The 114,757-nt window shown below is 40.0% G+C and overlaps 2 protein-coding genes and 1 non-coding gene across 3 annotated transcripts; 2 read left to right on the top strand and 1 right to left on the bottom strand.

The window, feature by feature from the left end:
* Positions 1 to 12,484: 12,484 nt before the first annotated feature.
* Positions 12,485 to 54,141, top strand: CRLF3 (cytokine receptor like factor 3). Its single transcript, XM_075561367.1, has 8 exons — positions 12,485 to 12,666; positions 27,192 to 27,399; positions 30,520 to 30,607; positions 31,405 to 31,582; positions 34,520 to 34,742; positions 35,326 to 35,458; positions 47,346 to 47,458; positions 48,391 to 54,141. Exons 1-8 carry the CDS (start codon positions 12,550 to 12,552, stop codon positions 48,645 to 48,647), a joined length of 1,317 nt encoding a protein of 438 aa, XP_075417482.1. The 5' UTR covers positions 12,485 to 12,549; the 3' UTR covers positions 48,648 to 54,141.
* SUZ12 (SUZ12 polycomb repressive complex 2 subunit) lies at positions 53,436 to 105,399 on the bottom strand. Its single transcript, XM_075561366.1, has 16 exons — positions 104,890 to 105,399; positions 102,607 to 102,653; positions 102,459 to 102,523; positions 97,683 to 97,751; positions 82,699 to 82,748; positions 76,969 to 77,054; positions 74,925 to 75,156; positions 73,826 to 73,919; positions 69,350 to 69,455; positions 65,771 to 65,948; positions 63,265 to 63,356; positions 62,881 to 63,024; positions 61,372 to 61,529; positions 59,614 to 59,812; positions 57,639 to 57,718; positions 53,436 to 55,786 (listed from the first exon to the last, which is right to left on the bottom strand). Exons 1-16 carry the CDS (start codon positions 105,182 to 105,184, stop codon positions 55,441 to 55,443), a joined length of 2,241 nt encoding a protein of 746 aa, XP_075417481.1. The 5' UTR covers positions 105,185 to 105,399; the 3' UTR covers positions 53,436 to 55,440.
* Positions 64,879 to 65,022, top strand: LOC142460625 (small nucleolar RNA SNORA48). Its single transcript, XR_012786798.1, has one exon. It is a non-coding gene; the product is annotated as a small nucleolar RNA SNORA48 (small nucleolar RNA).
* Positions 105,400 to 114,757: the final 9,358 nt, after the last annotated feature.

Raw genomic sequence — 114,757 nt, 5'->3', positions numbered from 1 at the left:
TAGGGTCGCTGTGACTGGACTCGATGGAGTGAGTGAGCTTGAGAGGACGTTTGCAGGAGTGGAAAACAAATCGGGTAAAGGGGCTTGATCTACTAGTCACGGAAAGCTACCTTGTTAGACAGGCTTAAGAAAACTGAAGTAACTGTACCCATCTTTAGGTATTTAGGACGCTTTGCGTTAGATGCTGGGCTTCTAACCCTGAGGTTGATGGTTCAAACCAACAAGTTCACAACCTGCTCTGCCGCCTTAAAAACTCAGTCAGGGAGCAGTTTTCCTCTGTCCATTGGGATTGCTGAGTCATTGGCAGTGGGTTTGGTTGATTTTGTGGTATTCAGTGCTGTCCTACAGTTGGGTTAATTTATGTGATTGACACATATTTTCCTGCAATAAAATTAATAGCAATTAAGTTTTCTTTGAAAATCAATCCTGCATAAGATTTCTGGGATGGGAAGACTGCCCTGCTTCCTGTCTTCTCAGAATGTACTGTTTTATTGTTGATCGCTTTTTTAAAAACCATTTTATTAGGGGCTCCTACAACTTTCATCACAATCCATCCATACATACATTGTGTCAAGCTCATTTGTACATTTGTTGCCATCATCATTCCCAAAACATTTGCGTTGGTGACTTTTTAAATAACTCACATGGTCTATGAACATTGTCCTACAAATGGAAGAGAAGAAAATAGGAAACTACAAATCTCCTTTGACTTCTAACTCAGTCTCTCTTCCTTTGTTTCCTTCATAGAACATATTTAGGTTGTCTCCAATTTTTTGTTATTCAAGTTCTCTTGCCCATGTCTCCTTGGATACATGTAATGATTCTCTAGGACAGAACATCTAGAAGTGGAATTGCTAATTTATAAGATATGTATCTATTTGTTATTTAATGTAATTTATTCTATTTCGTACTGTTGAGAAGCTTTACAACAAAACACACCCAATTTAATTGTTTCTACATGCACAATTTAATAACGTTAATTATATTTTTTGGGTCAGGCAACCAATCTCATCCATTTCTGAGTTGTTCCTCTACCGTGAACGTTCATTGCCAGCCAGGTACCCTTTTGGAGAGTCCTGGTGATATAATGAGTTACACATTGGGCTCTGAACCACAAGGTCTGCTGTTTGAAGTCACTAAGTGCTCTGTGGGAGAAATATGAGGCTTTTTGCTCCCACAAAGATTTACAGCCTCAAACACAAAGGAGCAGTTAGTAGTTTACCCTATCCTATAAGATTGCTCTAAGTCAGAATCGACTCAGTGGCAGTGGGTTTGGTTTGAGTTTATGCAGCCTTCTGACCTTTTAAGTTGCTGTTGTCAATTTAATCCATGTCGTTTGATTTTAAAACACAGAATGCTTAATAGTTAAACTAAACTATTGTTTGGTTTTAGGAAAATTGAAGAGTCTTCTTTGGCACTACCTACAGAGGAGGCAACCTTCTCCCACCGGCATCATGGCTGCCCTCAGACCCTTGGTTAAGCCTAAAATTGTCAAAAAGAGGACCAAGAAGTTCATCTGGCACCAATCTGACCGCTAGGTCAAGATGAAGCGCAACTGGCGCGAGCCCAGAGGCATTGACAACAGGGTGCGGAGATTCAAGGGCCAGATCTTGATGCCCAACATCCATTACGGAGCAACAAGAACACCAAGCACATGCTGCCCAGTGGCTTCCGCAAGTTGCCGGTCCACAACGTCAAGGAGCCGGAAGTGCTGCTGATGTGCAACAAGTCTTACTGTACAGAGATCACTCACAACGTTTCCTCCAAGAATCGCAAAGCCATCGTAGAAAGAGCAGCCCAGCTGACCATCAGAGTCACCAATCCCAATGCCAGGCTGTGCAGCGAAGAAAATGAATAGATGGCCCATTTGCCAGTTTCATTTGTACTAAATAAAACCATAAATGAAAGAAAGAAAATTGAATACAATCTCCCCAGAATAAGTTCATCCAGCCTTCATGGCTCCAGAAAGTCTGGAGTCCGTGAAAATTTGAAATTGTTTGACATTTCCCCCACTTTGATCAAGATTCTTCCATAAAATCCTGGATCAAAGTGTTTAGTAATGGTCACAAGGTCTCCTGGCAGAGGAGGCAGTTATTCCCGACTCCCTTTTCTCTGTCGCCTCGAGCAACTAGAGACCAATCATCATCGCCTGGAGCTCTTTTTAGGCTTCTGGATTATTAAGTATCTGGACCAGGTTTATTTTCATATATGTAATTGGTATTTTATGTAACTCTTAATTTGTAGCTTATGGCATTAATTTAAATTCAATGAGCTTTCCTATTTCTATAGAAATTTAGAGTATAGTTTCTAGAATATTTTTCCCATTTGCCTAACCCTATTTTTCATTACTTTTTTAACAATTTTATTGGCACTTCATCCACATATTATACAAGTTAATAGTTAAACCATATCAAGAAGTGTACAATCATTACCACAATCAATTTTAGAACATTTTTTGTTCCTTGTACTCACTGTTATTTGTATAATTATTTTTTACACAACAAAAATTGTCTAATTCACCAGCTTCTACATGTGTAATTCAGTGCCATTGATTATACTCTTCATGTTGAACAACCATCATTGATATCTTCTTCCTATTATTCCACCACCCTTCACATGAACTCAATGTTCCCAAAGCAAAATCTCTTCCTCCTTCATCATTTGGCTTCTTTTCTTGTTTTAGTAGTTTTCTTGAGATAATGTTCATATATCTTACACTTCCGTAGTAAAGTCACTTTTTAAGAGAGTTGTATATACATCATCACAATCATTTCTAATGTACTCTCCCCCCTCCCTTATTGTTTGCGCACCAATTCCCCTCGCCATCCCCACCCTGTCACCTTCCCCAAGAAAAACTGCATCAATTATTGTCTATGCATCTGCTCCATCTATGATTCATAAACTGGGAAACCTAACAGAAACAATACAAAAAACTAAAATGAAACAGAAAGAAGAAAATAATACTATAAAACTAAAGTGTAAAAAAAAACTAAAGTGTAAGAAAGACAAGACCATCAACAATATTTAAGAAGCTCGAGAAGGCATTTCTGTTGTGAAACAAGTGAGAAATTCTTGAGCCTAGAGCAAATTCAGGTTGAGTCAAGAGAGAGGTCAACTGACCAAATATCATATTGGACCATGGTTGACCCACCGTCATCAAGTTTACAATAATCGTCGTCTAATAGGAAAGCTTTCTGAGCCCCTCGCTCTGGCAAGAGGGGATCTGCCAGATGCTTAATCTGACTAGATACCCTGCAGATGCATTTGGGGTACCACCATTCTCCATAGCCTACAAAGTGGGTGTTCACAACTTAAGCTCTGATAACTTTTCCCTTCATCATATTTGGATTTTTTATCATCATCTTTGGATCACACAGGCTGGTGTGTTTCTTCCGTGTGGACTTAGTTGACTCCTTGCTTAGATGGCTGCTTGTTGGAATACAAGCTTTGAAGACCCCAGACTCTATTCCAATTGCTTTCTTTTGCTCTCTTCACCACACTTTGTTGTAGCACCCTTATATTCAGTGATCTCTTCATGAAAGCAAGTATAGTATGGAGTATTGAACAGTGCCATATATAAGAACTTGGATTGGGGCTAGAGTTACGTGGGAGCCCAGAATCCACCTGCTTGTCCACAGGTTATGAACTATTATGATTTACTTTGGCATACATATTATGACAAAAACAAAAGCACACAAACCCCCCAAAAAACAAAAAAGAAAACATTATCAATCACCCCCATGGTACTTTTATTTTTATTAAAGTAATGCTTGCACTTGATTAAAAACATCAAAAAGAATTTAAAATATTAACAAAAACACATGTTTCATACCCTAGGGCTATTTCCTAGAAGCAATTACTTTCAATTCATTTAACAGTATCTCTTTATGTATAATTACTGTAACATGCTTGTATAGCTATTATTTATTAAATGACTTTAAATAGTATTAATGTCTTGTTTTAATGGTTGAAGATTTGCCTTTCATAATACCATCCCCCACAGTGCCTCTCCTTCCACTGTCCAAACAAATAATTTCTATTACATCAGTAATGTTGGTTTACCTTTTTTATGGCTGTGTAAATATTGTTGCCTACTGAACCAAGTGATTTACTTTCTCTTCTAATTTTGTTGCTTTTCCTGGAGTAAATGCTGGATTTCGTTTTTTGGTGTTTGTTTGTCTTTTTGCTTTATTCCTGTGTGCCCATTACCTCTTGTCAATGATCAAAACAATCAACCAAAGAATCAAAACAAATTCAGGCACTTAGGGCTGGAGGAAGGTCTCCAGGCTCCTGCAAGGCCGGATATCAACCGAGTAGTTTCTGAAGGCTGATTAGGTGTGGGTGTGGAAAAATGCATCACAGATTCAAATCAAAGCTACTGGCCAACTGGTATGCCTCCTCTCTGAGTATCAACCCAACCAATCGTTAATATTTTCCACAACCGTGAAATCTGTCAAATGTCTGGCAAAGTTTTCAGTTCCTTTCCAACCTCCCTCCCCCCAACCACTGCCTCCTCCTCTTCAAGCCTAGGCTATTTGATGTCTGCATTTGTAACAATAACTTATTCTGAATATTTTCCTTTAGATTTTTTAAGTTCCCTTATTCTGAAGCTTTTCCTGTAGTAACTTTATAAGGAAGAATAAACCTGTTGTTCTAGAGTTGATACCAGTACACAGTAACCCTAAACCACAGAGTACACGGGCCGCTAGGCTTCCAATGCAGTACATATCTCGCATGGAGTAACTGATGGGTCAGAACCGCAACCCTTCCACTAAGCAAGCTGACTAACCATTGCGCCAACACGGTGCCTTAGGAACGGCAAAAACAAACCTCCAAATTCACTGCCACCGAGTTGATGCCAGCTCATGGCAACCCTATAGGCAAGGTTGGAACTGCCCCTCTGATTTCCAAGTCTGTCCCTGTTTACGGGAGTAGAAGTCCCGTCTTCTCCCTCAGAGTGGCTGGTGGTTTGGCCCTGCGAACATTGCAGCTAGCAGAAGAGCCCGTAAGCACTCCCCAGTGGGTTCCTTATGAAACAAAAGATAGAGGCAAAACGTCAGTCTCTGCATGACTGCGGATGTCTCTTCATTCTAACGAGTTCGTTTAGGTGAATCCCTGCTCCACTCTTGTAGCCAGCCTTGCTCTTGACAAGTCCCATGCCATTTTGACTCCGCCCTTTTATGAAAGCTGTTGGGGTCTTCTCTCCATTCTTGGAGTTCTGAACGTTCATTGTCCTGCGCCTTATTTTGCCACCTTTTTAGCCAGAATGATCAAAGCATCCTGAACTTATCCCATGGACACCGAGCAACTTTCTTGATTGTCCAGCTGCTGTGATTTATTTAGCAATGATATTATTTTTATAAATAAAGAAATCGGTAACTCGCTAATACCTTGGTTTCTTCGTGAGTGCTTTTGGTTGGTTTTGTTTGACTACGCAAAAATGAAGTTATAGAATATTTGTCTTCTGTGATTGATCTTTTTCATTTAACGTGTTTTCAAGCTCCATGCATACTGCAACATATATCAGGACCTCATGTCTCCTCCTGACTGAGTAGTATTCGATATTTGACTCTTGTGGACGTATGCGTTTGTGTTCTTCAGCTTCAACCTGAACTTGCATGTGAGCAGTTGACAGTCTGTTCCACAGCAGGCCCTAGCAATGGGCTCAAAGGGAACAATTGTGAGGCTGGTGTAGGACTGGGCGCTGCTATGTTCTGTTGTCCAGAGTTGCTATGAGGGGAAGGCGACTCCACAGCCTCTAGCAACTGCAGCAGCAACACGGTAGTTCTATTTTTAGCTCTTTGAGTAACCACCACACTATTTTCCACAATGTTGTGGTTGTTTGGTGCCATTCAGTCGGTTCCCACCCATAGCGCCCAGCCCCTAAGCACAGCAGTAAAACACCGCACGGCCCTCCACCCCCCCTCCCCCCGTCACATTGTTCCAATGCCTGTGTCCACTAATGCAGCCACTGTGTCAGCCCATCTCATCAAGGCCGTCCTGTTTCACTGCCCCACTACGGTACCACGATGTCCTTCTCCAGGGACTGGGGTCCCTTGGCTATAAGTCCAAAGCAGGCAAGATGAAGTCTTGCCGTCAGGGCCTCTAAGGAGCACTGGCTTTACTTCTTCCTCTGCAGATTGGTTTACCGTTTGGTATTCCTACCAGCAGTGCATATGCAAGTTCTAATTTCCCCACAGCCTCCCTAACATTTGTTAATCTTTCTTTCTGTCTTTTATTTTATTGTAGCTATACTAGTGGGAACATAATAGTATCTCATTGTGACTGATTTTCAGCAGTCTGATGGTTAATGACGTTGAACATCTTTTCGTGGGTTGGCAGCCACTTGAATGTTGTATTTGTTTAAATGTCTATTCATATCCCTTGCCCATTATATGAACGGGATGTGTATTTTTGCTATCAAGCTGTCAAAACTTCACATACTTTTTTATTATTAGATTTATGTCAGATATGCAGGGCGACAGGTGAAGCAGTGGACTTCTAGCCACAAGATTTGTGGTTCAAATCCACCAGCCACTCCACAGGAGAAAGATGAGGTTGTCTGAAACCTTAGGGAGGGTTGAGTCAGAATTAACCCAATGGCAGTGTGTGTGGTTTGATTTTTAGGCTGGGTTCTCTAGAGAAGCAAAAACAGTGAACCTTGTATTTGTATACATAGATATAAAAACTCAAACACTGCCAATGAATGGATTCTGATCAGTCACCTGACTTAAGGCTTTTGAGGTCATAAATCTTTATGGGAGTAGACGGGCTCATTGTTCTCCTGTGGAGGGGCTGGTAGACTTGAATGGCCCACCTTGTGGTTAGTCGTCCAACACTTAGCCAATGCCACGACCAGAGCTCAAGTGGATTTATCTCCAGATGGCTCACGTGGCTATAGAGATTGGCAAGTTCTAAGTCTGTGCGAGTCAGATGTGAGGCTACAGGCTTCTCCTGACTCATGTAGTTGCAGAGGCTGGCAGATCCAAGATTGGCAGACCAGATAGCAGGTTTCTGACTCACAGGCTTACAGAGGTCATTGATTCTCAGAACCAACAGGCAATACGGCAGTCTGCTGGCTCAAGTCCAAAGAACCCGATGTCAGATGATGATGAGTCAGATGCAGGATCAAGGTCCAGCAAGAAGCCAATAAGCAGCCCATATATATTGGAAGCAAGCCACACCCTTGAGGAAACGCCATTTCAACTAACTGGCTGTTGATAGCAGATCTCATCATGGGGGTGACCAAATCACAACTAAGTTGTGTGCCAAACAACTAAGAATTATGGCCCAGCCAAGTTGTCACACAACCGTAACCATCATGTCAGATTTCTGGACATAAGCCTCCAAGTCGGTAGCTTGTCTTTTCTTCTTTTTCCTTTGTAAAATCTTTTGATGAACAATAGTTTTTCGTTTTTGTGTCGTCCATATTACTTTGTCTTTTGCTGTTTGTGCTGTTGTTGTTATAATCGCTGGAAGCGAGGCTGGACAGCACTGCCTCTGCTTATCCTCCTAAGAATTGTATAGTTTTGTTTGCACACTTGGATCCTTATCCATGTTGAATTTGCTTTTGTATATGGTGTTAACCAAGGATCCTGTTTCATTTTTCTGCATGTGGAAATCCAGTACCATCTATTCAAGAGACGCTTCTTTCTCTCATCAAATGGACTTAATACTCTTATCAAAATTTGGTTGACCATAGATGTGTGGATTATTTCTGGACTTTCATTTCTACTCCATTGGTCTATGTGTCTATTTTTATACCCATAGCACGCTGTCTCAATAACTGTCACTGTATACTATGTTTTAAAGCCAGGAAGTAGGGATCTTTCCACTTTGTTCGTCTTTTAGCATTGTTTTAGCTTTTTAGGGCTTCTTGCCTTTCCATATAAAGTTCTGACTTGCTTTTTCTGTTTCTGTAAGAAAGCTGTTGGAATTTTGAATATGAATCTCTTCAATCTGTAGATTGTTTTGGGTTGTATTGATATGCCCTTCCCCTTCAATTTAAAAAGAAATGGAAATGACTTTGAAATGGGTCAAAAGGGAGTTCAAATTATCTTACATTTTAACCCAAGTCCAGCTGCCGTAATTGACTTTTCGATGCTTTCTGTCTGATACGAAGACTCTCCCTCCTCTCAACCGTGGTCAGGGGGCTTCACCGGAGGCTCAACCCATGTGTGAATCCTGCAAGTGGATTTTGGGTTTCCATAGCTTTCTGCAAACCAGGCATTGACAGTTTAAGCTTACACTATACCTTCCTGCGGATTTGGGTTTTATTATTTACTATGCTTGGATCGCACAGGCTGGGGTGCTCCTTCTATGTGGGCTTAGTTGATGCCTCACTTAGACGACTGCTTGTTTGAAGACAAGCTTTTAAGACCCCAGGTGCTATTCCTTTGGATAGGAATAGCATCTACATGGGCACCATCTAGTTTCTTCACCATACTTTGCCATCACACTCATATCTTCAGTGATCTCTTCATGAGGGCGAGCAGGAGGGCTGCCAGATAACAAGCACAGGAAGATCTACTCAGTAACGACCAGAGAAGCTCCACTGGAGGGAGTATTGATATCTTAATGATACTCTTCCACAAGGCGCCCTAGTTACACGTTGGACCACTAACTGCAAGGTCAGCAGTTTGAAACCACTCATCTGTAGGAGAAAGATGAGGCTCTCTACCCCGCACAAATAGTTGCAGTCTCAGAAACCCACAGGGGCAGTTCTAACTTGTACTATAGTGTCGCTATGAGTGAGCATCAACTCAATGGCAGTGAATGAGTTATGAACTTGGAACGTCTTTCCATTTATTTAAGTCTTCTTTTATCTCTGTCAGCAGTGTTTTGTAGTTTTGTTTGTATAAGTCCTTCATGTCCCTGGTTAGATTCGTACATCATTTTATTTTCTTAGAACAATTTTCCTTTCAGATTTCTCATTGCTGGTATATAGAAACCCGGGTGAATTTTTGTGTTATTGTTGACTCATACCTTGCAACTTTACTAAATTCCTCTATTTGCTGTAGAAAGTTTCTTATGGACTCTGGGATTGTCTCTATATAAGATCCTATCATCTGCCAAACTTACTGCCATCCAGTTAATTCTGCCGCATAGCAACCCGTAGAAAGGAGTTGAATTGTGCTTTTCTGAGACTGTAAGTCTTTCAGCCCCCTGTCCTGAGTGACTGGCCTATGGTTAGCAGCCCAACCAACTACACCACAGGGCTCCCTGCATGCCGGGAATGATCATTTTACTTCTTTTCTAATCTGGAATTTTTTTTCTTGTCTTATTGCTCTGACTAGGACTTTTTTTTAAAAAACGTTTTATTAGGGGCTCATACAACTCTTATCACAATCCATACATACATCAATTGTGTAAAGCACATCTGTACATTCTTTGCCCTCATCATTTTCTTTTTTTGTTCGTTTGTTTTTTGCCCTCATCATTTTCAAAACATTTGCTCTCCACTTAAGTCCTTGGCATCAGGTCCTCTTTTACCCCTCCCTCCCTGCTCCCCCTTCACTCATGAGCCCTTGATAATTTATAAATGATTATTCTGTCATATCTTGCCCTGTCCGATGCTTCCCTTCACCCACTTTTCTGTTGTCCATCCCCCAGGGAGGAGGTCACATGTAGATCCTTGTAATTGCTTCCCTCTTTCCAACACACTCTCCTCTACCCCCCCTGTATCGCCACTCACACCCCTGGTCCTGGAAGTATCATCCTCCCTGGATTCCCTGTGTCTCCAGCTCCTATCTGCACCAGTGTACATCCTCTGCTCTATCCAGACTTGCAAGGTAGAATTCAGATCATGATAGTGTTGGGGGGGCGGGGAGGAAGGATTTAGGAACTAAATACAGCTGCATTCTTCATCGGTGCTACATCGCACCCTGACTGACTCATCTCCTCCCCTAGACCTCTCTGCAAGGGGATCTCCAGGGGCCGACAAATGGGCTTTGGGTCTCCACTCTGCACTTCCCCCTTCATTCACTTTGGTAAGATATTTTTGTTCTGATGGTGCCTTATACCTGATCCCTTCGACACCTCGTGATCACACAGGCTGGTGTGCTTCTTCCATGTGGGCTTTGTTGCTTCTGAGTTAGATGGCCGCTTGTTTACCTTCAAGCCTTTAAGACCCCAGACGCTATACCTTCTGATAGATGGGCACCATCAGCTTTCTTCGCCACATTTGCTTATTCACCCGCTTTGTCTTCAGTGGTTGTCAGGAGTGTGAGCATCCTAGAATGCCAATTTAATAGAAGAAAGTATTCTTGCGTTGAGGGAGTGCTTGAGTGGAGGCCCAATGCAGGACTTCTAATAGAACGTTGATCAGAAGTGATAAGAGCAAACACCCTTGCCTTATGCCAAAATTCAAGGGGAAAGTTTTATTCTCCTATTAAGTAGAAATTTCACTGTTGGCTTTTTGTATATATCCTCTATCATATTGATGAACTTCCCTCACGTTCCCATCTTATTTAGTGTTTTTCAAAAAGGGGCGTTGGATTTTATCAAATGCTTTTTCTCCATCCACAGAAATGATCCTTTGGTTCTTTTCCTTTATTCTTCTGATGTGATATATTACATTTTTATTGTTCAATGTTGAGCCATCTGGCATTCCTAGAATAAACCCCAGTCGATGTTGATGTGTGACAGTTAATACATTGTTGGATTCTGTCGGTTAGTATTTTGTTGGGGAACTTGACATCTAAATTCATAGGAGATACTTATTGGCTTATAGTTTCCTTTTGGTCAGATTTGAATATCAGAGTTTTGTTTGCTTCAGAATGAATTGAGGAGTACACCTTCTCTATTTTTTGGAAGAGTTTTTTAAAGTATTGATATATTAAAAAAGTATTGATATCAATTTTCTCTAAATGTTTGGTAGAATTCCTCAGTGAAGCCACCATCTGGTCCAGGACTTGTTGCTGTTGTTATTATTGGGAGGTTTTTTGTTTTGATTTTTAATCCTTTTATTGGGAGCTCTTACAGATAGCATAACATTCCATAGTTCCATCATCTCAAGCAGTATTGTACAATTGCTACCACAATCAGTTTCAAAACATTTTTTTTTTCCGTGAACTCCTTGAAATCAGCTAGCTCCCGTTTATGCCTTCACTTCCCACCCCCTTGGGTCCCCCACCTCCCCGTATCTTACACACGCAATATATCCATTCCCATACCATTCTGTTGTGGTCATACAGTCATTAGTGCTATCAGCCCCCTCTTTCCCCCTGGGGAGGTTTTTGACAGGTGATTCTATCTCTTCACTTGCTGTAGGTCTGTTGAGACTATTTTCCTCCTGAGTCAGTTTCGAGAAGGTGTGTGCTTCTGAGAATTTAATCTATTTCCTCTAGGTGATCCAGTTTGTTGCCATCCAGCCCTGCCATACAGTTTTCTGCTCAGAATATTACATCATAGTTCTTCCCTTTATTTCTATCAGGTCAGTTGTAATGTTACGTCCTTATTTCTTTCCTTGTTATTTGCCTTTTTTCCTCTTTGTCAATGCAGATAACGCATTTTAAAAGTTATTAATCTTTACAAAGAACCAACTTCTAAAACAATAAAAACTAAAATTGGAACCACCTTCTGGTTTTATTGATTCTTTCTATTTTATTTCTGTTCCGATCCTTCATATTTCTTTCAATCCTTCCAATATGTTAAAGTTTGTTGGTTTTTCCGATGTAACCTGAACTCTTCATTTCCTAATTCAGTTCTACCTGTCCAGCCAAACTGGTGTTTTCTTCTCTCTCAAGGGAATTTCTTGATACCCAATTATATTTCCATTTTCAGGTCCTTATATTCTTGCTTCAGGAGCCCTGGTTATGAGTTGGACTGCTAATTTCAGGGTCGTGAGTTTGAAACCACCAGCTACTCTGTGGGGGGAAGTGAGGCTTTCTAGTCTGTCCATTAGGGCCACTATGAGTCAGCATGGGCTTGCTGGCACGAGTTTGAGTTCGTTTGCTACTCTTAAATCATCTTGTCCTGCCTTTCCCCATTCTTTTTGTTCGGCCATGAACACCTTCATTCATTCTACAGCTATTTGTTGAGGGCAGGTTAAGTACCAGGGTAACGAGTGGAAAGTCCCGCCTTTCTCCGGCCGAGCAGCCCGTGGTGAGCAGCAGAATGCAGAACCACTATCCCGCCAGGGCTGCCTTGCAAGGGACAGAGGCGATTTCAAAGCCAGGGCCCTGCAGTTGCATCTGGCTTGACATCCTGCGGGCTAGGAAAGTGTACCTCTTTGTCCCCGTTTCCGGGTCCGTGAAGTGGAGCGACGAGGCGCGTTGTGGCGGGGCCGCCCTGGGCGGCGTGTCAGCGGCTAGCCACCCTTCCACGCGGCCCGGCGCTTCCCCGGCAGCCCGGCGCGCCCAGCGGCCCGCGAGCCGGCGTGCGCGGCCGTCAATCACCCGCCGGGGGCGGGGCGGGGCGAGGGGGCGGGGCGAGGGGCGGGGCGGGCGGCGCTTCCGCCGGCCGGAGGCGGCGCCGCTGCTCGGCGGGGCCGGGACTACCAGGAGCGCGCGCCCGAGCGGCCGGCCGCGCGGCGCGACCCGGCGGGCGATGGAGGCCGAGCCGGAGCTGCTGCTGCAGGAGGCCCGCGAGAACGTGGAGGCGGCGCAGAGCTACGGGCGGGAGCTGAGCCACCGGCTGCAGGGGCTGCGGGAGGCGCGGAGGCAGGTCGGCGGGCCGCGCCCAGAGGGGCGCTGCGGGCCGGGGCGGGGGCGGGGCGGGGTGCGGGGCGGCGGCGGGGGCTACAGTGCCGGGGCGTCTGAGGGGCCCTAACCGGGAACGGGACCTGGTGGGGGCTGGGCCGGGCCGGGCCGGGCCGGGGGAGGTGGGGCCGAGGAGGTCTTCGGAGAAGGGACACGTCTGGGGGTCGGAGGGACCCTTGAGGGGCGTTCCCTGTACCGTGTGGAGCGTGATGGACCTGGGGGGAGGGGGCCCCAGGTTGAGGAGAGTAGGGGGACCGGAAGCAGGGCAAACTCTGAGGGGCTCGCCGACGCCAGCGATGTACGCGGAGAGTTGGAGGACGTGGACACGATTTGGGGGTGGTGGGTGGGGGTTGGCTCTGGCGAACCTGAGGGAAACGGGGTCCCCGCGACGTGGGGACAGCTAAACGTGGGTGCCCGATGGCTGTTGGAAAGGGGAAGGCTGATGAGGGAGAGGTAGGAGTTGAGAAACAGTTAGCCCTCAATGAATGGCGAGCCTGTCTGGAAGGACTGAGTATCTCCTGTGGGCTTGCATGCGTCTTTTGAAAATACACCCAGTGCAGATGGTTTCGTGCAGGTGAAGAGCAAGAGGAGGACAACGAAATGTTGGACGGGGCGAGTACAGAGCGTCGGAATGTGCAAAACAGATTTAAAGAGACTGGTACTGTAAGGAGGTGCTAAATATACTTTTCAAGTGGCACCCTTATCAGTTCCCCTGGGGACAGGGCTATCAGAGATAGAGAAAAGCCACATGGTTCTCAACACCCTTAAACATTTGCAAAAGAAAATTATAAGCCACTGCCAATGGGTGATAAGACCGCCTACTGTTAACATAAGATGCTCGCTACATTCTCTGTGAGTGAGTGGGATTCCATCTGAATTTCTCCAGGTCATACTTGATATTATTAATTCGTACGGTTCCCCTAGTACCGTAACATCCCCATTACCTGGAACTTGAAAAGGTGGAATAGTGTAACAGTTGGCTTTGGATACTCTCAGGAATAAGGCTACTCAACGTGCTTCTGGTTTTATTTATCTATTAGAACTATCATCTGGCATCGCGGCAGAGCTGATGTAGGCCAGACATAATTCATATTTTAGTAGCAAAACTGGGACCAGAATCTAGATCTGTTACTCCGGTGTGGTGACTGCTTCTCAGGGCCTTAGGAGGCACTCATCTCAACTGCCATTTGAAAACCTCGCGCGTTAGTCCTTCGGCTACTTGGAAAGCTTCCAAATCTAGGATGTTGTGTAAAAGAGGGAGATTAAAATACTTCGTCCGATGTGACTAAACGTTTAAGCCAGTTTAGAGATCTTCTGTGTGAGCTTCACTATTGCTTACCTCTGCGATTGAGCAGCAGTAGTGGACTCTGAATGGATGAAGGATGGGAGGAGGGCTTGATCAATTCTTACGTGATGCTGAGTGCATTGAAAACAACGATGTGCTGAGCAATATGCAGCAGATGATAACCGTGTAGTCCAAGGAACCCAATGCCTGAAAAATAAAATGCCCAAATGGGCCCATTCTGCCACAATGCCTGGCAGCATGTCCTCTCCCCTCAAGGGACAGTGCTAATGTGAGCTGATTCATTCTTCAGAGCATTCTAATAAAAGAGTATGCTCATATTCCAGTGTAAAAAAAAGTTAAAAACAACCACAAAAACAGACTGCCCTCTTCATAGATGTTGTAGTATTCTGTTTCTAAGACCATAATTAAAATTTTCAGATCATATTTTACATTATTTTAAACCCATTAATTTAAATGCAGGGTGTTTTTGTCGTATTCGTGTAGTTCCGTATCGGGTGTGCTTTGTTACCGCTTTTTTGTATGGCTGTTTCTTTTTGAGGGCTACTGGCTCTTGGGGTTTGAGACAGAAAACACTCAGAAGAGACCATCCATCAGTTAGACTCAGGACTGTTTTTTAACTAGACTGAGGAATGGATTGTGAACTGGACTGTGTTTTGTGGCAGTGCCAGTTCCAACAGCGTCTCTCCTCAAAGCTAATTCTAGTGGATGGTACGTGCTTGAGTTTGCAGAACAAGTTCTCTGTCCTCTTGCATTTTAAAGAGGGTCTGTGCTACCCAAAATGCTATCACAATAAGCAGCTGCTTTTGTCTGGTGGTTTGGATATTTTTAGAGTTTCAGCCATTTTCAGAACAGCTATGGCTTTTTGGTCAATGGTTCTCCCTTGGACAAGAATGAGAAAAACAGAGGAAGGGATGCACCTCCTTTGCTTGTGTGTGTTTCTTATTGGCTGATTTTATTTCCTTTGGTCATGTTTTTTTGTTTTGTGATAGAAGTCGATATCTCAAACCAGCAGCAAAAGAAAGCATATGTTCAATTCACTGGTTTCATTGTGTTTTCATTACTTTGTACCACTACCATCATCTGATGCCAGAACATTTTCATCATCCCCCAAAAGAAACCCATACCCATCAGCAAGCACCAATCTAGTTTCTGTTTCTATAAATTTGCCTATAATTGGACATGTCATATAAGTGGAATCATATAATATGTGGGGTTTTGTGTATGACTCATTTAGCATTCTTCAAAATTCATCCATGTATCAGGACTTCCATTTCTTTTTATGCTTGAGTAAGGGGCCCTGCGGGTGTAGTGGGTTACCCACCAGCCGCTCCGCAGGAGAAAGGTCAGGCTTTCTCCTACCCCTTTCCCACAGGCCTCACAGGGTGCTGGCCCTGATGGCATTATCATAGCCCAGGACCCGGCCATAGTCCTACTTTATCAAAGGGGCATTAACCGGAGGTACGGGGATAAGCCACCAGGAGAAATGCTAGTGTTCCTGCCTGTGTGAAATTGTATTCCATTCTCTAAAGTGAAAAGTCAGAGGTACTCTGGGGAGCTTCTGCTTGATTTGAACCTCTGACCTTTTGGTTAGCAGTCCAACAGTTAACCAATAGTGCCACCAGGACTCTATTAAGAGGCTGTCTCCTGACTTAAGATGTATTCAAGTTATGACACATTGTACTTAGGACCATCTCGATTTTGTGTTAGTCATATGTTCTACTTATAATATTGTAGCATGTAATTTGCTGTTATCCTTAAATATTTACTTTGTGGTTATTCAAAGAAAAAGATAGGCTTCATAAAGATACAGATGTAAGAAAATCAATAATAATGAAAACTAAAAAAGACAAAAAATGTATGCTTTACTGTAAGAAACTTATGCCAGAACTGATGTACATTGGAATGCAACCCCATTATAAGTTGGACATTGCTGTACAAGGAGTAAAATTGTTGGGTCATTTGGTAACTCGGCTCTTTGGGAAACTCTTGGCCTACTTTTTATCTCTGCTTTTGTTCCTTACTCTTTAAAATGCTCTCATGGAATTTATCTTGTGTTAAGAAACTGTCTAGTGGTGATAGTTTGCAGAACAAGGCGAGCATAATGCCACGGAATTGTATACATAAAATGTTTAAAGTGACCAAGTTTGCGATACGTATTTTTACTACAGTTTTAAGAAGAATAGAAGGTCGATCTACAGAGACAGTAAGAGGATTAAAAATTACCTAGGGGCATGGCAAGGACGTTGGAGGGAAATGGTGAGCTAACACAACAAAAGAGTGTGAGAAGGAATGGGGGTGATGATAGCAAAACTCTGCATAATGAGATGGAAGGATTAAATTGTTTGGTTTGTGAATTAGATGCCAATGAAAGTAATCAAAAAAAGAAAGCACATCTGTGAAAATGTAAAACAAAGAAGAATGTAAATCTTTCAAGTGATTCTGTCAAAAACAACTGCCAACTTACAGCAGTTTCTCCTCTTGTGGTTAAGGCCCTACCCTGTGTTTTTACCGAAAAGGAAGTCCAGTGTAAGAATGCAAGGGTTGTCTGTAACTCGTGCTGTTCAAATAAGTTAAGAGCAAGAGAGAGATGTTCCTTGTCTTCAGGAAATCAGATAATGTTTATAGCCCAGCTGATGTTGAAATGATTAGGAAGAGTTCTCCGTACTATTGGAATCCTTGGTACAAAGATGTAAATACCAAAGAAATTAACTCCCACTCTCTGTAAATACTCATTTGTCCATTCACTTGGTAAAGATTTATTGGGCGCCTACTCTGGGTCAGAGGTACTCCTAGGTGAGGGAAGCAGTGATCAGGAAAACAGACCACTGTCCTCAGGCCCTTGCATTCTCTTGGTGGCTGGTCATGAGGTTATTATCCCCTAAGAACAAAACAAACACCTGAGTTCTTGTATTTTTGTGTTTAGATTTCACTTCCCTTGTGTTTTGCAGTACTTGTTCTTTTTCGTAGGGTTGACTTTGCTGCTTGTTCTAAGTTGAGAGCTGATCAAGATGTCACATGCATAGTGGTGTCAGCTGGTCACAGCGCTCAGAGTGACCTGGCCTTTGTGGCGCTACCGCAATCCAGGGCTTCTCCATCACTGTACTTTTTCAAACAGGGCTAGGATTGAGTACTGGGGGTGCCCGCAAGGAGAAATGCTGGCATTCTTGACCGAGTGTGGTTGTATTTCATTCTGTAAAATGAGTGTTAGTGTGACTCAGTGATTCTCAGGGCATTGACAAAAGCAAGTCTCTTTCACTGTTAAGGGCCACCTCTTGGTGCTTGCCCAGCACTGACTAGTGGGGTCCCAGCCCACCCCTGCTACTACAACTTTGCCTCAAGACTTGTGACCCCAAAGGTGGTATTACCTGAGCACTTGTTACAAATGGGGAGTCTTAAGTCTCTTCCTGGAGCTACTGACTCGATCTCCATTTTAACAAGACCCCCTTGTTACGTGTACACACATTAAAGCGTGAGAAACCCAGCCCCAGGGGACACAATTCATATTCTCTCTCTCTCTCTCTCTCTCTCTCTCTCTCTCTCTCTCTCTCTCTCTCTCTCTCTCTCTCTCTCTCTCTCTCTCACACACACACACAATTCATATTTTCTCTCTCTCTTTCATTATCTCTTTACTGACTTCTGTAGTTAAAGCTGAACTAAAGGTCTCTTCATCAAATACTGTAGCTTGCCCTGAAGATTTAAAAATTGTTTAAAGTTCCACACGTTTGTTAGAGAATTACACAAAGAGAAAAGAAAGAGGAATAATCAATCATTTTCATTTTAAGCTCATAAGTAGATGTTTGATTATAGTTTGCACTAGTGTGTCATAATGTCTGTAATGTTTGATGAATAAGTCTTTTATAGTGTCTTGTTTTCATTTTTTTTGATAGCTGATTTCAGGTAATTTTTTGAAGATTTAATTGGTAACATTGATACTCCTCCTGGGTAGTATCAGGTTTTCTCTCGATCATTATTCCTCCAGGATTTGAAGACCCACAGGCTATTAGTTAAAGATTGGGACAGATAGATAGCTCAGTGGGGGGAAGGAACGCAGATTATTTTCAGAAACCAGGACAGGAAGTCTTAGTAACTCAGAAAAGCAAAGAACACTATTATTGCTACTTTTATCTCCCACTTCCCCTTCTGTTACCCGTTTTTCAAAACAGTTCAAGGATCTGTTTGAATATAATTTGTTACTGCAGTCATACTTGAATTGTCCTTATTGTAGTAATCCTAAGAAAAGTTTAAGTGTGAAGCTAGGGAATATCAGGAACATAGGAAGTAGTTTTAAAATAACCGGTAATCCCCCCTACCTAAATCACAATAAAAATACCTTAAAAATAAACAAAAATAAAATAGCCTGTAGCTCTGTTACCGTTTTGGTGTATCTTTCTATACATACATGGGGCCTCAAAGAGGTCAAGGAGATTCTTCACAGTCATCTTTTAATTAATTTCATTTTCTACAAACTTAAAAAAAGTTTTATTGGGAGATACAATTTAATCATTCAGTCATATTAATATTGGTGAAATCAGTTTCATATCCACAAACTTTTTGAAGCCCCCTTGATTTGCTTTAGAAAGTTGAAAGTATAGGTAACTTCATGTGAGTTTTTTTTTTCCTTTTGGCTTGCATTTTATCATGAACATATATCATGAACATTTTCCCAGGAGCAGTCTAATTTTTAATGAAGAGGCAAATAGAGACTATAGGTACTTGTGTTGTTTTTATCAGTGCACTGTATTTTACCCTGGTGGTAGACTGGTTATGTGTTGGGCTGCTAACAAAAGGTCAGCAGTTCAAAACCACCAGCCACTCTGCAGGAGAAAGACAGCTTTCTATTCCCGTAAACAGCTAAAGTCTTGGAAACTCAATGGGGCAGTTCTACCTTTTCCTATAGGATTGTTGTGAGTCGATACTTCCTCCATGGTAGTGAGTTTTGTTGTTGTTTATTTTCCCTCTCTAGGATCTAGTATTCATTGCAATGTCTACACAGAACACACAGACACAATTCATGATTAAAGGGTTATTAAAGTTAACCAGTGAGAAATGCTCAGGATAGTTGCCTATCAGGACATGTTATAAAGTTCCCTCAGGTCTGCTAGTAAATGACCAAAGGACTTAACTTCTCTGCTGTAAGCCTCAACTGGAAGGCATCCAGCTCAATCTAGGTAGTTTAGCAAACTCACCTTCCTGAATTAAATGCTCAGAGGCACCCCACTCCGCAAGCCAACCTCCTGCACCAAAGCGCTCCGCTTGGCTTATTCTGTGGGTTGGGGAGCCCACACACTGCCTCATGCTCTCGCTCCTGGTTTTGCTGCTGGTGTTCTGATGGTATAGCTGTTGTCTGGATCCAGAGGTTCACTGCAGAGTGATCTCAGGTCCAGAGGATGCACCTCCCTCCTGGCCCTTGCTGGTAATGAGATCCCTCCTCCAGAGGGATCCTTTCATACCCAGCAGGATGGCATCCTAGGGAATGCTGTTGGCAGTTGCTCAGGTGAATCCTCTCAGCATCTGTGAGCTACAGACTTTGGGCAGAAGAGCCAGATTTAATAGTTCACTGTCCCTGCAATACTTATGAGGCATCTGTTGTCTAGCTGAAATGCATTGACCTGTGTACTTCAAAACACTGGAAGCAAAGCTCTGGGAACAAAACTAAATATCTGACTGCTATGGGTTGAATTATGTCCCTCTAAAATATGTATTGTCAATCCCAGCCTCGATGTGGGTGGTTTTGGACATGTTATCAGGAGAGCTTAGTCCCTGAAAAAGGACATCCTGCTTGGTAGAGGGTCCATGACAAAGAGGAAGACTCTTAAAGAGATAGCTTGACTGTGAGCTCAAACAACATTATGAAGATGACCCAGGACTGGGCAGTGTTTCTATGTTTGTTGTTGTTGTTCTGTTGTACAGCATACTTGTGGTTATAATCCCATTTGGAATGGGTTGTGTTTTATGTCAGTTAGGCGGAATTATATCTTGAGTCAATCTTTTGAGATATAAAAAAGTAAACAAGTAAGCAGAGAGGAGATGGGTAAGACAGCAGGAATCGGAAGAGACAAAAGACTTTCTTCCAGAGCCAACAAAGAAGTAAGCCATCCCCTAGGGCTGGCATCCTGAATTTGGACTTCTAGCCTCCTCATCTGTCAGAAAATAAATTTGTTTGTGAACGCCACCCTTTTGTGGTACTTCTGTTATAACAGCACTAGATAACTAAGACATTGACAAGACTGAAAAACAAAATCAAATAAGTGGCATATATACTTCTGTGTGCAAAAGATCCATGTGGTCATTGGTTCTGCAAGCCATATTTTCACAAATAGTTTATTTTGCTGTCTTTAAACATGATACTGAAAGCTGCTGGTTGAGTCTAGAACTCACTTGAAATAAAAGGAAGAGATGGAGGAAATTAAGCATTCTGAATCAATGATGTTAATTTAAAAGTGTGTGATTGAATGTGACAGTTACCCAGTTTTCTCCATGCCATCCCCATACTTGGGGCTTTCGAAAGGTTCATGGAAAAATTCCCTTATCTTTTAGTTCCATTTTCTTCATAAACTTTTTTTGGTGTATGTGTGTATGTGTACAATTTTGATACTAGTGTAAGCCTAGTAGGTTACAGGGCTTAAATTAATATTTTATTTTTTAGAACTGTTAGATTTACAGAGGAATTAAGCAGATAGTAAGGTTTTCATATGCCACCCTGCATCTGCACTCAGTTGACCCTTGTCATTAGCATCTTACAGGTGTAGTACAGTTTCTTTAATACAGCTAGTGAGCCAGTATTCGGGTAGGAGGAGCCTTAGTGGTATAGTGGGCTATGTGTTGTAACTGCTAATTGCAAGGTCAGTGCTTCAGACCCACCTGTTACACTCCATGGGAGAAAGATGAGGCTTATAGAACTTAACTATCTTTTACTACACGTAATTGTGCCTGCAAGGAGCCCTGGTAGCAGAGTGGGTTACAAGTTGGGATGTTAACCACAAGGTTAACAGTTCAAACTCACCGCTTTCATCCTGTAGGAGAATGATGAAGCGTGCCGCTTCCATGAAGATTTACAGGCTGGGAAACCCACGGAGATGGTTCTACTCTAACCCACAGGGTCACTGTGGGTCAGAATTGACTTGATGGCACTGAGTTTGGAGTCTGGTTGTGCCTGCAACTGTCATGTCCTATATATACAGAATGTTTTTCTTGTTGTTTGTTTTGAGGTTATATATTTCTTTTGAGGTGAGGGGTATGTCTTAGTCACATTTTCCATTCCAATTCCTAGTAGACACTCAAAAACATTCACTGCCATTAGTAGGTATAATTTTGCAGATATTCTTTTTAGATGGCTTGTGATCTTGATTAGGGCGTTCTGGTAGCCTAATGGGTTATGCGTTACCACCATCTGCTAATCACCAGCCACTCAGAGAGAGAAAGATGAAGTTTTCTACTCTCATCAAGAGTTAGTCTTGGAAACCCACAGGGGCAGTTCTACCCTGCCCTGTAGTCTGAGTAGGTTGCTCTGAGTCGGAATTGACTCGATGGCAATGAGTCTCGTTTTCGGATTCATTAATACAATACAGATAATCAAGCCATGAAAGTTTGTTTTTCCTGTATAGTTTGGGTATTGATTGCTACATAGTAAACTCAGTACCGAGGTTGTTTCCCACTTCCCTCTCTTCCATTGACTTCTCATCCCCCCTTCTTTCCTCTCACCTTTACTTGGTTTCTATCATGTGGTGACGCGGGACCCTAAGAGCTCAAACTGAAGCCACGGCTGCAGGCCTTCTTAAGGTTAAGACCTGGAACTTCCCCGACAGTAGTCCCAATGCGTTGCTATGAGTTACAGTTAGTCACAGGGCCAGTCTGTTTTCAAGGGGGATAAATACCACAAGGTGTGGTTCATCTGGGCTGCTTCTGTGACAGGCCGCATAATTATATCATTTTCTTTTTGAAGGTTTCCAAATAAATTATATATATATATATTATAAAACAGTATGAGTCAAGAGGACAATAGCAGTGCTCACAAGTACTAACTTGAATCCTGCAGAGTGTGAACTCCAGTCCAGCTACTGTACTAGCCTTTGAAAGACGACAGGTTAATCGCTCTGAGCCCCATGCATTGCTCATTGAAAGATGCTTCCTTCCCAGGATCATGGTAGAAATCGAGACCATGCGTGTGAATACCTTTTTAGATGATAACTGCTGAAATATAGTTGTTGTTAGTGCCATTATTTTATTAATTTACTACTGTTCTGGTATTATGGAAGGAGCCCTGGTGACAGTGGTTTTATTCTCGAAGGCTAACTGAAAGGTCTTAGTTTAAACCCCCAAAGGAGAAAGGTGGCAGTCTGCTTTCGTAGAGATAAAACCTTATGGAGCAGTTTTACTCTTTCTTGGAGGGTCGTTTTTAGGAGCTCTGGTGGCGTAGTGGTTACTCACTGGCCTTCGTCAGCAGTGGTTACTCACTGGGCAAGGTCAGCAGTTCGAAACCACCAGTCCCTTGGAAGGAGGAAGGATGGGGCTTTTTACTTCTGTATTGAATTACAATCTTGGAAACTCACAGGGGCAGTTTTACCCTGTCCTATTGGGTCTCTGTGAGTCGGCATTGACTCAATGGCAGTGAGCTCTTGGTAGGACTGCTTAGAGTCAGAACTGATGAATCAGCAAGTTGGTTTGGTACATTCCATATAGACCGAGAAGAAATATTGTGGTAGCGTCTTCGGTTTCAGTTGTATATATCTATTTATCTCTCATTTTTATCAGTATATTCTCTTTAGCTAATAATTTAAGAAGTTAAAAAATAATTTTAAAAGTTAATCTCTAAATTAGTTTTAATTTCCTATTAGCAAAGCATTTGGGAAAATTCATTCGTTGTTTGAACTTGAAGGATGAAATTTATTTTCTTTCCTAGAGTTATAAAAATGTGTGTTTTTAAGAACCTTAATTCTAGCTATTTAATTTTCTAATGTACCCAGAGTACTATATTATATTAGCAAATAACCCATTCCTGTCAAGTCTATTTCAATTTGTAGTAACCCTGGAGGGCAGAGTAGAACTGTCACATAGGGTTTCCAAAGCTTTAATCTGTTTTTTAAGTTGGGATTTAATACATATTCCATATTTCAATCATATCGAGTAGAATTGTATGATTGCTACCAGTTTCCAATCATTCTTTTTCTACCTGGACTCCTTGACATCGTCTCCTTTTACCCCCACCCCTCCATTGTATCCCCATGTCTCGAACCCTTATCCTATTTTCTGTCCCTGTAGTTTCGTCAATCCTGCGTTTCATCCAAAGCTTAATCTTTACGGAAGCAAACTGCCGCATCTTTCTCCCACAGAGAGGCTGATGGGTTTGAACTGCAGCTGAGCACCTAGCCACTGTGCCACTAGGGCTCCTTCTATAGTATATAAGTTATATAATAACTGTATATTACCATTTGAGACAGTAGATATCAGAAATCAGGTTCCACATTAGTTTTATGACTTTAGTAACCCAGCTCAGGAGGACAATGTTTTCACTGTTGTCTTGGATGGTGAGAAAGTGTATATGGTTCCCCAGGCTTTTGTGTGGTTTAGCACCGAAGCAGAAACCTGATGACTTTGGCATTTTGTGAGCTCATTTCATTTAAACGCTGTTTTTGTGTGTGTGTTTTTTTAATCCCAGTTGTACTAAGATTAGATTCAGCTGCAGTGGAAACTTTGTGCAGTTACTTTACCTGTCACAAGGTTGGATCTGTAGCCTTCCCGCCTGCTCCGCTCCCCCCCCCAGGTTGGGAGGATGAATTACAGAAGTGTGGGTGAAGGGAGACGGTGGACATTGTAAGAAATGAAATAACATTTATAATATATAATTGATCAAGGGTTCACCAGGGTCAGGGAGGGAGGGGTGGAAAAAGGAGCTGATACCAAGGGCTCAAGTAGAAAGAAATTGTTTTGGAAATGTTGATGGCAACATAATGTACAAGTGTGCTTAATACGATTGAATGATGGATTGTTACAAGATTTGTAAGAGCCCTCCCAATAAAATGATTACGTTTTAAAAAGTAAAGTTACTGGTCTATTCCAGTGGAGTTTTCAGTGGGGAAATTGGTTCAGAATGTTTCCAATCAACATAAACAATGTACATTGCAGTTTCTTTTTTTTTGAAACCTTGAGTTGAATAACCCCCGAGAGCTTTATTCTGTCAGTAGACATCTGCATTGTTTTTGCCCATAGGTCAGTGGTTCTCAACCTTCCTCATGCCGTGACCCTTTCATACAGTTCCTCATGTGGTGGTGACCTCCCAACCATAACATTGTTTTCATTGCTCCTTCATCACTGTCATTGTGTTCCTGGTGTGAATCTCGTGGCCCCTGTGAAAGAGTTGTTCAATCTCCAAAGGGGTCACCACCCACAGGTTGAGAACTGCTGCCCTAGGTGGCTAGATACCATTTGGAACTGACTGGTTGCCTTCCACATTGGCGTTCTTAGTGCAGAGGCCCAAGATAGATATTAGCACTTCGCTGACCAGCTGTTTCAAACCCAAACTACCCCTTGCAGCTGGCTCCTACAAAGACCCACGTTGCTCTCAAGCTTACAAACTGTATAAACAGAGAATGCACATGCTGCTGAAAGGGAGAGACCAGGCCCGGTAACCAGCTTCTGTGATGATGACATTAGAGGAAACCCGCTGGGCAGCTTTACTCTGTCTCAGATGGCCCCTACGAGTTGTAAGGGACTTGATGACAGAATGATAATAGCAACAAGAGATATGTGACAGGGCCACCAAAAGTCTGCGGGGAAAATGGGAGTTAAGAATTGATGGAATTTTCCCACCAACTTTGGCAAGTCCCTCCTATGTTACAGAGGGAGGTGTGTCCAGCTTGTTTCACTCAGCATGCAGCTCGTTTTTAAGTGTGCTTTCTTAAGGCCAAAGCCAGTGAACTTGTTTAAAAGGATTAAAAGTGACAGGCATTTGTTTATGCCCGATTTCAAGGAGGGGAAAGCAAGTCCAAGGTAGCAGATTCTAAAGAGCAAATTGGTCAGGAGAGTAAGAGAGGTAGTTATGGGAATGGATTCTCTTTCCTTCCCTCTCATTGCTTGGTGTTCATCCACCGTATATACTTGTGCATAAGCCAGGTTTATTCACCACATTTTTAATGCAGTTTTTGCGGTAAAATTCGGTCCCGCGGCTGATATTTTGGTTGGCTTATATTCAAGTATATACGGTACTTCCTTTCTCTTTGTTACTCTTAGAACTTCTGAAACAAAACAAAACCTAGCTTCTGAAGCAGCAAGGGAGTTTTGAATTCTTTCTAAAGAGGAAACCAACTTTACCTAACCAGTGTGCTTCCTGCGTGTGTGTGCTGTATCCGTTAGAGAAGGCGGGGGGTGGGGGCGAGGTGCTCGGTTGCAGAATTTCCCCTGGAGTGAAGCGCACGCTGTCTGACAGTCTCTTTATCGCCTCCCACTCCTCAAGGCCCAGTCCCCAAGGGTGCCTATGTGGCACCATGAATCCGATTACGTGCTGTTGAGCTGGTGGCTGTCTTGATTTGTTTGCGTTTTGGACTTGGGTTTATTTCATAGATGCTTCCTAGTGTCATTGCAGAGATGAATTAATAGCATTTAAATGAGAGTTTCTTTGGGATTTCAGGAATTCTCTCTCTCTCTTTTTTTTTTTTTTGAATTCTCTTATTTGTTGCATAAACACCATTGTAACTCCATCAGGACCAAAAGAAGACAGAACTGATTTCACTCTGGCAACTCAACCTTGGATTTTTGTTTGTTTTGTTTTTTCCTTTTTCTTCCCTCTTTTTTCCTTCATTTTTTAGTCTTCTTTTTAAATGTTAAATTTAAATTAGAGAGTAAATAGAAGGCTTTCTCTGATGCCATATTGCTGAAAAATACTGAAATGTTGCCCTTTGTTCATGTTTTTGTATGTTCTTTCATAGCAGGGCTTTCTGGTATTTCAAGACGTTTGCTAAGATAGTGTGAGCGAAAGGGTTAGGTGGGCAAGCATAATCTCTCAGGTGAAATGACTGCACAGTCTGTGCTTACTGTAACCAGTCCCATAGTTAGCTCCCAGTCCCGGTTAAGTAAGAGGGAGTTGTTGTATGTTACACGAGTTCTTTGAAACAAAAATTTAGCAATCTGCACAGATAATCCCATAGATTTGAAAGCTGTGTGTAAAATGAGAATATTTACCTGTCCCATCCCCTGGAACAAGACTTCTTAATCTGGGGGTCTGTGAACATGGGCAGTGTTTCTCAAAGTCTGGACTGCTGCATCACAGGTGTGCTTGTTAATAATGAGAACTCCATCCGAGCACTCTGCTAGCCCCACTTCCCAGATTGCTGCTCAGTGGATCTGGGATGGAGGCCTGGGATCTTTGGCTTGAATGAGCAGCCTGGGTGATTCCCCTCGAGACACGTTTCAGCAGCTCGCCTCTAGGCCATCCAGGGCTGCCATGTGAGGGATTTGTAAAGCCTCTGACACAGGGTAACTCATTCGGGGCTGGATTATTCGGTGTTCCCCAGAGGAATGTCTGTAAAATCCCTCATCAAGATTCTCAAAGAGAACCAGGACTCCAGAAAGGATCAAGTCATTGTTCTAGACCTTTCTCTTTCATGAACATTTTCTGCCTCTTGAATTTTAAACAGTCTTAGTTTTATTCTAGCACAATGAGAGCGTTTTGTCCACGAGGGAGTTTTGTTGTTGTTTTTTTTTTGCATTGTGGTTTTCCTAATCTACCGTTTTTGCTCCTTTTTCCACAAAATGACTTTCAATCTCTTCTTAATTTAAAATGTTTTGTCCTGAAACACAGTAATTTCTAGCATTAATTTATTAAGAACAATGCATCAGATGTTGTACCAAGTGCAGTACTTGGGTCATATTGCTTCATCTTCATAACAGTTCCATAAGTTAAGAATTTTTAAAAAATTATTGTGCCCATTTTATAAATAAGGAAACTGAGGTGGTGTGTGAAGTACCTTAAGACTATTGAGATGAGTTTGTGAATGGTGGAATCAGGATTTGAGCTTATTCTGCCCTAACTGAAGACTGATTTTATAAAATTCTGGCAGCTTCTACAAATGCAGAAACAACTACTTTATCAGGGAATGAAAGCGGGTGGTTTTGCAGTGCCCTGGAATTATTATGGGAAATGCCCATGGTTTAGCCTTTTGAGTTCCCGTTTTTGTGATTTTTCTTTTCAGATCAGAGAAAGCGCCTCCCAGACGAGGGATGTCCTCAAACAGCATTTTAATGATTTGAAGGGGACCCTTGAGAAGCTCCTGGATGAGAGATTGGTGACCCTTCTGCAAGAGGTGGACATAATTGAACAGGAGACGGTAAAGCCCCTGGATGACTGTCAGAAGCTTATTGAGCACGGAGTTAACACTGCAGAGGACTTGGTCCGAGAAGGTGGGCATCCAGGGAGCCAATTAAATGTGGTTCTTGCAAATCAGCACTGCTGATTTCTCAGGTTACCAGGCTTCCTGCCATCTGCGGGGTGCTTGGGATCGTCCTAACTTTGGGACAGTTTGTATTATGGGATGACAGATATACAGTGAGGTATCCCAGGGTAAGTGCATTGGATTCTAAGTGTGCCTTATCATCATTTACCGAGCAGGAGTAAAGGATTTTATCTCATTCATTGTTTGCACAACTATTTTTAAGGTCAGTGAGTGAAAATATTTTTCAGCTTATTCTTGGTTAATGGAATTTAGTCCCATTTTTCTTTTTAAGTTTTAAAACATGTGATTGATGTTTGCTCCTATGCTTATAGTTGTAAGATTTTCTATCCTTTCTATTTTGGTCAAGTCCTGCCTCTGTCTTGCCTTGTGTGGCCTTTCTGCCTTCATAAATACTTTACTGTGACATAGGTCTTTGTCAGGAACGTTGATTAAAACAGTAAGGTAGAGCACAGTTTCTACTTTAGGGAGTCCATAGCCCAATGGGCCAGGGATAACACTATTCAAGTGGTTTGGAAAAGTAATGGTTAACATCTGTTGGAAGGGTTCCAAGGAGGCTCCGAGGAGTTCTTCAGGCAGGCAAAGGGAGAAGAGGAGGTCCCATCATGAAGAATGGCATCTTCAGCGATTATTGATGTCTTTAAGTACCAAAGTTCCATAATCAGATTTTTTCCTCGTTTTAAGACAGTGCCTATTGTTTGGGGCCTGAGTCAAGCTTATAAGACGAGAGGTAAAAGAAACATTAGAAAAATGTGGCAGTAGGCTAGGTGACGATGACGGTGAGGCAGGCAGGACTGGTGTTAAGGCATTTTTAGGAGTAGAATTATTGACAGTTTTATGATTCCCGGGATATAGAAGGAAAGCATTGAAGATGACTGATGGGAGCACTGGCAAAACACTTGACTGCCAACCCAAAGCTCGGCGGTTTGAAACCCCTCGCTGCTGCACAGGAGAGAGCTGTGGTAGCCTGCTTCTGTAAAGACTCACAGCCTTCCTGTGAGCATGAGGTGTCCACGGATCAGCCCAAAGCAAACAACCATTTTGATGACACCCAAAGCCCATCTATAGACAGTTGGACATCCCCTCACAGAAGGGTCAAAAGGAAGGGATGAGCCAGCCAGGGTGCAGTATAGTACTGATGAAGCATACAACATTCCTCTAGTTCTTTAATGCTTCCTCCCTCCCACCGTCTTACACATCGTGCTATCTCTTACACATCTGGCTAGACCAGAGCATGTGCACTGGTACAGATAGGAGCTCACGACAGAGAATCCAGGACAAATAAACAAATTCCTTAGGACCAATAATGAGAGTAGCGAGGAGGAGAAATGAGGAACCAACCGCAGTGATCGACATACAGCACACCTCCTACAATACCCCCCCACGCCCCGACAGACAACAGAAACGTGGGTGAAGGGAGACAGCAGACGGTGTAAAAATGAAAATAAAAATATTAATTATCCAGGGTTCACGAGGGTGGGGTGGAGGAGGGAATAAAAAGGAGCTGATACCAAGGGCTCAAGTAGAAAGAAAATGTTATAGAAATGATGACGGCAATATATGTACAAATGTGCTTGATACAATTGATGTATGGACTGTTATAAGAGCTGTAAGAGCCCCAAGAAAATGATTTATTGGGGGGGGGGGGAAGACAGCAGTGGGTTGATACAGTTTTGGTTGGATGGTAATGAGATAGGAAACAAAGGAGAGGTGAGCTCTAGTGCATTCAGTCTTAGGTATGTTGTTTTGAGGATGCTGGAGGGAGTTGGGAAGGTAGGTGTGGTACCAAGGAGAAAGACCATAACTGAAGATGTCAATGTGGCAGTAAATAGTGCAGGCTTAAAGACTAGAACTCAGAGACACCAGCTACAAAAGGCCGTTGTGGAACAAGATCCAGGGAAGGGACCTGAATCCACCCCTTCTGCAGATTGAGTGCTGTGCGTGGCTTCAGATAAAAAGTGCTGGTTGGTCCCAGATCCATTGTTCCAGCCAAAGAATTCCATTACTCGATCTTAGCCAGAAGGCCAAGAAGCGATGCAGCCAAAGAGCTAATCCCTTTTTTCATCCCTCTTAAAACAGTGTTATCTTTACATACTAATTATATTTTTGGCCTGTCTTCATTGAAAAGTGTATTTACCATTGACCGAAACATTGCCTTTGAGAATTTTTTTTTTCCCCAAGCAAGAAGCAAATGTCTTCCCTTAGAGATGTGGAATTCAGAAGCAAGCCCAGAAGCAGTTGGTCGTGGGTCAGGGTTCCACGCCATCTCCCTGGGGCGGAGAATGTTTCCTGTTGGAAAACAGGCCCTTTGAGGCACATACCGTTTGTTACAGCATCTGATGTTTGAATTTTCTTCCTACTTCAGAAAGCTTTTGAATTTCAATCCTTTTTTTTTTTGCCTCCACCAGAGATAAAACCTTAAGAGAATTTTGAGGATTTGGGGGCACGGGCCACTAGGTGTCTATTTTCTTTATGGCGGGAGGATAGGCGACCTAAGTTCCAAGAGAAGGAAAACTTGAGGAAGGCCAGGGCGGGTTCAGAGAGAAAGAGTCCTGCCAGCGCGCTTCAGAGCTGGGGGAGGACACAGAAACTGGTCCAGTGTGCCCCTGAATCGCCTGTCCCTTTACTGTTTATTAATGTCTAATCTAATGGGTATGCTCTGAGAGAAACATCATGACATCGTTTGGTTTGTCAAGGCAGTCATTGACTGTATGGTATTGACTGCTGTTTGGCGTTGACAAAGATTCTCGCGAGGGGGAGATGGGGAAAAGACCCTTGGACCAGCTAGTCTGTATACAGTTGGTTGACAAACCAGATGTCCTGTGCACAGAGCACAATCTTTCCTCTCCAGCAAAATGTTGCTATTGTTACCCTGCTGCTTCTTGGCCTTAACCTTGGGGTCACTTCTGATACCATTTCTGCTTTTGCTCTTCGGACATTTGACTGTGGCATCGCTGAAGAATTCTTGGCAAGAAAACCAAGAGAGTCCTCTGGAGCCGGCTGGGCTGCATTGATTCTTGAGTCTTGTGACCGCCTTTCCCCACACTAGTTCTCTTGTTCCTGGTTGTAGGTGAGATCGCTATTCTTGGCGGAGTGGGAGAGCAGAATGAGAAGCTGTGGAGCTTCACTAAGAAGGCCTCCCACATTCAGTTGGACAGGTAAAAGAGATGATGCCTTTCAACTTAAAGACAAGCATGTAGACTTCACACCTGTCTCCCCATCCCCACCCCACCCCCCTTGCTATTAAAGGTGTTGTTAACGGAGATAGACGGTGAGGGGACTCCAAAAAGTTTATGGAAAAAATTCTATTCCATTCTAATTCCATTTTTCCATGAACATCTTAGAACCCTGCGTTTAGTTTTCAACTTTTCAACTGCCATTACCAGTATTACTAGGCTGAAAGAATTGATTGTAACCTTTATTTCAATGTAATTTTTGTTATAATATGACTGCCTGTTTTCATTTCCAATGTGTAAGAGAATTGTCCAATTAAAAATGTCAGCATATTCCCTGAACCGAGCCGTGATTCAGTAAACTCGAGCTTTTGATAGAACCTTGATAGTTGTAAAGCTTTCCATTTTTATGTGTTGTTATTTGTAGAACATCTTGCAAAGCTCAGTGCCATGAGCATTACTTGTTGGGGACTTTGGTACCCTTACAGGGGCCTGGCAGCACAGTGGATTAAGCTTTGGGTTGCTAGCTGCAAGGCCATTCGTTCAAACCCACCAGTCACTTCATAGGAGAAAGATAAGGCTGGCTACTTCCATAAAGATGGACATAAAACACTAAGGAGAAGTTCTGCCCTGTCTTGTAGGGTGGCTGTGAAGTCAGAATACACTTGATGACTGTGGGTTTGGGTTTTGGGCCTCTGCCCTGTGTGACTGATACGCAATATTCCTTATAATTTAAAATCTCAGTAAAAAGCCACATAAATACGTGAGTTTTGTTTCCTCAGCCTGCCAGAAGTGCCTTTACTGGTTGATGTGCCGTGTTTATCTGCTCAGTTGGATGACTCGGTTCTTAACATAGTGAAAGACCACATTTTTAACCACGGAACGGTAGCGTCTCGCCCACCGGTGCAGATCGAAGAGTTAGTCGAGAAGCCTGGCGGCATCATAGTGCGCTGGTGTAAGGTGGGTGACTCGGGTGTGGAAATGGCCGCAACTTCACAGGCTGGGGAATACTGGGGCCTTACAAAATCCTTAATGATCATTGAATCTTTTCATCTTTTCCTAAAACAAAAATCTCCTCTGCTCTGTAATTTGCACGAAGTCACAGGAAACTGGAACTAAGTTCCGCCTTCCAGTTTGAGATAAACAGGTGGTTTCTGCTTTCCAAACTCTGTGTCAATCATTACGTTTGTCATCACCGATACTGTCTAGAAAACATCCATTACGCGGTGTGCCAGACTTAACAACTCTCTGTTGAGTTGATGATCTCTTCCACTCCTGCCTACAGAAATGTCCAAAAGCTCTTAGTGAATGTTGACCATCTAATATTTTCTGTTTGACACTGAGCACTAGTGCCTCTGAAAGAAGATTCCTCAAGTCTGATTCTCCATACCTGACACGGCCAAGAATTTGGTTTTAACTCTTGACTGTTAGCTAACCATATGAAGATTTGGTATAAAAAGTAGAGATTTTTTGGTTGTTCAAAACAAGGACTGTTAGTCCACTCTTACTCTTTTGTCTGTCAGTAGGTTTCAGTTATTTCCAATTGTTTTTCTGTGTTCTCTTTTTTTTTTTTTACATTTTATACAACTCATCACAATCCACACATATACATACATCAATTGTATAAAGCACATCCGTACATTCTTTGCCCTAATCACTCTCAAAGCATTTGCTCTCCACCTAAGCCCTCTGCATCAGGTCCTCTTCTTTTTTTTTTTCCCCCTCCCTCCTCACTGCCCCCTCCCTTATTTCCAATTTTTATAGTTAACACTTAGATTCGTGGTTCCTTGTCTTTTTTTTCCTAACGTGTTTACTAGCCATTGAACTCTGAACTCATAGGGATTGTCTCTGTGCCAGACTAGGAAACACCAAACCCTTTTCCAAGTTAAGCCTTCAAACAGCACTGTGCGAATTTCCCGTAGTGCCCACTGTTACCATCACTTGCCTATTTCAGACTGCATGTTTTTGCCTATATGGGATTGCACTGTGGCTTTAGCTAGTATTTCCCATATTACAAATCAGGTTGAATATTTAATTGTGGCTGTTTATATATTTTCTTTTTTTTAGTTCTGCAGTACTCCAGTTTATTTTAGTCACCAAAATGGAATGTGGACTTTTAAAAGGGATGGACCCAAATGCACATTAAAAGCAAACATCACATCGTCTGGATTATTGCATTCTTTTAAAAAAATAATTTTATTTATTTATTATTATTTATTTTTACCTTGCTCCTTCCCCATAGGCTGTTCTCTTAATCATCTTATTAGGGGCTCATATAACTCTTTTATCAGAATCCATACATACACTAACATATAAAACACATTTGTACATTCATTGCCCTCATCATTCTCAAAACATTTGCTCTCCACTTAAGCCCCTGGTATCAGCTCCTCATTTTTCCCCTCTCCCCGCTCTCCCCTCCTTCATGAACCCTTGATAATTTGCAAATTATTATTTTGTCATATCGTGCACTGTATGACTTCTCCCTTTACCCACTTTTCTGTTGTCCATTTCCCAGGGAGGAGGTTATATGTAGATCCTTGTAATCGGTTCCCTCTTTCCAACCCACCTTCTCTCCATCCTCCCGGTATCACCACTCGTACCACTGATCCTAAGGGATCATCCACCGTGGATTCCCTGTGTTTCCAGTCCCTATCTGTACCAGTGTACATCCTCTGGTCTAGCCAGATTTGTAAGATAGAATTGGGATCATGATAGTAGGGGAGGGAAGCATTTAGGAACTAGAGTAAAGTTGTATGTTTCATCGTTGCTACACTGACTGGTTCATCTCCTCCCCAAGACCTTTCCGTAAGGGGATGTCCAGTTGCCTACAGATGGGCTTTGGGTCTCCACTCCACCCTCCCCCTCATTCACAATGATATGATTATTTTTGTTCTTTGATACCTAATCCCTTCGACACCTCGTGATCGCACAGGCTGGTGTGCTTCTTCCTGGGCAATTTCTAATGGTGTCCCTTCTGTCTTCCATTGTCTATAATCTAGAAGTTCCATTTTATGATGGCCATGTTCATGTCCATATCCAGGGGCCATGTCTGCAGGAAGAGATACTGTTGGCAATATGACCTCTCAGGACATCCAAAATTTAATCTTTCAGCTGGAGCCCAACTGGAAACAGAAGTTGCCACAACATGCCATTTCTTTAAAAAAGCAAACAACAAAAACACTATCATTGAATTGATTCCAGCTCACAGCAGTCCATGAAAAGAGAGTTAAACTTTCCCACAGGGTTTCCAAGGCTGTCTTCTTTATGCAGTGGCGCTCTGGGGGTGGAGTAGATAAGTGTAGGCCTGTGATGGGCATGGTCACCAGTTCAAAACCATCAGCAGCTCTCAGAAGAAAGACTGGGCTTTCTATTCCCGTCAACATTGACCGACTCAGAAACCTACAGGGGTCACTGGCGTCAGCGTTTGCCTCTATGGCGGTGAGTTTTTGAGCGAGTGATTTCCATCAGAACAGACTCAGCTTTCTCCCATGGAGTGGCGATCGTGTTCAAACCATTGCTCTTTTGATTGGCAGAATGTCTCCAAAGAGACAGTATTTTTCTTATTAGACGGGGCGCGTAGAGCATAAGGTTCAATAAAGAAATGAATAGCCTAAGGCCCCGTGGCTGTAGGGGCCGCAGCAATGTGCTGAAGCTTAGGAACATTGTGTGGATGGCGAGGGACCGGGCTGTGTTCCCTTCTGTTGTGCAGAGTCACTATGGGATGGCACCAACTCTGTGGCGCCTAATAACAGCAACAAGACCTCATGAATGCCCACAGTCCACATGTGAGCCTGAAGGCAGGGCCCAAAGTACCCCTACTCAAAAGGTTTTAAGCGGTGACGCTCAAAGAAGTTACTCCCTGGTCAGCTAATTACATGAATCCTTTTGCCTTAGGTTGATGACGACTTTACAGCCCAGGATTACAGACTCCAGTTCCGTAAATGTACTTCCAATCACTTTGAAGATGTGTATGTAGGCTGTGAGACGGAATTCATAGTATTGCACATTGACCCCAATGTGGATTACCAGTTCAGAGTCTGCGCCCGAGGCGATGGCCGCCAGGAATGGAGTCCTTGGAGTGTCCCCCAGACAGGTCACTCCACACTGGTGCCTCACGGTAAGTTGTTGCCTTCTCCCTCCTGAAGCGACCACCCTTTTGTCTCAGGGTGAATCTTGGACTGGAAGCACCACGCGGAACCTATGTTTTACTTGCTGCTCAAATTATTTTATGTGCATTTTGAGAAGGACCCATCAGTTCTGTTGTCCAGAGTCCACAAATAATGCCAGACAGGAGTATTAGCAACAACACCGTAAACCAAAGAATTTAGAAAACCGCATAAGACACTGTTTTCCCTGTTTTCTCAGGTCTTACCAATTGAAATGGCTCTCCTGTATGCCTTTGAAGGACTTAACTTCATTTGTTAATTTGCTCTGAAACAGCTTGAAATGAACTCTAGCAGTTAAGGCTTAACCATGTTTTTATTAAGCACAAGTTAACGCTTACTTGATTTTCCATGTTAAAATTGTCCAGAATAGATGTGTGATTTTTTTTTTTTATATACCACCGTTACTTAACTGTGGCAATCTGTCACCAGAACTTTGGTTTTCTGACCCTTTCCTACTTCCAAGCTCTATTGAATGCATCTGTTCTGCAGATACCCCTTAAAGAATGCTAATAGCAGCGTCTTTGCGTTTAACAGAGTGGACCCCTGGCTTTGAGGGCTACAGTCTGAGCAGCCGGCGCAACATAGCGCTCCGCAATGATACGGAATCTCCCGGTGTTCTCTACTCCAGCGCTCCCACCTACTTCTGCGGGCAGACCCTGACTTTCAGGCAAGTCTCCAGCCATGCCTCAGGTGGTAGAGAGGAGCGGTTAGCGCAGGCTTGAGCTCTGGATTTAAAGTAGACTGAGTGTGTTCCGTCAGCTAGTCCATCAGTTAGTGTTACTTTGGTCACGTTTTAAAACTTTACTAAAACAAACAATTTCTCTGCTTCAGTCTTTTAATGTATTCACAGGGTTATAAAAATTGCGTGAGATAAGTAATGTTTGTAAAATGCTTTGCTTACGCCAGATTCAGAGTATGCACTCAGTAGGTCTCTTTGGCCCTCAGCAAAAAGAGATAAACCGAATATCTCCCCATCACAAACCAATCTGAAGAAGGGGAAGAGAGCAAATGCTTTGAAAACGATTAGGGCAAAGAATGTACAGATGTGCTTTATACAATTGATGTATGTATATGTATGGATTGTGATAAGAGTTGTATGAGCCCCTAATAAAATGTTTAATATATATATATATAAATTTTTTAAAAAAAGAAGGGGGGTAAAAAAAAACCTTAAAATTTCAGAAGCCAAGGATTGTTTCCCCCCTCCCAACTGTGAATCACCAAGAACCAGTCTCTATAAGAGATAGCTGTTATTATAAATGTATTGTGTGTATGTAATTTTCTAATTTATCAGAAGGAAAGTCCCTCCTACAATTTTGCTGGTTTTTATCCATTTCTTTCTCTTATCTTTTTATTATTATTTAAATGAGTTCTTTTTATCATGAATTAGGTATGCAGAGGTACCCATTGCTTCTCGATTAAGGAAATTCTCTTTTCTCTTGTTCTTGGGTTGTCTGCAATGCATGCTCTATGGCACTGTGTTTAAATATCTCATTCTAGAGCCAACGCTCAGTTTTGGTTTAGAGAGTAAGGCTTACCTCCTTTTCACTCAGCCCAGTGTCGCAAACGGTCCTCTAAATAGGGCGTTTCACTGTGCAGAGTGCCCCAGTCCCTCTCTGTCACCGTCCTTTCCCGGGGGAGGCATGGAGAGCGTCTGCGTGTTCTCTAAGCTAGTGTTGCCACGGGCTCTTCAGTCACATCATTGCCCCTCCGCAGTTATCCGAATGCATGAACTCAGGACTACTCTTAATTTCATCACCTCTTCTCAGCCCTTGGATTATGAAGAGTGGCTCACTAACTAGCCAAATCCCACCACAGAGCGAAACCAGGAGCCTGATAGCTGAAGTCTGTTTCATTATTCCCTGAGTCCCCGGCGCTCTCTCTGCTAACAGCCCCTACACTGCTCGCACGCATGCCGCGTTTACACTGCTGCGCGACTGACCTCCCGTGACAGGCTCTTTTCTGCACCAACAGAGCTCCCGCGCGTCAGCCACGAGAGCTCATTTAGAGCAGCGCTTCTCAGCCTGGGGGTGCAACCCCTTTGGAGGTCGGATGACCCTTTCACGGGGTGGCATGCTTCATCACAGTAGCAAGTCACAGTTTTGAAGTGGAAACAAAAATAAATTCATGGTTGGGGGGGGGTCACCACAACATGAGGAGCAGTATTAAAGGGTCGTAATGATACCCATCATAGTAATAACGGTTAGGATTGTGGCAGCTCATATTTAAATAGCTCTGGTATGTGCCAGGCCCTATGCTGAGCACGTTCCTTGCATTAACTCACCGGATTCTCACAGTAGCCCCACACGACTGGGCGTGCTTCTCTCTGCTAGGGAAGAGAGCCGAGGCACCTGGAAGCGAAGTGGGTGACAGTGTCACCCATCTCCTGACTAGCACAGCTGAGACTGAAATCCAGGCATACCCCTCCCTCCTCCCTGGCCATCTCGCTCCTCATGATTCTGGGTGGTGTTACAGGGGCCCTGGGGGCTCCCCAGGAGGAAAATGAGGCTTCCTTTAGATGTACAGGCTTGGAGCCCCACCGAAGGCTGCTGTGAGTTGGGATTGACTGGCCTGGGCGTGGTACAGTGCTGACATGTGCAGCTGCTCTGCTCCCGTGCCCTCCCCTTTTGCTTCTCCATTTTCTAGGACCTAGCTGCCTGAGCTTATTTGGCCTCCAGCCCTCTTTGCCAAAAAGAAATTACTTCGCACCCTTCTAGCAATGGCAAGCTTTTGTATCATAATCCAGATAAAGTATAGGCATCTGTTTTTCAGCTCCTCTGGGTGGTATGGTGGTTAAGCATTGGGCTATGATCTGAAAGGTCCGCAATTCGAAGCCAACAGCTGTTCCTCAGGAGAAAGATGGGGCTTTTTACTCCAGTAAACACTTAGTTCTCAGAATCCCAAAGGGACAGTTCAGCCCTGTCCTGTAGCGTCACTGAGTCGGCAAGACTCCATGGCAGAGAATTTTTGGTTTGGTTTGGAATTAATGTAGTGCCCTGTAGGGGCCGTTTCACCCACTTTGAGAAACTGTTTAAGGACCTCTGGTGATATGATTCCTGCCTCCATGGAAAAATTTGATATCTTCCTAAGTGTTTCTGAAATCATCCAGTAAGTATTGGATACGATGTTGGAAATTACAAGTTGATTTGAACCCACTTCTTGTCTGTGGACCATGACCTCTCACAAGTCTCCAGAAACTGTTAGGTCCTGTCCCTTCTCATTCCTTCCAGACCTTGAGAAACTCACAAGACTTACAACTGGGCCGCACTTGGCAGAACGATGAATCCAAGCTCAGCTCAGTATTAGCTAGACCTTCCTTCACAGTTTTCTTTTGTTTTTAATGTGGAATGAAAATTTCTTTCTTGTCTATATTAAAGGAATTTCCAGCATCAGCAATTCAGTCAAAAAGTATGAAAGGAGGGCATACCCATGCCTAGAGGAGGGCAAATGGGGATGCTTGTATAAAGGCAAACCTCTTTTAGTTTGTGAGGATGGTTAAGAGGCTGGTACTTAGTACCAGCAACCACCAGCCTGTTGCTCTTGAGGAGGCGCTGCCCTGAGGCTCAGCCCCGTCTCTCCATGCGGAAGTTTCTGCTTCCAGAACCGTGTTGCTGCTGAGGTCCACAAGCCTATGTCAGCTGGCTCTTGCCGGTCTAGAGCCCAGTCTTCATTGGGGCTCAGGTCTGCTACAACCCCCGCCTCCTAGACCTCGCCAGGATTTCCTCTCACATTCCCGGTCTTCTTTCCCTTCCTTCAAGATTTCCTGATCTGAGTATTACTTTTAACCATTCGCTCACCCCCTCCCCCCAACTTTTGAAAAATGTTTACTTTCTCTTCTTCTCAACCTCCATTCTTAAAAAGGCCTTTTCCTCTCAGTTCTTGTAGCTTTCCTTGATCCTAATAGCCTAAGTGAGTCTGTTGTCTTCGTTACCTCTGTGCCACCTTGCTGCTCATACGTGGCATGAGGTGGCAAATCAGAGAGAGACTAGGCTAGCTAGTCTCTGTTGTAGACTTCTTGCTTCAGAAGGCATTAAAGAACCGATGTTTCAGTTTCCTATTGCAGTGTCAGAAGCACTGCAAAACACGGGGCTTGAAACAGCACCACTCATGGTTTTGTCTTTGAAACTGGTCTTGGCAAGAGCAGCTTGTCTCTTCCCCCATGTGATGCCAGCTCCGAACGGCCAGCTACTGCCAAGCCGGCTCGCTCCTATGCCCGGAAAACTGGTTCTGCTTCTGAGTTCCTCTCCAGTCGGGACCTCTTCATGAGCTCTTGGTCTTCCTCATCGCTTGGAGGTTGGGTCCCAGGAAAGGAAGTAGACGCTGCCCACAATCTGATCAACCTTTCCCAGATCCCAGCTCAAAGGGAAAGGAGATAGACTTTTTTTCTTTCTTTTTTAATGTTGATTTGGTTTGTTGCTATTGATGGAAATATACAAAGCAAAAACATTCACTAGTTCAACATTTTTGACCTCTGCTATTTAGTGACTTTGAACATGTTTTTTAAGTTCTTTCAGATCATGCTCACTCTCCTTTTCAGAATCGTTCTTGTCCCCAAGGTTGCTATCTAATCATTGGAGTTGCTGTTACCAGTAGAAGCCCCTATTGATAGGGCCGGCCCCACCACGAGACATGAGATCCCCTCACTGACCCACGGCACTGCGCAGACAGCGCTGGAGACACAGTGCGGGAATTGTGCCCGGTCGGGCCCCCATGCACCCTGGGGCGAAGCAGAGCAGCAAAGGGAACAAAGCAATGAAGTCCCCCAGGAGTTCTGAACACAGACCTCAGACTCAGAGGGTAGGGCTTGGCACCTCATCAGACCTGATTGGAAATCATTCTTAAGGGTCAGCAGACAGACATGGAACTATTTATAGGCTTTAAAAAAAATTCATGTCTAGCTATATAAAATAGAATTGCTTTTACAATCCCAAGGAGCGGGAAAGAGAAGGCAGAGCCAACACACCTAGGGAAAAGGGAACAACAAAAGATCTAAAATCAAGAGACCTAAAATCAATGATGAGGAGAGCAGAGAATGCCTGGTGGGGTTTGGTCGAGTACAGGGTAGCTGAGGGACTTACTGAGAGCCGAGTGAAGTGGGACGGGAGGAAAGTAAAGGAGATAGAGGAAAGAACTAGAAGGCAAAGGCATTCATAGAGGTCTAAATATAGACATGTACATATGTAAATCTGTGGTATAGATACAGGTCTGTGCATATATATGTTAAGTGTTAAGGTAGCAGACGGACATCTCCCTCAACACAATGACGCTGTATTCTAATGACCTGATACTCTTTGATGATCACCTTCCTGGCACGATCACTGAAGACAAAATAGGTGCATGAGCTAATGTGGTGCCGAAAGCTGATGGTACCCGGCTATTACAAGATCTAGCATCTGGGGTCTTAAAGGATTGAAGTTAAACAAGTGGCCATCTAGCAGGGAAGCAGCAAAGTTCACATGGAAGCAGCACTCTAGCCTGTGTGATCACCAGGTATCAACGGGATCAGATATCAGGCATCAGAAGACCCCAAACAAACAGTCATATCGATGTAAATGATGGGTGTGTCTGAGTAGAAACCCAAAGCCCATCTGTAGACAATTGGACATCCCTTACAGAAGGGTCACAGGAAGGGGGATGAGTCAGCCAGGGTGCAGGGTAGCATTGATGAAACACACAACATTCCTCTAGTTCTTTAATGCTGATACTCTTCCCATATAGAAGCAAGAATCTACGGGAGCTGGAAGGTGCCCAGCTGTCACTCTTACACACTTTGAGGCAATATTTCATAGCATTATCCCAATCAAAAGGGGGATTAATACAGAACAGAATTTCAAATTCTCAGACCCCTGACTTCTTGGACAAACCCCTGAAATACCCTCCCCCCCACTATCATGACCCCAGTTCTGCCTTATAAATCCAACTAGACCAGCGCATGTACACTGGTACTGATAAGAGCTCTCAACACACGGGATCCAGGACAGATAAACCCCTCAGCACCAATAATGAGAGTAGCGATACCATGTGGGTGGGGGGAGAGCGGGGGACCCGACACAGTGATTGAAGTATAACCCCAACCCAAGGGGGAAGAACATCAGAAATGTGGGTGAAGGGAAACAGCGGAGGGTGTAAGATATGAAAATAAAAATAATTTATTAGTTATCAAGGATGCACAAGACGGGGAGGGTGGAGAAAAAGAGCTGATATCAAGGGCTCAAGTAGAAAATATTTTGAAATGATTTATAAATATATATAAACAAAATAAATAAATAGAATTGACAAATCCCCGATTAGATTGATGAGGACAAAAAGAAAGAAGACACAGACTACCAAGAGCAGAAGACGGATGTTGACACTAGGATGGACTGCATGTATTATTGTAAACGAAAAATAAGGAAATATTACAACAAAATCTACACCAATAAATTTAGAAAATACCTTATATATTATATATCTCCCATCTAGATCGTGCTTGAAAGCACCTCGTGCCAGTGCAGTGGGTAAGTCCCCTCAGAGAGGCTGGCAGGAGCCCTGGGGAGAGTTCCTTCTCGTGCAGGGTGGGGGCCCTGGGATGGCCTCACCCCCAGGGAAGCACCCACCCCTTGAGAAGAAACAAGCCACATGCTCAAGGCAGACATTTTTAACTAGCTAAACTAGACTGGGTTGGTTTTAAGAAGACTTCAGGATGCATTTTTCTTTTGAGGTCTAAAGATTTTCTCAGGGCAGTATTTCAGGGGCATGTCCAAGAAGTCAGGGGTCTGAGAATTTGAAATTCTGTTCTGTACTAATCCCCCTTTTAAACAGGATACTGCTATGAAATCTTGCCTCATAGTGTGTAAGAGTGACAGCTGGGCACCTTCCAGCTCCCGTAGACTCGGCTTCTACATGGGAAGAGTAGCAGTGACAGTTGGGGCCAGGACTTGAAACTGTCAAAGTATCATCTCTTTAGAAAGGGGTTGCTTGGGATACACCGATCTATACTAATGTTTACCTCTGGTTTACTCATCAGCATGCCTTTTCTGAATGCGTCTAAGCATGGTCTCCCCACTTTTGCACAGGGCTGGTCTCTGCCATCACCAGGTTTTTTTACATTTTATTGGGGCCTCTTATAGCTCTTAAAACATTCCACACATCAGTTTTAAGCAAGCATCTTTGTACATACTTGCCATCATTATTTTCTGAACATTTACTTTCTATTTGAGTCCTGGGTATCAGCTCCTCTTTTTCTCTCCATTTCCCACCAGATGTATATATATTTTAATACTAATTGTTAAACACTTCACCTTACCAAAAAATGTTCAGCTTAATTGTTATGGAGAAATCCCAAAAGGTCATGGTTAGACTCTCTTTGCTCTCGACCAGGATTAATATGTTAATTTGTTTTTAACCGAGTCTGAAATCTTGGCAGTGCCTTCCTCAGTCCCAGGGGAAGTACACTTGGGTCTCTATTTTGCCCAAATAAATTCCCTAAGGAGAGATTGGGGAAAGTCCTTCTGGATTGAAGCATGGCTTTTATTACAGTTGTAGAAAATGTTGGAGAGAAGAGTTTTCTCCATAACCCTGTATTTTAGACTTGGGTGAGATAAGGCAGCTGGTTTTCCTAATTAGATCCCCTTTGTGGATCTTTGGGCCGTAGTCTTGGGGGTTCTACCAGTCTCTCTCTAGTTAATAAGTCTGGTCATTTTTATGATTTTGAATTTTGTTCAACATTTTTCCCTTTCCTCCAAGACCTTCTAGAATTAAATGTGATCCCTTTCGGGGCATTTGGGAGTGGTGCCACCTGAAGCTGTTACCGCATCGGGAGATGATTCTCCTTAGACACACACCACCACCCAGCAGCTTTTCCAGGCAAAACCAGAGCGGGTGTAGGTTTCATAGTCTTAGGGATCCAGCTCTGCCTTCGACTTCTCATTAATTCACAAGTTGAACTAGATCTTACAACATAGCCACAGCCAGCTAATGTTTGTTTGACCCAGCGGGATGCTAGTTACAAGCACTTAGATGACTTAATGTCTACAAATCATCCTGACATCCTGTGGAAGCTGAGATAAAAAGAGTAAGCCTCTTGCTTGCAGGTATACAGGTGGTTGAAGCGTGGAGCCAAGACTCGGGTCTTGCCAGCGTTGCTGCAGAGGCAAACCCATGGCCAGTCTGCCGGAATACAGTGGGCATGTTGAGCCTGTAGGACTCCGCTTTTTCTCTGAGTGACAGGAGACCAGTGGAGGGTATGGAGCCAGTGAAGGACACAATTCTGGTTTCTGCTTTGAAAATCATGTTTCTGTGAGCCAATTTGTTTCACCAAACACACACATACATGATTTAAGTTATTTTGGCTTATGATTCCCCCTCCCCCATCTCTTTATTGTTCCATTCAGATTCCTGAAGTAGAAAATTGTAGAACAGAGTTACTACTGTGTGCCCATGAGTCCCTTTTCCTTCTCTTATTGTCTTTTTTAAAAATTGGGCTCATACAACTCTTATCACAGTCCATACATACATCAATTGTGTGAAGCACATTTGTACATTCATTGCCCTCATCATTCTCAAAACATTTGCTCTCCACTTAAGCCCCTGGTATCAGCTCCTCATTTTTCCTCTCCCTCCCCCCTTCACCCTCCCTCATGAACCCTTGATAATTTATAAATTGTTATTTTGTCATATCTTGCCCTGTCCGACATCTCTTTGTACCCACTTTTCTGTTGTCCATTCCCTAGGGAGGAGGTCACATGTAGATCCTTGTAATCGGTTCCCCTTTTCCAACCCACCTTCCCTTTACCCTCCCAGTATCACAACTCACACCACTGGTCCTGAAGGGATCATCTGCCCTGGAATCTCTATGTTTCCAGGTCCTATCTGTACCAGTGAACATCCTCTGGTCTAGCCAGACTTGCAAGGTAGAATTGGGATCATGATAGTGGGTGGGTAGGGGGTGGTGGGAAGCATTTAGGAACTAGAAGAAAGTTGTATTTTTCATGGTTGCTACATGACTGGCTCATCTCCCCAAGACCCTTCTGTAAGGGAGTGTCCAGTGGCTGACAAATTGGCTTTGAGTCTCCACTTTGCAATCTCCTCCTCCCCCCATCATTCACTATGGTAAGATTTTTTTTGTTCTGATGATGCCTGATACTTGATCCCTTCAACACCTCGTGATCGCACAGGCTGGTGTGCTTCTTCCATGTGGGCTTTTTTGCTTCTGAGCTAGGTGGCTGCTTGTTAACCTTCAAGCCTTTAAGACCCCAGACACTATCTCTTTTGATAGCCGGGCACCATCAGCTTTCTTCACCACATTTGCTTATGCACCCGTTTGTCTTCAGTGGTTATGTCAGGAAGGTGAACATCACAGAATGTCAATTTAATAGAAGAAAGTATTGCATTGAGGGAGTACTTGAGTGGAGGCCCCCTTTTCTTATTTTCTTTTTAAAAAATTTATTTATTTATTTATTTTCCCCTTCTCTTATTTTCAAGGACACCACATTCTCCTGCTTTTTCTCTCTAGCTCACTTGACATTTCTCCTCAGATACCTTCATGGGTTTTTGGTTTTTTTTTAAACCTACCAAACTTAAGAACGAAGACCTCCTTTCTGGCGAATGTTATCTAATAATATGGCTTTAAGGCCCTGGTATCAGACTGGTTATGCATTGGTTTGCTAACCGCAAGGTCAGTAGTTTGAAACCACCAGTCACTCTTGGGGAGAAAAGAGGCTTTCTCCCCCCCGCAGCCCACTGGCTAGCCCACAGTGCTCCTTATGACTGCGTTGAAGCCTTGAAAGCAGACAGCCTTGCCCTGCTCTGCATCCTAACCTGCACTCGTTCACTCTTTGACTGCTAAGTATGATACTAGTGGAGGCTTTGTGTAGATGCAGCTTGTGGGGGTGAAGGAAACTCCCTTCTAGTACTGATTGCTGATGTTCCGTTGTGATGGTTTTTCGGCATCTATTGATAGGATCACATGGTTTTCCTGTTGATGTGGTGAATTACATTGAATATTGTTCAGTTGTCGGGCCGACTTGGTTTTCCTTAGGGAACCCAGGGAATGAACTCCACTTGGCCATATTGTCCCTGAGTAGACGGAGGCTTCAGAATGCTTGGGAAAGAGATTGAAACGATGATGAGATCTTTCCGCGACTGTCTTAAAGCCCCCCTCAGGAATAGTGCCGTTTTTAATTTTTTGTTGGAGATTTTTCCCCATTCATCATGAGACATTTATTAAAATAACACATTCTTGGAGAAAACATTAACATCATGTATGTACCTCATTAACACGATCAGATTTGATTCAGAGGGCTGGTATCCTGGGCCAGGAATGCCTTTCCCGTTGTGGGACTTCCTCTTGTAAGTTGCTGGGCCCCAGGGCCCTGCCTCTTGGAGTGACTGCTGCCACCAGGTCACCATCAGTGATGGGCTCAAGTTCTTTCTCTTTCAAAGCCCCTTTGTGATGGGTTCTCATGTGGCCCCACACGCCACATGCAGGGAATTTATCTCAGCCCATCCGGGGTAGTTTCTCATTCGCCAGGCTCTGTCAGCTGTGGGTTGATTGCTGCTCACAGCTATGTGTCGCTGTTCATGTTGCGAAAAATGGACCCCAGGCTGATGACCTTTAGCTCTTCACAAGCAGGGTATCTGTTGGTTTTCTTTTCTTAGCCTGTTTTGTCAGAGACCACTGGCTTCAAAAAAGTGAGTTGGGTATCTTTGCTTCCTCTTTTCTATTGCAAAGGACTGTGTGTGGGGTGGGTCTTAGATCTTGTTTGGTAAAGACTTTGCCATCCTAGCGTCTTCCTTGCACTGACCATCCTAGTGAGAGAACTCTTTAAGTATCTCCTTCTGTTTCAGGGAGAATAAGGCATGCTTTCGGGTCAATGTAGTAATGAAAGGATGTATTATTCCTTTGTTAGGAGACATTTGCCATGGCTTGGTCAGGCATTCCTCCTGTGCCTCTCCCTAGTCCTGACAAGACATGCTGCGCCGAGGCCCTGCTGGTTGACATAGGGCGTATCCCTCTTCCTTGGGTCCTGTCCCGGTAGTGGCCAGGCAGACTAACTCCGCCTTCCGAAGAGCCTTGACTGCCTTCCCAGCAGTGTGCGAGGACGTCCATGTCACCTTATCCTTGTTTTCCTGCTCTTTGCTGACTGTCACTAGTAGGCTAAAGTCAAATTCCGTTGTAATGTTTATGTGTTACATTTATTAGGAAGTTGAACGTTTCTCATGTGTGTAGTAGCTGTATCTTTGGATTCTGAATCTCTGCTCCAGGCGTTCACTGTGGGAAGAAGGAAGCTTGCAATTTTACCTTAATGAGGCTGCGCCGCATCTCTCCACTCAGAGGCAGCCGAAGTACAGAGTGGTAGGACTAGATTAGCTTCCTTGTCTTTGAAATTGCTCCTTTATTTGGACCATATTTTTTCCTAGAATATTTTGCTTTCGAGAGAATTTACCAGCTGGGATTTTCTACTCTATGCTGTAGCGATATCGCTGCTAGCCTGTGCTTAAATTGGTTTTGTATGAATTGTCTCACAGTTTGAGATGCATTGGAGAAGAACGGTGAGCTTCCTTCCACTTCAGAAGCCTACCCACAAATCCACTATGACCACGTCTGTTTGCCACTTCTCAGTGAACCACATTTTGGGGCCGTATTGAACATAGATAATCAAACCTGCCCTTGGAAAAGCCAGTCTTTCACACTAAGGGTTTTGTTTTTTGATCCTTGCAAAACCTTGCTGTTTGGAATGGAGGAAAGATTGTCTTGTAACTGTAATATACACACACACACACACATACATATATTTCATACTTCAGAATACATGATGTGCTGGCAGGTTAGGAAATAAAACAAAGGCATTAACTTTCCACATATGAAGTTCACTGAACAAAATTGTATGTAAACATACTAGTGAAATTGACATATCTGAAGTTTCTGTGTAGTTGGAGCTGGAGTACAAATAGCTAAGTGCCTGCCATTAGGCTGTAAGTGGTTAAGAAGGTAACCTCAAAGTCCGAGTGCGCCTCTCATCAGCTCAGATCTGACCGTGCTCACATGTGTTTTAAAACCCCCTGTCTCTTTATGCTTCAGCTTTCTCAGTAATACAGGCCCTGCCTCATCGGGTCACTGTGTCGTTGCCTGGGGTTGCTCTGAATGGAGACTTGCGTCCACAGCACCCAACAAGTGTCTCACCCCACCTTCTGTGTGTCTGGATACAGGTCCTGCTGGCTCAGCACACTCAAACAGATGACACAAGTTGGGGAGAACATAAGTTGAAACCTCAGTGAGAGAACATTTTCAGAACCATGCTGAAATATCGTTTAAGTGACCAATCCTTGTTGGTAGAGATTATTTAGAAAAGAGCAACTGTGTGATGAGACCGTTCTTTTTAAATGTAGGCGCTCTGGGTTGTTGTTGTTCGGTGCTGTTGAGTGTTTACCCAATCATAGCAACCCTGTGTGCAACAACAAAACCTGGCTCTGCCCCACCCCACCCCATCCTTACAATTCTCATGTTTGAGTCCATCTTTGGGTGCCACGTTTTAAAAAGCAAAGGCCACGTGACCTTTCCACCTCATTTACAGAGTTGAAACCGTGGGACAGCCAGATCGAAGAGACAGTCTAGGAGTGTGTGTGCAAAAGCAGGACGGCTGTGACTCTCTGCAGCGGGACCAAGCCGTGTGCGTTAGTACAAATGGTAAGAGGCTCATCCCTGCCCTTCTCCTGGAGTTCGAGGTGTGACTTTGGGAAGATAGGAATCTGTTCACGTGTCACATGTATGTAGCAGGAGATAGGAAGAGCTGAGACTGAATGGCATACTTACCTGGCCACTCGACCAAGTATTGTTCTAAATCCTTCACAAATGACTACATCGTTTGCTCCTTCTGACAACTATTGGACGTGACTGCTGGTATTACAGCCGTTTGCTCGGTGATGGAAACTAAGACACAGGCTTAGTAACTGACTGACATACACCGTGCTAGGCAGTGAGAGGTCTGGGATTGGAACCAAACAGTCTGTCTGCGAAGGGCCCCGGGTTGGTGGTGCAGTGGTTACACCTATGCCTGTTAACTTGAAAGATAAGCGTTTGAACCCATCCAAGGCTCCACGGGAGGAAGACTTGGTGGTTTGTTCCCATAAAAAGTCCATCCGAGCAAGCCTGACGGGGCCCTTCCACTCTGTTGTCTCTATTACTCTTTGGTTATGTGTTACCCAGTAATCACATTTTTAAAATCACTACCAAGAAACGCTGTTTTGTGGTCTGGGAGGTCAAGTATTAGATAGATCAAGATAATTTCTTTGCTGTGAGAAGCAATCTGGCCATTGTAGGCAAATTTGTAAGGGAGCCCATTTCCTTCTGTTGCCGTTTCATCCGAGAGGAGCTGAACCCTGGCGATGGGAGCTAATTAACATCGCTACATGTTTGCCCTGTGACTGCTGGCATTGCCAACTGGCTACATGTACAGACTGTTTACTGTGTTTATTTGTATTGTATTATTATGGTTATTGTCTTCTTACTATTGCTACTGTATTTATAAAACGTGTTGTAAACAGCCATCGAGATACTGTTGCAGTTCTCCTTGCAGTTGCTGCTCATTTGTGAATGACTCTTGCTCTCACCATTTTTAGGTGCAGTGTTTGTAAATGGAAAAGAAATGACTAATCAGCTACCTGCGGTCACGTCTGGATCAACTGTCACATTTGACATAGAAGCCGTGACTCTGGGAGCCGTCGGTAGTCCTGAAGGCGGAAGCGCCAAGCTTCGAGTGACCATTAGCTCCAGTAGCAGAGAAGTGGTTTTTGACTGGCTGCTTCATCAGTCCTGCGGCTCGCTGTACTTTGGATGTTCCTTTTGCTACCCCGGCTGGAAAGTGTTGGTGTTTTAGATCTTTGTTAATTACTGGCTTTGGTTTTGCAGGGTTTTTAACGTAGCCTTCCTCTGCCCTGCTAAGGTGTAATTGATGGAAACAGTTGGATTCATCTCTCAGATCATTGGAAGTGACAAGTGTTTACTGGATTCATTTTTGGAATATTTTAGCAATAAGACAGTTGAATGTTGTGAACAAAACCATAGTGCAGTCAACCTTATTTTTCGCATAGTCCTGATTTAAAGATGCCATAACAATAGAAATCAAACTGGTCTTTAAAATGTAGCACAGCTGCAGAAAAGGTCGGTATGCTTGTGCTGTCCTTTAGGTTGGTTCCAAGAACAGAAACCTCACTGAAATATGTAATGGTCAAGTCAGAGTAGGAGACACCAGACACAGACTGGCTCTAATATGTGTTCACTCCTGCGCTCTACTTAACAGATGTGTAGTGGCTGTGATACCCTTATTCAGCTATGTAGGAGCCCAGGGGGCCTAGGTTACATGTGGAACTGCTTATCCCAAGATCAGCTGTTCAAAACTACCTGCCACTCCGAGGGAGAAAATTGAGGCTTTCCACTCCCATAAAGAGTTCCAGTCTGGGAAACCCAGAGGCCGTTCTACCCTGTCCTCTAGGATCACCATGAATGAGAATCAACTAGATGGCAGTGAATTTTATTCCGATATTTTGTAAGCAACATCATGATTTTTGAATTTTGAAAATGGAAATGTGCCCACAGTATTTCCTTTGGCCCCTTCTTTGCCGTGCAGGCTAGGCCAGAGGATTCCTCACAGGGTAAAACTACTTTTGGAAGTCTTAAATTCATCAGTGCAGTTTCACTTAGTCTCTCTCACACGCACACCATCCTTGGGTATAGGCTTGTACAGTTGGCCCTCCGGACCCCCTGGTTCCATGGGTTCAACTAATTGTGGATAGGAAATACCAGGAGGGCGGGATCCAGAACATAAACCTTGAATATACTGCTGAGCAAAGAGCTGAATCCATAAGGACAAGTAGCCATGCCCTGCTGCAGCTCCCACCACTTCGAAGACCTCAGCCCCCTGCCATTTGAGCACTGGTCACTCGGCCTGCTGATTGCAACTTGTCTTATGCATTCCCTTTGTGGAAAAATGGCACCCAGCAAGCAATTACATGGTCCAAGTGATCCCTCAAAGGCCAAGAGGGAGTAAAAACTGCTAATTACTAGCAATTACATTGTACTAGGTATTGGGTTAAGACATCTAGAGGTAATATAAAACATGGGAGGATGGGTGTAGATTAGATGCAAATGACACCATTGTATATCGGCTCGAAGACACGGGTAGCACATAATCAGCAGTTCAGTTTCATAAATGGTCTTACGTGGACCGAGAACATAGGGTAAATACTTAATCTATTTTTTTGGAAAACATTGTGTAAAATATTTATTTGAAAGACTTTGTAAAAATGCTCTTAACTTGCGATCCCTGCTGACAGTTATTTTAATGTGAAGTTTAAAAACCAAAAAACATTTTTGTTCCTTTTGCCAGTAGAAAAATGTTAAGAAAAACAAGTTTGCTTATTTTTGTAAGATAATTTATTTGGGAATTCAAGTTCCCTCTTGGACAATCATGAACTAGCCATGCTAGGATCTCAACACCCTGTCCAGCTGCCTGTAACAAAATAAAAAAACTGAAAGTTGCATGTGTGCATTTTTTCCTTCCGGGAGATCTGATGGCCTGATCCTCAGAACTCCAGTGTTGGGGGAGAGCGGGAAGGGCTTCTTGTGGCTGAGGTCATTTCTGCTCAGTTTGTGTCACTGATTAAAAAGGATCACGGTGCTTTTTTCTTGGTATCAGATGAAGACCCAGTGACTTGACATATACCATGTACAGTGAGTGGTGGCCGAATATAAATTACTTTCTCTAAAACAGCTTCATTTTCAAGTATTGAACATATTTATTTCATGTCCAGGAAGAAATGAGTATCCTAAATGTATGTCTGTGGAATATTCCCATTTACAAACTTGACTAACCTACCTTACATTCTAGACAGGAATGGATTATGCTCTTTAGGATATCAAAATGCAGTAGTTTTTCCACCCTGGATTGTGAACTAAAAGGCTTAGTTTTTTGTTTAAAGGCCAACTCATTTTGTTTAAATACCCAAACCCAACCCATTGCCATTGCAGTGATTCCAACTCTGGGTGTTTAAACAGGGTTTCTGATGCTGGGAATCTTGACAGGAGACAGCCTCATCTTTTCCCCTCAGACTGGCAGGTGCACTTTGAACCATCCATCTTGAGGTTAGCCGTCTAGTGCTTACCTGATATTGCCACCAGAGCTCATTTTAAATATATAGACCCTGGGGTTTTTTTTATATGGATGGCACGGCTACATTTTAGAATTGCATGATTTACCTGCATTTTCTAGTGTACTGCTTCATTAATTGCTCTAGGTGTGGCATTGTTACATAACTTGATCAGTCTACTGGAATCTGTATGCTGTCCTTAGCCATTTAAAACGTACCAGACGGCTTCAAAATATGGGAAAGTTCCACTATTCCATTTTTCTGTGAACTTTTTGAATCCCTCTCATATATTTTAGATAAGGTTTTTTAAAAGTTCAGGGAAGTTGGAATCTCAAATGCCCATTAAGCCCCATTAATTTATGCTGTGTCAAATGATTTTTTTAACTCAAAAGCTTTTGCCTTTTGTATTTACCCATATGTTTGCTTAGGGAGCTCAAATGGTGCAGTAGAGTGCTCAGCTACAGAAGGAAAGGCTGGCAGTTCGAGGCCATCATCTGCTCCAAAGGAAAAAGATGTGGCCCCTCTTCCATAAATGTCACACGCTTGGAAACCCTGAGGCAGTTTTCATTATCTGTCCTATGCAGTTGCAATGGGTTGGCACCAGCTCAATTGGAGTGGATGTTTATGCTATTCCTTTTTCTTCCCTTTATGATGGCCCAAGATTTATTTTTTTCATTTCCCTTTGTTTAGAGAATTTAGGCCATTCTTTCAGGATTGGTCTTCAGAAATGTTTTTGTCTGAGAATATCAATTTTTTTTCTTCATTCCTGTAGGGTGTTTTTATGGAATACTAGTATTTCAGTTCTAAAACTACATACTAGATTTTAGTATCAGATAAAAGGGTACTTCAAAATTCTATCTACATTTCATTTTCCCATAAGCTTCTTGAAGCCCCTTGTACAGTCCTTAGGAGGTGCCTCTTTGTGGTTATTATTTTAAAAGTTTACAAAGGAATTAGTTCAAGATTAGTAAGTGGGATTTAGTCATATCAACTGAATTTTTTTAAATTTAGGTAGAATTCATTATTACAGTGACTGACATGGAGAATAATAGGCACTTACCATCTACTTTCAAGGCACTAATCTCAAAATTAAATTTTATGCTAATTGTTCAGTTACTTTCTATACTCCTTCCACCAGATCTTGGCAAGTAAGTTGATATTCTAGGTATTTCGTGTTTGGAATAATGCAATGTGTGAATTTGTGTATGACTTAATTTCCTACTTGAAAATAGGTTGTGATATGAAAAAATGTTTCCTTCAGGCATAAAGTTGTAGTACTTATTCAGTGTTAATCAACAATATATGCTGATAAGGTATCTTAACACTTAAGGGATTCATCATTTTGATGTATTTCAATTTCCTGAATGAAAATTATAGGAATGGTCTACCTCCATGCTGACTTCTGTCCATTTAATGAGACAAAGATATAGCCAAAGTTTTTCTAAGTCTTTCTGATCAAGTCTTGTCTGGGATGCGCCCTATATGGGTACGCATTGACATGAACATAAAACTATTAGTAATCCCAGCAAATGTGTCGTTCATGCATTACTGTGTACTCGAAAAGTTGTAAACACAATGTAGATTTCATACAGACCTAGACAAGTGAACCCTATACTTCAAACCATTATCTCAAATGTTGCATGTTAAATATTAATAAATCACATATAGGTTTATAAGTGATTTTTTCTTAAAACAGGTGCTTTCACGCACTATAAGTATGGCACATCCCTAGAGGTAGGTGTGTAGAGGCTCATCTCTCAAGTGACTGGTTGATTTTGTGATTGACAGTCCAACATTGACAAGATCGCTAGCAGGCCTCCAGATTCACCTGAATGAGCCCGTCGGTCCCGTTCCACAGGACCAGTGTTGTAAATTGATCCACACCACCGGACATTTGTCTTAGTTTTATTTTAGTAATTTGAGTAAATGTTATCCCTATATTGAAAGCACGAAAAGTTTTCATGGGTTTTATCATTTTAGAGTTATTCTACCCAAGGTCACATCGGTGGATATTTTTTTATTTTACCAATATGGTAGCACACTAGCAATTACTATCTCCTCTCATCAGCCAGCAGTCATGTTGAAACAATAGTTAAGAATTCTCTCCACTTATCTTTTGACCTTTTTATACGTATATTTTTTATGTTCCTGATGACAAAAATTCTTTTGCTTGCTCACTACTTCCAACAAATTAAAACAACGCACTGCCATGCAGTCGATTCTCACTCTCAGTCACCCCATCAGACAGGGTACAACTGCCCCCGTTGGCTTCCCAGAAAATATAAGCTGCAACTGAAACTGCTAATATTGAAAGCAGGATTTCAGCTTTTCCTCAAATAGTTATTAGCTGAATTCAATCATTTTGTGTACCTTTTCTAGAATTTTAATTAGCCAAGACAAACATGTAAGTGCACGCATTAATCATACATAACAAAAATTAAAAACAATACAGCTTTTATATTATTGAACTTTATGTACAAAATCATTTGATTTCAAATAAAACATTTAATGTAAAAACAAAAGTTCTTTTAAACTGAATTTTTTTACAACTATTGTACCATTCAAATGCTTTATCATCTTACATGATTTCTTCAAAATCTCTTATCAAGGGTACATATAGAAAAGCGTTTTTTTTATAAATAGAAACAGATTTTTTTCTGTTTTTATTAGAAGATGACATAAAAAGTTTACTCAACAAAAGTAATTTCATTACTATTTGGGGGAGGGAATCACCAACTTTTTGTGCAAACAATGCTAGCCTTCTTTTAAGCATTAAGAGCATAACTGCTTAAGAAATGACATAAGCAATAATTCTACACCTACATCTCCCCTAAAAAAATCTATTTTTTGTTTGTTTTTTTACAATATGTGCACAGCTTTAGCAAATTAAAGCCTGAAAGAAATTCTTGAGATCTAATATCCAGAGGCATAATTAGACTTTGCTGGAAGTCATCATTTGGAGAGCTCACCAATTCAAGGCGTCTGTAATGAGAGCTGCAGTTTCCCTCTTCCCTATTTTTAAACACAGAAATCAATGACTAGGAACTGAATACTGGATGACAAATCACATCCACATTATTAGTTAAATAGTCTCACAGTTAAACACATCTTAAAGACCAATCAGTATTTACATTTTATAAATTTCTGAAGACACCATTAGAAAGCTTATATATCCCTTCATTAAACAAAATAGGGAACTGCATCTGATGGTGATGGAATGAAATTTTAAAATTAAAAATACCTGTATTTACAGCAGCATTGATCCTTTATAAATAAAGAATATGAAAATGCAATATCTTTAAGGATAATAAAAAATTGAGGTGATGTTACTCAACCACAGTGCTTGGAGTTGAAATAAAAACCTATTGGTGGTGTGTTAATGTGCCAGTAGTGGAACCACTTTCTGTCGGAGAAAATCCAACCGCAAATATGTGCATTAAGCACATAGAACACAGGGCAAAATTGCTCAAAAGTATTCAAGTCAGCTTATCTGTAATAGATATTAAATCGTAAAATACATTACAAAGACGTCCTTGCTGGAGAAAAACAAAAACGTGTGTGTGTGTGTGTGTGTGTGTGCACGCGCTAATATTTTATGGTTATTTTTTAATAGAACATCTCCCCCTTGAAAGTGGTATCTTGGAAATCTAACCCATTCTCTTCTTGGTTTACTATCCTGTACAAAAGATGTGGACAGTTGAATTTTCCATGTGATTTACCTAATTAAAAAGAAAAGCCAGAAACAAACATGTTCAAGTTTAAAAGAATATACTGTGTGAGCAATACACTATAATTATCCACATAAAAACAAATGGTCAGTAACTGTATAAATCAATATGGGATTTCACTGTCAACAAATGTGAAAAATTACAATTAACATCTCAAACAGGCATAAGACGAAGAAGTGCTATTTTAAAATTGTAAAAAAGAACTTATTTAATGTAAAATCATCTTACATTATAGTTTTTCATTCCAAATTGTTCAATGATTTCAAATTCAGGGATCAAGTTTGATTACAAGTAGTAATCGAACGTAATTTCACAAAAATTTTCAATTTTAAAAAAAGGGAAATGCATTCCAATTTTCCTTCCCCAAGAAAATGTCTTACAATTAATTACAGAGTAGAAAAACCGCCATTAACAAATGCTGATAACATATGATATTTAACTATTTGAAATAACTTCTAGATTATAAATTTAGTATTTCATAATTATTGAAATTTGGGGGAAATAAAAAAATCAATACTTTCTTTGAAGTATACTTTCCATGTTGTAATGGCATCAATGAAACGGATTTCCATATTTAATGGGTGCGTAATGAAGTGAAGGCGGACTCTGATACTAATGTCCTTGTGGAAATCATGTACTTCATCTAACTGTGCCTGTTTGCAACTTAAAGATTTAAAACCACACACACATACACAAACACACACACTCGCTCACTCACACGCACTGTATTCCTAGAGGCTGAATTCCCTACAACGTAATTTCAGTGTTTTGTCCATAATACGGGGTTCAGGCCTTTTCAGAGTTTTTGTTTTTTGCTCTGTTTTGAAACCCCTGAGACACCATCTGTTTCCAAAGCTTTCTCTTTTGAGTTACTTTCACTAAATCCATTTGCTGTCCCATTTTGTTCTTCAGTAATTTCTTCATTTGCAGGGGAAGCAGATTCTCCTTTTTCTAGTTTTTGCTGCATTTCACGGAGCTTGGTAACAGCTTTATCTATTGACATTATGCTAATAAGATTAAAGTCATGCATGCTGACTAGATGAAGCATGAAATTTCGACATAAATTCTTCTTGATTATTTTCTGTCCATAATTTTCTACAAACAGCATACAGGCATGATTCATTTGATTGTCAGCAATAAACCTGTTTTGTTAAAAAAAAAAAAAACATAAATCAACAGCATGATAAAGCTTTTTTGTTAAATGCAGTAGTGATAACCATTAAAGAAATTTGAAAACTCCTCCAAGTAGCACAGCTGCAGTGAAATTCTATCACCTGTAGACATTGAGAAATTTCCTTGAAGCCAGATGCCATTAGGAGTTGGTTCTTGTTTGGTCCTGCGCCGTCACGACCATGTGAGAGTACGCTGCGCTATGGGTTTTTCTTGGCTGCACTCTATGAAAACATGGCCAGGTCTCTCCCATGGATTGGAGGGGGGGGGCAGTTAGGGTATGGGAGAGATTGTGGGGGGGGTATTAACTGCCAGTCTTTCAGTTAACAGCCACATTCTTAAACACTGCACCACCAAGACTTGTTGCATTATAATAGTACAGATTTTCCTAATGGAATTAACTATCGTGATGCCCTTTTATTCTCTCCCTTGACCTTGCCAAACTTCCCTTTCGAACAGCAGTACTTCTCTATACATTCAAACCGTGGTAAACATTCAAAAAAATGTCAAAGTGAGGGTTATCTATCATGTGCCTCTGATGGTAAAAAAAGCCAGTGAGAGTGAGGTTAGGTCTATGAACAATAAATGTGGAGAACCAACTAAAATTAAACTGGAAAATGACTAAGTTATTGTAGAAACGGAAAGTCCATCAGTCTTACGGCCTGCCTAGAAATCTAATGAAAAGCCTAACTAGTCTACCTAACTCAACTACCTGTCGCCATTACTATTTCATGAACCACAAGAGTTTACATACAACAGATTTGGATCAAAGAATGAAAATTAGAACAGAGTGAAGTAATTTCACTAAAATAATATCTTGATACTGTCATATTAGAATAGGAAACATATATTAGCTATCTATCAAGGAGCTTAAAAAAGTAGAAAATGGAATAAAATGATGTGGCATTTTCAAATTAATTTTTTTTAAAGATGGTAAAAAAAAGATGATGATGGCATTCTCCCAGGAACTTGTGAAGCTCTCTCATATACTCTCCAGATGATTGATTTTATGACAAGGGCAGAGATTAGGCAAACTTTTTCTTTATGGGGTCAAATACCGTATATACTCATGTATAAACTGAGTTTTCAGCACATTTTTAATGTAGTTTCTGGGGTAAAATTAGAAGCCTCGGGTAGTATTTGGGTTGGCTTATACTTGAGTACATACAGTAATAAAATATTTTAGGCTGTGGTGGGCACATGTCATCTCCACTTTTAAAAACCCTTTAAAAATATAAAAACCAAGAAATGCAGATACTGAAATACTTGAACCAGAACTTAGATACCAACTGCTTTTCACTCCTCAGGAATGAAGAACAAAAGTATTGCGTTTGTCTCAACGATCTAGAAATTAAAAAACCGTGAATATCTGTGCTACAGAAGAAAACATTAAGTGAGGTTCTAAAAAGATAAAAAGGAAATTATGTACATTAACAGGTAAAAAGCTCAATGCAAGAAAGAAGCCCCAAAGTCAAAAGACGACTTGTTCTTCTATTTTCTAAGTTGTTGTACCTTGTTAAGTTACAAAGCTGCATTTAACTCAGTTGATCATAACCACCAAGATGATCATTTAACTCTTAACGACTGAAAGAAAATTGAGACCTCCTTTATAGCAATTACAAATAAAAACCTGTGGTTAGATGGAATAATACTGATTGTTTTAACATCACCTTTTTTACATGCAGTTATACTACTGTGGACAAGGAAATATTTTTATCTAAAGTGATGAAATGTTTAATCGGAGTCTAATACAGACTTATAGAATATAAAGCAGCAAGAGCATCAAGGTGAATAAGTATTTAAATGCATTTAGAAATACCCTACCCATGCTTCATGACATGGAGATTCCATAATTTCATCACTTCTTTCTCTCCTTCATTAACATCAGAAAATTCTTCAATTTGCTGGGAAAAAAGAAACAAAACCTAATTAAATACATAATGACTATAATTGGTAGTTCTAAGGAAAAAAATTTCAACCTTGTTAAAAAAATGTTTTGAAATATAAAAGGCAATATAAACTTCTACTTGTTATGAAAGTTTATGAGCCACATATTACATGCTTGAACAATGTCTGTTTTTCTGTCCTGAGTCCCAAAGCCCCCTATGAAGTTTATTTTATTAAAAATTCAAGGGTATGCACAATGATTCACAGTAATAAATGGGTGCTATTACAGTACACACCAAAAAATTATTACAGCTGCATTAAGGTAACGATGTTTTAGAGGAAATCAAAGTCTTTTTAATGCACAGAAATGTACACTCTATACAATACTAAGTCAGAAAGTTTTGTATATAATCATGGAAATCTTTATTAAACAAACAGTTTCGACATATGAAGCTACTGTTTCTTGACATGGCCTGCATTTAGACCTATACAATATCTAACGGCAGTAGTTCCATCTCTAGCCTTTCACAGAGCCAAGGTGGCTTAGTAGTTAAGCACTAGGCTGCATTCCACAAGGTCTACAGTTTAAACTACCAGCCGCCCGTGGGCCTATAAACAGTCTTGGACAGTCACAGGGGCAACTGCCCTACAGTCACGAGGAGTCGGAGTTGACTTGATGGCAGTGAAGGAGCCCCTTAGTTAGAAAACTCTGAATTCTTTGATCGACAACATGTCAAAACAGCAGTTTTGGCATCCTCAAGCAACTCAAATGGTGTTCCTTTGAAAGGTTCTTTGAGGTAGGGGAACAAAAGCAAGCGTAGAGAAGCAAAATCAGGGCCGAAGGGTGTAAGGTAAGGTTTCTGATTGAAATTCTCACAGGACTTGGAGCATGAGCAGAAAGATACAATGCTGTGATAGAGAAGGAAAAATAAGTCCTTGGTGTAATTTTCCTAGTCTTTTACTCAACAGTTTAAATTCGACAGAAACGTATTTCTAATAAGCCCCCATGATATTCTGATCTGGCCTCTGTGCACTGGACTGGATTGGCACAGAACTCCTTGGAAGCTACTATTTGACTGGACCTTTTTTTTTTTTTTTTAATGAAGGCATTCTAATGAGATTGAGACATGTAAATGTCAGAACTTGTCTGCAGCCACCCACTGATTGCAAACAGAGTGGAACAAGTATTTGAAGTGCACATATGAACTAAATGTCTAGTAGCAATACTTCTTGACTTACACTTATTCTACGACCAGGAGCTTTAACAGTGAAATGGGTTATGCACTGGGCTAATTACCAGGTCAGTGGTTCAAACCCACCAGCCACTCCATGGGGCTGGGGCAGGCAACGATGAAGCTTTCTGCTCCAGTAAACAATCACAGCCTCACAAGGGCAGTTCTGTCTTGTCTACTCGCTCAGGAGTAGGAATAAATATGATGGCAGATGGCAGAGTTTGGTTTTGTTATTATTTTTTTCACTAAGACAAATATTTGACTGACTGCAATCAGATGCAAAGGTATCTAACTGTTCTGATTTACATACAAGTTCAACTTAAAGACAGATTTAGGAATGTGACTTGTTTGTAATCTTGTAGCGCCTCTATATGGTAAGGTGTTTTCACAAGATTCAAATCACATAATATCCTACCTCACATAACGTTATCATGGATGATAAGGAAAGTATGACTGTATTATATATGAGTATACACAATTCAAAATAAGACAAAGAAAATATGGCTTTTCTTTAGTTGGAAATGATTATAAAACACATATACTCTTGAATTCTTTAAACAGAACATTCTTAACTGAGCAAAACTACTTTGCTCAAGTCAAAACTCTAATTCCTATTGATGACTTTTCAACAAACTCATTTAATCACTAAATTCTAAGAGAACTGCTATACTGATAATTACTGTAATGGTTTTCTCTCTGAGCCATTCAGGATCTTTTTCATCTTCACTATCTACTTCCATTTCTTGCGGACGGAGAGGTAAGCAGGTGTCGCTATGGAAATACAGACGATTGTGTCCACTACTGTATGTTCTTTGCTGTTCTACTTCTCCATCTTCAGATTCAAGAAATTCAGACATGCTTGCTTTTGTTCGTTTTGGCCTAATTAAAAAATAAAAGAACACGGATGTCAGACGGTATCAGTATCATGTCACTTTAAAGGTTATTTTCTTTCTGCAAATAACACAAACCAGATTTAATAGAGTAATTCAAGTACCACAATATTAAAAATAACCTGGTCTTTCTAGTTTTGTAAAATAAACCTAGAAAAAGAGACACAGTGAAAAGGGGGTAGTTAAGTCAAAGAAAAATTAGATGAAAACATGCGTATGAAAGTTTGTTTTTGAAGTGTGGAGGGAGCGTGGGGTAGAAAGGGGGAAACCGATTACAGGGATCTACATATAACCTCCTCCCTAGGGGATGGATAATAGAAAAGTGGGTGAAGGGAGATGTTGCAGTGTAAGATATGACAAAATAATAATTTATAAATTATCATGGGTTCATGGGGGAGGGGAGGAATGAGGAGCTGATGCCAGGGGCTCAAGCTGAGAGCAAATGTTTTGAGAATGAAGAAGGCAATGAATGAACCAATGTGCTTTACACATTTGATCTATGTATGGATTGTGATAAGAGTTGTATGAGCCCCTAATAAAATGATTTTAAAAAAAACAAGCTTTTTTTTTTTCACTAAAAAATCATTTTACTGGGGCTCTTACAATGCTTATAACAATCCATACATTAATTATGGCGAGCATATTTGTACATACGTTGCCATTCTTTTCTAGATAAAATAAAAGGTTGTGTCAAAATGTACGTAGGTTTGCAAGCATACCTCATCTCATTACACTTCAAAGACACTGGTTGCTTCTGTTTTGTTTTTTTTATATTGAAGATCTTTGATAACCCTTCGTCAAACAAGTCTAATTTTTCCAACAAGGCATGCTTACTTTATCTCTGTGTTATATTTTTGTAATTACTGTCTCACACTACTCAGACTTTTTCATAATGCTATTGCATAGACTACGGTATAGTGTATGCATAACTTTTATATGCTTTGGGAATCCAAAGAAATGGTGTGCCTTCTTCTTTACTGTTCATTTTTGTGTGTGGTCTAGAATATCAAACCCTGCAATATCACAATGCAGAAAAATCACAACACTGATCAAACACAAAAAGCAACCCAAGGTTTGTTATTTTGTAACTTGAATCTCAGTAGTCAACCAGCTGACACGAATGTGCCACTGTGACCCCAGTCCCAGACACTGCTCTTGGGGATACAACATGGAGAAGGTGAAGTGACAGGGGCAGGCTTCTTTCCTTTCCACACTACCCTAGTGGAGTCCATCCTACTGCTACCTAGACATATCCACAGCAACATGAGCTGGGGCCTCTCATCTCACTAAGCATGCAGCAGTGCTGGCGCTAACAGTAACACAAAGCAAATCAAGTGAGGAGGAAAGAAAGCCCACTGGAAGTTAGAGCTGGAAAGGGTTACCAAACACATCACACCATCCTGAGGGAACTAGCTACTACTAAAATAATGTGGCACTGGGGGTGGGGGGTTTCCCAGCTCAACTGTGGAATCTGGCTCTGTTCTGGTTCGCCCAACATTAAGAATGAGGAGTCACGGTGAATATTTGTTCTTGGCCTTTTTTACCTACCTGCACACAAGTATGTGTGTGATAGGAGTTCTCTTTACCGGACCATTTCGACTGAAAGCAAATCCAGGTTGGCGATGAATATCCTGAGGATTTCCTGCGTAGGAGCCATCATAACACTCGTTGATAGAAACATCTATCCTAGCACCTTTTGGATGATACTGCAACACAAATAGCAAAGAATTTAGGGGGGAAAGTTATCCTACCTTAACATATATTCTCTAGTTTAAATATTTGTGGGATCTTAGTGCTGAAGCCTAAAACTGGCCAGGCACATCAGCATAATGAACATAAAGTCAGAGACTGAGAATCAAAAGAATGAAATTCTGACTGTGCCATTTACTAGCTTGGTGACACTACTTCAAGCAAAAAGACTCTATGAGGGTAATCTTGGTCAACATATGTGCGGTATAAAAATGTTATTATTCCAAACATGAAAATGATTCATCCAATGTAATTCATGTATAGAAGGGGGGGTACCCCCTCCAAAAAAAAATGAACCTGAAATTGGGTTGGGCTGAGCAAAGCTTTCGTAGTACGCATTTTTCCCGCTAGGCGAGTATCGAGCAACTTGCTCTGAGTTAGTGCACCCAGTGAAGTCGCCTGCAAAGATTCTCTCTGGTCAGTGAATTTTCCTGCAAATACGGTTTTGCGCAAACCTCGTTTTTTGTGATGACCGATTTGAGAGAACAGCATATGGCCGTTAATTTTGTTTCCTGCCTGGGAAAAATGCCGCAAACACTGTAGCGATGATATTGAACACAGGTTACAAGGACAGCGCTATGGGTAAAAACCAATATGAGTGGATTTCTCATTTCAATAAAAGGTGAAATGTCTATTGATGACAAACCTCATTCTGGATGTCCGTCAACCTCCCAAACAGATGGAAATGTCAACTCGTAGTGCATTTGGAATTTGTTCTATCAGGTCAGACTGTTAATCAAGCTTTCTATTTTGACATTCTGAAAATATCACCTAACTGTGCAACAAAAAAGTCTGATTTCAGGAGGACTGGTTTTGCCGCCATGACAATGCACCAGCTCATGCAGCCATCTCAGTGCACCAGTTTTTGGCTAAAATACCACACCCCTCTTTCCCCACACTCCTTACTCACCTGACCTTGCTCCATGCAATTGATTATTGTTTCCGTGAATGCAGAGGGATATGAAAGAGCAGTGATTTGATGATACAGAAGAGGTGAAGGAAAAAAATGAGGGAGGTGCTGTCATCCTTCCAAACAGATGAGTTTGAAAAATGTTTCCAAGAATGGAATTGCAGATTTGACAATTGTATTAAGTGTAATGGAGAGTACTTTAAAGGTCATATGATTGATTTATATACACAACTCTGGGTGGAAAAAAAATCTGGGTTGAATTTTTGGGGGTTACCCCCTCACATAGCGCTCCTTCTATAAAAATGATAGTATTTAACAAAGGGTAACTTTTCACAGTCATGTTGTTTTCTGTTTATTGTGTTACATATCACGTAAGAAAAAAGTGAATAGGTACTCACGACATAATTGAAGATAAATCTGCTATGGCAGAGTTTCAGATGCTTGAGTAAACTATATAGTTTGCGGCAGTTCAGAGTGCACCAAGGGCAATGCAAGTCATCTCTTGCTTCAGTTTGTTGTCTTGTATTATTGTTATAAAGGAACTGGAAAAATAAATAAAGAGGCAAATTTCCAACTTTCACATCTCCCCAAATGTCTCAATCTCATCTTTAAAGTAATTCATGAGAAAAGACAATCTAAAAGGAAAACTGTTAAGATTTTTAAAAATGTAATATGCCAAAGTACTTCGTATGTTACATTTAACTTGTGTACATGTTATCTATATATACCATAACAAATAGATTTTCAGGATTATTTAACAAAATGGGGTCAATTATGCTTACCTGATAAAATATTCTTAATTTTTGTCGATTTTCATTTGAAGTATCTTTTTCTTTTCTTGTTTGTAGCTCTGTAGTCAATGATTCTTTAACCGCTGAAAAGATATACCGTATATACTCGTGTATAAGCCGAGTTTTTCAGCACAAAAAAGTGCTGAAGAACTGGAGTTCGGCTTATACACGGGTCAGTGGTATCCCAGCGAGGTGTAACATCTCGCGGGTGATTGTCATTCCTCCGCTGCGGGCAGCTGAACTGGTAAGGATGTGTCTGTGGCTGCGCTCCCTCTCTCCCCTCTGGTCTCTGTGTTAATTCACATCCTGCATTTTCCACCCTAGGCTTATACTTGAGTCAATCAGTTTTTCTGGTTTCCCAGGTAATAATTAGGTACCTCGGCTTATACTCGGGTCGGCTTATATTTGAGTATATACGTTGCTTTTACATTTAATGAAATTATTTGCTTCTATGGTTAAATACAATGCTTAAACACTAAAGGTTCCACAAAACTCTAATGGTAGTCTTTAATACAATTATTTTCCTCTCCTCAACTGGCAACAGAAAAGTTCCCTTATATTAATATTCCTATTTACTGTATATACTTGAATATAAGCTAGCCCAAATATCAGCCAAGGTACCTAATTTTACAACAATTGCTATAAAAAACGTGCTGGAAAACTCAGTTAATCCACAAGTATATACAGTCAGTTGGATGTTAAGTCTTTATAGGCAGTCCTGATTTTGTTCTTTAAAATCCACCTGTTTGTGCTAATCCACTTTAAAAATAACCCGTGTAATTATTTTTTATCACTATTGGTGTAACAGAAATTAAGTAAAAACCGACTGTATAAAAATTACTCCACATCAAAAAGATAGAATCACTAAAAATAATCTTGGTATGTTTTCTTTCAGAATTAAGAGAGAAAAAAGGTTTTTTCCTGATAAAAGTATCTCATATTTACAAGGGTTTTTTAAAAAATCGTGGAAAAGTATTGTTTTATCTTTCAATTCAATTGTTCCACAAGTTCTTGGCAGTCCCACGCTATCCATTCCTCTACCCTAGTGCAAATTTGTACACAATTAGTATATATTTTTTAGATGATCTATTTTATTAGAGTAGATTGATCACACATGGTCCAAGAAACCTCAAATAGCAAACCAAATATAATCACATGCCTTGCTTGTCCATGATCTCGCCAATATGAAACCACATCCACACTTCAGTGGCCACCAAACTATTCAGCCTGAGCTGCCTTAACTGTCAGCTGCTTGAAGTGAGCAGTTTTAGCACTCTCGACTACTTCTGTCAGGCTCTGAGGAGCTGCAGGGATCTCCACAGGGGACAGAGGAACCAGCTCCACACTGGCAATAGTGCCAAACTGTGGCCAGTCGAGACTTAAGAGTAAGTCACGGCAGCGTTTAGCATCTCCAGGGCCTTCTCCACCAAGATACGGATAAATGGACCATGGTTCTGGGAGAGAAAGCCTGTGGTCTGAAATGGCCAGTTTAATCCAATTAGTGTATCTCTTTTTTGAGGTGTTTGGTTGAGATAAACTTGTTAGTCACTAAAGAGTGAAAGTCTATTTAAATTTTACTTTTGCTCCCTTAAAAAAATTATTTTAATCCCCTGGCTGTGGGCAAAGAGACCCCTGATTGGTGGTGGTGCTCTTATTTCAGTCAGGGGCAGAGCAGACTGGCAGCCCTTTGTTCATCCTAGCTTGATGCCCAGATCCTGGCCAGAGCTGTTTCATGCTTAGGGCACATTAAAAAAAAAAAAAAAAAAGAGTAACAACGAAAAAAATTATTTTATTGGGAGCTCTTATAGCAATCCATAATTCAATTAGAGGTTTGAGGGATAAAGAATCTGGGATTTTTTCTCTTCTTGGTTTTCAAGCAAACATACTATATATATATCTACACAGCCCATCTCAAGAAATGAATTCAACAATATTCTGTTAAACCCTCCATATATGTTGTTGCTATGTAAAATACACATTGCCCTATTTTCCTGGGAGGGAGATCATTCTTACAGGGTATAGACTTGGAATTCTTGCCATTCCAGATGTCCTGGTACACCTACAACGTTTCACAAATTCAGATCTGTTATTTATACTTCACTGACCATGACTCAACTGGGAATAAATAGTCTTGACATCCTCATTTTTATGTTAAGCATATGTAAAGTAACCACTAGAGCTAAAGCTGACCCAAAACCCTGATTATTAAGAATTATTGTATTTTTAATATAATAGCTTTACTGAGGTACGCCCTACATGACTATATTATGTAGCACATTGTTTCCAGAGAAAATTAATGTCATACATGTTTAGTTCAAGAGCTTAGAGTAAGAATTCATCAATCAAGCCTTCAACACAAAATTCACATTTAATACAGTAGAATCCTAATTGACTCACCTGTCAAATACTATTACCACAAACTAAATCTGTGAAGAGAGCGACATGAGTAGTAACTCTGCAAACCTTTGCTTTCATAGAAAGATGATGTTTTTCTTACCAATGGTTTGAGTAGGCTTCACTGAACCAGGTTTGTTTTCTTGATGAAGACTCTCTGAATTTCTAGTGGCAAGAGGTTTGGCAATGGGAGCTGTAGATTTATCATTGGTCTCTCCGGTCCAACGAAGAGTGAATTGCAACGTAGGTCCCTGAGAAAATGTTTCAAATGGAGGCAGCCTCTAAAAAAGAGAAAAGAAACCATGAAGAGAGTTAGGATTTACACAGTAAATTTACATCATAGGTATTTAAAAAACAACTCAGTATGATGTCATATAAAAAAACTCTCTGGAGAACAAATGCTTTGAGAATGACTGGGGCAGGGAATGTGCAGATGTGCTTTATACAATTGATGTATGTATATGTATGGATTGTGATAAGAGTTGTATGAGCCCCTAATCAAACGTAAAAAAAAAAAAATAAAATAACTCTCACTGAAAACCTACAGGGAGGGCCAAGAAAGCAAAATAAATGTTTAAAGGAGACACTGCAGAACTGTAGTGTTCAGGCTACCTAAAAAGGACAGCCACTTACTAGCAATTGTTAAATCGTTGCATTTATATAGTATTGGTCCAGCAAAACCAGATTTTCAGATTTTTCAAAATCCACAGTGCAAGATTACATGGGAAATCTTCCTAATTTTAAATGTAGTTAATTAACTCAAAAAGCCTTTCTAAAACGTGATACTTAAATGCCTGCCAATATGCAACCTCTGCTTTACATGGGCAATTTCCTTTTGCTTCCTGAACAGCTGTAGCAATTATGCATTTTCCTTGACCTCTCTCAGCTACACGGGCAATAGCTTCTCTCTTCTTTGGTCTTGGGGCCCTGAACTAGTTTGCTTTCCTTCTCTACTTCTCTATTTATAAGATTACTATTCTTGTGGTCTCAAATCAGACCTAATCGTTACCCATCTGCCTCCATTTCCCACTCATCCTCCTTAAGATTCGACCTAGGGCTGATGATCCCAAATCTCTTCTCTAATCTTTATACTTGAGCTCTGAATTCATTACCTCTCCTTGTTTCTTGAATATTGTCATTGTACTCAACCATATTTACAAATCAATTCTTAACTTTTATTCTAAAATAAATTTTCCTTTTGAGATACAATTATTTTTATCCTTGTAATTATCATTCTACTAGGCATGCCTAAACTAAAAACAAACAAACAAAAGCTGGAATCACATTGACGCCTATTCTTTCATTTCTCATCACCAAATTCCTACTGAAACATCTACACTTTCTTCCTCTTCCTTCTATAATCACAATAGTCTAGCTCTCTATTGCTTTATTATTATATCTCAACTGCTTTCCTACCTTTTCCTCACTTTTCCCCAAGCCCTATGTACTCAAAACCAAACTCACTGCCATCAAGTCAATGCTGAACCCATAGTAACTCTACAGGACAGGGCCCTGTGAGTTTCGGAGGCTGTAATTTTACAGGAATAGAAAGTCTTGTCTTTCTCCCACAGTGCGGCTAGTGGTTTCGAACTGACCTTGTGCATAGCAGCCCAATATGTAACCATAAACTTTACACAGAAGACAAAATAAATCTTTTCATAGATTGCTTCCTTCTATGTCATTCTCTTTTGTACACACCTTCAACGTGATTTACACAGACCACATCGAGGAATGTAACTCATAAAAATACTAACAATGCAGAATATGCACATATCAGAAAATGTTATTTTCCAAGTATTATAATCACACTTTTTAAAGGCTATCTGTTTACTTATGTTGTTCCAAATGTCTCATGATTTGAAAAATGCTTCTAAGAAAATCTGTCTACACCTTTTCACTTATCTACTTATTCCCTGGTAACAGATTCTAGATAGATAATTACTGTCAAAGACAATGGGGCTTTCAGAAAGTTTATGGAAAAATTAAATGAAAATATAATAGAATTTTACAATAAACTTTTCGAAACCCCCTTGTACAATCTGAATTGCTACGTATACTGTTGGTCAGTCTTCCAACTTACATCAAAGTATTATTTTAGATTGATGGGTTCTTAGACCGCTACCACAAGAACCTATCAATCCTTTTAATCATTGTCAAACTAGTTAAATTATTACATCTGACTTGTCAAATGTTTACTAGCCATATATATTCTTTATAAGCACTGCTTGGTTAGCCTTCATTTGTTTTTCCTATTGAATTGCTTACCACCTTTTTGGTTATTCATTTAAAAAACTGTATTCATATTTTCTCTTTGTGCATTGCAAACTATTTCACCTTCATATAAGTCACTTTTCTTTTCACCTTTACATTTCTTTGCAATATACAAACTATATATATATATTTTTTTTTAACAGTGATTTTTATTGATATTAATCAATTCTTCAACACAAATTATAGATGGTAAAAGTGGAGACTCCCCAAGAATTGACATTTTTTTAAACAATTTATTGGGGCTCATACAATTCTTATCACAGTTCATACATATACATACATCAATTGTATAAAGCACATCTTACAGTCTTTGCCCTAATCATTTTTTTCTCCTCTTTTCTTTTTTTACATTTTATTAGGGACTCATACAACTCTTATCACCATCCATACATATACATACATCAATTGTATAAAGCACATCCATACATTTCCTGCCCCAATCATTCTCAAGGCATTTGCTCTCCACTTAAGCCCCTCGCATCAGGTCCTCTTTTTTTTTCCCCACCCTCCAAACTATATATTTTTACTAGTCAAATTTTTTACTTTGTGTTTCTAGTTTCTGGATCACACTTTAAAGGGCCTTTTTCAGCACGTGCATAGTATTTGGTTCTCTTCAGTATACGACTCTCCCCACACTCCTATGCACAATGGGAGAAACCACCACCTGGCCCTGGACCATCTTCACATTTGTTAGGTTTAACCTTTTGTTGCAAGCACTGTCAAGCTGCCTTGTCACCATTTTCCAATTTTTCGCTAACCCCCTACAATTTTACTTAGTACTATTACATAATTACTCTTCTAATTGAAACGGAAACTAATTTTAAGACCTAAAGATATTTTTGGGAATTTTATTTCCAAATACACGGACGTGGTAAATTTAGAAATAAGTGAACAATTTTTACTTTCTTGAATATTCCAATCCAAGAAATATACATATGCCTATTTATCCTTTTATGTCTCTTAAATGTTAAGTAAGCTTCATCTGAGTTCTACAGATTTATTGAAAATTTTATTACTAGTTTTCACACACTAACTACTATTGTGACTAGAACTTAAAGTAATAGCAATTAATATTTATTGAACATTTTTTTATGCCAGGCATGATAAGCATATTTTATTAAAAATAAATATCACATAACCCATCAATTCTATGTATTTTACAGATAATAAAATTAACACATATAATTAGTAGTTTGAAAAATTCCATATAGCTGTATTTGAACTCAAGTAGTCTGGCTGCAAGCATGCCTTCCATTTTAAATACCCTTGACTACATCATTCTTTACTTGTTTTTTCAAATTACAGAAATGATAGGATTACTTCCACATAAATTGGCACTTGAGGAAGAACACATAGATCAAAAGTGGGAGCTCATCATTAGAACACACTCATCCTTCTAAAGAGTCCATACCTTCCCATCGAGAATCGTTTCCCATGTTGCTCTTTTCTTGCTTATAGGACATTCTTCCATTTCCTGCATGGCTACTTCGTATTCCCCATCTAAAAGTTGTAAGCGCCTGTTGACGAACATAAAACACTTTAGAGTAACCGGTGTTAAACTTATGTGTACACAAATTCTATATATTTAGATTATTTTCAAATCAGCAATTTTACTGATTTGCAGTAACTATAAAACTAGATAATTACTCCTAATTACTAAAATTTAAGTCTGAAAACCAAATCAAGTTTAAAGCATTAAGTACAAAGCAAGTACATAGGCTTTATAATTCAAAAAAGGGATAACAATAGTTTTATAATACTTGCCCTTACTTAGGGAATCACTAATCACATTTTAAATATTACAAATACATGAACAAGAATTTTTTACTTCTTATGCTTTACCTGTAAACTAATGGCTGTGATTATATGACTTCTTTTTTTCTGTGTAGATTATATGACTTTTATAAGATCCTAGGTGTACTTGGCACATGAGTGCACAATAAGTATTTGAGGAATAACAAAATAGCAGTTGAATCAATTAATTTATATCCATGCTCAAAGTACAGTTAAAATGTATGCATGCCTTAAAATGTGTGTACACATACATAGTTTATATATATAAATGCTGGTAACCATGATTACCCCCCAAAAAACCATTTTCAACCATATTCAATTCATTGTAAGCTTAATTTCATTCAGACTTAAGAGAAATTCTATTAGATGAGAATAGTTAACATTTACTGGGTGCTAACTACATGCCATTCGCTGTTCTAAAGACTTCATATAATTTATTTAATCTTGCAAAAACTCCAAGTAGGTCTATATTTCAAAGAACAAAACTGAAACACAGACAGGGGGAGGGGTATAAATAACATGTTTTATTCGTCTACTAACAGTATTTCAGCAAAACCACTCCACTTTCTAATTTAAAATTTTAATTTGTTAAAAATGTTAAATTTAGATAAGTAGCATAATCACATCTACTAAATTGAAAAACATTTCCTTCATTCTTTTATATGACAATGTAATATTCCACTTTTATTTCTAAACAACTGGTAGATAGAGTCCAATTTACTCCCCTACCTATGAAGTATGAGTCCTTTCCCCCACAGCCTCATTAACAATACTTTATCAAGTTCTTTTATTTCTGCCAATCTGATAAGTGAAAAAATGGCATCTCAGTGGACTTTAATTCTGATGTGTTTACCATCTTTTTTAATGTTTAAGTACCATATACATTTTTTTTCTTGTAAGCTTTCTGTGTATACCATTTGCCCATCCTTCTATTGGATTATGGATTTTTGTTTTTGACTTAGTAATGATCTCTCCTATTATACAAATAAAACATCATTATAAATTGAAAATAATTTCTTCCTGCCTTGTCATTTTCATTATGACTCATGATGAGGTTTTGCTTTCTGAACATTTTTCAAGTTAATATTGTATTAAGGATTTCATACTTGGCTAAATAGTTGTAAAATTTTGGTCATTCTTTAAAGCGCTATTAAACTCTAAGAATATAAGTATAATCTTCATGCATCTAATTCCCACATATTAACTTAAAAACAGTCACCTCCAGAGCAGAGAGAAAAAGGAAAAGATAAGTCTGAAATCTTTCTCTATACTACAAAATATGAAAACATTAAAAAATGAATAAAGTCATTTTAAAGCACAAAGTTCACTTAGAAGGCTCCTCATGGCCAAGTTACGATAATTTTATTTTCATAATGAATAACACAAACAAATTACAACAGGATGAATTAAGAGATTTCGTTAAGTCATACAGATACTGTAAAAAAACTGCAATGGAAAACAAAGAAATGTAGAAGAAATGTTAGAAAAGTATCCCTTGAAAGATACCATAGGTAACTTACTAAACTAGGAAACTCCAGTAGAACCTAAAACTATTCGGTGAAAGACCAATGAATAATAAAGAAATTGTGTCTGATTTCAAATAATACCAAAGATTGCATATAATTAAGACAGGGAAAAGGGTACCCTTATAATGAAGTAGATACTAGCACAGTAGACACCAGTTTAACCAAGTAATTAAATCCTGTGTCTGTGATATTGTCGACAAAAAACAGGTTAGCATTAGTTTTCTGCCAAAATGTTTAACCAGAATCTAATCATGACAGGGCTTTCTACTCCCGTAAAGAGTTATAGTAAAAAAAAAAAAAGTTATAGTCTCTGTAACACACAGGAGCAATTCAATCTTATCCTACAGATCACTGAGTAGGTATCAACTTCATAGCAATGAGTTTGCTTTTGGCTTTGTAAACATAAAATAACAGTGGTACTAGTAAAAATTAAAAGCAATTCTGCAAAACTGTACTAAAAAAAGAAAAAGGATCACAAGGGGTTAGAAAAGTGTAGGAGATAATTATTTCAAAATGTAGGAAACTGGATTGATAAGAAATGATTGATAGCGAGTTAGGAGAAATAGCTTAAAATTAAGAGTTGGGGAGATATTACTGTATCTATTGTATTACGTTTGATTTCCTGAGAAAAAGAAGTATAATGTGGTTATGTAGGTAAATGACCTTTTTCTTACAGTGTTCTTAAGTATTCAGGAATGAAGAACACAGGGCAACCCATTTTTTTGACTCTTGAATTTTCAAATGGTTTCAGAAATAACAAAGACAAATAAACCTCAACAATTAATTATGTGATAGCTATTGGTATGTTCATTTGTACAAGGAGGCTTCAAAAAATTCGTAGAAAAATGAAATAAAAGATACTGAAATTTCTCACCAATTTTTTGAAGCCCCCTCCTCCGTTCTAAAGTTAGCATATAAGACAAAAAGAACTTTAGATACATATGTACCACTAATCTAACTACAATAGAATATGCACCCTAGCCAATGATGACCAATATGCCACACCCTAGCCCCTCTTCTCCCTGGCCATTATCTTCATATTTGAAGGGAATTAGAAAGTTCTCTGCTTCCCCCTGTCAAATGGACACAAGGGTACATAAAAAGTACTGCTACAAAAATCATAGGAACTTTTGGTTAATATTCATATAATCTAAGAAGTGTTTTCTATATAATCAACTTACAACATTATTTACCACATATTATTCTATGGTTAGATTTATCTGACAGTCTGGTGCTAGCTAAAAGGTCAGTAGTTCAATCCCACCAAGCACTCTATGAAAGATGTAGCAGTCTGCTTCAGTAAAGACTTCCAACCCTAAGTTGTACTCTGCCTTAGAGTGTTATGAGTCAGCATCTACTCCATGGAAATGAGGGTTTTTGTTTTTGTTTGGACATTCTATTATTTAAACTGGTAATAACGATTTTTTTTAAATCATAGGAACCTTTATTAAACAAAAACATCCAAATGTCACTGAAGCTCAAGTTTCTTGCCATATCCTGCCTCTAGGTCTATACACTTCTAAAAGCAGTGTTCTCATCTCACTAATCCTTCCCTGAAGAATTCTGCACTCTCTCATTTATACCATGGCAAAATGGCAATGCTGACATTCTTGTTCTATGGGCTTGGGGGAACAAGATAAATGGCTGTAGGGAGTATGGGGTAAAGTTTACCAACAAAATCCTCACAGGACAGTCTTGGCTACCCTCTAAGAATAAGCAGGTATGTGATTAAGGAGGGGGAGGGGGTGTCCCTCAGGACAACTTTCCTGGCCTTTTTCTCACCAATGCAGTATTCCATTTTCTTAAAACTTCTTCGTAATAAGCCCCCCTAGGATCGTCCTGCATCTTTTGAGAAAACTTATTCAGATAATCCCTCCTTTTGGGTCCCCCAAAACAGAAACCTTAAGCTTCTGAGGTGATCCTGCTGGCCTTGAATTAAAATGGCCTAGCAGAGGCGCTTAGAAGCCAATTTTGACTAGTTTTTTTATGTTTTTAAAGAACCTAACAAGACTTTCTGAGAGAACTTGTGTGCAGCTATCCACTGGTAACAGACACAGGTTTAAAACTTTTTTCTTAGAATAAAACCATACATGTATGCACAGGAACTCTCATATGATCATATATTGATGATTATACCCAATACACAATATTCTCCTTCAGATTTAGTAAATATAAAACCTCAAGGTTTACAATGGATGCATCTCATTTCAAGTCTCTGTTCAACTATTTCTCTCTCCTAGAGGTTTTTCGACATAAAACAGTCACCACCACCCCCAAACCTTCCCTTTTCACTGAACTCACCACTAGGTTCTAGGATCAAGTCTGCACATGTGCTGACATTTAGAAGCACTTGGTAAATAAGCAATCTTAATTGAGCCATACAAATAGTTTCTCATCTATATTTATTGCTCTCTATGTGATAAATAGAAAAGTACAGAATTTAACATTTTTTCATCCATTAAACTAAAGAGAAAGGTAAACAAATATTTAATATCACCAATATATTCTGCTTCAAAATTAAAACTTTTCTGGAACATTAAAGAACCTCCCTTGTCCTTCAACATTACCTGTTCTTGTCAAACACCGTCATTTGTGCAACAAATGTCTTTTCCCCGTCTTCACGGTTCCGTTTTCTTCTAGCTGGAGGCTCTTCACTGACATCTGAATTGGACAAAGACTTCTCATAAATCCAGCACTCAAGCACAAAGAGTCTATGCCACATATTTCCTTATGCTACATTTACTACAGATGAAATAGATTAATGTTAAAACATTCAGCATCGACTCTACTTTTTGCCTCATGTAGGTATCCTTACTTTTTGACATCCATTAACATAATACCCCATTTTTGCAAATGCTGTTTTCTGTCCACAATAATCTTGCTAGCCAAAGTAGTTACTTATGATTACTTTTCAAGAACTTCAAAGGATACTTTAAATCACAAAGCTTATTTCTTTCATGGCACCTACTAGGCAATTAACTGCATCTCCACTGAACTTGTATCTCAATTGTAATATCCATTGTTTTGCTACAGTTATGTCTACAGTAGGCTATAACCCTTTGGAGAGAAAGAATCTTATTTGATCATCTCTGTATCCCCAGTATCTAGAGAATGTTGGGTGAATGATTACTTCAAAGATGAATACAGAATTATTGGAAGAACAGAGGAATGAATTAAAGGACATAGGAGGCAAATATGTGTAATAGAATACTACTGCAGATGTTAATGATAAATACAAAAATAGTATCAAATTCCTTAAACTTTTCTGTACGTTAGAAAATTTTCAGACTAAAATGTTTGGAAAGATTACATAAAACATTGTGGAGAGCAACTTGAAAAACAAGTCTTTCATTCAGTATTCCATGTATTTTTGCTACATGAACCTTAAGCTCATCATGTAATGAGAACCTAACATTGCAATTATCCAATACAGCACAATATCCAATAGTCTAAGAGCAGGGCAAGCTACCATAAAATTACTATCTCATTATACTTTAAGAGATTTGCAAATAAAATCAAGGTCATGCTATCAGAAGACATGCAGTGCCTTTCTCACACTGCAATTTTCTTCCTTGGGAAAACAAGGCTTTTACAGTACCTCAAAAAGAAACACTGTTTCCATTTACTTTATCAACCAAATTTAGTAATATATATATTTTTAATTACCAATATTTTCATTGGTTTCTCCATTAATCATTCCATTAAACTCTCTTCTTCCCGGACGAGTCACTCTAAATAGCAATGAGTAAGACTTCACCATATGGCTGTTACTAGGTTCAAATTCATTACTGGAAACAGCAAGGGATGGGAAATTTCCAGGTTTTGTTTGATTGAGGTCAGGATTCAAAGGCACCTGCTTTTTACCTGTGGGAACTTGCCTTATTGGACAACTTACATCCTGCAAAGGTAGAGAATAATAAATTACATCTAATTTGTTTGTATAGAACTTAAAATTTTTCAAATCAAAACTTCAGATCAGGGCTATAAGAAACATTGTATACTAGGAGGTTTGATAAATTGTTTAAAATGGTGAATGCAAAAAAAAAAAAAGGTGATGCAAAAACAATAATCTAACATATAAACCCCAGCCTAACTCAATAATTAAAAAGAGATAGTATAGGCTACGATGATCAAATAGGATGCCAATATTCTAACCACAGATCTAGAAATTGTGGTATGAGACAAGACAATTTGGTATGATTATATTCCAAATACTAAAATAGCAGTATTATGAAATTGATACCATATTATTAAAAATATGGTATTAAAACTGTTAAAAATGTTACAATCATGTAAGTCCATGTTTTCATTTTAAATTTCTATTTAAATAACAACACAGAAGAGCATTGAAAGTTAAAAAGAACTATTGTAACAGTTCAATTGTTAAAATTATAAAGCCGTAAACACATATATTTAAATGTCATTTAATAAAAGGGACATCATCTTATGAAAATAATTGTCATGAAACCAGTTATAAAGAAAATAGTTGAAATGGAAGATACAGAAGATCTTTATAACAATATGTGAATTCAATGGTAGATTATTTTTTAAACAATAAAGTACACAGAAAAAAATAAAAGTGGGCTCCAAGAAGTTTTGTGGGAAAGCTCCACTATCTTTTCATTCCATTCCCCACAATTTTTTTAAACATTCTCATACATGCTTGTTTTCTTTTGTTAACGTTCAGATTACAAAATGAGAATTATAAATCTCACTCATCATAGGCTACAACAATTGAGTAAGTTCTTCCAAGAAAATGTTTGATTATATATATATTTTAAAGATCAAGCTATACTTATCTTACTTTGTATGTTTTTATCTCTCACTACCCTCGAGTCAATGCCGACTCAGAGCAACACTATAGGGCAGGATAAAACTGCCCCTACGGTTTCTCAGAGTGTAACTCTTTATGGGACTAGAAAGCCCCATCTTATGTTTTTCTAAATAATAATACATCTTGAAGGACTTTTCTATAACTGTTGTGCCAAGAAGTGTATAAATTGGGTGGGAATAGGTCTTGATATTTACTTTTTCATTTATATTTACACTACTTGCTACCTATCATTTAGCCCACTCCCCACAAATACTTCAGCAGTTTCTGCCCATTATCACCTCATGATTTTGGAAGGTCATGAGCAACAGGAGCCTCAAAACAGATGAGTCCTTACTGAGAAGACTTAAAGATTTAGGATTATTAAAATTATTGTTGCATCAAATAGTGGTGGATTTTCTAGGAAATTTAAGCATTGTCCTGCTTGTTTCTGTGGTGAACTGATTTAATTATATAAATAAAATATTGCAGCAATGTATTAATAATTTAGTGGCTGATATTGCTGGCAACCTAAATTTTCCCCCTAAAAGTAGATTATAAAAGATAATCCTTAAAGAAAACTCCCTCTTAGTCCTTATCTAAAAATTTAATAATAGCTAAGGAAGAAGCTAAGAGACTAAAGTAGTAGGGCAAGTAACCAAGTTCACAGCACAAGTTGCTTTTATAGCTATATGAGAACATTTCTGTCAAAAGACCTACCCAGATTAGAAAAACATGAAGTTCTTGCGAGTTGGCAAAATTATTCGCTTCATGATACATCTATCAACATATTTCTTAAGCTATAAAGTTTTAAAAAACTGGCTTTTACATATAATTGATATATATATGCATCAGCAAATTAAAGGAAACACAATCTACCACGATCACTTCATACATTACCTTTCTTTTTTTGTGGCAAACTTTTACAAGCAGAACTTCAAGAGTAACAGAATTTTGTTCATTTTCTGAGTTTTGTGATGGCTTATCTAAACAGAAAGTTAGTACTTTAATGTACACTTTTGAAGTATAAATGCAGCATTCATTTTCATAAAACTAATAGACCTTTACAGACTTCCTACAATGAAGCCTTCTCAAAAGTCTACTCATTCTTTTCTCCTCCAAATCAAAGACAAAATTTTACAAACTCTTTCACCTAAAACAAAGGCCTTTATATACAAAGTCATTTAAATAAATCTTTCAGAGGACACATGAACTACCTCCCTACTTACTGTGAATTTCTTTTGACTCAAGTAAGAGACTCAATTACTTGTCCCCCAAATATTTACTGATTATTTCGGGTTTTAACATTTTATAATAAAATAGCAAAATAGACATCGTCAAAGTAATTTTCAAAAATAGTTCTTGGTAGAAAGCACATGCACACAAAGAGTTTGAGACACAACCACACACAAAGCATCTTCAAAATGTTTTCTTTCCTTTTCCTGAAATCCATAATTGGAAAATCTACTTAGTCTAAGATACTTTAAATTGAATTAATTATAATTATTGTTGCTTCATTTTAAATATATGAAGATATTAAACTAACTCGTGCCTTTTATTTGACCAGGGCTTTGATTTGAGCAAAGGGATACATTCTGATTTTACCATGAGTATTAAAAAAAAAAAAAGGTTAAGCATTATAATGGGGGAAAAGATGCTTCTCAATAAAGCATAAAAGAAAGAATCTTGTGTTTTGGGGATTTTAGTTTTGAACATTTCATATTCTATATAACAATTAGTTTACAAAGCCTTGGAGAATTAAGGTTCCAGATGTGGAACAGAATCCAAAATCATAAAAGAAACCAGACTTACTGGCTGGTTAAGAAACCGGTAGAACACCCAAAATTACTGGTTACACATCAGGTTGAAACTGAACCCACTCCCATATTAGAATAATCAACCATTTAAGATTTTTTTTTTAAAGGAGCAGCTTTATCCAAGGACAAAGTGAGGAGGATTAGGAAAGGAGAAGGGATGGAAAGAGGAAATACAGGAAGTGGGATGGGTGAGGGAAATGCAATGGATGATGTGAATCAGAGTATGTATTAACTGCTAAATGCAAAACTGATGAAACGGCTCTTAACAATAAAGTTTACATCTAAAAAAATAAGGTTGCAGGGTACTCCTCTATAACTTACTTGCTTTTAAAATCCCAACAATGTCCATAGTTCAAAACATATCTACTACAACTATAATGTATTAATCCATAAACATAAACAATATAATTTTTGTTCTGTGAGCTTTTCGACAAAACTTTCTTCTATTAAGAACAATCTTCTTATGCAGGATGTAGGTATAAAAAATCCTTTGAATTTCTCTTTAGAAGTTATGTAAAGGACAGAAGCACTTCAAATACAACCAAAAATAACTCATCTTTTTTCCCCCCAATCTTAAAATACAGTTAAAGAAATGCTTAGAACAATATTTACCAGGAAAGTAGTGCTCTGGTAATCTCTAGCATTTAGTCTAAGCAGCTTTGTAGTAATTGCAAAATAAAAGAAAAATTAAAATTTAAGGATCCTGATGTTGGGTTTTCTACCCCAATCCTTGAAAGACAAAACCAAAAAAAACCCCTTTAAAAAAAAATACAAATTACCGTATATACTTGCGTATAACCGAGTTTTTTAGCACAAAAAAGGTGCTGAAAAAATGGGGTTCGGCTTATACACGGGTCAGTGGTACTCCAGCGGGGTGGAATATCTCGCTCCCCCACCACCACACCTCCATAAAGGAGGAGCACCCGTTATCTTGCAGGTGATTGCCATCTCGCAGGTGATTGCTGTTTCTCCGCTGTTCATTCGAAGTCCTGCTGACACTGCAGGGCTTTGAATGTTTGTTTACTCACATCTAACCAATCAGAGCCGTCCTATGACGTGTATCTTTGAGTAAGCCTTTTAAAGACGGTGTATGAAGGATGTGGCATGAATGGATGTCATCTGGTCAAGCCCGACTAACAAAAGGAGGAAATCTCATGAAGCCTGACAGAGTGAATAGCAAAGTGGGTTCGAGATGCATGGGAAGACATTCCAGAAGACATGGTGTGACGTGCCTTCCAGAAATGTAGTATTAGTCATGCTGTGGATGGCAGTGAAGACTGCGCTTTGTATGAAAATGACAGCAGTGATGGTGATGACGGCGATCTCAGCGTCTATGATGACCTCACACCAGCTGAAGCTCTGCATTGGGATGCAGAAGATGATGCAGAATCCAGTTTTGAAGGATTTTAACTTTTCATTTTAGCTTGGTTGCTGATTGAGCTCAGGGAATAGTACTCTTAAGGGATCTTTGTTGATACTTTATTCTTTTTGTTGAACCTATTTTCCACTTACTGTACTCGTTTACTAATGCTAAATAACTTGTCCTTTTATTTATGTTTTACTTAAAATGAATATTTAAATACATTACCCCACTGAGGTCTCAGTGTTTAGTAATTTTATTTTCATTTGTTTTGATTACTGAAACTCACCAATAGCTTCTGCATTTTCCACCCTCGGCTTATACTCGAGTCAATCAGTTTTTCTGGTTTCCCAGGTAGTAATAATTAGGTACCTCGACTTATACTCAGGGCAGCTTATATTCGAGTACATATGGTATACACCTTGAAATAACAGGCAAAAATCTGCTTCTTCCTAACTTCTATTAATGTTAAAGTTATAATTAATTTTATAAAGCATCTTCCTACAACAGAACTGTCAACAGGGCTTATTTTCTCATCATGTGCCAGAAATATCCAGGAAAAAAAATTTAAGGTGTACTTGAGCAATTTTTTACTTTACCATGTTTTGTCATGTAGCTAGGAATGAGCACTAAGACAATTATAAATAAGATAGAGCGGAAGCAAGCAACTCAGGTTACGTCTATATAAAAAATGAAGCAAATCTGTGGCAACACTAGAGGTTACCAATTGCTAATACAAGTATATTCAGATTTCAAATTTTTAATTAAAAACTTGACCAGTGATCACATTGTTTTAGTATACTCATTTGTTTCCTATTAAGGTTTTATTACACTACATAATAAAGCTATATATAAAATCTAAGATGGAAAACCTGAGAGGCATTCTATTTTGAAACCTTTCCCAGCATGCTTTCATCTCTTTTAATAAAGATTACAAAATTTTTTCAGTAGTTATACTATTGTTTTTTAAGAATATGATACAAAAACATCAAAAATGTTTACACAGGAAGGATCCTATTTAGGAGACACTTCACTTATTCTAAGTTCTTAGGGCAAGTTTTTAAGTTTTCATCCTTCACTTTTAGCCTCTAGAAGCCAAAATGGTAAAATCTAATGAAATTCTTTTTTTTTTAAATCATTCTATTAGGGGCTCATATAACTCATCACACTCCATAGATATATCCAATGCGTGAAGCACATCTTTCTACTTGAGCCCTTGGTATCAGCTCATTTTTTCTCCTACCCCAACCCTTGATAATTTATAAATTATTTTGTCATGTTTTACACTGTCCAACATCTCCCTTCTGTTGTTCCTCACCCAGGAAGGGGGTTATATGTAGATCCTTGTCATCGGTTCCCCTTTCTACCCCACCTTCCCTCCACTCTCCCAATATCGCCACTCTCACCACTGGTCCTGAGGTGTTCAATCTGTCCTGGATTCCCTGTGTTTCCAGTTCCTATCTGTACCAGTGTACATCCTCTTGTCTAGCCAGATTTGTATAAGGTACAATTAGAATCATGATAGTGTGGGGGGAAGGGAAGCTTTTAGGAACTAGAGGAAAGTTGTATGTTTCATTGTTTCTACACTTCACCCTGACTGGCTCGGCTCATCCCCGTGACCCTTCTGTAAGGGGATGTCCAGTTGTCTACAGATGGGCTTTAGGTCCCCACTCCGCACTACCCCTCATTCACAATGATATGATTTCTTGTTCTTTGATGCCTGATACCTGATCCAATTGACACCTCATGATCACACAGGCTGGTGTGCTTCTTCCGTGTGGGTAAAATTCATTTTATGAAAATATTCTCTATTATATTCACCTTATTTATAATCTCTTACAAATGATGGCTGAACCAGGTAAGATAACATCAAAGTATTTTCCCCCTTTGAAGAGATCATTAGAAAGTGTGATTTAGAGATAAAAGCTACATTTCTTTAGAGATAAGCCAAAAGTAGCTAACATTTACCTTTAAGAATGATCACACATAGTGTACTGATAACTATCTTTGAGACATAGTAAGTGCCCAATAAGAATGTCCAAATTACAATTCTTGTAAATGTGTCCATACTTTGAAATTAATGAATCAACTTTTTCAGACAAGCAACTTGAAGCACAATCACTTTTACCTGTGTTGCACATGAAGCTTTTAAATCATTGAAATGGCAACAAAAGCCTTTTCTTTCACTAAAAAACCCTCAACCAACGAAACTCACTGCCATCAGTCATTCATAGTGACCTTACATAGGGCTTCCAAGCTGGCAAATCTTTAGGTAAGCAAGCAGTCTCATCTCTGAAGAGCACCAAACGTGCAGTTACCAGTCCAACTCTTACATGACAGCACTACCAGGGCTCCTTTTCTCCCACTAAAGGAAGGCTAAATAAAGAACTGTGTGTCCTTGCTCCAGCTTACCTACAAATTTCAACTTAAAAATAGATCTTGTTTGGAACTGGGGAACTACTTTTTCACTCAAAACCAAAACACAATACCATCGAGTGGGTTCCGCCTATAGCGACCCTAGAGGACAGAAGAGAACGGCCCTTTTCAGTTCAAAGGCTGTAAAATCTCCACATGATCAAAAGCCTTATTTTTCTACACAGTTGTGCCTAAAATTTCGAAGTGCTGATCTTACAGTTAGCAGTACAACTTTAGGGATGGTCTCTATATATCTAAGACTTAATAGATAACTGGAAAGTAATAGAGAAGCCAGGTTTTGAACAATAATTCCTATATAAAGTCTACCCACAATTTTTAAAGCCTTTAAAAGCTGCATTTCTTAAAATTTGTTCCTCAGACTACGCTCTTCTGAATTTAGTGCTAGATTAAAATGTCAGCTTCAAATCGTGTTAAAATAAATCTGCTAATTTTTAGATTATATAAAGTCCAGGAATATGTACTTTAAACAGTATCAAAAATTTTTCATGAGAAACACTACACATTTTTGAGTGTGACTCAGTCTAAGCCATCCCCTTCTCTCTTCTCTCTGGATCACTGCATTTCCCAGCCAAATATTAGGGTTACATGAGTTGATTTTTGCCTCCATATAGTATTACACTCCACATAGGCATCAGAGTTATCTTTTAAAATGTAAATCAGGTCATGTCACTTCCCAGCTCAAAAATCCTCATTTTTTAAACTTAAAGAGTTGTATGTTACATACTCTATATCCTACCAATGATCACATAATGCATATTTAAATTAAATTACTAAAAAGATTAATTAAAGAATATTGAAGTTGTCAGATTGACTATTCCTCCGATTGGGTATAATTTATTAACTGTAAACAAAGAAAATAAAATTTCTGTTTTACATAATGTCTTTTTGCTGTTAGAATGGTGATCTATTGATTTATCATTATTATTATTAGTAAGGTGAAAATGAGCAACAAAACTTTGACCGACTTTACAACCAAAACACGTATGATTCAGAACTGATATATTGTAAAGTACATACCATTTTTGTGGAAGAAACCAGTAAATGTAAGCTGCAGATGTGCTGACAAGCTAAAAATTAAAAAATTAAAATTTTATCGGTTTAATAATCTATAATAAAACAACTAAGATATTAAAGTATAATGTTGAAATTAAAATTACTTCAGTCAAGATAGATTTTCTTTTATAATTCTTTACTATTCAGGTCCCAAACTCCAAACATTTATTAAGTTCTACATCCAAACCAAAACATCTATATACCTAAAGAATAAAAATTTTTAAAAATGAACCACAACCTCATCACACACACATACACACACGAAAATAATGAGTCAGGAAAAAAAAAACACTGTCCCCCCAAAAAACGTACTACCAATTAAAGCAAGGTAACTTATGATTCATTAGTATCTTGCCTCTATTTTTATAAGTAGTTGAATCCATAAAAACGAGTTTAAATGCTTTAATGTTTTAAATTTATGGACATTTAGCATTCATAATAGATGATGCAAACATTACTTTCTATGTAAATAAGTAGTAAAATACAGCATTACAAATCTAACACAGATTAATAATTTACCCAATTTCAAATTTACTTACATTTTAGTTTTAGTAGTTATAAAGAAAGAAAAGAAATAAACTAGGACAGCAGAGAAGGGGGGAAGGGAGACTCCGGATAGGGCAAGATATGACAAAATAACAATCTATAAATTACCAAGGGCACATGAGGGAGGGGCGAAAGGGAAGGGAGGGGGAAAAAAAAAAAAGAGGACCTGATGCAAGGGGCTTAAGTGGAGAGCAAATGCTTTGAGAATGATTTGGGGCGGGGAATGTATGGATGTGCTTGATACAATTGATGTATGTATATGTATGGATGGTGATAAGAGTTGTATGAGTCCCTAATAAAATGTAAAAAAAGAAAAGAGGAGAAAAAAATGATTAGGGCAAAGACTGTACAGATGTGCTTTATACAACTGATGTATGTATATGTATGAACTGGGATAAGAATTGTATGAGCCCCAATAAATTGTTAAAAAATTTTAATTTAATTTAATTTTTAAAAAAAGAAAAAGAAATAAACTGCCGTGGTCCCTTTCATTTGAAAAATATCTATTGATGTTGGGAAAACAAAGTAAGATAGGCTAAACTAAACAAGCTTTTGTGTCCCTTTAAATTGATAAGAATAATTTTTGTGTTGATCGGGAACCAGTAATTATCTTTCCTAGACATTATCTATGGTGTAACAAAGAATATCCAGATTACAGTTCCAGAGAACAGAAGAAACTCTGGTGGTATAATGACTGCTAACTAAAAGGTTAGAGGGCTGAGTACACCAAGAAGGGCCATGGAAAAAAGGCTTCATGAACTACTCCTAAGAAATTAGCCATTAAAAAGTAACTAGATAGATGAAAAGAGAAACTAGCCATTAAAAACTGTGAGCACAGTCCTGCTGACATACGGTCATCGTAAATTGGACTCAACGTAATAACAGTTTTACAGAGAACAGATGGGAGAGAAATGGGGGGGGGGAAGGAAAAAAATAAAAAGGGGAAAAAATGGAAACAGTAATGATCTCTTATAGCCTTGCACCGCTCCCTGAAAAAAAATTTACTAGTAAAAGGGAAAAAAAGAAAAAAGCTTATAGTTGAAGGGCAATGATGAGCAGTAAAGGGAATGTGTTTTGTTTTGAAGTGCCACTAACAATTTATACTTTTATAATTAGAGGGAAAGATAATGAGGCAATAAGAGTGTTAAGGAGGCGATGAAGAACACAGCTTTCCCCCAGATCCTGGATGCTTCCTCCCCCCAACTACCATGATCCGAATTCTACCTTGCATGGCTGGATAGGGCAGAGGTTGTACACTGGTGCATATGGGGGCTAGAGGCACAGGGAATTCAGGGTGGATGATACCTTCAGGACCAAGGGTGTGAGGGGCGATGCTGGGAGAGTAGAGGGTGAGTGGGTTGGAAAGGGGGAACTGATTACAAGGATCCACATGTGACCTCCTCCCTGGGAGATGGACGGCAGAGAAGGGAGGGAAGGGAGACTCCGGATAGGGCAAGATATGACAAAATAACAATGTATAAATTACCAAGGGCACATGAGGGAGGGGGGAGTGGGGAGGGAAGGGGGAAAAAAAAGAGGACCTGATGCAAAGGGCTTAAGTGGAGATCAAATGCTTTGAGAATGATTGGGGCAGGGAAAGTATGGATGTGCTTTATACAATTGATGTATGTATAGGTATGGATGGTGGTAAGAGTTGTATGAGCCCCTAATAAAATGTAAAAAAAGAAAAGGGGGAAAAAAAGAAAATGATTAGGGCAATGAATGAACAGATATGCTTTATACAATTGATTTATGTATATGTATGGATTGTGATAAGAGTTGTATGAGCCCCTAATAAATTGTTTTTTAAAAAAAGAGTGTTAAGGAGCAGACCCAGGATACTTTTTTTCCCCCACAGGAAAATAAAAATCCAATGAGTAGATATTTCCACAGAAGACACCATAATGTCTATCCTCTGTTCCTAAATGCTTCCCCACCCACCCCACTATCATGATCCCAATTCTAGCACACAAATCTGGCTAGACCAGAGCATGTACACTGGTACAGATAGGACCTGGAAACACAGGGAATCCAGGACAGATAAACCCCTCACGACCAGTGGTGAGAGTGGCGATACCAGGAGGGTAGAGGGAAGATGAGGTAGAAATGGGAAACCAATTACAAGGATCTACATATAACCTCCTCCTTGGGGGATGGACAACAGAAAAGTGAGTGAAGGGAGACATCAGACAATATAAAACATGACAAAATAATAACAATTTATAAATTATCAAGGGTTCATGAGGGAGGGGGAGAAGGGAGGGAGCAGGAAAAATGAGGAGCTGATAACAAGGGCTCAAGTAGAAAGCAAATGCGTTGACAATGATGATAGCAACAAATGTACAAATGTGCTTGACACAGTGGATGTATGTATGGATTGTGATAAGAGTTGTACGAGACCCCCCAAAAATGATTAAAAAATAATAATAATGCCTATCCTCTTAACAATGAAAGCCATAAAACTATGTGCTAAAAAAACCTGTCTTGAGAAAGTATACCTAAATAAAGGATGCTAGACAAAAGGACTAGGAAAAGTAACATAACCAGGCAGTTAAAAAGCCAATTAAGGAAAAAGTGAGTTAGCTTAAATATCAACAAAAATAAAACACATATATAACATGATTCCTGAAAAGTAATACATATAGTACAAATGATTTTTATATTACTTTTTATTATGAATAAAATTAATTTTAAAAACACATTAAAATGTGCACATCAGGGCAACCAACCATTTAGGATAAAAAGGACAGCATATACTCAAAAACAAAGTTCATAGAGTTAAGAAGAAAGACAAAATAGATTATTGGAGAGTAATGTAACAAAGAATTGCTGAAACCCTGGTGGGGACTGAGCATGATAATGGGACAGGAGGAAAGTCTAGGCAAATAGAGGAAAGGGCTGGGCAGCAAAGGGCATTTATAGAGGTCTAGATAGACATGTACATATGCAAATATTTATATATGAGTATGGGGAAATAGATCTATGTGCATATATTTATAGGTTTAATAGTATTAAGGTAGCAGAAGGACATTGGGCCTCCACTTAAGTACTCCCTCAATATAAGAATACTTTCTTCTATTAAACTGACATTCTATGATGCTCACCTTCCTGACACAACCTCTGAAGACAAAGCGGGTGCATAAACAAATGTGGTGAAGAAAGCTGATGGTGCCCAGCTATCAAAAGATATAGTCTGGGGTCTTAAAAGGCTTGAAGGTAAACAAGGGGCCATCTAGCTCAGAAGCAACAAAGCCCACATAGAAGAAGCACACCAGCATGTGCAATCACAAGGTGTTGAAGGGATTGGCATCATCAGAACAAAAAAATCTCATCATAGTGAATGGGGGAGAGGGAGCTTGCGGAGTAAAGACCCAAAGCCCATTTGTAGGCAACTGGAGATCCCCTTGCAGAGGCGTCTTGGGGAGGAGACGAGTCAGTCAGGGTATGATGTAGCAACAATGAAAAATACAATTTTCCTCTAGCTCCTAAATGCTTTGCCTCCGCCCCCATCCCCATTCCGCACTATCTTGTTCCCAATTCTACCTTACAAGTCTGGCTAGAACAGAGGATGGACACTGGTACAGACATGAACCAGAAACACAGGGAATCCAGGGCGGATGATCCCTTCTGGACCAGTGGTGTGTGTGGCAATACTGGGAACATAGAGGGAGAGTGGGTTGGAAAGGGGGACCTGATTACAAGGATCTACATGTGACCTCCTCCCTGGGGGACAAACAGAAAAGTAGGTGGGTGAAGGGAGACGTCGGACAGGGCACGATATGACAAAATAATAATTTGTAAAATTACCCAGGGTTCATGAGGGAGGGGAGAGCGGGGAGGGAGGGGAAAAAACGAGGACCTGATGACAGGGGCTTAAGTAGAGAAAGAATTTCTTGAGAATGATTAGGGAAATGAATGTACAAATGTGCTTGACACAATTGATGTATGCATGGATTGTGGTAAGAGGTGTATGAGCCCCTAATAAAAGGATTAAAAATATATATTGGAACCTCCTAAAAACAAAACACTATGTGCATCAAAAGATTTCACCAAAGAGTAAAAAGGAAGCCCACATCTGGGGGAAATTTTTTTGCAATGATTTATCATACAAGGGACTAATCTCTAAAAGCAATAGAAAATTTCAGTACCTCAACAAGAGATGATATAAATGGGCAGAGAACATTGTCAGTTCAAAGACATAAAGGCAGCTAACATATGCAAAATGTTTGTGATTATTAGCCATCTGAGATGCAAATCAGAATGAGATACCACCTTATCCCAGAAAGTAAAATTCAAAAAAGCAGAAAACAACAAATGCTGGAGATGCGAAGAGTGAAACCCTATACTGCAGGTGGGATGATGATAAAAGTGTGGCAGACAGTGTGAGTATGGCACTTCCTGAAATTAATGAGGAACAGAAATACCATTATGATCCGGGAATTGCACTTTGTGGTATAACCCTACAGAAATAAAGAACAGAGCCTGAACATATCTATGCACACCCATGCTTTTGAAGTACTATTCATGATAGAAAGATGGAAATAAATTAAATAAATGCTCAATAGTAGAAGAATGGTAATATACAAACAATGGAGTACTATGCATTGCTAAAGATGATGAAACTGTGAAACACCACATGGCATGGATGGATTTGGAGGACATTATATGCTGAATGAAGTTAGCAATCTCAAAAGGACAAATACTGTGTGAGACCACTATTATAAAAACAAAGAAAAATCAAGAAAAGGTTATCATACCAAATGAGAAACTTTGATGTTTAACAGGGGTAGGGAGGGTAGTGACAGACTTGTACGTAGATGGGTGTTGACTTGAGGGAAGAGGATGAAAGCTTAGTACTACAGGAGGGAGATGGTAGGGAAAGGGAGGGTAGGAAACTGAGCAAGCCATTAAGAGATGTAAGTTATTTAAATTGTTGAATACAAAAATGATGTATCTCCAACTTAATTTACCAAAAGCATGCATTAAATCATCTAAAAAACGTACATGCCATTTAACTGAAAAGACTGCTAGCATTTTCCTATAAGAATAATAATTTATAAACTATCAAGGGTTCATGAGGGAGGGGGGGAAGGTAGGGAGTGGAGAAAATGAGGATACCAAGGGCTTAAGTGGTAAGCAAATATTTTGAGAATGATGAGGGTAATGAATGTAAAAATGTGCTTGACACATGGATGTATGATGAGTTGTGGTAAGAGTTGTATGAGCCCCCAATAAAATGATTTTAAAAAGAAATTCTCATGTCATTAAGAATAAAAATCAGCTGAACTCCAAAACATAAGGACAGAGAAGAATATTCTACAATTTCCACAATTTAGAAGATAACCCATCAGTCACCACCAATTTAGAAGCCATTATTCAGCACTAATCTTATGAGTTACTAAACACTAACACAGGCTAATGTTCCAAAAACACCATTTTGCATGTATCCTCCCTTTCTCCATATTCTCTAAGTCATCTCCACTACCACCTGTTTGTTTGGACATCTACAAATTTATGTACAGAAACAGAACTCTGGGTTTAGGTATTAGCTCCAACTTGTTATCTACAAAATTAGAATATTATCTCTTGCAAATTGTGAAGCTTGCATAAAATAATTATGTGTCTACCAAAACACTTTCTCCTGTTCTACAAAAACCCTACCTCTAACCACCTGAAAGCTAAATGAGCACCTCTTTCATTTATAAGCAATTATAATTACCACTACTTTGGGACTATCTTTTCATAGATATTCTTTCTCAACATGAGATATAAATAAACACATATGGAACAAAGACATTTCTATTATTGTTCCTAGTACCTAGCAGTGTCTTACACAGAAATATTAAAAAATGAAATGTTTTCCATGTGGATGGTTTCCTCCTAGAATAAACAAAAAAAAAGCTCTTTGCGGACTAGAAACATTACACAGGTACTCTCCAATTCACAATGTCTATTCAAGTTACACAAACCTCACTTTGGAAGCATTCTTTTCGTTAGTAATCTGATGTTAATGAAACCTACAAGGATGCATTTCTAGGGTCATGGCTATATTACCTTAAAACAAGATAATTCTATTAATAAGCCACTTGGCATACAAGATTCTAATTACCAAAATTTTCTAACACATTTATCCTCAGATGCAGAAACACGAGCAATCATTGATTATATCAAGCCCTTAATCCCAGATCCAGATCTTAAATAGGGCTGAGACATAAAAGTGGAAACATTTTTTATTAAGAAGTTGAACTGGACTGAGGTGTTATTCACTGGGAGTAGGATTCGTTCTGCTTAAATATTTCAGTTCTATTTCCAATAGTATGCCAGAGAAAACAAGGGGATTATTATAAACTTTGTGATTAATAGGAAAGTTTGTTAAAATTTGTTTGGAACACTGATTTTAAGGCTCAAGTGATAAGGCAGCTTCAGGAACAGATATTAAGAAAGTTATGGCTCAGAATTTGAAAAAAAGAAATGAAATTCAAGAATGAAAATAAGCCAATTTGAAAATGTATATAGTAGTTAGTACGGGATTGAAGGTAATAGTGATAAAAAATGACCAATTTAAGCAGCGTCCTGAAGTTTTAAAAATACAGCTGAGTCTACGAAAGGACATAAAAGTATTGATGCAATGCATCTACCTACATCATTTAATGATATTCTTAGTATAAAAACCAACATCTTGACATTGCCTAAAATGCACACCGGGTGTCTTCTGACCATAGCCCTGAGTTCCAGACTCATCTCATGCCTCTATCCTTACTCTCAAACCAGCTATTCAAGCCTCTGTGTTCCTTAAGTGACATGGGATGCTCCTTTCCATACAACATTGGCCTGCTTCCCCTCCTTCCCCGTTTCACTCGTATATTCATCTTTCAAATCTCATTTCTTCAGGAAGGCCTGCTCTGACTTATTCTTATTCCCAAACCCATCACCCCAAGCTCATTTTTCTGCTCTGTACATAGTTTCCTATGCTTTCTTCCACAGAACCTATTTAATATTTTTAGTTGTTGTTGTTCCTAGGTGCCATCAAGTCGGTTCATCTCAAAATGATGTCCCCAAGTACAACAGAATGAGACACTGACTGGCCCTGCACCATCATAAAGAAATACCAAACATCTTTCCCCGCTCTGGACACTAAGCTCCACAAAGGCAGGGTCTTCTCTTCAGATGGTCTGCCTACCTTTCTATCTCCTCAGGCCTGGGACATGGCACATTAGGACATAGGATTCCAGCAGGGAAAAAGGTCCAGATCCCGTTATAGTTCAGAAAGATGTTTAAAAAGAGGCATGTTTAGAAAAGATTACTAAATGCCTACAAAATTTACAACTTACATCATGATGTGTTCGGGGAACGGGGAATCATGAATGGTACTTGCCTTGTTAATCCACTAACAATAGAAGCTTGAATAGATATGAGAGAGCTTTAAAAAGTTCATGGAAAAATGAAATAGAATGTTTTTTTCTCGTAAAACTTTTGAAGCCCCTTTTATGTCCCTAGAAAAAATTCTAGTAACAGTAGTATATTTCAAGGAGACTTCTCTTGAACAACATGGCTGGCCCTACTATGAGACATGATGCCCCTCAGTGACTAAGGGCGATACAGGGGACAGCACCAGAGACACAGTGTGGGAATTGCACCTGACCTGATCCCACCACACCCAGGCAAAGCACTGGGGGACTGCAGTGGAACAGCAAGGGAATGGGGTGGCAAGGTCCCCAGGGAATGCTGAGAGTGGACTTTGGGGCCAGGGCGTGGTGCCCCAACAGACTGGACTGGAAAACGCTCCTAAGGGCCAGCAAACGATCCCTGAACTAACTACAAGCTTTTCTTTTGTAAAGTGTTTTGTTTTGTTCTTTGTCAGCGTTTTGTTTTTGTTGTTTTGTTGTCTGGTTGTATACTGCTGCTTTGTTTTCCTCTGTCTTGTTTTCATGCATGTTAGTGTCTCCACAGGTCTGTCTGAATAGGACAGGCTGGATGAACTATCTGGAGGAAAAACAATGGGACAGACAGTTCCGGGGGGACTTAGGTGGGGGTGAGGTGGGGGAGGGGTGGGGGGGTAAGGAAGTAGTGTTAACAAACACAGGGAAAAGGGAATAACATGGGACCCAAAATGGTAGTGAGGGGGGAGTGGCAGGCCTGGTAAGGAATGATCAAGGGTAAGGTTGCGTAGAGAAGAGGTATAGCTGTAACCCAGGTGGGGATGGAGCATGGTAGTAGGGCAGGAGGAAAGTCAAGGGAGATGGAGGAAGGAGCTGGGGGCAAAGGGCATTTATGGAGGTCTAGACAAAGACATGTACACGCAAACATATATATGAGGATGGGGAAATAGATCTAAGTGTCTACATTTATAGGCTTAGTATTAAGGTGGTGGAAGGACCTTGGGCCTCTACTCAAGCACTCCCTCAATGCATGAATACTTTCTTTTATTAAATTGGCACTCTATGATGCTCACTCTCCCGACACAACTGCTGAAGCCAAAGCAGGTGAACAAGTAAATGTGGTGAAGAAAGCTGATGGTGCCCAGCTATCAAAAGAGAGAGTGTCTGGGGTCTTAAAGGCTTGAAGATAAACAAGCGGCCATCTAGCTCAGAAGCAACAAAGTCCACATGGAAGAACACACCAGCCTGTGTGATCGAGTGGTCCCAAAGGGATCAGTTACCAGGCATCAAAGAACAAAAAATCCTATCATTGACTGCACACCTCCATGATAGGATCGCTGAAGACAAATGGGTGCATAAGCAAATGTGGTGAAGAAAGCTGATGGTGCCCGGCTATCAAAAGAGATAGTGTCTGGGGTCTTAAAGGCTTGAAGGTGAACAAGCGGCCATCTAGCTCAGAAGCAAAAAAGCCCACATGGAAGAAGCACACCGGCCAGTGCGATCACGAGGTGCCAAGGGACCAGGTATAAGGCATCATGCAAAAAAAAAAAAAAAACACGATATAAGTGTGTGTATGTATGTGTATATATGTGCATATGTATATATATATGTATATATATACCATATTAAATGAAGGGGGAAGTGCAGAGTGGAGACCCAAGGCCCAAGTGTCGGCCAATGGAGACCCCCTCATAGAGGCGTTTAGGAGAGGAGATGGGTTAATTAGGGTGCGAAGTAGTACCGATGAAGAACACAGCTTTCCCCCAGATCCTGGATGCTTCCTCCCCCCAACTACCATGATCCGAATTCTACCTTGCAGGCCTGGATAGGACAGAGGCTGTACACTGGTACATATGAGGGCTGGAGGTACAGGGAATCCAGGGTGGATGATACCTTCAGGACCTAGGGTGTGAGGGACGATGCTGAGAGAGTGGAGGGTGAGTGGGTTGGAAAGGGGGAACTGATTACAAGGATCCACATGTGACCTCTTCCCTGGGAGAGGGACAGCAGAGAAGGGGGGAAGGGAGACTCCGGATAGGGCAAGATATGACAAAATAACAATGTATAAATTACCAAGGGCACATGAGGGAGGGGGGAAAGGGGAGGGAGGGGACAAAAAAAAAAGGACCTGATGCAAGGGGCTTAAGTGGAGAGCAAATGCTTTGAGAATGATTGGGGCAGGGAATGTATGGATGTGCTTTATACAATCAATGTATGTATATGTATGGATGGTGATAAGAGTTGTATGAGTCCCTAATAAAATGTAAAAAAAGAAAAGAGGAGAAAAAAATGATTAGGGCAAAGACTGTACAGATGTGCTTTATACAATTGATGTATGTATATGTATGAACTGTGATAAGAATTGTATGAGCCCCTAATAAATTGCTAAAATTAAAAATAAATAAATATAACATTTTATGAAGCTGAAAAAAATATATGCATATGTATATATATGTATATGTGTATATATATATACCATATTGAATGAAGGGGAAAGAGCAGAGTGGAGACCCAAGGCTCAAGTGTCGGCTACTGGAGATCCCCTCACAGAGGGGTTTAGGAGAGATGGGTCAGTCAGGGTGCGAGGTAGTACCGATGAAGAACACAGCTTTCCCCCAGATCCTGGATGCTTCCTCCCCCCAACTACCATGATCCGAATTCTACCTTGCAGGACTGGATAGAGCAGAGGTTGTACACTGGTGCATATGGGGGCTGGAGGTACAGGGAATCCAGGGTGGATGATACCTTCAGGGGCAAGGGTGTGAGGGGCGATGCTGGGAGAGTGGAAGGTGAGTGGGTTGGAAAGGGGGAACCAATTACAAGGATCCACATGTGACCTCCTCCCTGGGAGATGGACGGCAGAGAAGGGGGGGGAGGGAGACTCCGGATAGGGCAAGATATGACAAAATAACGATGTATAAATTACCAAGGGCACATAAGGGAGGGGGGAGCGGGGAGGGAGGGGGAAAAAAGAGAACCTGATGCAAAGGGCTTAAGTGGAGAGCAAATGCCTTGAGAATGATTGGGGCAGGGAATGTGTGGATGTGCTTTATACAATTGATGTATGTAAAGGTATAGATTGTGATAAGAGTTGTATGAGCCCCTAATAAAATGTAAAAAAAAAGGGGGGAAAAAAGAAAATGATTAGGGCAAAGAATGTACAGATGTGCTTTATACAATTGAAGTATGTATATGTATGGATTGTGATAAGAGTTGAATGAGCCCCTAATAAATTGTTTTTTTTAAAAAGAAATATTTAAAAAAAAAGAAAAAGGAGACTTCTCTTGCTACTTAACCATGGACCAGAGACAGAATGCTAAAACAGGGAATATTCTGCTTCAGATTTCACCCTGGAAAGCAATTCTGGAGGCGACTCGACTCTAAGTTTGGATATCTTTTTATGATGCGTTGCAGTACAAGGAGCTACCCTTATATGTCAGGATCATAGTAAGAGTTCCAAAATTGGTTAGAATGACAGTGCCAGAAGACCTTGGGATCTTGCTAGGTTGGAAGACTCCAAAAGCAAGAAATTTATTCTAAAAGCCACGTTGGAACTCAGTAAATTTAAAAAGAAAAAAAAGACATTCTAAAAAGAAAACGGAGGTCTTTAAACAGAACAAACAACTGGAAAAAAAACTGGGGGTCAAGAAGAGCAACCACTATGAATTTCTAAAATCGGTTGATTGCTTTGGAGTTTTCAGAAGCTACTCTGCAATTAAAAAAGAAACAAACAAGCAAGCAAACAATGTGTATAAATGACAGGCTTTCTTATGGAAGTTTCAGGTTATAAATAACAATTCTGGTCTAGTGTCATGAATTAAGTAATACCTCAGAAGCAAACACTGAAATGTCCCATTTTTTTTCTATCAACTCTTTCCCCTAATTTACTCATAATTATCTGTGAATAGTAACACAACTGTGGATATAGGTTATAAATGCATAAAAGATTCAAAATATCACCTTCTTTCATGATACCATGAATTTCACTTAGTTTTTGAGTGCATAGAAAGGTCATGATTAGTTTTGGCATTTGATTATTTTCATTTAGGGGTTTTAATGCTATTACTATTATTTTTGTAAATCTTACTGCCCCTGAAACTTGGGGGAATAAAATGTACACGGTTTGAGAATGGAAGCAGTGCCATTTTGGACCTGCTGAAAAGAACATAGTCCAGGATCCAATCAAATTGAGTAATACCTCTATGTCTGAGACATACAGAAACCGAATGGAAGAGAATAGAGAAAGAAGGAAGGTATTTAAATGTCTTAGAACAACAAGAAAAAAGATTTTATTTTCTCTTAAGAATTGGAGGCAGAATTTATACAGAAAGTTTTATAGTGATGGCATTACACCTTGGGTTTCAGGATACTTCTGACAACCCTGTGTGATATTTTAGTAGGGTAATGCTCAATTTGAGGTAAGGAATAACATCATAGTAACTTATTAAGACAAGGTCTTAGGGGGAGGGGGGAAAAAAAGGGAAACCGAAGCTGATGCCAGGAACCCAAGTAGAGGGTGAATTTTGAGAATGACGAGTGCAACGAATGTATAAGGGTGCTTTGCTCAAATGATGTATGTATGGATTGTGATGAGTTGTATGTATGAGCCCCAATAAAAAGATTTATTAATAATAAAAAATTTTTTTAAAGACAAGGTCCTATAGTAAACTTCAAATGAAGCAATTTCCCAGTTCATTCTAATGCCTCTGGGAATAACACTGAGGCATTCACAGAAGATCTTGGGGTGGTGAAATGGCCAATTCACTGGTCCTAAGTAGATCCTAAGGTCAAAAATGTTGCATTACAAGCAAAATTGTTACATGACCCTCCAATGATTCTAAATTGGTTAAGAAAACTCCTATTACAATACTGTCCTAATTAATGAATCTACTGCTTAAATGAACAAAATACAGTGGGAAAATTATTGACCAGAGAAAACTGGCCAGTGTAACCAATCTTTCCCACAGCACATAAGTTATCTATAGCATTTCTCAAAGCTAATCTCACTATGGAATAATAGTAAAGGGTCAAATTTCCATTTTGGTTTATTCTTCCTAGGCAGTAGCCGACTCAATAAAGATTTGGGATCCTGCTTCTAACTAATTTTTTAGTTAAGGATCACCTAGATATGGAAATGAAAAGCACACTGTGGTCCTACAAGGCAATAAAAAATCAATTTTACAATTAAAACATAAAGCCACCAGTGGTGTGAGGGGCAATACTGGGAGCATAGAGGGAGGGTGGGTGGAAAAGGGGAACCGATTACAAGGATCTACATAGGACCTCCCCTCCCTGGGGGGACGGATAGCAGAAGGGTGGGTGAAGGGAGACATTGGACATGGCAAGATACGACAAAATAATAATTTATAAATTATCAAGGGTTCATGAGGGAGCAGGAAGGAGGGAGAAAGGGGGGAAAACGAGGACCTGATGCCAGGGGCTTAAGTGGAGAGCAAATGTTTTGAGCATGGTGAGGGCAATGAATGTACAAATGTGCTTTACACAATTGATGTATGTATGGATTGTGATAAGAGCTGTATGATCCTTCAATAAAATCATTTTAAAAATATTTTAAAATAATTTTATTGGGGGCTCATACAACTCTTCACACAACCATGCATTGTGTCAAGCACATTTGTTGCTCTCATCATTCTCAAAACATTTGCTCTCCACCTAAGCCCCTGGCATCAGTTCCTCATTTTCCCCACTCCCCCATGAACCCTTGATAACTTATAAATTATTATTTTGTCATATCTCACACTGTCTGACATCTCCCTTCAACCCACTTTTCTGTTGTCTGTCCCTCAGGGAGGTGGTTATATGTAGATCCCTGTAATTGGTTTCCCCTTTCTACCGCACCCTCCCTCCACCCTCCCAGTACTATATATATTCATATATATATATGAATATATATATTCTTTAAAACTTTAAAAAATATTTTCTTATACTAGTTGCTAAAACAGTGAGAAATGAAGTATAATTAATCAATATTTATCTCAACTTAAGTTGGCAAAATGTATCTAATGTCAAAGGAAATCCAATTTAACACTTTTTCCTACTCTATTTTAAAAACTTAGTATTTTCATTTCTACATTCTTCCCAAAAGTACTCAATGAATAAACAAATACCACTCAAGTTCCTGCTTTCCTTTAGAACAATATCAACTTCCTTCAGTACCTAAATCATCAAAGAACAAATGGAAAAACATGGTGTCTAATATCTAAAAAGCAGATATTAGGCTAATCAGAAGATTTTAAGATTAGTCTGTGTATCGTATTTGAAAACACACAGTAAGTTTTATCTGTCCAAAGGGTCAGATTTCTGTCATGTAAGACAGCATTTTAAAAATACAATATAGACAACAGAAAAGTGGGTGAAGAGAGACGTCGGACAGTGTAAGACATGAAAAATAATAATACTTTTTAAGTTATCAAGAGTTTGGGAGGGAGGGAAGGGAAAAAGGAAAAGCTGATATCAAGGGCTCAAGTAGAAAGAAAATGCTTTTAAAATAATGATGGCAACAAATGTATAAATGTGCTCAATACAATGGATGAACACATGGATTGTGATGAATAGTAGGAGCCCCCAATAAAATGATTTTTTTAATTTTAACAATTTATTAGGGGCTCATACAATTCTTATCACAGTTCATACATATACATACATCAATTGTATAAAGCACATCTGTACAGCCCCTGCCCTAATCATTTTTTTCTCCTCTTTAAAATGATTTTTTTAAAAAACAAACAAAACAGGGAATTTTTCCTTGAAAGATTTAAATAGGGACAGATGCATAGAGTCTCTCATTTGGAGCTGACATTGAAGATATGCAAACTGAGGCTGAAGGGCTCCTACAGGAGACGCTATAGAAGCAATTCTGGCTTTGTGAACAAGTTTGGAACAAATATGTTCTAGGTTTCCTTCAACTTCCTTATAACAGCAAGATGATCAAAGGGAAAATGACTATAATTTTTCCTATTTCCTAAATTGCATCATTTAATGTAAACTGATAGGTTATCTTACCTATGAGATTCTTGCTCTCCTCTCATTTTCTCTACTTTTGATAACATATCATCAACTTTAAATGTTTTCCTGGAAGAAATAGATAAACAAAATAATCACTTCTCAATTGGAAAAACAAACTATACTTTATTGTCACTATAACAGGCAAATGAAAAACTGATTCTTTTTCTTCCTTCCAGTAACTAAAATTTTCTGGATAGTTAACTATAACAATTTTTTTTTAGTTAACTATAACAATTTTTGAGAAAATGTATATTGTAGTACAGTAGTTGCTTTCAATCCCCAAAGGTTTCTATGAAAACTTTTATAATTACTCCCGACCTAAATTAATTTCTCCTTATACATGTTACTTGGTTTATATTTATTTTGACATTTAGTCTCCTACATATGAAGCATGTATAAATATTTTATTTCTCCTACTAGATGATAAACTCCTGAAGGGCAGAGATTGCTTTTCTTCAAAGAAAACCATGTAGTGCTTGGCATGGTGCCTTGTACTTGGTAGGTAGTCAAGCATCTGTTAAACTGAGCCAAACAAATGCAAATTATCTATGTTTTAAAACAATTATATTAAGTAGCCTGACAAATATATGCTGGTATCAGCACATAAAAGCAGATATCCTGCAAAATATACCTGAACTTCATAAGGCATTCACAGAAACTATTAGCAAAGGCTAGAAAGTTATGTGTTAGGTCACATTAAAGAAATGGTTGTTACCAGGGACATGCCCTTCAAAACAATAAAGTTATTAGCTTTTAACTTGGTAAGTTTTAAAAAAAGATAAAATAGAAAAACTCATTAATGGGAAACAAATGTTTCTCTATACTAATGTATTCTTTAAATTTAGGATTGTAAAAGCTTAATGTATTCCACATTAATTTATTACCTTATAAACTTGAATATAGATTCTAGCAATTACCTTTTATTCATTCCTCAAAAACAGCTAATATAATCAACTACTCTAATTAAAAACTATCAACAAAAAATATTTATATAAATACACAGCAATAGAAAAACTGACAGGAAAATTAGAACTGCTACAATGTGTTTCAGGTGACCTTTATTTTAAAAAGCTTCTCTCTTTGCCTTTAGAGTCACTACAAAAGTCATTATTCAAATGTCATCCGGGAGAGCACAGTAAGTACTCAATGGCAGTGCATTCTCAGTCTCCAAAGATGAGAAGGGTGGAGGGAAACCAAACACTCCTCCATGCTAATTACAAAGAACGTTTCCGTATATTTGAAAATCAAAAACCCAAATCCACTGCCATTGAGTCATTCAATTACAACCTTGTGAGTTGTAAACCTTCCTGGAGCCAGATAATTTTATCTTTCTCTGTGGAGCTGCTGATAGGTTTGAACCAATGATGGGGTCAGCTCTCCATATTGAACCAACAGCACCAATATTGAAGAAGGCTGTGAAGTTACTGAACACTTCTAAGCATAATGTCTGTATATACAAAATAACTAAGAAATTCTCTTTGTACAAAGAAAAGCAAGAAACTATAAATCACAAGGTTCATCTCTTCTAACATGAAATTGTACACAGATTTGAATATTAGCAGCCATTTGAAATAGATGAGATCATACAGGCATCTTGGCCTTAATTAGGGAAAAAAATAAATGAAACACAAATACCATAAACTACACAACAGACCCTCTCCCAAAATCAAATACTTATTTTCTTTAGAAAGGTGAGGCTATTCTCAAATATAACAAGGGAGACAGTTATTGTTAAATTCATAGCTGCTGAATCAAATCTGACTCATAGCAACCCCCAAGGACAGAGTAGAACTGTCCCATAGTATTTCCAAAGCTGTAATCTCTACAGAACCATACTGCTACACCTTTCTTCAGTGAAGAGGCTGCTGGTGGGTTCAATTCACTATGAAATACCATGAAAAGGGGACATTTTTTAAAATAAAGCAATGCTTTAAATTTTTATTTAGTTCAGAAACAACTCAAAAAAATCTAGTAATATTTAGTACCTCAATGCCCCCCCATGAAGTGGTCATGACAGGTTTTGACTTGCTGGGCAGGGATCTGCGCTTGGAAGAGCTGATCCAGAAAGTTTCTCCCTGGGACCAATCCCCATACTTAGGGTAAGCAGAGCTCAATGGAATGGGAGATGGAACTGTGTAAGGCAACAGCACGTGGGCTGTGGCTCAGGTGCAACTGTTCTTGCATAGCCTCCTCATTCATAGCAACAGTGCCCCAAGTGCTGTGTCATTGGAAATCACTGGATAAAATGATATTATCAGTGCAATTGCCTTATACCCCAGGGGGAATGACTGACAACATTTACTCTTTTGTGTCTATGGGGTTTTATTTTCCTGCCTTTAGTATGTTTTTGTTTGCTGGTTGGTTTGTTGCTGCTGATGTAGTTGGTCTTACAGGGTTTTGATTTATTCATAATAGGATTGTCAAAGTAAACCTGAGTTGTACATATCCCAGGGACAAGCAGATGGATTCTGGGCCCCCACTTCACTCGAGCCCCAATCCAAGAACAGTTAGTTCTGATACCATGGCCCTGCTTCATACTCATCTTCATGAACGAGCACTGAAGAAAAGGGTGCTACAGCCAAGTGTGGTGAAGAGAGCAGATGATGCCCTGCTCATTCAAACAAGCAGCTGTCTAAGTGAGGCATCAACTAGGTCCACTTAGAAGCACACCAGCTTGTGACCCAAAGATGACAATAACAAAATTAAAATATGGTGAAGGGAAAAGTCTCAGAGCTTAAATTATGAACACCCAATTAGTAGAAGGCTATGGCGGACAGTGGGAGCCCAAACTCAACTGCAGAGTAACTAGTCAGATCTTTCTCCATGACAAAATTTCTTCCCTGGCTTTTCTTTCTTACTCATTAATTGTATTTTTATATAATTATTATTTTATCCTTACCACTTTATTTTGGTTTTATTTTTTATTGTTTCTGTTGTGTCTTCCAGTTTGTGAAGCACAAAAGTAGATGAATAGAGATAATAACTGATGAAAGGATTTACAGGAGATGTGTGTGGAGGGGGAGACAGGGCAGGTGAGAGGATTTGGGAAGGAAGCAATATTTGTGGGAAGGGAGAGGGAGCACTAGAACCGATTGTGATTACACAAATCATTTTAAAAGCAATTTAACCATGTTTTTAAAAGTTCTAAAATTGATTGTGGTAATGATTGTACAATTCTTCTTGATATGCCTGAGCTATTGAATTGTATATGTGAATTCTGTACCAAAAGTGTAAGAAAAAAAATCTAGAATTCAATAAAAGATGTCCTTCTCCTCACTTAGATGTTTGCTGTACCAATTAATGTTAACCCACAGAATTTTAATACTTCAATGAAACAAGACTAGAATAATAAAGGAGTTTAACAAATGACAAAATGTATCTCATACAACTGAGTATGACTATATTCAAGCCTACTCCAACAATAGATACTATAGTATTGTAATACAATGAGAAGAATCCCAAAAACATTTTGGGAAAAAGGCACAATCACAGGGCTAAATGTATAACCTTTCCAAGACACCAACTACTATAAAAATGAAAGTGTGGTTTAACTTGCTAAAAATTACATCTTATGCTACTTAGGCCAGGCAGGTTTTTACGGTATAAACGTAAGTATATACGAGTATATACAGTAAGCGATTCCTTCGTATTTTTGTACAGAAATAAACTAAGTTGGACTTAACATATATTTATTGGCATGTAAATTGCTTCAAAACTCACCAAAGTTAAAATTACCTGAATGACAGACATTAAGTAAATCAGTTTTTAATACCAATCTTTAAAATTGCCTCTACTAATTGGTAAACCACAGAAATCCATCCCACAATGTGACAAATGGCCTAATAAACTGACAGGAAAATTATTAACTTTTATGTCAAATATTTATTTTTAAATAGACCTTTATTAACTCATAAGTTTCAAAATAACTTGTTTTTTAAATTAAAATCAGGCAGCACCATAAAGAACAATTCAACTGTCTTCCATATTAAAAACACTTTAATGAAAGAAAAAAAGTCAACTACTAAATCAAATTATGTAATTATAATCAATGCTTTCTTTAGATTCAGAAAGAATACCAGAAATTTTAACAATGAAATCCTTCGAAACACATCTAGGTACATCTACAAAGTTTAACTAGTCTTGATGTAGAAAAAGTGATGTTTGCTTAATAACTAGTAAGAATCCCCAAAGTAGCTTAGTTTGTCTTTTGAGCGAAAAGATTTTACTGCCAAGACTAAAATAACACATAAACTGAATGCTAAATGGAAAGGTATCTCCTTTAAATGTACATTTGTTCACTTGAAATGTCCAGTAAATAAAATCTTGCCTCTAAAACAAAAATCTGGTATTCTATATTATTACATATCTCAAAAAGATACATGGCAAAGCATAAGCTCAAGAACATTCACCCTATTGACTTCTGAAGTATTTCCCTTTCACTAAGACCATCACCAAAACTATTATATGAGATTTCCTGAACCTAACACTCCAGGAGCTAGTTCTTTACTGTCAGGCATACAAGATGCTGTTAAATTACAGCAGCACTAGAAACCCAATCATTTCATTCATTTCACTAGTGAAATTTCTAGTAGGAAAAGAACTTGGTAATAAACTAGAATTTACGAAAACAATCACATCAAAAATTACTTTGCAAGTAATTCAACAAGTCACTCTTCTACCTCAATTGTCATATTGAATTTTTATTAACAATAATTATTTAAAACAACACTTCAACATGCTTTGGCAGTTTGAAATAAGGTTTATAAAATGTACCTTTTGATGTTTGTTCTGGAGTTTCGATGAGACATGTAAGTAAGAGTTCTGTGCAAAAATATTGGCTATAAAAAAAGTTTCAAAAATATTAAAATTAAATAACAATAAAGCTCTAAGAAAACAATACTGAATTTGCTTGATTACTTACAGCTATGAGATTTCGAGTTCGAAGAAATCTATAGATCTGTGTTGGTTCTAGGTAACAGGAAACAAAATTCAAACATTATTTCAATTTACTTTTTCACTTGTTAGAAATAAAAAAATCAACTCAGCTTGTATTATCACCAAAATAATCAATCGTCTGCTACAGAAATCACATAGTAAATGTTACATCTAGACAAATATGCACAATAAAATCAAAATATATACTAGCTATGACATCCATAGAAATTTTCCTCATTTTAAATAGAAGGTTCTCTCTAATCTTGTTCTTAAGCCTTGCATTTCTAAAATATCTACTGGACAAACTAGCCTATGCACAGAACTGGAAAACAGTAGTTAAATTTAACTAACTTAAGCTATTTATAACCAATGTCCTTCCAAAAAGCAGCTGAAATGTAGTCCAGTCAACGAAACAACTACCTGATGCCAAACAAGATAAATATTTTGCTTCTGATTGATGATTTTTAAAAAACTGAATAGTCAGTCAAACGGGGTGAAACTTTTCCTAGAAGCCCTATTACAAATATGTTAAAATTCAGTATTAAACACTTAGAAACAACTGTAAAAAAGAAAAAAAACTAGCTAAAACCCTTAATGAATATTCTAATTATAGCTTAAACTGATACCCATTTTGCTCAATGTAAATATTATTCCTACACAATACACAGCAACGTGTATTTTAAAAGCAATTGACAGATTCTCACAGCAATCTTGCTCAGTCGCTAAAATTTAATTTGCTAGAATGGTTTAGATGAAAAATCATTTATTTACACAGAATACACCACACCAGTTACATTAATGTGCTATCAGTATCATCACATTTCTTTCCATAAAGCAGTACCAAAGGAGCCATGAGTTAACTATTAGTCCATAATTAAAACAGTTAAATGTCCCAGAAACCAAGACCAATCAATACTAGCGCAGACTCAAGTTTGATCAGCTACAGCTCTGGGTGACAGTTGTTTTCTTTCAGGTGGACTCATCAGGAAGCCTAACCGTTTCTGGAGACTGTCTTCTAAGCATTTAGAAGCAAGGTTCAAAATCCCCACCCCACCTTCATTAGTTCAGCTTTCCCTGCAAACGAACCCAAAAGGTGGGACTCTTGAGAAGGTTACAAACACGGCTGCTTCTCCTCCCTGTTCTTTACCCCACTTCCCAGGTAAAGCGGCTCCAGATTTTTGCAGGAAAATGAGAATAAGTGTGAATCTGTCTCTCAAGGAGGCTCGATCTTCCCGTCAATAAAAACGGAAATTCCTTCTATAAAATGCCAATTAGAATTTCACGAAGGATCAACCAGGAAGGAGGCAAGGAAGGTATCAAACAATGTAATACGGCTTTCCCAGCCCAGCTGATACCATGCCCCGAACATATGCCCCCGCACAATTGTAAATAAAGCCGTTCCGGGCCGGGGCCGGGTTTATTCAAGTTTCTGGAAGGTATTTCGCTGCGATAAAACCCCCAAACTCGCACGTCCACACGCAAGCGAAAGGGAAAACAATAAGGCTCGTAGAGCCGACAGGAAAAGAACAGGGTGGATTGGGGAGTCGCGATGCTGCTTTTTTACAAGTTCCATTGTTTGTTTCACAACACACCGGGCTCCCCTGGCCCAAGTCAGTCCCCGCTTCGACCCGAACCTGACCTCCAAACGCAAAATTGACCACAGAGAAGGTTCCAGACGGAAGACAAGTGCAGAGAGAGCCAGCGCCCGGGAAGCGAGGCGCGTAGGCACTCCCCGGCTCAGTTTCGGGACCCATAAAATGGGCCGGCAGCGTGTGAAGATTGCAAGCACCCCCACGCGAGCCAGGTGAACGTGCCGCCCCAAGTCAGGGCGACGGCAGTGCCGACTCGTGACAATCGGGCTGGGCTGGCCGCCCGATCGCTCCCCGGGCTTCCTTTTGCCTCGCACCACCCGCCACCGAACGGCGGGACTCGCTCAGTCCGAGGGGCAAGAAAGAAAACCCCAACTCGTCCCCGCGGCTCTGCCCGCAGCCTGCCCCGAGCGTGGCCCCCAGTGCCCGGGCGCTCGGCTGGACCCTCGGGGAGCCCGGACCGGCCCCGGACCCCGCGCTCGCCTCCCCCCAAAGGCCCCAGACTTCAGGTCCCCTCAAGGCGCCAACCCCGAACCGGGAACATCCCCGCCTCGACCTCTCCCTCCACTCCCAAACCCAGCGGGCTCCCGGGGCGGCCGGGGGCCCCAGCAGGAGTGTCCCGTCCCCCGAAGCCGCACTAGGTGGTGAATCCCTGCCCTCCAAGCCCCCGACACACTCACTCTCAAAGGCCTGGAGGAAAAGCTCGTGGTCAGCCTGTACGTGCTCCATTTTCGGCTTCTTCACCGGTAACACCGCGGCCCCAGCCGCCGCTGCCGCCGCGGAGGACGACGAGGAGGCCGAGTAACTGCCGCCGCCGCCGCCGCCGCCGCCGCCGCCACAGCCCCCGCCGCTGGATTTGCCGCCCGAAGCCGTCGCCGCCGCCACCGCCGCCGAACCCCCGAAGCCGCCTCCCCCGGACCCCGCGCTGGGCCCCGAGCCGCCCCCTCCCCCACCGCCGTGCTTCTGAGGCGCCATCGCGGTTCCTGCCTCCTCCCCCCGCCAGCTACCCGCCGGGCGGCCCCGGAGAGTAAGCGCCTGCAATACAAACCGCTCGCCCCAGCAGGCTCCGGCGGACCGAGGGGGGAAGGAGGAGAGAGGGGAGGAGAGGGGAAGGGAAGGGAGGAGGAGAGGAGGGAAGGAGGGAGGTTGAAAAAAAAAAAAAAAAGTGTCTCCTCCTCACGGCCCCGCTTGGCTCCGGAGGCCGCTCACCCTACCCTGGCCTAGCTCCGCCCACTTCCCCCGCCCGGCGCTCCGATTGGACGGCGGGAGCGCGCGCCGCCCGGCTGCTCAGCCCGTTGGCCCGCGGATTCCCCCGTCAGTCACGCGGAGGCGCTTCTCCCGGCGGCCCGGCTTGGTTGGCCCGTGCGCGCTGCCGATCGCGGGCCCGGCCGCCTCTTTGAACTGAATTCGCGGGAAAATTAGGGGTCGAAGCGGCCTTCCTGCTGGCCCCGGTGCATTGTGGGGAGAGAGGGACCCAGCGAGCGGATTAGGGAGCCGTTTCTCGCCCTTGGAGCGGGGGGCAGTCACCGCCCCCAGGAGGGTACGGGACCCCTGAGGAGAGGCGGGCCTCTGAGGACCTGGGGGCGAGGGGGCTGTTGGGCGAACTGAGAGATTCATTACGGCTCGTCGAGTCTCTAACTTCCCCGGAAGGACCCGTGGCCGGGGCTTGATAAACCCCACGTCGGGGTCGCTTCTTCTCCGAGGAGCTCTCGGGGTGGATGTTGTGTTCCAGGCCCCCTTGTCAGCACGTGCCCAACGCCGGCCCTTCCAGAGCCCTGAGAACCTCGGGGAGCACCAGAGTCGAGACCTCTGCTTTCGAACGCGACAGGGCTCCCGCAAAGGTCGCTTGATAGTGTAGGAGGGCTTGCCTACAGAAGAGAGAAAAACTTTTCTGTAGGAGGGATGGCCTATAGGCTTCCCGATCGATCGATCGTCCCTGAGAGGGTGGCTTCTCAAAACGATGGGAGCAACGCCTCGATCATCATCGATGGGCGCCCCCCCAAAACGGGATAGCAGTGGCCACTCACTGGGTGATTTCTTTAGAGTACATTGGCCTTTCTTGAGGACAATTAATTTTAATCTCAAAGCGGGAACACGGCTTGTTGAGTGCCTTGCTTAAAAATAAAATGCATTCCAATCTATAAACGTAGAACTATGCTATACTGTGAATTAGCACCCTTATGGTTAACTGCAAAAACCAGGATCTTTGGCATGGTTATTCAAGTTGTTTATAAAATAACGATCTTTGGAATGGTTATTGAAATAAGTATAAAACACTTCGTCAAAGTATTTGCTATTGTAATGAGCTGATTGTCATTTCTTTTCACAAGAATTGTATATACCTGTGGCCGGATTTTTAAGGACAGCTTATTTTACACTCAGATACATAGACAAAAAATTCAAATTGCATTTTTTTAAATCATTTTATTGGGGGCTCTTAATAATTCTTATAACATTCCATATATCAATTGTATCAAGCATATTTGTACATGTGTTTCCATCATTTTCTAAACATTTACTTTCTATTTGAGCCCTTGGTATCAGCTCCTCTTTTTTTTCCCTCCTTCCCCACCCCACACCCTTGTGACCCCTTGATAAATTATAAATTATTATTGTTTTTATATCTTACACCTACCGCTGTCTCTCTTCACCCACATTTCTGTTGTTCATCCCTCTGGGGAGAGAGGGTTATGCGTCTATCATTGCAATTGGTTCCTCCTTCCTCCCCTTCCGCACTCCCCAACCTTCCCCCTACCCTCCTGGTATCCTTACTCCCATTTCTGTTCCTCAGAGGTTTATCTGACCTGGATGCTGTGTCATGAGCTTTTTATTGTACCCGTGTACATGCTCCGGTCTAACTATAATGAACTGGTCTAACCAGAACTGAAAGGCGGGACTGGGGTCATGATAGTGGAGAGGAAGCCTCAAAGAACCAGAGGAATAGTGCGTGTTGTTGCATCGGTGCTATACTGCGCCCTGGTTGAATCACCCCTTCCTTGTGAACCTTCTGTGAGGGGATGCCCTATTGTCACTTGATGGGTTTTGGGTCTCTGCTCGGTCCCCCTGACCCCCTCATTCTCAACAATCTGTTTGTTTGTTTTGGGTCTTCCGTTACCTGATTCAGTCGACAAGATACCTCATGATCACTCAGACTGGTGTGCTTCTTCCATGTGGGCTTTGCTGCTTCTCAGCTAGATGGCCACTTGTTTCCCTTCAAGCCTTTAAGACCCCAGACGCTGTCTTTTGATAGCCGGGCACCATCAGCTTTCTTCACCACATTTGCTTATTCATCCGCTTTGTCTTCAGTGATCTTGTCGGGAGAGTGAGCATCACAAAATGTCAGCTTGTTAGAACAAAAGTGTTCTTGCCTGGAGGAAGGGCATGAGCAGAGGCCCAAAGTCCATCCACTTCCTCAATGTATTGCCATATAGATAGATGTAATAGACCAATACCTCTACTTTATGAATTAATATATTTATATAAGTACACACCTATGTTTATACCTCTAGCCATAGCTTTGCTTCCCAGATCTTTCCTGTTTCTCAAGGTGCTTTCTTGTTTTATCTTCTGTACTTAGTTTTTTATTTTTTGTTTTCATTTCCATCCCAAAAAAGGGATTTTTTAAAATATATTTTTTAATTCTGGAATAACTTTTCTCTGATTAATGCAGAGGCTGATGGGTGTTGAGATCTTAGTAAACTGCTGATCTAACTTAAAGGGTTAGAGAAAGGTTTCATCAATTAACTTAGGGATCTAGAGAATTAAAATCACACTAAACCAATATTAAAATACCAAGTTATGAAGCAGGTTGCTAATTTATAAATTGGCCAAATAACCAGTTTTCATCATTTGTATAGGATACTCCCTTTTTGAGGGGTCACAGGATAGAGTCAAAGAAAGGGGCTAGTCATAGATTATCATAAATTTTGATGAACAGAGAAATGAACCAAGGAGTTGGAATGTTATTAAAGGGTATTTGTGTTAAAAACTAAAACCACCACAGTAGCTTTCTTGACTTGGATGAGCCTGCAGGGCAGAGTAGAACTGCCCTATTGGAGTTATTGGAATTTACAAGGACATGAACAGGGTTTTTGCACAAGACCACAGGAATTTCTCTCTTTTAAAAAATTGTGAGTTAGATGGAGGTTTATATGTCAGATCTTCATTTTTACATTAAAAAATTTAAGCAACTAATCAAACTTCCCCCTGACTTGCCCTATTCCCTGCCTCCAATGTTTTTATGGCCATGTCCCTCTTGTGGAAATTGTCTTCCTCTTCATCCAAGTTAACCCCGTCTTTCAAGTTGCGCTGCTAACTACGAGGAGGACAGCACTTAGAACCCACTAACCACTTCAAGGGAGAAAGATGTGGCTTTCCGCTCGCTCCCATGAACGTATACACACTTGGAAACCCACTGGGGCAGTTTTTCTCCATATATAAGGTCGCTATGAGTCAGAAGTGACTCACTGGCAATGAGTTTGTTGTTTGTAAAGATCCCTCTAACCCAGGGATCAGCAAACTTTTGAGACAGAAGAGCCAGTCCTGCCCCTGACAAAAATTTGAGAATTATTTGAGAACCATAATATATTTTTACAAATGAAATCACCGTTATCTGAATAATATCCTTTAAATTTGTTCAATTTTACTTCAGAGGCACATGTACGTACTCTTTCCCCCCTTTTATTGATTCTTTTTATTGTTATACCAGTGGTTTCATACTTGTCCTTTTGTGATTGGTTAACATCATTTAGCATAATGTCCTCCAAATCCATCCATGTCATAAGGTGTTTCATCATGATTCAATGTATAATATTCCATTGTGTTTATGTCCCAAAGTTGATGAGATTTTCTACTGATGGACATTTAAGTTGATTCCATCTCCGTGCTATTATAAATAGTCCTGTGATGAGCATGAATGTGCATATTGTTCACAGTATGTTCCTTATAGTGGTTAAGCGTTGGGCTGCTAACTGCAAGGTCAGCAGTTGAAAACCACCCAGTGGCTCCTTGGGAGAAAGATGGGGCTTCCTGCTCCTGTAAAGAGTTACAGTCTCAGAACCCACACAGGGGCAGTTCTACCTTGTTCTGTAGGGTGAGTTTGTTTTTTGGTTTTTTTTTTTGGTGTATGTACCAGATAGCTCGTTTGCTGAGTCCTAGTCCCAACTGTTTGAGGAAGCATTGCTCTGGCTTCGACAGTGGCTGTGCAGTTGTGGGGTCCCACCAGCACTGCTTTCTGCTTTTCTGAACTTTGTTATTGATTCTGGGGTGAGGGGGTCACTCAGGGTTTTGATTTGCATCACTTGAAGAGCTATTGATCCTCATATTTGTTAGCCACTTGAGCGTCTGCTTTGGTGAGCTGCCTGTTCATGTTCTCTGATCAATTTTTAAACTGGTTTATTTGTCTTTTTTTTTTTTTGCCTGGAACTGAACTAGACTTGTTTTTATGTAAAGAATGGTAGTCATTTTCACACGTTTCAGTTATCGGTATACTTTTATGTACATGATATCATTTTTTAATTTTTTAAATCATTTTACTGGGGGCTCATGCAACTCTTATCACAATCCATCCATTGTGTCCAGCACATTTGTACATTTGTTCCCCCAAATCATTCTCAAAACATTTGCTTTCTACTTGAGCTCTTGGTATCAGCAACTCATTTTCTCCTCCCTCCCCCTATGATCTTATTTTTCATATTGAGATTCTCATTTTGCACTGAGAAAATATGCTCAGAGGGTTAATTGTTTACTTAGTAACAGAGTTATGACTTGAACTCTGGTTTTGCAGTCAGGATACCAAAACTAATCAACCAAACTCACTGCCATCGAGGCAAAGTCAACTCAGAGTGACCCTATAGGACCGAACAGAACTGCCCTTATGGGATTCTAAGACCGTAAATCTTTATCTATTAACTTATTTTGTAATTTTTTATTAAAAGATCACTTTATTGGGGGCTCTTACAACAATCCATACATCAATTGTATCCAGCATATTTGTGCATATGTTCCCATGATTCTTGTCTAGACATTTACTTTCTTTTTTTTTCTTTTTTTTTTTTTTTAGACATTTACTTTCTATTGAGCCCTTGGTATCAGCTCTTTTTCCCCCCTCCCAGCCTCTCGAGACTCCTTGATAAATTATAAATTATTGTGATTTCCATATCATACATGACCGCTGTATCCCTTCACCCATGGTTTTGGTTGTTCATCTATTTTGTAAATCTTGATAGGAGTAGAAAGCCTTATTTTTTTCTCCCTCAGAACGGCTGATAATTCTGAATTACTGACCTTGTAGTTAGCAGCCCAACATATAATGTCTTTCAGTCTGTTTGAAAAACTGAGAGGCATCTATCTTCTCTTACCCAAACAGCAACGCCAACCAAAATATCGGTATGTAGTCTTTCCTTTTCCTCACCAGTGTACAGCCTTTCTTTCACACCCACATGTTGTCATATGCAGGCTTCTGTGCCAAAGCTTCAAACGTGCACATTGTGTGTGTGTGTGTGTGTGTGTGTAATGGACTCCTTTGGCAATCTAATAAAACCTATCCATCTTTTACGTTAAATGCATAAATGTAGAATATACTGGATTATAAAGGAAACCAATTATGATATAATACGATTAGCAAAGTACTAAAAGAAAAAGTGATATTGTAATGGGTATTCTTCTATGCGTGTTGTTTTCTTTTTTTTTTTAAGTCTTACACTAAAGACCTGGCAGCAGATCATTCTGTTAAGTATCATGATTTCAAAGTAGTCATGGGGGGAAACAATATTTTGAGATACCTGTAAGAACTGTAATATGATCCTGAAAGGTCTGTGATCCCTCTTGGTAACAAAGCCATGAGCCCTGCTAACAGGCTTTGATTTGTTGTCTATATTAGTAATTGAAGGGAATGCTAATGTTAATAAAAATAAAGATACAATTGTGTTTCTCCTCCAAATTCATGAACCTTCTGAATCCTAATCCAGTTAAGAGCCTTTATGTTACAGCAGCAAGCCTTTCTATTCCATCTTCGGAAAATTCTTGGGGGTTTGGAATACTGGGTGATTTTGTCTTCATGCCTGTGACTTCTGTCTTTGTATCTACCATGGGGTAAGGGTTCATCCAATGAATCCTGCTGACTCAGGAGGGGACCAGTGCACAAATATAAATGATAACAAGGCATGCTTGCTCTGTGCCTGCCAGTATGTTAAGTTTTTCATATTCTTAACTCATTCAAACTTCATCCTAACCCTCTGAGGTAAGTGCTATGTTATCTCTGCTTCATAGATAGAGTCTGTCTCCAGAACTCTCAGTCTTGATCATCAGCCCAAGGGACTAGCTAGTTTTAGCAATGTAAGATAGTTCAGTGTCAGTTGTAGGTCAAGAAAGATCAGTGTATATATTGCCCCTGATGTGCAGGAATGAATAACCATTTGTATGAAATACATTTACCCCCCCCCAAAATAATCTCGTTTTATTTACTTGTATAGCTTCTTTCTATCCCTTCCTGGTCTCCATCCCTCCATCACCTTAAAACGGAGGGCCTTAAACTAAGACCTTGAATGGTATTTGCACGGTAGGGGAAGTGTAAGTCTTGCTTTGAGGAAACTACAGCGTTATATTTATTGACAGGTCCTGTTAACAGTATCATCAAATTTGATTTAAAAAGAATGGCCTCTAAAGTAAAAATGGAAATGAGCTCTCTAATAAAAGAATAGTGTGAAAGAGTAATTCCAGCAGTCAGTTTTATTTGAAGCTTAAAACCAGAGGTTTACTCCTCTTTTATTCCTTTGTCTAGGAAAGAAAAACATGAGAACCGTGGAACATTCACTGTCTATTATAGGGATTTCATAACTAACCACTGATTGGTATGTGTGTTTATCCAGAGGTAAGTACATATAATAAGGATGGTAGTAGGACATAGTTAGAACCCCTGGGACAAGAAGAAATCTGACACTAATAACCCGAGGGAGGAACAAACCCACCTGAGCCAAATGGGAAATATCTAAGACTGAGTCTTGGGAGGCTACATCTGGAGACAGCTATTATGCCCATTTAAAAAATGGTTGGACAGGTTGTTTTATGTTTAATTTTAAACCATAGGGGAAGTGAATTGCTATTTATTGAGTATCCTATCCCTACAATAAGTCGTAAGTTAGTTTCTATGGTCGGTGCTCTTATGCACCTATAGACTGAAGCTCAAAAAAGATTTAGGTAACTTTCATCATGCCAGAGTTTATAACTCCGAAGATCCAGAATTTAGATCTGTTTCCATGTGTTTTTCAGTATTGCAGAGATAGGTGTTCAAGCTATCTTCCTGGCAGTCCCTGTGTTTCAGGAAGCTACCACAGGGCAAGGCTGCAGTATCATGGGCTACATATATCTACGACTTTATGTCAATCAGCGTTGTCTGCTCTATCTGCTTTATTATTTGTTTGCAGCTAATAGTCATTTGTTAAGGGTAGGGGTAATTTTAAAATTATTATAATATGTTTATTGACATATCTTATACAATCCTATATATCCATTCACATATAATTCTGTGGTTCAATCCCATGGAGTGGAGTCATACAACCATCAATGCTATCAGCTCCCCATGTCCCCGCCTTACTTTATAATTTAAAAAAAAAACCTTTTTAAAAGACAGTTTTATTGGCATATAATTCACAAAATTTGCAATTTCAACCATTCATTTATATTAAGAAGAGTCGTACAATCATTACTACAGTTAATTAAGAACATTTCTTGTTATAGTCTTTATTGTTAGCTCCCCATTTCCCCCAACCTCCCCTGCCACGCCCCCGTTGTTGTTAGGTGCCTTTGAGTCGGTTCTGACCCATAGTGACTCTATGCACAACAGAACAAAACACTGCACATTCCTGCACCAGCCTCGCAATTGTCCTGGGTAGTTTTTTTTAAAGCAACCGCCTGTGTGCTGCTTTCCCAACTCTGATAAAGGATTCTGAGTTCTTGTTATTGTTGTTCGGTGTCCTTGAGTTAGTTCCACCTGCTAGCAGTCCCATGTGACCAAACAGCACTGCCCCCAGGGGATTTTATTAACTATAATCGTTATAGGGGCAAAGTGCCAAGTCTTTCTCCTACAGAAGGACTGAGTGGGTTTGAAGTGCCCCCCATTTTGGTAAGCAGCTGTCTGTTTAACCATTGACCACGAGGGCTCCTATATTCTGGGATATCCAGATCTCAAAATTCAAAAGCATTAAAACAAACCTATGCTAACCCTGTCCCCCAAGTCCATGTGACTCTTGGATAAGGGCTTCTGTCTTCATGGTCTAGTCCTGCTAGAACAGAAATACCACAAGTGGGTGGCATTCATGAACAGAAATTTGTTTTTTCACGGTTTAGGAGGCCAGATGTGCAAATGCAGGTCCTGGGGGAAGTCTCTCCTTCTCCTCCTCCTGCTCCTTCCCCCTACTCCCTTGTCCTCCTGCTCCTTCTGTTTCTCCATTCCTACCTTCCTTTCCCTCTCCATTTCTTTCTTCTTTCTCTCTCACTCTCACTTCCACTCTTTCTTTGCTCCGGAGGAAGGCCCTGTCTCCTTTCTTGGATTCCTGGAGCTCTCATGGGGAGTGGCATGCGTGTTTGCTTGCTTGGAGGTTGCTCAATCTGCTTTTTTTATACCTTAAAAGAGATTGACTTTAAAAAAGCACAAAAGGGCAAATATTGTATGAGACCTCTACCAAAAAGATAAAACAGAGCCATAGACTTGCATGCCAAAGGGAACAGGCTTTGGAAGTCGCCACGCGTCGGGGGAGAGCGAAGCAATAGACTAATGGGTGGACAGGTAGTGACTGGGATGGAGAATGGGGTCCCCAACAGGGCGAAGAGGAATCAAGGTGGGGGGGGAGGGCATGGTGCCATATGAGTGGCTTGAACTATTGAATGCCGAGTTGATGGTCTGAAATGTAAGCCCCACCCCCTACCTAGTGAACAATTTTAAAAATGATTTTTAAATCTCCTTAAAACTTTAAGGAGAGCAAATGCATTTGTAAGAGAGATAGATCACCTTAAAATACACCCTCCACTTTTGTGACTGCTTCCTTGCTAACATTAAGAAAACCCCTTCCCAAGTGGAATAAAAAAGAAAAACCTATGCTAAGAGTAATTAAGATTGTTTTGTGGTAATGAAATTTGGATTTAAGAAATCAGCCTGAAGACTTGACTTTTTGAAAGAACTGAGGGTCTTTTCAAAGCCATTGCTATCAACCTTGGTGGCACCTGGTGAAGTACTGGGCTGCAAGCAGAAAGGTCATTGAGCTGGACTGGGGAGTTGAAGAACCAGACAGCCCAGGGCTCCAAAAGACCCACCCATATGAACTAGCTAAAAGGTTGTTTGGAAACTTCTGCAAGTTTTATGTTGTGGGTTTGAAAAATGTAATGTTTTATCTTAAATTCTAGAGATGGGGCGGGAAGGGAGGGGACAAAAGAGGACCTGATGCAAAGGGCTTAAGTGGAGAGCAAATGCTTTGAAAACGATTAGGGCAAAGCATGTACAGATGTGCTTTATACAATTGATGTATGTATATGTATGGATTGTGGTAAGAGTTG

Source organism: Tenrec ecaudatus, chromosome 10 (assembly GCF_050624435.1).
Source record: "Tenrec ecaudatus isolate mTenEca1 chromosome 10, mTenEca1.hap1, whole genome shotgun sequence".
In the NCBI taxonomy this organism is placed as follows: Eukaryota; Metazoa; Chordata; class Mammalia; order Afrosoricida; family Tenrecidae; genus Tenrec; species Tenrec ecaudatus.
The sequence above is the reverse complement of the archived record's forward strand: the minus strand, read 5'-3'. Positions and strand labels throughout refer to the sequence as shown.

Coding starts and splice junctions, on each gene's coding strand:
- CRLF3 (XM_075561367.1), top strand. CDS start 12,550: ATGGAGGCCGAGCCGGAGCTGCTGCTGCAGGAGGCCCGCGAGAACGTG. Junction 27,400..30,519: donor AGAGGACTTGGTCCGAGAAG/GTGGGCATCCAG, acceptor TCCTGGTTGTAG/GTGAGATCGCTATTCTTGGC. Junction 31,583..34,519: donor TCATAGTGCGCTGGTGTAAG/GTGGGTGACTCG, acceptor CTTTTGCCTTAG/GTTGATGACGACTTTACAGC.
- SUZ12 (XM_075561366.1), bottom strand. CDS start 105,184: ATGGCGCCTCAGAAGCACGGCGGTGGGGGAGGGGGCGGCTCGGGGCCC. Junction 82,749..97,682: donor GGAGAGCAAGAATCTCATAG/GTAAGATAACCT, acceptor TTTAATTTTTAG/CTTGTCAGCACATCTGCAGC. Junction 77,055..82,698: donor TGGTTTCTTCCACAAAAATG/GTATGTACTTTA, acceptor CTTTCTGTTTAG/ATAAGCCATCACAAAACTCA.